The sequence below is a fragment of the Pseudopodoces humilis genome, chromosome 10 (assembly GCF_049639895.1).
Source record: "Pseudopodoces humilis isolate 2021_Gansu_Grassland_sample_001 chromosome 10, ASM4963989v1, whole genome shotgun sequence".
NCBI lineage: Eukaryota > Metazoa > Chordata > Aves > Passeriformes > Paridae > Pseudopodoces > Pseudopodoces humilis.
In genome coordinates this window covers 15307834-15413547 of record NC_142209.1, presented here as the reverse complement: position 1 = coordinate 15413547, position 105714 = coordinate 15307834, and the positions used below count along the sequence as shown (strand labels likewise).

The 105714-nt window shown below is 36.5% G+C and overlaps 4 protein-coding genes across 16 annotated transcripts; 3 read left to right on the top strand and 1 right to left on the bottom strand.

Annotated features, from left to right (window-relative positions):
* The first annotated feature begins 385 nt into the window (after positions 1 to 385).
* On the top strand, positions 386 to 41878 carry BTBD8 (BTB domain containing 8). 2 transcript variants are annotated; one of them, XM_014250584.2, is made up of 18 exons: positions 386 to 495; positions 573 to 743; positions 9112 to 9356; positions 10201 to 10318; positions 13324 to 13413; positions 15512 to 15592; positions 16630 to 16726; positions 17348 to 17436; positions 17639 to 17741; positions 21635 to 21817; positions 22626 to 22763; positions 23785 to 23914; positions 26462 to 26523; positions 27576 to 28209; positions 28513 to 28603; positions 29184 to 29323; positions 30379 to 32715; positions 34052 to 41878. In XM_014250584.2, exons 1-18 carry the CDS (start codon positions 386 to 388, stop codon positions 34519 to 34521), a joined length of 5289 nt encoding a protein of 1762 aa, XP_014106059.2. In that variant the 3' UTR covers positions 34522 to 41878. The 2 variants fall into 2 exon arrangements, with proteins under 2 accessions (XP_014106059.2, XP_087916367.1); XM_088060241.1 differs by lacking the exons at positions 386 to 495; positions 9112 to 9356; positions 10201 to 10318 and having other exon boundaries at positions 584 to 743.
* Positions 41879 to 45674: 3796 nt separating this feature from the next.
* Positions 45675 to 52564, top strand: C10H1orf146 (chromosome 10 C1orf146 homolog). Of its 2 annotated transcripts, none has more exons than XM_088060233.1 (5): positions 45675 to 45894; positions 46863 to 46956; positions 48044 to 48212; positions 51276 to 51354; positions 51818 to 52564. In XM_088060233.1, exons 1-5 carry the CDS (start codon positions 45889 to 45891, stop codon positions 51935 to 51937), a joined length of 468 nt encoding a protein of 155 aa, XP_087916359.1. In that variant the 5' UTR covers positions 45675 to 45888; the 3' UTR covers positions 51938 to 52564. The 2 variants fall into 2 exon arrangements, with proteins under 2 accessions (XP_087916359.1, XP_087916358.1); XM_088060232.1 differs by having other exon boundaries at positions 48029 to 48212.
* GLMN (glomulin, FKBP associated protein) lies at positions 51970 to 69680 on the bottom strand. Of its 7 annotated transcripts, none has more exons than XM_088060226.1 (20): positions 69613 to 69680; positions 69307 to 69446; positions 67968 to 68086; positions 67370 to 67444; positions 65895 to 66014; positions 65094 to 65202; positions 63619 to 63865; positions 63058 to 63157; positions 61890 to 62077; positions 61373 to 61426; positions 60537 to 60567; positions 60075 to 60164; positions 59500 to 59541; positions 59339 to 59412; positions 58943 to 59027; positions 58030 to 58136; positions 56827 to 56890; positions 54686 to 54809; positions 53214 to 53296; positions 51970 to 53076 (listed from the first exon to the last, which is right to left on the bottom strand). In XM_088060226.1, the coding sequence occupies exons 3-20, from the start codon at positions 68031 to 68033 to the stop codon at positions 52969 to 52971; spliced, it is 1767 nt and encodes a 588-aa protein (XP_087916352.1). In that variant the 5' UTR covers positions 68034 to 68086; positions 69307 to 69446; positions 69613 to 69680; the 3' UTR covers positions 51970 to 52968. The 7 variants fall into 7 exon arrangements, with proteins under 7 accessions (XP_087916352.1, XP_014106412.1, XP_005521037.1 ...); XM_014250937.2 differs by having other exon boundaries at positions 51971 to 53076; positions 67370 to 67495; XM_005520980.3 differs by having other exon boundaries at positions 51971 to 53076; positions 67370 to 67495; positions 69335 to 69446.
* Positions 69627 to 105216, top strand: RPAP2 (RNA polymerase II associated protein 2). 5 transcript variants are annotated; one of them, XM_005520979.3, is made up of 12 exons: positions 69627 to 69770; positions 70653 to 70698; positions 71496 to 71610; positions 72309 to 72407; positions 73452 to 73517; positions 74762 to 74850; positions 77040 to 77075; positions 77945 to 78875; positions 79202 to 79296; positions 81038 to 81118; positions 87231 to 87299; positions 104440 to 105216. In XM_005520979.3, exons 1-12 carry the CDS (start codon positions 69722 to 69724, stop codon positions 104576 to 104578), a joined length of 1815 nt encoding a protein of 604 aa, XP_005521036.3. In that variant the 5' UTR covers positions 69627 to 69721; the 3' UTR covers positions 104579 to 105216. The 5 variants fall into 5 exon arrangements, with proteins under 5 accessions (XP_005521036.3, XP_087916356.1, XP_087916354.1 ...); XM_088060230.1 differs by lacking the exon at positions 72309 to 72407; XM_088060228.1 differs by lacking the exon at positions 77040 to 77075.
* Positions 105217 to 105714: the final 498 nt, after the last annotated feature.

Sequence of the window (105714 nt, the reverse complement as noted above, 5' to 3'; positions counted from 1 at the left end):
GCCGGGCACGGCCGCGGCGGGACGGCAGGGGGCGCCCTCCCGGCTGCACCGGCGCTCTGCCGGTCGAGGCCCCGCCCCGTCATGGAGGCCCCGCCCATCCTATGCCCCACCCCCGGCAGGGAACCCGGGGTGGGCGTGGCGAGGCCAGCGCCGAGGGCTCTCATTGGCGGAGGGCTCTGCTGGCCCCGCCCCGCAAGCGGCGCGGGGAAGCCGCCGCGTCCCGGCGGGCGCGGGTTCCGCGTCGCTCCGCTCCGGGGCCGGTAACTGCCCGCGTCCTGAGCGCCGTCCCCGTGCTCTCCGTGAGGGCGGGGGCCCCCCCCCAAGGGCCCGGCTGCCAGTCCCGTCTGCCGCCGTGCCGGGCGCGGGGCGGGGTGGCGGCCGGCACATGGCGCGCTGCGGCGGCGGCGCGGTGCCGAGGGGCCCCGGCGCGGCGGCGGCGGAGCGGCAGCGGCTGAAGGAGGCGCTGGCCGAGCAGCTCCGGCAGGACCTCGACAGGTGGGCGCGGGGCGGCGGCCGAGCCGGGGGCGGCCCCGGGCGGGGCGGGGACTCCCGGTAACGGTGCCGTCCCGCAGGCTGCTGGCGGAGGGGACCCACTCGGACGTGACCTTCCAAGTAGGCGACGAGGAGGTGCGGCTGCACCGGGCGGTGCTGCTGGCGCGGGCGCCGCTGGTGTGCGAAGGTCTGGCGTGGGGGCAGCTGCAGCTGGACAGCATGGAACCCGCCGAGGTCCGGGAATTCCTGCGGTGAGTGCGCGGCCACGGCACCCCCTTTGTGTCTTGCCTCTTCTTTTTCCCAGTGCCAGCAGCTGTTTTAAAGCTTTTCCCATGCAGAACCCTCACAGCCTTCCTGCTGAGTTTGCAGAAGACTTTCGTGTAACTTCTTTCTTTTCCTCTGCCTTTGTCCTTCTACTGATAGCACATGGCTGTACTCTCCACCTTAGTGTCCTTTTTTGTGGTATGTAAAGAACTTATAATAGAAAAAGAGAAAAAAACAGCAAAAATCCTTTGAGATCATCCATGCCTACTAAAACCCTTTTTAACAAGATTCCCAGATGAAAACAGCAAACAAAACCCACTCTTGGCTCATATTTTAAAAAGTTATGGATATAGGAGTCTAGGAGAACTTCAGCAAGTTGGATGAAAATTCATTAAGTTCAAAACTCATCTCTCAAGTCCTCGTGACCCATGGGCTAAGCCAAACACGGCATAGCTTTGATGCAAACGGAGATCCCAGAGGGAGCTGTGTGGGCTGGCTACTCCCCAGGGACTGGTGCAAGGGCCAGCATGTTTTTGCATTGCCAGCTGTTTTCCCATTGCCACATATGCAACATCTCTCATGTCTTCCTCTAAACCTTAGGTGAGTTACATGAAGGGTGTTGGCTGGTGCTGCCACCAGACCTTGCAATCCTCCTTCTTGTAAGTTCCTCTAATCCTTTTTTCAAAGAACTGCTTTTCTCTAACAAAGCTGTGGTGGTGCCACCTACTTTCCCTAAAAAAGAGTTGGTGTTAGAGCTGATCAGCACTTACAGGAATGCACCAGGAACAAAGTGGTAGAAAGAAATCACTCTGGGATTTCACATGAATTCAGGATGTGCCTAGAAAATGTAGGTACTTGCAGGTTTTTGTGATTGTTGCCAACAGTAATGGGATAGTGTTGGAGTTATCAAGTTTAGTGCTTGAAACACACCCTAATTATGAAAGGAAACTTTCTGAACCCAGAGTCATATCTGAAACATAGAGTCCTTGTAGTGAAGCAGGTTGATTACCAGGCCGCAGCCTGGTAGGAGCATTAGCAAAACAAGTGGTAGAAACAAAACAAAGTGGGTTTTGTCATATTTGTTGTCTGATTCCATTGTTATTGTGATACTAATTTCTTTCAAATTCATGTAAGTGGTGTTATTGAAAAATTTCATGAAGCATGATAATGCAATTTTTTAAAAAATCAAATCAATTTTGAAATAATTATTCTGAATAATTATTTATATACTGTTATATCAGGGGTTTGTATTCTTAATAGTAAGCCCTTAATATGTCACTGATACTTGCTTTCAATTTTGTCTGGGTTTGCTATAAGGCAAGGAATGATATCTGGAGTCCTGCATATTCTCCAAAAAGCATGGTACAGAAAACACCTTTAAACTCAGGTCAACTAATTGTAAACCCTGTGTCTTTTCACAGTGAGTTAAGAATCTTCAGATTAACTTCCTCATATGTTCTAAGCTGTATAGGAAGTGTGCTTTGCAAAATAATTGCTGTTCTTAACTTAGTCTTTGGTGCTTTTTGATACTTAACCTTTGGAATCCTCTAACCTAGCACATTCTGTAGAGATCAGTGCTTACAGAGTGCACTGAAGTTTGACAACAGTGAACTCATTTGCACCAAAGAAAGGATTGTTTGAAAAGAGCCTAATCCATTGTTCAGATGATCGAGTAGTATCAGTGGCTTTTTAATCTCTATGGTTTCTTATTGTTAAGATGCAAATTGATTCGATCTTTTTAAGTGCAGAACAGTGCCTTAAATTAGAGCTTTAGTTTTACCAGAAGCCAGCCTAGTTCTTGGAGCATGTCAACTGCCATGATGAGTTGTTACAGAGGTCTGTAGCTGCAGCTGAGCTCCTGAGAGAAAGTTAATGTCTTCGACAAAAGTTCTGGTTTTTTGTATATATGGACAAGTGGAATACTAATAATAGTATTGCAGAGTTCATCAAAGCTATAACAAAATCACATTCCTTTTCCTGTTTGTATTCAGCTTTGCTTTTATTTTCCTGAGTAAAAATTATCTTTCCAGTTGGGATTTGGGGACTTCATTTTCTCACAAGCTATATCTGGCCTGCATCTCAGTGAGGCACACTTCCTTTGGGCCTCTGTCTCCCTTCATCAGGGGACATGAAGTGGGCTACATGTCACTTGTGTGCTGAAGACTGTGCAGCTGCTCTTGCCTCCTCTTTTGAGCAGGAGATAGGACACAGTAAACATCATGCTGATCTTTCTGCATAGCACCAGCATGAAGTAGATGAGCAACTGAGCAGTGCTTTGTTTCCCTCTGTTGCACTATGTGAGGACATCAAGAAGAAATTTCTGGTCACCAGCCGTGCAGCATACCGTAGACACTACGCACCTGCATTTTTGCCTGGTTAATGTAATTTTGACTCTGCCCTCCAATAGCCTTCTGTCATTCTTTGGGACAAAACTAGAAAAATGTCAACAGTTGCCAGTACATTGATGGCTGGAGATGACTGCCCAGGCAGGGTTCTGCACTGTGCCTCAAGAAGAGAAACTTGGCATCCCTGAAGGATGGCTGTCTGTCACAGATCATTAGATCATTGCTGTCTTGCCTGCTGAGAGGCAAACTGCTTTTTATTTTCTCACAAAATAGCATTGCTTTAGCAATAAAAATCTAAATATTGTCTCAATATTTCTATTAGAGGGGTCTGACACAGGGAAGGACAGAGAAGGACCTAGTATCAGTGAGATCCAGTTAAAAAGCAATAAATAGAATCAGATACAAAGGAATACGATTGTCATTGTGACATTCACTGCCACAGGGGTTAGTTTGCACTACCAGCTGTTGATTCAAAGTAGACCAACCAAGCCTTCAACCGTGTTAGGCCTGTAGAATTCTGTATCAGGCGGGACAAGGATGCTACGTCTCGCTTAAGTGCAGGCAGGAATCTTTCAGAAGGTAAACTCTAGACAGCACGATGGCAATAACTTCCTTCTGTAGAGTCTGTGTATGCACACCTTTCCTTTGTACAAAAAAAGTCTTCAGCTATAGTAACTGCTATGAATACAACAGATACTCTATAGCACTGTACCCATTTCATCTGCCACTTATCCACACCTCTTCCAAACTCAGTGTTGCTTGTGTCTATCAGATACTTTTCTGTGTGCAGGGGAAAAAAACCCAAGTCACAAGGTGGGGTACCTGTTAAAATTACACAGCATCATACTGACACTACAGAAGGTGATGGTTTAGCACTATTTCCAGTGTGATATTCTCCTGCATATGAGGTTTTCATAGATGAGTTACACCAAATGGAATGCTTGTGTATATTCTTTAAATACAATTCCCAGTTGGAGTTCCACTGGATAACACTGGATTACAAAGTAGTCAAAAAATACTTCTTTAAATAAATTGAGTTTTTTTCTTCCTGACTGCTAGATTGTCATAGTTCCCATTGGATAATGGCTGTTTTGGAGGAAACAAACTTGAGTTATGCTCAGGTTTACTGAATATGTTTATTGAATTCCTTTATGTTTATGCCTCAGCAATCCTATAGTTAATATCTATGCTTGTGTATTCCCCCTAGTGGGTTATGGTTGAAGAACACTTTTTTTCAGAAGAATAGCCTGCCTCACATGTTCTTGGAATTTTGTGCTTTATACAGACTATTCTGATATGATCCTTCCCTTTTATCACTCGTGCCTGTTGATGTGGTGCAGCCTACTATACGAGGAGTATCTTCTCTAAATGACTGATTCACGGACCTTGAAAACAAATCCGCTGCAGAAAGGGCTTTTTGTGGCACTTGCAGGTGGATCTTTTGGCACAACTATTCTTTTCCCTGCATTAAGACTTAAGGGAATCAGCAGTACATCTGAAAAACATCATCCCTTCCAAAATAACTAAAACTAACTAAAAACAACTAAAACCTTGCCCTACAACTGTGGCAATATGAGAGATGTGATGCAACTGTCCTAAACTTTGTGAAACAATAAATCCTGAATTGTGGAAATTAAAATGCTCTGTTAAAAGTTGTTTCTAGTGTAACAGTGAGAAAGCTGGAAACAAACTATTGTGAACCAGGTTAATAGATTAAGGAATCTGCTCATCTTGAATACTTTAAGGTGTTCTAACTTTTTCCTACATTTGTTCTTACAACCATATTCTCTCGTCTCAGGTTGTCATTATGGCAGCAAGTTAGTTTTTTGTGGTTATAAATATGAGCTAGGTAAGCCATTGAGAAGAATTAGACTTTGCTGAGGAGGGAAATAAGTGAGGTACAGAAGCTTGTATCTTACATTTTATGCTGCATCCTGTTGGGGAAAGAGATTTCACCACGATGACTTGTTTATTTTGATGAAAATGGGCTTTAAACACATGCCAAACAATGGCAATCTTATCTCCTTTCCACATACAGAGAAACAATGTTTGTCTTTTTTCTTACTGTATTTTTTTTTGATCCATGGTTATATCTAATCTCAGTTTCTCAGAGGCAGTTGAGAAGCTGAACTGTCACAATATATTCAGTAGGAGTGTAATGCTTTGGAAACATAATATCTTAATGCCTGAATTTATGCCTGAAGGAAGAAAAAAAAAATTTGTTTGTGAGAAACAGAAACCTTTCACTGGACCCATGACCACTTATTGTTTTGAAATGCATACTGTTCAGAAGAAATTAGAAACTTTATTCAGCACCTGTGTGAGGCAGTAAAGGAGGTGATGTTGCATCTCCTGAGAAGAAATTCACTGAAACACTTACCTCAAGAAATCCATTAAGTTAAAACAGCCATCTTGATTGCAAAAATCAAGCAGACAGTCCTTTAGCAAATCTAAAGGGAAATGGAAGAATCTTAAGAGCTTAGGGTAGGCTGAAGTTGTGTGTATGAAATGCCTTAGACAGTGAGGATGTGCTGCTTTAGGTGTATTGCTGAAATATTTTTGCAAGTCTAACAAGATTAAATGCAGTACATGAGAGTTTTTGCTGCAGTTGGGTTTGCTAGATGTATGTACATTAAAATTGTGGGCATGCACTGGTTCAGAGGCTTCCTATATTGGTTTTATTTTTATGAATAGAAGTAAATAGATTTGGATTTCATTTTGGGGTTTAATTGTGGTAACTGTTTAAGTAAAATTGTATAATACGGTATTTCACACATGTGCAGAAGATACTTTGGTTTTAATCTGGTTATTATGACATTCTTGTCTCTCAGCTTGAGAGGCTTGAATTTGACAGAGGGACCATTCAGTGGGTAAGGAATTGGCTGGATGGTCACACCCAAAGAGTTGTGCTTGGTTGACAAGGTGCTCAGCATGAGGCAGCAATGTGCACGCACAGCCCAGAAAGCCAGCCCCATCCTGGGCTGCAGCTGAAGCAGCGTGGCCAGCAGGTGGATGCAGGTGACTCTGTCCCTCTGGTCTGCTCTCCTGAGACTCCACCTGGAGGGCTCATCCAGCTCTGGGGCCCCCAGCATAAGAAACACCTGTTGGAATGAGTCAAGAGAGAGGGGGCAACAAAGCTGGTCAGAGGGCTGGAATACCTCTCCCATGAAGACAGGTTGAGAGAATTGGAGTTGTTCAGTCTGGAAAAGAGAAGGCTCTGGGGATCACCTTGTGATGATACACCTCAATCTGACTTAAAGAAGAGATTTTTAACTCTATGGAATTGTTGTCTGCTCTTTAGATAACGAAACTAGGTTGGGGCACACTGACTGATGCCTGCTCAAGAGGTTTGGAATGTATTCCTAATACAGTTCTGCAGTCCCGGGGTCCTGGATTCTTAAAGCAGCTGCTTTGAAGAGATGGTTTTACATTATCACTAAACCGTCTGAGCTCCAAGGTCCAAGGATGCAAGATTGCCCCAGCTTTTATTTATGCAGAAAGGCACCATTTAATATTCTGGAGGAGAGAGTCTAGAAAATGTCATTCTGCTTTAGAAATGAGCCTATAAAATACAGAATGCTGTCAAGCAAAGTTTTTTATGGCAGGTTATAGAAAACTGCAGAATTTTTGAGTTTTCTGGATTCTGGAGTTTTCTTGCATTCTGGATCCAATGTGATTTACTGAGATAAAAGGAAATTTCTAAAAGATGTGCCAAAATAATTTTGCTGTCTATGAAGTAAAATGATAGATGCATCCATGAGATACATCTTTCAAAGTAGTAAATTTACATACTGTATTAAACAGAACTCTAATATTAAGATAACCTGCTGAAATATTGGAAGTAATAAATCCAGGAATGTGACTAGATTTTAGATATTAACTGAAAGAGTCAAAGATTCTTGACTTCTTACAGGAAAAAAAACTTATTTAAAATAGAATTAACTTCTTCAGATCCAGAAACCAGTTACTTAGTTCTGGTTTAAAATGCTGCTTTATTTCTTTTATTTACTGAGTTCCTAGTTGTGGTAAGGTTGCCATTTTTATTGACTGAAGCCTTGTGATAACAAAAATTAATTGCATTCCTGAGGTTTCTTATGTAGATTCTCTGAAAATCCCCTGAGTGTTCCCAAGAGATTGTCTCATTGCCTAGCTTATGAGAGTCCCTATGGATGTTTTTCAGTTACTGGAGAAAGTAAGAACATTAAAATAATTAATTTGTGCCAAAACACTCTATCTGTTGCTGCTAATTTTCTTTCTCCCTCAAAGTCAATTTGTACTGTCTACATGTTAAATATGCAAAACCTCTGTAGCAAGAGAAAGGTGAATAAGAAAAATTCCAGTGCAAATTTAGCCTAACATGTTCAATGGCAATTTTATTTTTTTTTTCTACAAACCCTTCCTAGGGAACTTCCTGCAATTTTTTACATTCAGTATGTGACCAGTGTACTTCTGCAATTGTGGTATTAGCTTACATCTGGTGAAGATATAGGGATAAAGTGCAAATTATTTGAGAAATATAAAGCTAGATATATAGAGAGAGATGTAAGTATAGCTATATATAACTAGACATAGATACATATAAATACAAAAATTTATTTTTATATACAGTTGGGGTATTTTTTCCTAGTACTGGCATTGTCTATGTGACTTTAAGTGGCGCCTCTTGGAAGGTCTAAAGTGGACAAAAACTTGAAGACAATTTCAGGATACTTCTGTGAAATTTTAAAATCTCTAGCTCAACTGGGTTTCTACTCTGAATTTCTATTCTTGATTCCTACTGCCTTAGAGCTGTAAAACACAGATGTTGCCTAATGTGAAGCACAGTGAATGGGGAAAAATGTGTGGAAGTTGTGGTCTTGAATTTGCTAAAGAACTGCAAAGTCTCCCTGTTCCATCTAGCAACTTTTGCTCCTATTCTTGAAAATATGGCATTTTATTAGTTGTCTTTCCCTCGTGCTATTATTATGGTAGAATGGAAAGCACTTTAAATATGAAAAGCAATAGATGGTCAGTTCACAGGTTAGGAGTTCTGGGAGCACATACTTACACAACAATCTTAAAATCACATGTGAAAAGGGTTCACTGATCTTACTCTTTCCATGTGAAATCTTGTTCCTGTTACATCCTTTCCTGCCACTTGCTTTCAAAATCTAATAAAATATTAACATTCTTATTGTCTACATTCTTATTTCTTCTTATTCTAACTCCTGGTGAGGACCTATATCACATAGACCAAAAAAGATTCTACTATCTCAATCCTTTAAATACAGGACTTAAGAAGGAAGAGGATTTCTTTTTTCTGCCCTGTCAGAGTACAGGGTTCAAAAATAACACACTCAAATTACTGTTCTGAGTATTAACAAAAAAAGCCTGTTTTCCATGGAATGAGTGACTAAAGCAGATCTGAGTATTTCTGCTACATCCAAAGGAACTGTAGGTCTTCTGTTAAACTTCGTGAACTTCATCTAGATGGTATGAAACCAAGGATAAAACGTGTTGTCTGTGCTGGAGTGCAGTATATTTTCTAGAAATGTGAGATCTTCGCAGTCACAGACAGCAGGCTTTGTTAGCCTTTCCAGATCCTGAGCCAAAAATAAGCTGGTGAAACAGATGGGAAAGTGGGAAGCTGGAATTACTAGATGGGCAAAGTGAAAGTTCTTGGGTAATCTTAACTGCAAATTTTTGTGCTTTAAGTGATTCCTTTGAAATTAAAATTTATTTCTGTAATTCATTTATATCTCTATACAATTTTTATGGGCCTTTTTTTTTTACTGTGACCTTGATGTTAGAAGATTTTGATATTTTGTGGTGCTTGTGTATGCTTTTCAAGCATTTGCAGAAATAAGTTTTCCAGAGATACATTTTTTAAAAAGTTGGGTTTTTTAAGCACTGGAGAGTCCAACTCTTTGTTTTCTGGTTAAGAGCTTTGTCAGATGAAAAAAAATGTAATTTTTTACTTGTTTTCTTCAATTAAAAAGTTATGTGAGTAAAAACTAGTGTCATCTTCTAGGATTCTATATTCATCTGGTATAAATCTTAAAGAAACTGAGGAGCTGTTTATGAGGAAAATACAAGAAAGCAACACTACTGCTCTTCAGAATGCTCAAAACAATGTTAATTGTCAAAGCAAAAGAGCACCAGTTGATCAGAATAGTCCAAGTGGAGCTGTGCAGAAAGAACTTGTTTGTCTGTCTGGTATTGAGGAAGAAATTCCAGAAGCAGTCATTGATGCAGAAAGCGACAAAGCAACTGCAGGTAGGTTTGAAATTACACTTTTTTTCTCTTTTTGTCTAGTAAATGATTGTTCAAATACTTCTGCAGTTTCAAATACTTTCTGCAGTAAAAATGCAGGCAAAATTAAAACTATTGTTACAGCACAGCTGTCATGGATATTCTTTTGTATTGCCCACCTCATTGTCTCAGGCTTTGAAGAAATGAATTGCTGCAGAAGTTAGGCAGGCACAATTCCCCGCCAGTGTGTGGTGTAATAAATCTGTAATTGCCAGGCATCCAGCATGGGCATCACCACATCCTGTCTTTTCCCTGGAATACAGCAAGCTCCACTCTTCACCATGTGGGACTTTCACACAGCAGAGTATCTCCCTTGTTTTCCTTTCCTAGCAAATTGCACTGGCTCCACTGTTGTTTTATGAGGGTTCTGGAGCCTTTCAAAATCTTCCATGCTACCGTTCTGAATGAAATAATACAAGGAAATGTTCAGCTGCATCTCCCCCAGAGGTGCTGGCTGCTGCAGCTGTGTCAGTGACAGCAGATCTGTTCTGGTGGGAACCTGTAGCACTGGATGACCCCAAACTTCCTCAGGGACTACTCTTCTTCAGTGAAAAAAATTAACTGGATGCTTAATCTTATGAAAGAGTAACTGTAGTACTTCTGTAGATACCAAATAGGAAGCATTGGTCAAGTTTCTGATAAGTCAAAATAAGAAGTAAAAAGCAATGTTTAGAAAACTTTTCAAGGAAAATCCTACCTTGAATATGCAATAATAAAAAATTTAATTTTCAAATATTTTGTCTGTGCACTGTCAATAGTCTCTTGTAGAGCTGATGAAGTGAAAACAGCTTTTTCTCCCTATATGCAGGTAATTCTGAAGTAGAAACTGCATCTGTGTTAGGAGAAGACTTATTGATGCTCTACAAGAAGTGCTGTTGTCCAGATATTAATATTTGCGTAGAAGGCAAAGATTTTCAAGCTCACAGGTACATAAGTATTTACAGTACAAAGTTTTTCCATCAATAACCATCTGGTATAAGATGCTGCTGTTGCTGTGCATCCATAGAAGTTACAGCTAGGGAATAGCACCAGCAATGAACCCTTACAGCTTTTAGTTATTATGTGCAGAGTGGCTGTACTTTGATAATAATGAATACAATTTATCATCAACAGCAACTACTTTGAAAAACAACTGCACTTTTAGCACTTCTAAGATTGCCACTCAGATTGTAAACTCGTATATTGAGTATATACTCGTGGAAATACTTGTAGATTTTTTTTTCCTAATTTTATATATATATATATGAAATAGAAAATAAAAAATAATCTGTGCTCTGTAAAGAAAACAAAAGATATAATAATAAACTATTCACTTATTAATGCTGAATAAAATTTCCATATAGGCAGAAAAATTCAGGAGTAATAATTTTTATTTCTCCAGAATCTGTACATACAAAATCTGGTTTTATTTTCATTACTTCAGTTATGCAGATGTAAAGATTGCCAGGAGCCTTTCCTAGATCAAAAGTCCAAGACCGTTTAAGAACTTTGGCTTATTGTACTCCTGTGGCTTGGGAAAGCAAATTAAAGTGTCAGTACCATTCCTTGTACCTTTGATATAAGTCTGTTTGCATTTGAGATATCAAACCAGGCAGCCTGTATTTTGTTTCCTTTGAGTGCATTAAGTAACAGAGGGACTATAAAAACCCTCCATTACTTTTAGTACTTTCTCAACACAAAACTGGGAGTGTGGGGGGCAGTTTATCACAGATATTACAATATCCTTATAGAAGGTATGTCATAATTGTGTGGGTATTTGGATATATGCTCATTTTCAGAATAAAGTTCGGTAAAGAATGTTTCTTCTGGTCTACATTATATGTTCTCAGATACATAAGTTTCAGAAACAAATGCTTTAATACAGAAAAAATAGTGCAACAAAGAGCTTCTATCAGCAGAGCTTCTTTAATTTAGGCCACTTACTGCCTGGAGCTATGTATCTAGTTTAACTAGCATCAAAAAATACGGCAGTAAATCATAGAGAAAACAAGGATGTTTTGAAACAGGACTTGAGCTCGTTTTAGCACTGTGTCATGTGAACAGTAGGAGCTAATTAGGGCAGTGGAACTTTCAATATAATTGTGGTGAAAGCACCAGAATGATTTACTCACTGAAAGGGTTTTATTTTTTTCAGTTCTCAAACAGCAGACAGGTTAGGCCTGCAAAGTCTCCCACCACTTGTGTCAGTATTCATTACTTTCTCATGAAGTCCTGTGAACTTCCAATAGACTTTAGTGCTGCTGCTTTATGTCTTCCTAGTGTTGCATTCTTTACAGAGCTCTGCATGAAGCAAGTGAGATTTCTTTGGTAATAAAACTGGCACTAGCCATCACTGTAGGAAAGCACAGATAAAGTTATTTCAAAATAGTTTTGTATCTCCATATATTTTATAAATATATGCTGATAAAATATAAATTTAGGTACTGCATACTTGTCCATATTCTGCTGAGTACCTATCTTATTTAAAATGAGTCTTTGAAATATCCATCTAACTATGCCCTTGAAGTTGATTGATCACTGTGCACTACCAAAATGTATTTGGAACAGATTAAAAAGTGCAGATAAGTGTGTTCCATACCTCTGTGATATTTTGTTAATGTATCTTATTTTAAAAAAAGGGTTGTGTGTGTACCCAGAATTTCATACACTTCAAGTTAGGATGTAATACCCATTTACATGTGGATGTATTTCACTGAGATAGGAAACATTCAGTAAAAGCTTTGTTATTATTTTTGCTGGATGACTCATAGGAGGAATGTGCTAGAAGTTTCTAATTTAAAATGTTGAGACTTCTGAAGCAGGAGGAGGGAAGAGAGATGAAAGAATACAGAATATAGAATGACTAGAAAAGAGACCATAAATAGTATTCTACATGCTTCTTCCTACGCAAAATGAGAGTGCTCGGAAACACTTTAAGGGACAAAAAATACATGTAACAGGATTCTCATGCCTCGTATAACATTTTGCTCTTTCTGCCACAGGAAATACATGACATAAGCTAATTTTATAAATAATAGGAAGCTTAGCAAGTGTAATGAAAAAATTCTGTGTATTAGAATATTATCTGTGGCTGCAGTAAGCCAGATAAGATACATAAAGGCTAACACTATAACTGGCATGGATCCAGAAAACTGAAATCACAAAGCAGTTTTCATCCACTATCTTGCCTTCCTCTCTGCCACTGCACTTCCACCTTAAGAGTCCTGTTGCCAAGGTCTTCTTACCTGATATTTCAAAGACTAATACTGGTAGAGAAACTGAGCTACAGAATGCAGCTCTGGAGTTTATTTATTGTCTTTTATGGAAGTAGTAGTAAATTGAATTAGCCCCGTTATGGCCAGTTATGCCTTTTAAATATAAAAGGGCAGTAAGTGTAAACAGAACTAACTGATAGCTCTTGTTGTGAAAACGCATCATATTGTCCTGGCATATGTTAATATCAACTCTTGTTTGACTTTTGGTGGTTGGCAAATTCTGAATACAAGCCATTACATACTTATCATTTTGATAAATACACATTTTGTAATATAAGAAGAATTCAAGATGTTCAGGATATAATTATTTATAATGGAGGCTGTATAAACTATTTTCTTACTTTATTAAATAACTTTTATTTACTCTTACTTGGTAAATAAAACAGGAGAAATAAATGTGAAATTTTATATAAAAGGAAGATGCTTGTGGAAATAGATTTCCTCTGTGTGAATCTCCAAGTCATACTAAAATCAAGCTTTAACTGAAAAATTTATAGAGCAGTGTTTGTTTTTTTCTGTAGCATATTTTGAAATTCCAAGCATACTGGGAGAAAAGGCATGCAGTACACAGCTGACACCTTAATGCATAAAGGGCAAAGATTTAAGTCAATGCTATCAAAGAGTCTCATCATGAATATTTGTATGTAATGGAATAATGTTTACTTTTACTCTCTCAGGGCCATTTTATGTGCCAGATCTAGTTACTTTGCTGCTATGCTGAGTGGAAGTTGGGCTGAGAGCTCTCAAGAGCACATCACTCTTCAAGGGTAAGTGTTGTCTCTGCAAGTCGTGTGGGAGCAAAGGTAGGCAATTTACAGTCGCTGCAAATATGTAACAACTGTGCTGTGTACAGAGCATTGAAGATTAATATGCCTTGACACTTTTCTCCAGCCTGATACATTTCCTGAGTAGTGTTTTGACTTCAGGATGAAACTGTGTGTAGTGTATTTGTTAATATTGTCAGATGATTCAGAAAAGTCTTTTTAATCAGGACAAGAGCACTAATCTTTTTGTGTAGAGTATGTTTTAGTATTCACAATCTACTTGAGAATTCTTTTCTTTCACTTCTTGTACATGTCATGAAAAGTACTGTGAGCATCTTAACAATCCAATTTTCATATTATTTGTACAATATGAATATGTATATTTACAATGTAAAGATAAAATTTCCTAAATAGTGTTTAATTATGATATTCCAGCAGCATATACTAAAGCAATTTTATCTGGTGGGCTTGTTCACCATGGCTTTCTGTGTGAGAATAATGGAGCTGTCACTGTAGGATGAATACTTAAGGCTTCATAGATAAGCTGGGGACTGCCAGGTTAGTTCTTTCCAGTGTCAGAAAACTCCATTGAAATACATTCCATTTCCTTTAAAAGCAAAGGAGTATTGATCCATGTACATGTTAGCTTTTTTTTCAGCCATGATGTTGGCTGACTCAGTTTTCTTCAGAATGAACTGTACCTTACAGTGCTGCTAAATATAACTGCTTTGTGTGAATATAAAATCTCTTGGCCAAGTGATACTTTCTTAAATGCTCATTTTAGTTTCCTGTCAGTGTAATAATGCTGCTGCAAACTCAGAAAGGTTGTCTGTTGATTTAGTTATAACTTCCAAATCCTTATAAAGCAATATACTTGCGATTTAATTTATTCCTTAGTCTTTATGATGTTTTAGAGGCTGTCACCAATTACTCAGGTGTTTACACTTCTCTCACTGTAATTGATTTCTCTGTGGTTAAGAAATTTTCATCCTTATTTTTCAGTAGGTGCATTCTCCTGAGAAATACTGAATCCTTATATGAGACTATTCTCATGCCAGTGTCTCATAATTTCTGTTATTATGAGTCGTATGCATAATTTTACCTTTTCCAGTTCACTTTTCTGGTTAGTGCTGGTTTCTGTGCTGTCTTCTACAACACTTATAAATGAAGTACATATGGCTTACTCTGAAATAATGAAAATTCTGCTTAAGGCAACAGCTGTCAAGACTGTGGGGAAACTCCTTCTTGCTGACTTTATGGCTGTTGTGTGTACTGCTATATAGAGAGACAGCTGTGCTGATTTTGCTTCTTTGCATGCTGCAATGCTGGGTTTTTTTCCTTTTGCTTTTAGTCATCAATATCAATTGCTTAAACATGTCTAATGTTTTAAAGGGTCTTAGCTCTGCATGAATATTCCATTTACACTAATGCACAGAGCACCTGTGGGTCTGGAAGACTGCACACAAAAATGTATGTGCACAAGTACAATAAAGTGATGTTCAGATCATGTCCATCCTTGGGGCGTTCTGTGCCTTTCTGCATTAAGATGCTGGGACTGTGAAAGGATGCAAACACTGCTGTTAGGACCAGCTTTCTTAATCTGGATAAAGACTTTCTAAATATTCTGAGTAGCATTTCTACTTTGCACTGTAATAAAACTACTAAATGTATTTTTAGTGTTGCAAAAACATAAATATATCATAGAGTAATTATAATAAAATGTTTTTAAAATATATAGTTATTTAATAGTTGACTTATTGCTAGTAAAGAGCTTGGCAATGATGAAATCCTTCTTCCAATATTATCAGTGTAAATGGTAGTTATTAGTATTAGTCTGCTTATTATTTATTTTTAAGTTTCTAAAGTGTTAGAAAGTTTCAGCAAGTCCATTGAGTAGCTAAATTCACCCCAAATGTAGTCCATTTAGATACTTGCATTACAAAATCTTATTGCTTTAATTATATCAGATCATTTGCTTTCCATTCACAGAGCAGCTGGATGATGTATCAGCTTTTTGACCAACTTCCTTTGGCTAAGAAATGTGATGCATTTTATTATGGGTGTGCCTTTATTTGTGTTTTTTCATTCTTCTTTTTTGCAGCATAAGCCATGCAGAAATGAATGTCATCTTGCATTTTATATATGGAGCTATTTTGGACTTCCCAGAAGAAGTTGATGTTGGGTATATGTCAAAATTTATTATTTTTTAATTTTAGCTTGTGCTTGTTTGCTTGTTCTATATTTCCTCAGTTAAAAGTCAAAAGAAAAGCTCCAAGAATAAAGCTGTTGAAGAAATCTTATTTATTTGACAGCTACTGGAAAAGGTGTGCCAGCTGGTTTTGGAATACTCTTATGAGGAGAGTGAAAAACACGATGATGTTTTATACCAAAACAATTTCCAATTTGCCTGTACATTCCTTTTAGTTTTCAGAATAATACGTACAATGTGTGATAGTATATAAAAGTTAATATTTTTTATTTATTTTTGAATAATCACTCATGATGAGAAGGCTAAGTAGTTAGTCTTAGATCCATGAAAGATGATATATAGAAACCAATGTAAATGTTGGCATTTTCTTCTGGGACAGTTTTTCATCACAGTTTTATACATAATCCTGTATTAGTGAAATAAATTCTGAAATTTGTGACTTATTCTCTGAAACCATTTATATATTAGGTGATGAACTCTGCCACTAAACATTAAAATGCTGCAGTTTCCTCAAAAATATGGAATTATTCATAATCTGTCTCAATATCAATGTTAAGCTAATGAATTGATACAGAAAATAAAATTATAGTATTGATTATTATATAAAATAATTAATAGTTTGCTCACTCTGCTTTTTAAGAATGTCATCTACAACATTTTATGTAATCTTTTGGGAAAAAAACTACAAAATTCGAGAACTCCACTGGCACAAATATTTTTTTCATTTGCTATCCTTAAAATAAACTGAGAGTCTTCTGAACAGTTTCTCAGCTAGTGACTGAGGCTTGTTTTTATACAGGCTGAACTCAGTGGCTGGGAGATTATTATTAAGTCAATATATATTTCTGTATTGAAGATTATTCCTTGGCAAGTGTCACACTTGGTTACGTGTCTTTATGCAGTAAGTTCTGACTGAACCAAGAGGTGAAGTTAGCATGTAAATTGTCCTGTAAGGAAAATGCATATATCACAAGGATTTTTTGATTCTGTTGCTACTGCCTTCTCTTTAGTCGCATGTTGGGCATTGCAGACATGTATGGGCTGGATGGACTAAAAGAAGTGGCTATCTACATTTTGAAAAGAGATTACTGCAATTTTTTCCAAAAGGTACGTCACTTCTCATGCTGCTTTGTGAGCTATAGAGCCTGAGAATTTCAAATCTACTACTTAGCACTAAATCAGAGTGACAGTGTCAGTGTATGTAAGAACTAGTGATCAAGGTGTTGGCTGCAGTCAACAGTCCCTGTTCTCAGGTGTGAATCTGGTATAGATGGTGGGAGTAAGGCCTGTGATACCATCCACCTATTTATAGACACTGGAAACCCCAGCTGATGAAAAGCAGTTCCACATGATTAATGTATTAAATGATACTGAGTATAGTTTAATATGTGTTATTGTAAATGTAACTGTTCCTGGTGGACATGTGGAAATGCTATGTATTTGTGTATCTTGTTTCATGGGCATATGTTTAGGGAAAAGTCTGTTCAATTAAAATTGGTTTAAAAACAAATATCTGCTTAGAGTTCAGCATTTTCATGCATTAAGCTCATGAGGCTGAATCCTGTGTTACTGACCTATGGAAATAGATGACTGCATAAAGACAAACAAACTTAAATACCATGGCAGCTGACATTACTTCTGAATCTTTGAACTGAAGATTTTGTACTTCTGTATGGTTTCTGTAAATCAAAATGTACAATAATTGTGATAATTTTCTAACAACTCTAGCCTGTTCCCGGCAAACAGCAACCTGTGCTAGAATGCCTGGCTATTGCTCATTCATTGGGAGTGGAAAACCTATATGCTGCTTGCATGAAGTAAGTAAAATAAAATATAATTGTTTTAAATTTATCTGCTTTCTGTTGAAATTATTTCATTTTGCAAGGTAGGGTTTATTTTGGCATAAGAAATGTTTACATTTTAAGCATTTTTTCAATACTTTAGAGGTATCACATGCTAACAAGTGAAGGTAGAACATTTTTTATCTTCGTTACTTAAGAATGGCTCTCTTTTCTACAGATGGGTAGGAAAACATTTTGCAAGATGCTTTTCAGAGAAAAGCTTTGCCAATTTACCTACTGAACTTCAGAACAATTGTCTTGTTATGTTGATTAACTCTTTGGTAAGTAGTGTGCTTTGTATAAAAATAGAGCAATATGATTTTTTTCCTTATTTAGCTGTACAATGTAATTTAAGAGATAATAAATACAGATTAAAATACTCAAATCTGTAGTACATTTATACTATGCAAAAGTTACAATTAAAATAATTTTTAAAACTATTTTGATGTGAAATGTCATTGTTATGCTTCATGACACACAGTCTAGTAATCATCACATCCAAGTCCACCATTAATTATAGAAAATACATTTATGAAACACAACAACAGTGACATCATAATGCAACATTAGGGAAGTGTTCAAGGCCAGATTGGATGGGGCTCTGAGAAACCTGGTCTATTGGAAAGTGTCCTTGCCTACAGCAGGGAGGCTGGGATTAGAGGACTTGTAAGGTCCCTTTCAACCCAGGCCATCCTATGATTCTCTGATAATGTATTTGGATAGTGAGGAACAGGAAATCACTGTATCAATTTCTGTGTTACGTAATGGCACACATCATTTGTGATTGCATTTTCATCTTTACCTGTATTCTAATTTGGGAAAAATTACTTCTTTTTTTCAGATCTCAGGTGGTCACTGGCTATCAGGGATCACAAGCTATTTGTTTACAGGCAGGCTGACTTTACAGAAATAAAGTAGCAGTATAGTATTCATTCCTTTTACTTCTCAGATAACAGTACTACATTGGTCCCCCCCAAAGCTCAGCTTTCATCTTTTATGGTACTTACTTTCATTGTTCCAATTTAGACCTGCATAAATTTAAGTATTTTCTAATTGTATTTCTGTATAAAACTATGCTTAGAGCTGATTTAAGGCAACTGATTTGAACTAGACCTGTTAACAGAAATTTGGTCAAGTACTCAGCCTGTAAATAAACTGAATTGTAACAGATACATGAAAAGTATGTAGAAATAAAAATAAATCTGTAGAGCTGCTGCCAAACATGGCTATGTATGTAGCTGTAAAGTGGGTTGTCACAGACAAAATGTAATCTAACTAGCTCAGGTAACATTCACAGCATGATTTTGGTTTTAGACAACTCAATATGTGACATCTCATATATCTCATTCTGAAGTCCTTGTCCCCGTGTCTTGTGTTACTGTGTTACCCAAACTAAACAGCTCCAGTGTGGCCATGCACACTGTCAAACATAGGCCTGGTTCAAGAGTTGCACTCTTGAATGGTTCTGGCCAAGAACTACCCCATGCTGAAAGGACTGTGAAGCCTTCTTGGGGCTGCTGCAACTGCGTATTAAGGTGAAAGCCTGAAAAATGTCAGATTTCAGACCTATGTGCCTTTAGGTTGGATATTAGGTAAAAGTTCTTCCCCCAGAGGCTGGTTGGGCACTCAACAGGCTCCCCAGGGCAATGGTCACAGCACCAGCCTAACAGAGGTCAAGAAGTTTTGACAATGCTTTCAAGCACATGGGGTAACTCCTGGGGTGTCCTGTGCAGGGCCAGGAGTTGGACTCAGTGATCTGTGAGGGTACCTTCCAGCTCAGCTGTGATTCTGTGATCAAGAGAAGCTTGAGAATATTCACAGTTATAAAACCTGAACAGTTCCACCACAATGCATGTGTTCTTAGAATATACACTTAGCAGTGTGTATCATACATTGGATAAAATTTGAGAAGTTTTAAGTGACATTTCCAGGTATAGATCAGTTCATTCTGAGCTACAGCTGTTCACAGTTAACACACCACCCACCTCCAACTCCAGACTACCCTCAGGTGTGTGTACTGTAGCCATGAGCACATGTAGACACATATTCTAGGTTCTTCTTTAGGCCCTTGTGCAACATTATTGGGAAGTTGAAAGGTAAAAGTTAAGGCCTTCCTTCCCCTCTGCTTATTCTAGTGTATAAAGATGCTGTGGTTAGTTTGTGTTGAAATACATGTGCTATTTTGCCAGCATTTGCAGAACAGTCGTGGCACTGTGGTACTTGGTACTGCCCCAGGTGTGTACCTAGCTTCTCTGGAAGGTTTTTGCAATTCGGACTAAAGTGGGTTTTAGTTCCCAATTTAATTTTTAAAATTAATGTTGGTGTGTCGATGCAAGATTCACTGGTATTTTATGGACTGAAGTCTTGAAAGCGTCTAGAGTTACAAAATTAAACAATAAAGTATTAGCCTCTTGTGCCCAGAGAATGGTTCTGGTGAGCATTCATTTCAGCATTTAAGATATCCACTCTAAAAACCTGTGGAATTCTCAGGGGAGTTTTTCACACTGCAGAAATGCTTTAAGCCTGCTTGAGGGATGGAGAAAAGGTCTGACATTGATTTTGCAGGGGCTCCTGTATGATTTACAGTTCTTTTACTCTGCTGCTAGAGTTTTCTGCTGTAAAACTTTTAACAGTTTACACCCAGTTAAACAGTATAACTCTGCTGATCCTTTCATTACTGATGCTGGAATTGTGAAACCTAGTTAATGTGACAGCCCTTTAGAGAAAAAAAAAAGATGCAAAGAAAAGGAGATTGTTGATGGGAAAATCCCTGGGAAACCACAGTGATGAACACAGAAACATTAAAATGGAAGTGCCATTTAAAGCACTGTCCAGGTGCTTTATGTGTGCCTATCCCTTATGTCTCCACTTCATGCAAGAAAATTACTGCGTTTTTAGATAAGTAAAATGGACTCCATTTTAAAGTGGTCAGGGAAAAAGTACAGTAAGAGAGGTAAAATTCAGTTAGAACCTCTTTTACAAAGTGCTGATTTAATTAGAAGTCAATGAAGGCATTTTATATTTCACTGAAAGTGTCTAATGGGAGTGAATGCTTATTGCCTTGTGAGCAGGGGTTGAATTCAAGACAATTCAAAAAGCTTGTAATTGAGTCTAGCGGGAGCAAAATCAAACCCTAAGCATATATGTAATTTTTAATTTACATTACCTGCAGAGAAGCAAACTGAGTTTTCCCAGAGATGAGTAAAATAACTTAAAATATATTTTAACAATGGCTGGTCAGATTTTATATTTTAACTATAATATGCACAAAGGAGGTACTCACTGCTTTCTGACTCACATAAGACAAACATGATTGTGATCTGAATTTGCAGTAGGGGTTTTTGTGTCAAATATTTATCTGAATTGTTGCTTTTTCAAGTGTTACTGCATAATTTATCAGTGTCCTGCTAGGTCACATTGAATAGAGCTTTCAGGCTATTCTAATGTGGATAACCATAAATTCCAAGTTCTTTTCAAGTGATGTGTTAGCCAGTAGAAGTTGCCCTCAGGTACAGTGCTGATGCAATGCATGAAAGAACCAAAGACACAGCCCAGGATAATAAATATTAGTAAATCTGTTTGCATGTTTGAAATGTAACTAGAAACATAACAGTTACTTTTCTTTGAGAAACTTTAGACAACAAAGAGGGCAAGTTCAGTTAAAACTCCATCTGGGAAGACAAATATTTGATGTCTGACTCCTTTACATAAAGCAAAAGGATTCATAATTACAGAGAAGTTTTCTCTGTATCCTGAATGCTAGGCCACCTACACTCACCTAAAACCTCAACTTAGCAGTTTTATTTAAGAGTTTATTACATCTTTCAATGACCTATGATCTTTTTCTCTATTCAGCTTCTCCAGCTAACATTTGCCTTATTTTCTTCAGGACTGCAGTATGTAGTGACGCAGTCAAAAAAACTTAATAAAAGCTATTAAAAACTTCCCTAACTTCAGGCAAAACTGAACTAATAGAGATTTCTTTTTCTGCTTTAGTTTCAAAGGCATGTATAATATTAAGAATTATAAACCCCAAAATTTATTTAAATAAGGGAAATAATGACGTGATTGGATCCCTGTGTAAAAGCTCAGTAATGGAACAGATGCTATTTTACAATCAGCAATTCTTTAGGTAATTGCCTGGCAACAGGCTAATTTCTGTTTCTGTTTCAAGAACCACAAGAATGCTGCTTTCCGTTTGATGGAGAGTGACCGGCTGATCAATAGCCTTCCCCGAGTGAAATGGACAGAGGCAGCTGTGGCCTTGGCATCACGGCTACATGAGGAATGTGTAACCTTTATTGTTGCAAACTTCCTACACCTAGTACAAAGTGAAGGCTTCTCTGTTTTGTTGCAGGTAAAAGTTGCCCTCAAGTTCTTAAATGCTTCCAAATAAATTGAATTGTATCACATTTTGTAAAGTTCAGGTTGCTGAATTACCAAAATAGTCACAACTTTTGCTTTGAAGTCACTTCTATGGAAAATTAAAATGGAAACTCAGGCAGCACTAAGTATTTTGGGGGGTGGGTTTTTCCAGGTTAGTTTTAAAGCATGTAACTGCTTTGATACACAGGGCAAATACTGCATTCGGGTTATGCGCTTCAGTTAAGCAAAAGTTCCAATTGATTTAGTGGGGTGGTTTCTGTGTTGCAAAAAGCATAGATACAAGCTTTGAAAAAGCTTTCAGGCCCCTGGAATAACAGCACAGATTTACAAATTCATGGGTATGAGCAGTGTACTCAAACCTCTGCTGATCTACGTTGTGAGTTGCGATTGTGGCAATGCTGCAGGTTCTGGTGAGAACTTACCAAGTCATCAAGCCAGTTCATTTCCCCCTTGAAAGACGTTCTTTAATATGTACAGAGAAGTGAAAAAAATTAAGAGGGAAATTTTAAAACAATTTGCCTTTGGATCCCGGGTTGCATGGGGCTGTAAATTCATCACGGTGTCCTTGTCCCTAAAATTTCTGTTAATGAGTGAGGCCTCAGGCTAATTTGCTAGAGGCCTGGAGAGGGGTGGGGTTATGGAATGGATACAAAAGAAGATGCTCAGCTTTGGAATACCCCCTGCACAGCTTGATAGGAGATCCTCTCTGCTCAGTAATGCTTTTGCATACAAAGTACATGCCTTTTGTTTTAAACGACTGCCTTTTGTTGTTTCTTCAGGCACAGGCAATGAGCAGCAAACCTGACCTTCTAGAACTAATTTTCAATGCAATTGAAAAAAGCATTAATAATGAAAATAGCTGCTTTCTTCTTGTAGCAGTGGATATGTTGTTGGAGTCTGCAAATGTGAAGGAGATGGTAGGTTCTTCATTATGCAGTGTTTGTAGAAAAACTGTTCTGGTACAGTTCCGTGTCATGGTTCAAATCAGATGATATGGTGTGCGCTCAGATGGCTCGGTCATGCAACTTGGGTCATACAGGAAAGCATCTGCATAAATCCAAGGTCTTTTTGGAAGTACAGAAAACATAGGCATTTGTTTACTTTAAAGAGAAACCCCATCCTGGCAACCAAAAAAGTCCTGTGTATTACTGAAAATGTAAGTCCTATGGGCAACCCTGCCCTACTGATCTTTACTATTACTTTAAATTTGTGATAAGAGAAAAACTTAGCAAAATGTTGCATTACCTAAAACTTACAGGGGAAGAGAGCTTGTTCTCTTCCTCCCTAAATATTTCCTCCACATTTTGTGAAGGTCATAGGTACATTTGCTTTTGTTTAAAACTGTCCTCTAAAGGACTGACACTTAATCCAGTGTGTGCTTTTTGGATTGGGTGGAGGCATCAGGCTCCATGTGTGTAACATACCATGTATATTCACACAATCTAAATAATAACATTTAAGCTGTGGTTTACTAATTTTGGGAACAATTCATAAACAGTATGACAAAGAATTAAAAGAAAATGAAACATTAATTACTGCAATCTGGTGCTGCTATGAATTTACTTGGTCAAAGCAATGAAAATTTAATCAAATACATTATTTTTCCCTGGAGTATTTGACCTTGTTGTGACACAGCTGACAGTGAAGAGCTATTATGGGGTTCATTTTAAAAAAAAATAAATAAAAGGAAAATAAGAGCAACAAGAGCAATGTAGTGTTTACTAGTGCTGTAATTTGTAGGTTTTAAACTATAGAAAAAATCACTTTGGTGGGCAATAATCCTTCAAAAACAGCATCTCCATTTACCAGACCGTTATAAAATATAAGTGATGACATCATTGATCTAGCTTAGAGAGTAAGTAGATTCTGAAAGGAATAATGACTGGTTGCTATGACAATATGCCCCTCGCCAGCTGCTGATTTGTTACTTGAACACAGGGTTTTACGTGCAAGATCCAGGCGCTGCGTGATAAGCTCTGGGTCTTCCTGGTTCAGTCTTTTTATGCTGTTCGTCACACAGAAGGCTGGAAGCTGATGAGGCCAGACCATCAACAGAAAATACAAGCAGGTATGTCTGGCATCAAATGGCATTAGACTTATTAAGCAATCTGTTAAGTGTATACAATGTAGATGGAATTGTGGAGCCTGATACAAATTAAAGCAAAATATGTGCTGCTTTGTGTTTTGAAGTGGTGTTTTAGCATAGAAACATGATGGCATGCTTAGCTAGTTTCAAACATAGGAATCAGTAAGTCATTTTCTGTGAAGAGTCCTCCTTGCTTTTCTTTTTAGGAGTATATATGATAGAAACCCCCACTACCACCATCATGTAGATGGATTCTGTTCTTATTTACAGCTACTCTAAATTACTGAAAAACTGCAGTAGGATTAAAAACCTGATCTGTCTCATTTTTAAGGAGATAAGAGCTGTGGATGAATTAAATTTGCACAAAGCAGATTATCCGTTGCATGAATTCCATTTCTGTCCTTTATCGTTTTCTCCATGATGTATAAATATCGCTCGTCTCTTGCATAATGCTCATCCTGTGCACCGTGAGCAAATGCAGATAGCCAGGCTCCCCGGCTGCTTGGCATTGTGATCTTGTGTGTGCTGCTGCAGAGAGCCCCTAAGGAGCTGCATGGTGTGCTCTCAACATTTTAACAGACAGCACTTCCAACAAAAAGGAGTTTTTGTTCTGAATGCTGCTTTGTTTTGAAGTACACGAGTATTCTGAGGATGTGGAACTGATGATGGAGTTCAGGTTATGGTGTAATATTAGCTTTGACAGTACAGCATTGTAAAAGAAAAGAATGTTAAATACTTCTCTGAATTCAAATCACTTTTGAGTCAAAGGAGATGTGAACATTTTTATATCCTTTTCGTTAAAGACATTAGTAGCAAGGATATAATAGTTATAAAAATATTTATGCCTAGAGGTGGATGAAAATTTTATTTTACAATTACATGCTGAAAGATGCAGTGACAGTCTTTCTAAGCATGATTTAGGGATGTAGTCAAATAATATCTCATACTACTCTGTAAAACAGCGATAGGATTTCTTCTTGGTTATAAAATCCTTCAGAAGCGGAGGAGTTGGCTTTAGAAAAAAGGGTGGGTTGTTCTGATTTGGGGTGGTTTACTTCTAAGATGATCGTGTCTATTGTGAATGATGTTTTGGCTACTTTACACTAGTGCTTTCAATAGAAAAAAATATTTAAAAATCAAGGTGTGTCTTAATTTTCCAAACACCATCTTGCCAAAAATTGCTTTCCTTTTAGGTTAAATTCTGACTGAAGTTGCATACATTTTATATATGAAAAGACTGAAATGTTTGCATGAATTATCTGGTTTTAATTACAGGCAAAGCGATTGTGTACAATATTGGTAGACAAATTTTAATCGTCAGGTGAAATATGTCTAGAATAACTTAGATCAACTTTCATCTTAAAGATTTCTGGTGGAGGCTTTCCTCCTAGAAATTTAGCCTATATAGATTTAGAAGACTATAATAGATGAGAAAAAATGCCAAAATAAGAGGGACGATATTGTGTTTTTTTCATTTACAACCTGTCTTGTGTTTTCTTAGGCACAAGTTTATAAGGATTTTGTCTTAATATATTGGTATGTATTAATATGCAGAGTCACTGCTAGAAAAAGGATTAGATCCCTGGGGTGCCATTTTCAGCCTACCTTTTGTGTGATTTTTAGAAACCTGTATGAAAATTATTTTTATCTTTAGTATCTTTAGTAAGAATTCAGCAGAATTTTTGTATTATACATACAAAAAATGTTTCCATGTATAGTACCTTAGAACATGAGGCACTGAATGCCTAAATTTTTTATATATTTTTTGCAAAACCTTTTTTTCCAGATGAAGTATGAATGCTGGCATAAATGAAACCAATTGATTCTGAGTCTGTACAGTGTCTATAAATATCCCTTTTGTATTCTACAAGCGAAATTGATTTAAAAGCTTTGTTGAAAACTGCTTTCCTCCCAGAGCACATCAGATAAAAAAAAAGGCATTCACTGCCTGAAAACTCCACATGACAATCACAGGGATAATTCTCATGACATTATGCTGCATGCTATCTAAAGAGGCACTATGACCTTAGTGTGTACATTTAGGTATTTCGGCTTTGCCAATTTTGAAAACTAATATCATTTATTTTAATGTAATTAACCTTTGCTTTATATAGTATAAATAAATACCTTATAATTAACAATACATTTAAAAGCCATTAGTACTCTAAATTTGAAGGCATCTTTTGGAAATTTTGTACACTTTCAAAGGTCTCAGTGCACTCCTAGCATTAAATGAATTGAGGTTTGATAAACAAAAGTCTTACTATGGACATGGGGAAACAGAAGAGTTAAGTAACTTGCTTATGGCCATGTGATGTCATTACAGATCCCACAATTTTTGTTCCAAACATAAAACCATGTATTTCCACTTAGCATTTGCCATGTCACCAAAATTAGCCTTTCTAGAGTAAATTGGGACCCAAAGAAGTGCTTTCTGATTTCACATGATGTTAACTGAGTAGGCTGGCTTGATTTCTGTCCCCCTTCTTTCCTGCCAAACAGTGAAGAAACTGCTTGTTCCTTTTACAGCTGCATTTGACAAGGGTGATGACCGAAGACTTGGCAAAAAACCTGTGTTCACCAGTTCTCAGGTAAACATTTATATCCAAACATTTAAAACATTCATATAATTGCAAACAAAACTATTTTCATGATTTGTTTTCAATAATACTTATTTTCCCTATTGCTTAATGGAACTTGGTTTTGAAAAATCTGTATTTTCTTGTAAACTGTTTCTGCAGAATCAGTAATGTTGACTACTGGAATCATCTTAGGACTCAGACTGTGTTCTGCGACATTTTCAAACAGATAAGCTTAAATAAAAGGCAGGAATTTGTGTTCTGAACCTCACATTCCTCTCTTGCTACATAATGAAACTCATCTGTTTCCCAGAGCAAATGGTTTGCTACTGAGCTAATGAATCTCTGCTGTTATTACAAGCCACCACAACACTGAGTCTGTTACACACCCTGCTCTGAAAGATATTTATTTGTGCCCTCAACAACTCTTCTATTGAAAATCACACTCAAAAGTATGTTATTAATTGGTAAAAAACCAGCATGGGTTTCACATGATTTGAGTCTTGCATACATTGCAATGACACTGGTATCAGAAAGATTCCCTTTTATGCACTTAATTCTCCATGTCTGAGTTCTTCTTCACCTGAGAGAATCAATATTGGTATTTCTGTGTGGATATGGTTAAAAACATGATGTGTTGTAAAATAATTTTTGGCTTTATGTTTGTAATAAAGCATAGTCTTTACTCCTTTTTGGAAAATATGCACATATAACTCAAAAAAAATTTCTTACTTAAGCAGACACTAATAATATAAATACATAAATATTACAGAGTAATTTGTCCAAAGTAAAAGTGAAACTCAGATATTTCTGTCTCCTCTACATAGAGCAATACTTTAATATTCTCGAAAGCCAGCAAACTGAGCTAACATATGTGTGTGTGTGTGTGTATGAATATACATATATATATATATATAAAAATTTATTTCAATGTTGAATACTGTTGGTTTAAATTCATGTACTACTTTAACAGTAGATGTGTTTCTGAAATTACATATTATGGATAGTTTAGTGTTACAAATGTTTTGTTTGGGGTTTTTTCTGATGCCATTTTTTTTTCCTAGCTAAATAAAATTACTACTGCATCTGTTGGTATAAGGAATACTTCCTGGGCAGAACACAGCAAGAAAGATTGCTGGGGAGATTCTTCCACTAATCAGGATAAAATGAAATCTGATGGATTAGGAGCATCTGGACACGCATCCACCAATAGAAACACTGTTAATAAGACTTCAAAGCATGAGGATGTAAAGGGGAAAGATGGCAAAAAATTAGTTTCCAAGATTACGAAGGATTCCAAACCTGGGGAAAAAGCTGCTTTGCCAAAGGCTAGAGCTGTTATAAAGACAAAAATAGAAAATAATGGAAATGTGAAGGCTGAAAGCATGCTTACCAAGCAAGATATAGAAAAGACATCATCTGGAAGTGGGCAAAAAAATTCAGGAAGCAGCAAAGGACTAAAGAATCATGAAGGAAAAATTGCAGGTGCCAGACCTAAAGTACTGACAGTAACGTCAAGCATGCAGAACAAAACAAAGCCACTGAAAAAAACCACAGGGAAGGAATCTCCCTCCTTGGTAACTGTGGCAGCAACTTCGAGCAAGTCAGCAAATTCAATCCTGGATATCCAGACTGCAGGTGAACAGACAGAGGAACCTAAAGAGGATAAATCAGTAGAGGAAGGGAAAAAACAGACTGGTAATTTTTTTATAATTCTTTCTTTAAAGTCCTCTTCTGATTGGTCTCAGGCTGGTCATATACTGAAAACCAGCCATGGAAGCTTTAAGACAATCTGCTATGAATTGATAAGAGTTACATTCTTCCCCTTTAAATGAATGTAAATTGACTTTATGGTCAATTAATAGCCATCTAAAACAGTAAAAATTTTACAACTTTAGCATGTATGGTCTTCTCAATAACTGATCTTCATATATGAGATTTTTTTCAGTACTTACATTCAATGCATTTCCCCCTGTAATTAACTTTGAATATACTTTACAGTAGTAAAAACAAAGGCATCTGTGAAGGTATCCAATGGAGTCATCACCAAAAAAAAAAAGACTGAGCTTGAAGCTAATGTCCCAACAAGCAGGTATGTTACAAAGCAATATGCTGCTTTATACATGTGTGCATGAGTGTATGAGTTTGGGAAGAAAGGTTTCAGGTGAACTATTAAACTTACCATTAGATGTTCTTTTTACTCTGAGAATGGTTTTCTGTAGGATGTTATTTGCAAAACAATTTGAGTTAGCTACTGCCAACATTGCTGTAAAGATAAAATTGGTTTGGCTTTTGTGTTGGACTGTTGCATGCTAATAATTTTTAAATTGTCATAGGTCATTCAGAACTCTGCATACTGGAACAGTTATTGACTACACAAGGTGTTGTAAACTTACCATTTCTGGAATAGTTTAGATTAAACTGGACAGGAGACAGCTGAAGTGAAATTGTGAAATGGGTCATTATATATATATATATCTTTGTATATAAATTTAAAATATAGATATATTTTTAATTTTTATTTTAAAAAAGTTTACTTTTTAGGTTGCATTTTCAATGTTTATATATATATATATGTGCATACATCAAAATACTTGCATTTCTTGTTTAAATATAATTAAACATTGCTAGATCTAGGCCTGGAAGTAATGGATGTAATGATTTTGTTGCAGTCCGACAAAAAAAACAACAGGAAAAGGGTGTAATGAGCAAAATGGACAAGCTGTTCTAAAGAAAAAAGGGAACGTGAGTACAAATTCTGCAGCACAGCAAAAGACTCAAAACACACCTACCAATTCTCCCAAGAACCAAGGTAAAGTTTCATACAGCAGTTAAATGATCTGCCACTATTATTCAAAGCTTTGTGGTTTGTTTGGTTTTTTAGCGCAACTATTTGGAAAAATCTTCTGGAGAATTCCGGTTTTTTTCCATATTTCACTTTTGGTGACAATCCTAAACTGTAATATGCAAATTAATGTGTCAGCTTCAAAATACTTAAAGACTGTCTTCACTGCCAGTCGGTGTTTTCTTCTGCTTGTTTAATCTGCATTGCAGAGTCTTCCATTTGCCGATCCCCTGCACTTCTGCATTCCATGACTGAGCTCAACAGAAATTCTGTAGGTTGAGCATTTGTAATAAGCCTCAAAGATCTGGACTGCAGAGTGCTTTATGCCTCCCTATTTTGGTGTTTTCCTACTTCCCCCTTGCAGTAGCGCTACTGATACTGGCCCCCCAAACAAATACTCGATTTCAGCAGCTACTGATAGCAGGGGTAGGAAATTACACTGTAGAACACAGAGAGGAGACACTGCTTTGGAAGGATACAAAGTGTTACGGACAGAGCTCCAATATTCAAGTTATATTATCTTAAATGCACTGTGATATAGAAGACACAGGTTCTGTCAATTTGTAGTCATGAAAGATCTTGCAGTATTTTCTGATTGAGCAGGGACATTAACTCTGGTATTCTAATCACATTATGACTAATGTAATTATTTTCTGCCTCTGTTCATTTCCTCTACAATATAAATTGAGTACAGTACTCATCACTTCCTGTGCTAAGCTGCTGTGCAGTGTTTGTATGCATTATTAGAGAGCTGCTGCTTTCTACTCCAGGGATGACTACTTCAGTTACAGGCTGAAGTGATTCCTGTATGTATTTTCTATGAACTGCTTTAAAGGTGCCAAGATGGTATTTTTTTCTATTATTTGTTATTTGAAATCTTAATTCTTTAAGAGCCTTAAATCCCTTTGTTACATTAAAAGTTGAGTAACTTGTTTCTGAACATAAAAAGCATTAACATAAAATTGGTGAATATACTGTGACTGGCATATACAACCTTTATAGTCTTTTTTACCCTTTGTTAGGACCTCAGGGGGAATCACCAAATTCACTGAAATCAGGAACATCTCCAAAACATAATGAAGAAAAAAATGTGTTACAGCACCTGGTTCAGACAACTCTCCCAGACAAACATCCTTCAGCTAAGAAGAAGAGTATTAAACAATCACAAACACCTGTAACAAAAGCCACTTCAAAAATAACATCCAAGACTCTGGCTCCATCAAAAAATGCTGAGATTACAAATAGTAAAGACCCAAAACAGAAAACAGCTGCTTTAAAATCTCAATCCTCCACCCAAAAGCATTCAAGGAGTGATTCTCCTGTTGTCCAGAAGAATGTGCACACCTCTGAGCACAGAGGTTCAGGACAGAAACTTGAGAAAAACACGGCTGATGCTGTGGCAGGTCAGCTTCATGACAATAATGAATGCTATTCTGCAAATAAATCTTTAAAACCTGCCACAGAAAGTGGCAGTGACAATAAATTGCTGGAGTCTTGTCAATCCAATAAACAAAAATTACCAGATTCTTCTGAAACTGTGCAATACGAAATACAATCCAAATCTTCTCCTCAAATTGCAGAAGAAACTATTTATAAACTGAATGTTTCGCTACAAAATGACATGGAAACAAGACAAATCTGTGGAGATCAGACTGGAATTAGAAAGACTGAAGATCCAGGGAAGAATGATAATACAGCTGAATTTCACTGTCATGCACAGTCTTCCAATGATGGATATTCAGACTTTTCCAAGGAAACTAATCAAAAGGCTATTGTTTTAGGAGAACTGGTGAAAAATTCAAAAGCAACAAATGTCTGTAATGAACAGAGTGATAAAATAAACTCTGAAACAGGTCTTAACTATGGTGAAAACACTTTGTCAAGCTTTTCCCAACTAACCAATAAAGAGGATGAGACATCATCTCCTCAGATCCACGTGGAAGGATTTCTTACAGTTGATGAACTGTATGATACATCAGCCTTGACTGAATATAAATCAGTTGCAACAGATTTAGACGATGCTTCAGAATGTTCCACAGAACAAATAACAGAAAAATATTCACCTAATTACACAGAGCTCATAGAACCTATGGAAATGCCAGAAAACCATGAAAATGCAGAGATTCCCTTTGTGGACCACTGGACTACTAGTGCTGTAGATCCAAAAGAGAGCCCTGAATCAGATACTGGCAGTGCAACCACATCCTCTGATGATATAAAACCAAGATCAGAAGATTATGATGCTGGAGGCTCGCAGGATGATGAGGGATCCAATGAAAGAGGCATTTCTAAATGCAGTACTATGTTATGTCATGATTTTCTTGGAAGAAGCAGCAGTGACACAAGTACACCTGAGGAATTAAAAATTTATGACAGCAGCCTAAGAATAGAGGTGAAAATGAAAAAAGAGGGTTCTGATCTCTTCCGTGTTAATTCAACAAGTGACGATGAAATACCAAGAAAAAGACCTGAAATTTGGTCCCATCAAGAGAGTTCACGGGCCACTACTAGAGAATGCAAAAGTTCTACTTTTGGTAATGCACAGTTTACTCAGGAAGCAGACCAAGTTTCTTCTTCTGCTGATGAAACAGAAGATGACAGATCTGAAGCAGAGAATGTTGCAGTAAAATTTCCCCCATCAAATGTTCCTACTCAACAGTTCCAAGGAATTGATAATTTAGCTTTTGAGGATGCAACAGAAAATGATACTGCAAGTCAGGAGTTTTCTAAAACTAAAAATTTTAAACGATCTGTTTTACTTTCAGTAGATGAATGTGAAGAATTGGGAGCTGATGATAAAGTAGAAACTCACACTTCACGTCAGCACTCAATAGATTCTCTTACTCCTTCAGAAGTATTTGACAGTGTTTCTCAAGAGCACCATGGAAAGACATTTTATTCAAAATACTCATTGGAAACTGAAGATGGATTCCTGGATGGCAAACAGCGCAAGGATAGAGACAATAGGTTGGATAAAACTGGAAGTTCTCTCCTGCATCTTCACGGTACTGAAATCCCAGGAAAAGAGAATCAAGGTGCTTCAATGACTGAACAAAGTTGCCCAGAGAAAGTATATTCAGCAGGTAGTCCACATCCAGGAGAAAACCAGCAAGTAAATATGAAAAATGAGGTGGCTAGTGAATTTCACCAGTGCAATAAGTACATAGACAATGATGCAAAATCTCAAGAAAGACCATGTCATCTGGATCTTCAGCAGAGAGAAACTAATTCTGATGTGCAAAAGAGCAGCTCTGCAAAACCTGTAGAAGCCAGTAAGAATCAGATGCTGACTCAGGAAAGTCAAGTGAGAGACAGTCAACCAGCAACTACTGAATGCGCTAATACTGATTTACTTCCAGGTAATGTACAGAAATAGAAACATTCAGTCATTCAAAACCAAATTAATAGGGAAAGCTTTGCAATTTGTCTGGGATTGAATCCTGAACTGAAGTAATTTTGGCTGAAACTATATTTAAATATTTTTAAGTATTTCACTTGGGTAGAGAATGCTTGTCTGTTTGAAATATCTGTCGATACCCTGCTGTTCAATGAGAAATTGACTGCAAGAGATTTATGTAATGCTAAAAGACAGATTGGATGCAGTTGTCTGTATTTCAGTTATTTTTGATCCAATCTAACATTGACAGCATCAGCTTTTGATGGAATCTTAGTATTTGTTTTGTCTGCTTGACAACATACAGTATGTCTAAATGGGATGTGCAATAACTAAAGTAATAACCTTAACTAAAGCGCACTGAACTGTTTACCTGAACAGGTATATGCATTATTGTTGTAATTTATTTATTTATATATTATATACAAATTTGGATCATTCTCCCACTGAATATAACTGAATATTTGCCATATACAACAGTGGGAGTAGGTTTGAACTCTGCTTTAGAGCTAATGAGATGTCTAAAATTCTAAATTTTACCAGTAAAAGCTTATTTCCTAAAAGAGATATTATACTTAGAACTGATGCTTATATACAAAAAAGTTCTAACTTGTTTCATGTAGCTAGATGAATACTTGTCTAGTTTTGTGTTTTGTCTTCTTTATATCAATAATTCAGTCTGTTTATCCCATCAAAAATATACAATAGTGTTGATTACAACTATTGTGTATTCAAGAGTAATGAAACACTGATGATGATCTATGTTCAGCCAGACCACAGAACAAGAAGACATTAAAAGTTGTACTATTTTTTTTAAGTTTGCTTGCCCTTGCCTGCAGCTGCCCTTGCATGTGCAGTGTAGAAATAAGCCTGTGGATAAACAATTTTGGTTTTAATTCTCTTCTAAGCTGACATAGCTTAAGTCACCATTCAGTAATCATTCTCTATTAACTCCCTCTATGCACCTCCTGGTCTAAATTTAATTTATGTAGTAAATGAGAAATTTCATGTGCATTAAGTGTATATTTACATTGTCATTTTCTGTATCAGAAACTTAATTATGGAGGTTATTGTTAATTACCAGTGGTGATTGCTCTTTAACTTAATTTATAAATCATACTTTGTTTTTTATATAGGAAATAAATGCCTCAAATTTTGTCAATTTTGTATAACTCTCCATCCCCCCCTTTTTTAACCTGATTGGATTGTCCTTCCTGAATGAATTAAATTTTGCTCTACACAGCCCTGAGGGGAGGATCATCTACAATTTTTACATTGTACAGTATTGTGAATTATTTCAGGAGACATAGATGATTATGACACAATGGCACAAACCTGCATGTATGAACATCGGCCTTCAAAAACCCTTTCTCCAATATATGAGATGGATGTTGGAGAAGCAATTGAGCAGAGGATGGATTCAGAAACAGCAGTTCTAGAGATGGATTTTGAAGATCAACAGTTTGCAGAACAGGACTGGACTCTACTCAGGCAGTTGTTATCTGAGCAGGACTCAAATATAGATTTCAAAAACTCTGTTCCTGAAGACCTTAACTTAGCACAATGTCTTATCAATCAGACACTGTTTCTGGCACGAGATGGTTCGAATCCTCAGGGTACCTCACAAGTTGACACATTCAGTAGGTGGACTGAACTCATGTCTCCACTTGACGATTCCTCAGCAAGCATTACAGTGGCAAGCTTTTCCTCTGAAGACTGTTCGTCCCCTCAAGGGGAATGGACAATTCTTGAACTGGAAACCCATCATTAAAGTGTCAGCTGTTTGCAACTGAGCTCCAACCCATTCCCCAAATCTATTTTTGATGAGTTGTTTCCATACCATAATGAAATACTGCATCAGTCAAGAACAAGCAATTCTTGATACTGAGGCAATCTTTCTGATAAAATGAGGTAAATATGTTAACTTATCATCTAGATTTAATCACAAGTACAGTAATTTTTCAAGACTTAAATGGATGTCTTTTCTAAAAATGAACTTTGAGCATGTATTTTCTAGAATTGTTAGAAAAACTAGATGACATGAAAGAAAGGTCTGGGTTTCCACCCTCTCTTTTATCTTCTTTTTTGACATTTCATGTTCTCATTGATCAAAAATTTAAAGATGAATGCACTATTAGTAGAGCTATTCCTCTCCTTTCCCGCCCCCCTCCCCAATGTGGTGACTTCATTTTACAACAATAAAGATTCAGAATGGTTGTGTCAAAAGATGATGTGTGCCAACACTACTTTAAATGACAGAAAAACACACTTATATTCAAAGATGTTTCAATCTGAATCTGCCTTGGGCCCTATTAATATGAGCAGCTTGTTTCATCTGTTTTGTCCAGATTTGATTTTTGTATTTTGGTTTGTTTTGTTTTAGACGTTTCAAATAAATTTTTTTAATTACCTTTTCTTCAAATATAAGACTTCAGACAGTCTGTGCTGTATGAAGACCACTGTTTCTTTCATGAAGTATTTACTTCTTCAGGAAGTAAATACACACATTTAAATAAATATTTTAAATGGCATAGTGCATGAATTCAAAGTTAGTAGAATGTTGTTCCTGCTCTAAGAAACAGCAGGTCTGATGTCTCTAAAAGTACATCTAAATCTAAAGTTGTGGTCAGTGTTACATCTCAAGTCTGATGTTAACTAGAATTACCTTCAGGCATAATTAATTACACTTGCACGTTCTCATGCTGAGGTGTATAGCAAGATTCTCAGGAATTTGGTTTTGTGTGTTTTCACAGATGCCACATTTTTGGGAGTGGTAATAGGATTCTTGCATCTTCATTATTATCTCTAGTGCAGCTTTTATAAATTGAGACTAAATGTCACCATAACCTTTGACTCAGAGTGAAACAGGATATACAGATTATTTTTCTGCTCTTGTCTCTTTGGGTGTGGATAGGACTGATTATTGTCTTTTCTGACTGACAGGGGAGGAAGGAGTGAGAAACTTTTTGTAATTCTTACCAAGTCAGAACTCCTGAAACGTACAGGGTTTTTTTTCCCTGCACAGGTTGGACTCTCTTAAGATAACAGCAGAGGTTGTCCTTCACACATCTTAAAATCTAAAAAGGACGTATTCTACCTCCTCTTAGTCATTAACAGAAGTGCCTTCAGAAGTGGGTGCCATATAGGAGTAAAAGGCTACTAACATTCTATTTTGGTTGAAACTATCTATACAAGTACACAACTTAAGCTGACTGTAACCACTGATAACATGGTCGTTTTTGCAAGCTTTTGCACAATTCCAGCAGTGCATCTTAACTTTCTTGACAAACTTCATTTCTTTTTGTTCATAGTCAGAAACTCAGTTCTGTGGAAATACAAACTTGCCCTAGTGTATAATTAAAGAAGTTATGACTTCGGGTTTGACAGAATAAAGATCTTTGAGGCAAAATAATTTATCTAGTTGAATTTCTGTTACAAAAGTAATGTAAATAAAAAAATGAATGGAGGAAGAATTTTATTTTGTTTTTTGATATCAAGGTAAAGGGAAAAAAGGAAAAGCTTCCTTTCTCTTTATGTCAGTGGAGGACTCTAAATTCATGGAAGGAAGATTTTCAGTCTCATCATAAAAATCTTTAATCTGCTCTTTTAGCAGCAGCATAAATAATCTGAGATATTGTAATTCACAATATTATAAATGTAGTCCTTTGTATTTAACCCAGTCTTCATATTGAGGGAGTTAGAACCACCTTTAGAAGTGCAAAACATCAAGAAAACCTATTTTCACCTTCAGCATTTACAAGGTACATCAATAGGTGCTAATGTATTGGATAAAATAAAGAACTATAGTACTGGTCCTAGTAAAAGATGAAGCTCAAGAGAAGCTCTTATAGAAGGCTAAGGAATATTGTTTTTCAATGTCTGTGTAAAGCACTAAAGTAAAAGTTGCTTACCAAAAAGTTTAATCAACTTTAAAATCCTGATGATATTCTGATAGTGGGCATTCACATGTTAAACAAGATGAAGTGATGGAGAGGAGAAGTGACAGAAAGTGAAAGAAGGGATCCTTTTGTCCAATTTTCGCTTTGCCCGTATTTTTTACTTCTTACTGAACAGATAAAGTGACACTGAAAACTGACACAAAATTTCAGGTTTATTGTATGAAATGCAATCACATATAGGGTTTTATAATTGTGGTTTTTGTCTTTGCATTTACTTTTTCAGTTGTATGAAAATTAAATTAGCTTCTCTCTTCAAGTCCCCAATGATGTTGTTGCAATTCCTTTAACAGTTTTGTAGCAGACCGCTGATTAGGATATGGTATTGTTCAGTTGGTACATAGGCAGCCATAGAATTCAGCTTCCCACAGCCAAATAGTGTCTGTAGAAGTAGCGGGAATAGAAAGTGGTATTGTTTTTAATTCGCGTTACTAGAGCGCCTGTGAGGCTTAATCAGACCAGCATCCCACTGGCTAGACATTGTACAAACAAAGAGCAAAAACAAAGACTTCCCACAGAGTGGTTAGAATCCAAGATAAGACAAAAGACAAAAAAAAATGCACATGAATGGAAAAGTAAAATAAGAGTGTCAAAATTTGTCTAGCTGATTAGCAATGGTTTCAACACATGATCAGTTTAAATAGTCATTTTTTTTCTCCTGTATGCATGACGAGAAGGGGAAACTTTAGGGTGAGATCTGAAGGCTGGATAATGAGGGAGCTGGAAGAATGTATATTCCTGACCAGCCTTGTGTGCTGCCAAAACTGTTTGACCCTGACCTCATTCAGAAGAATGTTCAAGCTTTAAGCCAGGTGTAGGTAGCTATTTGTTTAATAGTATCAGTCACCTGAGTTCTTTGGAGTCCTTCTCATACCTCCTGGCAGTGATTTTTATCACTGTATTCACCCTTTCTCCAAAATATGATAGAATGCATAAAGGTTTGTTTGAAAACTTCATAGAGAAATAATCAAAGCCGCTGCCATGGACTCCAAGTGAATAGTGATTATGAGGTCCTGAAAGACCTCTAAAGCAAAGACAAGGTAGATACATCTGCTGAACAGTGAAAGGACATCAGTGAGGAAACTAGAAAGATAGCATAGTCAGAATGCTACCCTTGCAGTAGTATTTGGAATAAGAGCAGTGAAATTGCTTTGTCAAAGCCTGAGAACACCAGTTAACAGGTGAAAGTGACAGCTTACCTGAAGTTGTTCTTTGAATGGGCGAAGACATCTGTATCCTACAGAGAGTAAGACCACATTTAGTGGTGACTATCAGTGAAAATTTAAAGGAGAGGGCTTGGAAATCAGTCTCAGATAATGTCCCTGATTTGGCCTATCTCGAATGACATGTTATGAAAGTGAAAAATAGGAAAGATGTCCTACATGTATGAATGTATTAAGTTTTTAAAAAGACTAGACCTCCAAAAGTGATATCTGTAGGCATAATTACTTTTTTATTCTCTTGGAAAGCTAGAGTTTAGTCTGGACTGGAGAAGCAGCTTTGCAGGGTTTTACATACAGATAATAGCTAAAATTGTATTTGTGGAGTAAGTCAGCAACAGAAATAATTGCAGACAGAAAAGGGAAGGCCAGACACATGGAACCATGTAAGAAAGTGAGGAAGGGGGAAGTTCTTCCAAACAATCTATTAAAAAAAAAAATTAGAGAAGCAAAGGAAATAAAAAGATGGAAGCAGGAGTCAAATGAGGATGAGAGGATTTAAGGAAAACTGCACCAGTAGCTTCAGTGAACATAGCCTGCAGGGCAGATGAGTATATAGATGAGTATCTGTTTTGAGGTTGATAGGAAAGTGTTCCTAGGGCTATGTTCAAAATGAGAGATTGGACCACATAGTCAAAGGCAATAGCAAACAGTTTGGTAGAGCCTGACAGAACTGCAGGAAGGAAACCAAGCCTAGCCACTAAGAGAGAAATAACAGTTAGAAAAGCAGATCAGTTAATAATATATTTTGGTTTGCTTTTTCAATGCATGAGATTATACTATGTTTATATAGCAGCAAAAGAAATGCAGAGGCTGAGACATCCAGTGAAGATCAGAAGAGATAAGTAAGCATGAAATGAGATCAGCAGGCAGTCTGGACTGCTACAACTGATCAGATAAGTGCATAAAAAACCCAGACGTCTGCTTTTGTGGTATAGGGGTAATGGAAAGGACACTTCAGAAAATCATAAGTTTTTCCATTAGAAAAGCTGCTTCTAGAATCAAAGAACCAAATAAAAATTGCAGAAAATCAGCAATACAGGAAAATGCAGGCTTGAACTGACTTCTAAAGGCCTGTAGTCCAACCTCCTACTAAAAGCAGGGGTAACTTCAAAGTTAGATCAGGTTCTTAGGGCCTCTTCAACATCCACAGCATATAAAATGATAAAAAAGTCAGCAGTCAGAAACACAGTGCTCATGGGAAACAGATATTTGAGATTAAACTAATCTCGTTATAATAAAATTACTTTGGGTGTCATTGGAAAATACCAATAATTGAGTACAAGAAATATGGCTAGCTTGCAATGTTTTTAAATTCTGGATGATATGTGACTGAACTGTACATGTTTAATAATCTTATTCCATAATTATTTCAAAATTATACTCCATTTTTAAGATGGCAAATTCCATTATTTTGGAAGAACTAAGGCAAGAGAATTTCCCATGTTGCTCACAAAGACTGTCCCTGGGATGTGTTCCACTAACATTGTCTATCAGCTTGTTTCAGGGAATATGTTAAAAAAAAAATCACACACCTGTTCTACAGGTACATACTGTAGGGGACTATTTTATATATATTTCAATATTTCAATATATATTATTGCCATCTGGAAAATGATAAGTAGCATGTTCCTTCTACTTTGCTCCAGAAAACCTAAACCTTTGCATGAAGGAATTAAGAACTGCTCTTTTGTTGTCTGTTGCTCAGAACCAAGACATCTAGGATTTCATTATTTTGCTTTCACTAATGTCAAAAAAAAACTCTTGTTGACCTCAGCTGAATCAGGTTCAGGACTTATCTATATTAATGCATGTACTAGAAATGCTATTTTTCCAATATATCTATTTTGTAGTTTCCTAGTTTGACTCTACTAATAACATTGTACAATTGTAGGTATGACAAATTACAGCTAGAAAGACTTCAATTTAGGAGTCATAACTGTATGCATTCTGTTAATATTTCATGACTGGGGTGATTTAACATTTGTACATTGATGGATGATGTTCTTGCCAGGACTACACAGGAACTGAGGACAAAAGATAAAATGAGAAGTATTGCAGCTTTATTACAACTGATGATTCTCTGGAAATGGGCTTTCATATCTGAAATCAAATATAATTAGAAGCTTTCATCTCTTGCAGAAAATCCACACTGATTTTCATCTTTCTCTCTTGAACAAAAGCTATATGCAATTTTCTTCTAAAATAAGCTTTAATGTTCAACTTTGGAAAAATTACAGTTCAAATGTCTTTAGCTAATTTAAAACCTAGCTTCTTCCTATTGATAACTACTGTGTGTTTAAGGAAACTAAACCTGTAACAGAGAAAAGTGATTTATCTAAAAGCTGGATATCAACTGGGGAAAAACACTGAGTTTGGCAATTTCTTTGTTTTACATTTGGTAACTGAAAACAGAAGCTATACAGAGCAGGCGTGCACATACACCTGTTTATTTCTTGCATTTGACCTTCCTTTCATACTTCTCTTTGCAATCTTCACTGTACACTCTATTAAGCCACAGTTCTGCAAACACAGAAGTGAATCCACAGCCACATCTGCAGATTGGCTTTCAGCTTAACATTCTCTTTTCAGAGAGGGTAATGGAGCTGACACTGGGGGCAGGCACTGTGCATACTTGTGTTTTTATATGGTACTCAGCTTAATGAGGTTCTAATCCTGATGAACCATCTGGATGCAGTTAAAGTATGAAATAATTAATAATGGAATTCCATTAAACTGCTTCCCTGTTCTCCTTAAATGACTTCTGAGAAGACTGTCCAGTTAGAGAAATCAAAGTCCTAAGAATCTTTTTGCATTACATGCAACAAAAGTCCTTTCTCTATTGCACAGTAAAGTATGAATACATACTTTTCTGTGCAATACTTCATACGCATACTTCAATAACTCAAACTTCAATATCTGGAGAGGCTGACTGTAACTAAGTAACTAGATCCATTTAACAAGGACACTGATGCTCAAAATAGGGTTTGTATACTTAAAGATGATGACTGTTAACTGGACTAGAGTGTGTATTCTGGTGAACCTGAACAGAGGTCCACATGCACAAATTTGGGATTCAGCCCAATTAGCCAGGTAGTCCATCATACTTTGTATTTATGCACTCGAGTGACAGTGACTACTCTTTCTCAGCTCCTGCTGGACTTAGTGTGAGTGCTATCAGATGCACATTTATAAAGACCACTTTATTTAAGTGTCTGGACAGAAAGACTAGTTACTGGAGTAAAAATTTTGGCTCATGTACCTTAAATGTATAAAACGCTTTTGAGACTGATCTCGCCAACTTACTTTAATCTACAGTATCCTCACCTATGCAATCCTTATGTCAGAATTTTTTCAGTTTTCTTAGTTGTGCTTAATAATTTTCGTTCTTCACTTATTTTTTTAATAACTCTCTTTCAAGTGTGGCATGACATCCTGCCAGTAAAGTTGGATCAGTGTGCTTAAGATCAATAGATAGGACAACCCCTGTGTACATACCAGATCCAGTAAGAACTTTTTGTGACTTTCACACAATGAGGTAATATCCACAAATAAAAGACCCACTTCTAAGTCAAACTTCCTGCCTGTAACAAAATCTCCTCCTGTATCTGTAGAGGAAATAAAAACCTTCAATCTCTATTTTCTGGATTATGTTCTAGTAACCAAGATTAATCCAATATATGTATAATGGGATGCATATGAAGGAAAGTTTGAGTCACTAACTGTAGTCCATGGCTTTATGGTCCTAGAATATTTTGATCACTCAGTCCTCTGGAGAGGAGGGAAGGGTGTTAAGCTCTCCAACTGAATGCTTGCATGTTTCCCACCTGCTTGCTTTCCAGACTTAGATAACGAGCTGGGGCCTAAGTAATCCTACTTTGAAATGATTTCTTGTCAACATGGTGTTCTGTTTCCAGAATATCTGTATGGTTGCATAGTCCCACAACCTTTCTTCCCCATACTACATACTGAAGGTTCTTAGTTGATTTCTGTATGACAGAAAATAATAAATCCTATGTGTGAGTTAAATGCTGAGTCACTGTACTTCATTCAACTTGTGGGCTGTTGACATCAATTTTTATTTGTGCTCTTTAAATGGCAAAAGAAAAAAAAAGTTATTTTCCATCTGTTTAGTGAACTTTCAGTCCTTTTTCTCCTTTAAAGGAAAATACTGAATTTTTTTTTATTTTTTTTTAATTGTGTCATCAGAGAACAGGACAGGTGATATGTGTGTGAAGACTGACAATCAGTTTTCATATAAAAATACATAGAGGGGAAGATACCTATGTAACAGTCCCACAAAATCAAACAATGGTGCTGATGTAATTTGATGATAGATTTTTCCTTGTCATAAATTAGTTATTCATTCAAATGCTTATGCCATTATCTTCATCATAGGGGAGTTCTAGTCACAAAATCTTTCTGTTCTTGCCTAAGTGGGGTTCTGTACTCTGCTTCCAGGAAATATTTGATATGCTACCAGACTCAGCCCTGTTCTTTCTCTCTCCTGCATCTTCACCTGTATGTGAAATGCACCATGTATGTATGTGGGAGAGAAATGCTTCTGAGATTTAAAGCTAAGACTAGCCAAATGTCAGAAACTGTTACAGCAGAGATAACAGTAAGTAGGAAAATAACTTGAACTCATCAGATAGTACAGGATCCCTCAAAAGTCCCTTTTGGGAAAGGAAACTACTGTTTCCTACTGGAAACTACTGGAGAAGAATGCTCTGAATGCTCTTTCCATTCAGAAAAATGTATTTTCTTTGAGCCCAAGCTCTATTTAATTAGTGTTCTGACATCCAGGCTCAAAAAAAGAGAAAGTCAAGTCATGAAATACTCAAATGGTATTGCAGAACAAATTTCTACCAGAATTGTCACTTGGGCAGAGTCCCAGGGGCTCAGCATGTCCCATTGCATCAGACTTGTACCAGACAAGCATTAGGCCAGGGCAGCTCTCACACAAGAGACAGTGCAGAGTCCTGCACTCAGAACCTTCTGTCTCAGAAAAAGTCCTACTTTTATTTCAAATACCAGCTGTTGTCAAATGTAAGTGATAAGCAGAAATATATTAAGTTTCTGGTATAAGTATTTGAACTGTAATTAAGACACATAATTTACACAAGTAAATGTATAACAACAACAAAGAAGATATTATATTTATATCAAAATACCGAAAAGAAGCATTTTCTGTTAAGATTTGGGTTTTTCTCATTGTCCCACACTTATCCACCACTGTACTTTGATGCTTCTCAAGTGATATTCAGAGTTTGGGGGTGTCCAGATTCATGCACAGTGAGTGGCTATCAGGGAAAAAAGGTACCTGCTGGTATCCCAGGAGCCTAAATCCCATATTTATATTTCTTTGTAATTACAATTTTTTTAATGTAATAATTTACCCTTTCTTTTATGTACTGCCCATCTCTAACAGTATTACACCTAAAGAAACTGAACTCTAGTCACCTGTTAAATACATTTACTCTAGGAATTATTCTTTATTCCATTATATTCCCTACTATTATTTTTTCACTGAATAGCAGTAATTCAATTAATTCATGTACATATTAAACATAATCCAAGATATGAATTCAGATACACTGTAGTGTTATAGATCAAGTATAACCCTTAAAAACAAAGCAGCTCCTACTCTTTAACCCTTTCCAGTACTGAAACAAATTCATTCACAATGTGCATAAATTCAAAATTCATATTGACAAATGTCAGCAGGATCACCAATCCTCATCATAAAACTTCTCTATTATTTTATAATTGTACTTTAAAATGATTCCTGATGTTCTTAAGTCCCTGATTTTTGTATTCAGTCAGAGCATATGGTTCCAGTGTTTTACAGAACACGGTTTCAGTTTGTGGGTCCTGTCACTGCTCTCTGGAACACTGTAGATAGGATACCAAATACATCTGTTATTTTTCTTTAATTTGCTGACTTTCACATTTATGCTGCACAAATACTCAAAAGTACATTATTAGAAATATTTTATTTACTATGTAATGTGCCATGACATTTCCATACCCTTTGCAGAGCAGGGTTACTCTAATTTGGGTGTGTTAGACCAACAGGAGAGAGAAATCAGATGTGAATTCATGTCTTGTCTGGAAGAAAAAGGAGAAGAGTAATTTTTAAATTTTTAAAATGTCTAATTATTTCTATGCAAACCAAACAATATGCTATATAAATGTACAGATTTTTTAAAAAATATATAAATTTGGTTAGTTTTTTCTATTTTAAAAAGCCCTAAAAAGTGATTAAAAAACAAAAAGCTTTTACTAAAATATCTGATTTTTGGTAAAAATACCAGTTTCAGAAGATAGTATGAGAAGCTAAACTCTTGCCTGGGTAAAGAGCAGAGCTGGATACCAGTGCTTTTAATGGTTCAACATCCCAGCTCTTCTTCACGTGGAAGTATTATTTCCTCTTACTTGATTAAAAAAGAAGCTTCAGCACACTCAGCATTTCTTTTTCACTGAAAGCGGTGCTGTCTCTTGCTTTCACATTTTTGTCCTCTGAAACTCGTGTGTTTATGTAACTTCTACAGAAAATAACTCGGCCTGCTCGTGCCCAGGAGCAGCCGCAGGACTCGCCGTCCATTCCCTCGAGCCTCGGGCTCCTCCTGAGGGCTGAGGGTGAGCGCGGGCCCCGCTCCCTTCCCGCCGCCCGGCTCCCTCCTTCCCGGCCTCCCGGCGGCGCCGCGGCTTTCCAGCCTGCTCCAGGACAGGTTTCGGCTCGGGGAAGGGACCTGGTGAGGCTGGCACTGGGAACAGCTGCCACAAAGGCGAGCGGGAGCCTCCAGGCCCAGGCTGCGGGCTGCCTCTCGCTCCTGCCTTCGCTCCCGTGGTTTTTAACCAGTTCTTTAACGTTTCCGTGTGCTCCAAACGTCTCGCCTAGTTAACTGGCAGGAAATAGTTGTCGTCTCTCTTTTCCCAAACTTTTCAGAAGTGGCACCTCACTGCAGAGCTATTAAGCCGCTGGAAGAAATGTCAGAAAGGTGCGGGCAGGAGCCAACGAGGTGGATAACGACGGTCATTATGAGCACAGCTCTGCAGGTAGGACACCGCTTGTGAAGACCAGCATCTGACTCACTAGGGAAGGCTGAAAGAAGAAATTACTATATTCTGTATATGGAAATATTTTATCCAATGTCAGTGAATACAGTTTTTTTCAGGATAAAACGGATATTAGTCTGAAGCTCTTTCTATTAGAATACTGGTTCTTTTTTTTGTGCAACTGTATTTTCTCGTAGCTACTTCCATATCTAGTTAGTATTCTTGCCACCTGCTATTCTGAGTTACACTGCTTAAGGATATTCTCCTGACTCATCGTTTTTGCACTGCACTGATGCCTCTTTCGGTTTGCTCTATAAATAATTCCATCAGAAATCTTCCTGAATTTTCTGAATTTCTCCCTAAATACTTCATTTTTTCCTATACAGTATCAACATGGGGGTAGACTATTACTCTGTAAGTACATAATTCAGTTTAAAATACTGAGGCTTATAGATATTAATACATGTTTTTATCTGTTAACATCAGGAGCCTTGACTCCGTTCCCAAGTAAAGTGAAAGGGTATGTCAAGGAGCTGGTAATTAGCTTCTGCAGCTGAGGCCAATTTCATGCCAGCTGGCGAGAATGTAGAGCTTTGAGAGCTTTGATTCACAAGCAAGGATGTCTTATGCTAGATGGCTGACAAGGTTATCACCTCATCTCCACTGTGTAAATGGGTGAACCATGTTGAAGTAATTCCTAAATTGCTTCATTTTAAAGCCTGTACTTACTTGCCTGCTCATTTTGGAGTTTACAGCCTGTAAACTGTGCATCTTTGTGCCATAATATGGTGAGAGGTAATGGATGGCAGTGATTTCATCAGCTGTACCGGCATAACTCGCTCCTACCCCCAGCTCTACTCAAAACTACTCTCTTCATAAGGGCTCCCCATAAGCAAAGTGATGGAGGTAACTGAATACAAATCCAAGCTGGCTTTTCTGTATCAGTCTTGGTTATGAGCTGTCATTTTCATATAGCTGTTACTTCTATTTGTACATTAAATAATTCAGCAGTGGCTTTGAAGCTGAGATTTTTTCCAAAATGTAGCTAAACCTTAGAAGCAGTTGCCACTGAGTGTTCGGTTTCCAGACCACCAACTGAAAGCGTGACATTTCTGGCTAATGCCTCCTTCAAGGTTCACTTGCAATCCAGATTTTCTGTTGTACTCTTCCACTAAATCGTGGCACTTCCCTATATAAGCAGGCTGGCTGTGTTTTGAATGGGTAGGTTAAAGAACATATTATTAGCTAAAAAGGTTCAGTGATTTAACCTTTAACATATGCATGTGTGCAGCTTCTGTGGAACATACTGCAGAAATGCTTTTTGCAGGCTGAAAAATACATCCAAACGCAGTCTATTCTGTAGATGATTATACTGCATAGTGCAGCGTTCTAGTTTTCCTGTGGGGATTGCATTCTGTCAAAAAGCTTTAAAGAAAATCAAGTCCTATACAGAATATCTGAACAATTTTCCAGCTGAGATGCTGACATCTGTGAAAATAATGCAGCCTAATTAACTAGTCATAGAAACACACTACTGTATGATCCTCACTTCTGCAAATCCTCCTTTAGCATATCTTACCAAAACAGAGTTTTTAAAATGTTTGAGCTTTATGCATTATGCAAGAGTTTCCTGAGACAAACTGAACATACACATACAGAACTATTATTCAAGTGTTTGTAACTTCCAGTCAAATACTTCAAAATTTCCTTAATTGATCATGTTTAAAATTTCAGTACTTTTTAAATTTTAAGTGGAATAAAAAATACTTTTTGAACAACAGTGCCAAAGGTCTATCTATAGTGGTTCAGCTCATGCTTTAAGACTATTTCTAACTTGCTGGCTGAACTTTCAAAATAACCTTTTAAAATTTTAGGATCATGAAATTTCTACAGTTCTGCAGAGGCAACAACACCGAGTTCGATATTCAGAATCAGTGGAAACTGGATCTGTGATTTTTCCTCTTTCTGGTACAGTAGTTTAAAGTTTATACTTTTAAATCATAAAATCGAAAGAAGTACAAAGGCCAGTCAGCTTGGTTGTGGGCTACTCTAAAATGAATAAAACCTGCCTTGTTGTGCAGTAGTGGAAGGAGCTGTGCTATCGTTGTATGTAAATCAGAGGATGAAACAGGTAAGATAATGTTGGGGACACTTTCACTGTATTTTAGTTTTTTGGACACATTATAGAACAGCTACATGAGATTTGGTGATCATCAGCTCAACTGTTCAGTAAATTCATGTTATAACTGAGCAAACATGCTTAATGCCGCTAACATGTAAGTTGCCATCAAGATCTTTAGTATACATGGCTGTAAATGTAAGAGTGAACCAGCACCTTTGGCTTTCAACTTCCAAGTTGAATTTGCACAGCTGGTGGTAGCAGAGGAGGTGAGGAAAGGATTATTTGAGTGGATTTGATTAGGAAATCACTGAAACTGTAAACATGAAATAGCTGGTTTTCCTTTTTACAACAGAAGATGTTCTAGACACATAGATGAGATACTTCACTTTTCCTGAACTTTGACTAGCACATTTAGATATTTTTGTATGCTCAGTTGTTAACCCTCCTGAACTTCAGCTTTAACTTTCCCTTTCAGAACAACTTGACAGAGCTATAAGTTCATTTTTCATGGTAGACAGTTCAGCTAACTTATAAGATTTTACAACTGTTTGTTTCATTTAGAAACAGGACTCCCAGAGAGCTTTTCAGTCAGCCTTTGCATTTGCCCCAAATTCATTCCATTATAACAGTTGCTTGTTCCTGAAGCATGTGCTCTCAGAGGCATTCAGATCTATCTAATTTGAGTGGATTGAAGAGTTGATGGGTTTTTGATGTTATGGTAGAAAAATAACCTGAGATAGTTGTAGTTTTATCTTAAAACTGCTAGTCATCACTGGTCAAATCTTTCTATCAGTGATGTGGAAATTCATTCATGTTCTGTTCCATTGCATTTTAAACTAATGGTTGCTTTAAGAATTGTGCTTCCCAGTTTGTGGTGAGAACTTAATCCCATTACTGCCATGACCTGTACACTTACAGGAGTCTCCTCAATAGGCATTGCATTTATACTGTCAGACACTCAAGACTTGCTTAGGACAGGGGAAGAAGAGTTTTCCAAAAGAATTCAGAAGTTCATAAACATTCATCGGAACAGCTTTTTGGTTTTGTCAGCTGCTCTTCATGGACCAGAAGAATGGAGTGTCATGTTCAGGATTCAGAGAAGGTACGATTTCAACATCAAACTGAACTTTATATTGCTAAGAAATGAAATAGCAGTCTTGGATTTGGAAATACTATTTTAGGAATAAATAGGACAAGAGGCAATGGACAGAAACTGATGCACAGGAAATTTCACCTGAATATGAGGAAGAACTTCTTCACTATGTGGGTGACTGTGCACTGGAACAGATTGCCCAAAGGGTGTGGAGGCTCCCTCACTGGAGAAATTCCAGAACAATCTGGATGTAATCCTCTGCAGTGTACTCTAGGATGAACATGCTTGAGGAGGGAGGTTGAAGTTGACACACTGTGGGCAGTTCCAACCTTACCCTTTGTTAATTATTTCAGGAATACACGAATTTTATTTTACTTATGCACCATAAAAAATCATTTAAAGCATTTGTTTATTAAGAGCAAATAAAAAGAATACCAAGTGAACCAATCTGATGCATCACAGGTAACAAAAGAGGATGTTCCTCAAAACATAGCAAATAAGATTCCTTTCAATCATTTTAGGGCTATGTAATATAATTATTTTTAAATTTTTTCTTGCATTGGAAATTCAGAACATTTTCTTAGCTCTGTAGCCATATTTTCATGGTCATCTTCAAAACAGAACAGGCAAGTTTACATCATGAGACAAAGCTTTATTGTAAAGTGCAGATTTTTTACCTTTTAAAATGTTTACTTGGAACAGCATCTATTACACTGTGCTAGAACAATTAAATAATCAGTGTTATTTTACACCAAAAGTATAAAAGATACTAAAACTGGTTTGTTTAAAACTTTTATCTCTGATTTCTAATGAAGTCTGAAAACTTGCATATTTCAGTACATACCTGCTGACAACAGCAATTGGGTTATGCTCCATGCTTGTAGTCAGAACTGTTTTCTTGTAGGTACAGTAGCCCTAACTGCAGTTGATTGTCACTCTTGGCCTCAAAGAAGTGACTATTCTAATGAAGTCTTTGATCTTTACCTCCTTGAGGTAACTAGCACCAGTTTCATTAAATCCTGGGCATACTGCCAAATGCTGATGAATAAAGAATGTATGAGATAAAATGTAAGAAACCTATTACCCGTTTGTGAAAACATTGTAAATTTTCATGAGAGGTTTTAAAAATTCAGCCATTCACATTATCCAGGTGATGGCAATGCTAATTCTCAATCTACTTTGTGGTTATGTACAATGGGTCTTGTGCACATGCTGATCACTAAAATGCAATGTTTTGGAACTGCATTCATTTGGCAAGTCAGTAGTTTTATTATAATAAAAAATGTTTTTTCATTGCAAGCAATATCAAATTGATGTTGACAAGGGACAATTATATAAATAAATATATATATATTTAAATGCATGTGCTTTTTTAACTACCTGGCAGCTTGGAGTTCTGCTATTGTTTGTAAATCACTGACTGAGCTTCTCCTAGTGGGGTTGAAACTTGTGCCATGTTCTTTGAAATTAAAAGCCACCTGTTGGATTTGTTAAAAAAAACAAAGCCCCTTAGTATCATCAGGTTGTCTTTTATTACTATTTCTTTCTGCTTATCTATGGCTTTGCTGCAGTTGGGGAAGGATTATTTTTTGTTATTATTAACAAGAAAATTATACGATTCTTGTTAACAACACAAACTTTATGCAGAATTGTGTATAGCATGGTGGAAGTGGGAGAAAAGAAGTGTTTATCATAGCAGCTTAAATAAGCTCAGAAATAACCTCAGTACATCTGTATGGTACATTTTAAACACCTTGGAGGAAAGGCTAGCCATGTTCAAATTCCCAGTATTCTGTCCATCAGTCAAATTAATAACACTAAATTTAGACCTGCTATTACTGGAAGCAAAACTATTTATAGAAATAGATTTTCATGGATCTAGGTAAGTACGTGTAATTATTTATTTGTTGCACTTTGCTCATCCATGCTTTGTTTAGCCCATTCCAGTATCTGCAAAATTGCATCAATTTATTTCCCTAATCTCTAAATGTAAATCAAACCCTTGTTCCTACATCACATTTTAGCAAAATTCACCAGGGACCTGAGTGCCTATGCTTAGCGAAGGACAGTTCCTGTAACATTTATTTTTGCTAATTAGGAGCAAGGGCAGACAAGTTCAGATGAGATACCTTACCATCAGGAGGTCTTAATGTGAATGAGTCCAAGTCATCAGACAGATTGCAGGGAAGAACAGGTGGCAGGCACAAGGGGAGGTCACAGGGGACTATGCAACTGAGCAGCTGGGCACTTCATCTGCATTATTTAAATTCATTTTGGTTATTTAAAATTCCTCATTCTTTGTTGTGAAGTCCCTCTCCTGTTTTAGCTCTACAACGGAAAACAGCAAAGGTAACGTCATTGTTATAACACACTTAAGGTGTAATTCTGAGGGAGAGGCTCTGTGCTTGCCAAAGCTTTGATGTCTTTCTTCCATAACCATGAATGACAACTCATGTTACTATTTTAAGTCTTAAGATCCTCTTCTCAAGAATGAATGCATATGAATAACACTATTTATAGAAAGAATTCATTTTAGGTTAAAGTATTGAGTGAACAAGTCTTTACATGAAAGTAGTGGAATTATCCTATTATTTTAATTGTGTCTGGAATACAGGTTGTTTTATTTATAGTACACTACAAAGATTTAGTTCAGGTTCTGAAGTATTTTTAGCACAGTGTTGTTAGATACTTTGCTGTGTTCTTTCACAGCCATAAATACAACCCAAATATTTTTTACTGCCACTGAGAAGTCTTTAGCAATATCACAGAAGAGGGTTTAGCTCTCTCTGAATGTACACATGCTTAAGAAGTGCTGATTGGTGGTTGAAGAGACCTAGATAAAGAAATGAGCCCTTCCAAATCCCACCTAAATAAGTCATACAGAAATGGGACAGATGGCTTTACAAACAGCATGAATGCTGCACTTGGCTTTCAAGATAAAAGCACCCTTCTCTGTAAGTAAAACTGCACACTAAAAAGCTGTTTACATCATGTGGGAATGCTGTTTGAGTTTGGTGGCATAACAAATTAAATACATATTCTAAAAGTAACCTTATTTATTTTGATGTACAGATTCTTGGGCAGCAATTTACGTGTAATACCAGTTCATAATCCTGCTGAAACTGTTAAATTAATGCTAACTATGGCTAAGGTAAGTCCAGTTGCATACACTTAAAAATATTACTGTCTTACTCAGGAAAAGCCAAGAACTATAAAATATTTGGTTTTCCTTAATGGAACCTTTTAGGTTATTCTGACCACAATCCATTAATACACTAAGGTAGGACTGATACTCTGATGCATTAGCTGAGTCTTTACCATTAAAGGTAACTTAATAGCTCTTAGTAGCATCTAAGAAAATAAATTAGATAGTTAAGAGCTTTTTTTGCTCTTACTTACCATTGTTAAGTTAGGATATCATCATTTACTGTTAACTCCTGTTCAAATACTATCACCTCTGTGTACAGCATTCCCGAACACCTACTTAAGAACACATAATTCAAATTTCACTGCTGAATAATTTTGCATTTCTACTGTTGGAAAAATAAAATGTTGAATATTCTATTACCTAAAAGTCCCTGTGTTCTAATAATATTATTTTTCTTTTCTCCAAGGTTACTTCCAAACCAGGAGCAGATGATACTCGTTGCAAAATGGAAATGACAAAAGCCCAAATAATAGAAAAAAGTCCAGTTCGGAAGTTGGTTCAGGAGTACCAATTGCACTGTAATTAACTTAATAGTTGTTTTTTTATTCATAAATAGAGTTGCTACATTTTAAACAAAATATAGAATGTTCTTAAAAATATAGTTACATTTCAAAAAACTACATTCAACATATGCATTTGGAATGAAAATTCATATTAAATAGCAATACAGTGAAAAAATAGCATACTCGATACCAAATGTGCTTTCTATGGAGGGAAAAATACGTCGTTGAGCTGCACTATAGAAAAGTCATCCTTGCTTTTAACTTGGTTCTGACCTTAGAGGCTCATCTGTTTATTAATAATTCCCCTAAATATTTACTGTATCTTAAGGAAAGCTGTATTATTAAAGATAAGGATGATCAAAACAATTCCAAAATACAGGTATCCCTAAAAACAGCAGCTGTATGTATGCAATCTTACACTATTTTTTAAACACAAGTGTTATCAGTTATGTTACTAAGTTCTAACATTTTATTTGGCTCAAAGTTGATCTGTTTCTCTTTAAACCTGGTTTCCTTTGCCTTTCCTTTTGTTTTTACTATTTATAGATTGTATATTCTGTACTGTTATCTATCTATACTTTACAGTCCTGCAAATAGAGAAGCTTGTCTGTCAACATTAAAATGTGCTAATAAAAGTATCTTCTGCTTAATCAGGACTTTTTAACTATTGGTTCTTCTTGATAAAAATTTTTGTAATTCACAACACCAGACAGCAACTATTACCCAACAAATTCTGAAAATTAAAAAAAATAAATGCCTAACCATACCTCCTTGCCACAGAGAAGAGTACACCCCTGCTTTTAGTTTCCAAACATAAGAAAAAGCTCACAATTCTGAAGAGGAGTAAATAGACATTATCTGCAAATCACATGCAACAAGAGCAAAAGAAAATAAAAAAGAACAGTAACAAGACTTATGAGGAGCAGCATTTGCAGTTCTTCTGGAGGCCACTCTAAATTGCTCTTCTTTAAAGGGCCGTAGCATCCCTTGCAACTGAAGTCTCATAGTTCAGATGTTCTTTTCAGGAGTATGGTAATTCAAACACTTCACTCCCTTAACTATTTTCATCCATTACAGCTTTTGTTTTCACTTCAATGAGTTCTTCTACTCGAGCTAGAACACTTTCTATTAAATCAAATGTAAAGAGAGCTGAGTGTAAAACCTGAAATAACAAGAAAGATGAGTGTTATTTTTATTATTTTTTTTACCCATTTTACATTTACTTTTAGCTCCAGATTAAAAAAAAAATAATAAAAAATGTCACTACTTCTGAGTGACTGAAGGGAAGTGCAAACTCACTTGAAGCTGCATTCCAGTAGTCATGGCAGGCATCTTTTCCCCACTAACAGTTACAGAGCAAACTGTGTTAGAACTGTGTGCCTCTGTAGAAGAAAACATGAAGAAATTAATATGACTCTTAGAATTAAAAGAATATTTAAAATATCAGCATTTCATGACAGTAATAGTTAAGAACAGAAATCTAGGGATTGACAAAACATATGACAGAGAGTGCTTAACCTCAAGAGGAAGACAGTTGGAGTTGGATGATATATTTATAACTTTGTATAACACAGATGCCTATGTTACTAAACAGGCAAGATCTGCAACTGGAACCAATTTTATAGAGCTCACATGATCTTTGAAAGGAAAAATAAGATGTTATCTGTCCCAGTTTTGATACATTTTTAGTATTTCCACATTCAGGGAGATAGTAGGAGGTTCTTTAGCTTGACTTAATGAATCCAGACATTAAATACTTATTTTATTAAGAAAAGGCTGCAGGCTTCTCTGTTTCAGACAGATTACTTGCAGCAAGCTAAACTACGAGGACAAGTCTGAAAAATAAGGGGAAAACCTCTTACATGCAGACCACATATTTTAAATTCAATGTAATGCTTACAAAGATTAAACACTAGGGAAGAAAGCTGAACCATTTACTCTTAAAAGTTAGATGTTCTCTCCCAAGCTCAAATCTCTTTATACTTTGTCAAAGGCTAGAGAAGTGTAAGAGGGACTTAAGAAAAAGCTTCATGATTAATTTTGAAGGATTCCCTTTAGAAAGATATCCACAGGTTGTCTTAAGAAAAAAATCCTCTTCTTTGACTCATAAGTACATAGTTTGCAGCAGAAGAGGATAAGACCAGGGGCAAAAAGCTGTATTGACATTTCTAGTAGCAGACACAAATTCCTTGGGCTATCTTAATTATACAGGAGACCACAAGGAACAGAGGAGCTGACATACAGAGAGATTGCCTAAAGCAGCTACAGCTCTTGTGCCCCATGCAATGTGTCTGCTTAACCCAGAGCAGAATCTGATTCTGTGTGTCAGACTTAAAAAAATAACGTATTAAAAAAAAAAAGGAATGTAATGCTTCAGGCTTTAGAGAACACAACTTATTTTTTCTCTTGTTAACCCTCCCCCACCTGGTACAAAACCTAAGGGTTATGTGCTCAGAGAAACATGGATTCTCCTTTGTAACATTAAAATCAAAAGTAAAAATACATAACAAGCTCTGAAGGTCTTCATGTGACAGTTCTGTCAGGTTTCCGTAAGATCTACAAATGTGATGACAGATAAGTTCAGATTTTTCTGATCAATTATGAAAATTTTTAATTCAGCAAGTACTGAGTTATTATTTGAAGTCTGAAATAGTATCAACAGTTAAATAAATCCTGATCTATGCAGTATTCACCAGTTCCTCATTTCCAAAGGATTACCGAAGTTTCTAGATATGAACAAAGCTAAGAACAAAAAACCAACAAAAGCCAACCTTTTCTGTTCTCTTTCTTATTTTTTATTTCCGCTTCATAATGTGCTTTTGACATATTGAGTCCTACACGCAGTGGTTTTAAGAAATTCTGCTCTATCTTGCCAAGTGTGGTCCATACACCAGTCTAGTCAAACAGAAGAGAGAAGGTTACAAAACAATTTAATGAAGCATTGTAATACTAAGCTTTTGAGCACAAGTTTTTTGACTAGTCTTTATGACACACTTCTATGGTGGGAGGAAAAGAGAAAAAAAAAATCAGATTCATGCATTTAAGGATGAGCAGCATTGTGATGGATATTTAAGCTCCTCTTCCTCTCCCTCATATTATTTGTTGATTGGCTGATGAAGCAGTCAAAAAAAAAAAAAAAGGGTGCAGAGGGAGGGAGGACTTAGTGTGTAGACTGGTAACTACAGCAATGGAAATGCACATTTTCAGCTTGTTCTTGTAAGCAAAGCTGTAAGAGCCTTGATGTGTTGGAGGGGAGGTTCTAGGCCCTTTCTCAGGCTAGAATCTCTACAGCAAGTAAATGGCAGCTGTAGGCTCCTCACAGATAATTCAGCAGTAAAACATAGAGCAAATATTTAAATTAACATGGTATTGTGATGTCAAATTAAAGTTGTAATAAATATCATGCTTCCTGAATGTCTATATTGCATTTTAAAAGCACTCTAAGAATGTTACTGGATATGCTACACTCCCATCCTTCAGCATGATAGCCACAGTGGCAACGAAATTCTCCCCCAGTTTGACATGGGTAGAAAGGAGTTTACAATAATGGCACTCAGGAATCCGGAGGTGCAAGGAAAAGATGCTCAAAACCAAGGCTACTCAGGGTTACAGAGAGGAAAATAAGCTTGTGTTTGCTACAAACTGCTGTAGAAGGAAACAATACAAAGCAGCCTTTGTGTCCTTGGATATAGGAGCCATTTATACAACTCCTTTCTTAAGGCAATACCCTCAAAGGGCAGAATAAGGACAATAAAAACAAGAATTTTCAATATTAAATAGAGTGAGTCCACTAACAACAGTGGAAAATTCACCAAATCTTAATACTAAATGACACATTTAACAGTTCAAATAAGACCAGTAATTACTTCCACCAGAATGTGGCTAAAAAAAGAACTTTCTAGAAAAATACTTATTTTAAACTTGATTAATGAAAACAGCAATCAAAATATCTGAACTGACATGAAAGGAGGCATTTTCTTTCTGCCTCACTTGCACTGTATGAAGAGAGACAGGGAGAAAGTCAAGAAGAACTGACAGCGGCTAAATTTAAGGGAAAATCTTCAGAAGCTGTGATGCTATTTTTTCCTCAAACTGCATGGGCATTCTTTGTGCCAGGTACTAGACAGCACTATTAGAGAAGCTGAGTGCTACTACATGTAGTTTTTTATTAAGAATAAAAGAGGAATTCTTACTTTTCTTACAAAGCTATGTATTTACATGTAACTGAGTAGACCATTATGACTACTTAATAGTAATCACCCCTTAAATATGACAAACAGATACAGTCTACCAATATTAACTAATTACATTAATAGTAAATTAGAAATGCACCCACTGAAAGCTCTTTTTGCTTTTCATTTTCATTACTGTTTCGGCAATCAGTACAAGTTATTTCACTGTTATTCTACTTAGATTAGTAACATTATCAGGCTTTACAAAACATATTCCTAGATCTCAAATTAGTCTAAAAGTAGATCAAAATCTTCTTCTGTATTTTAGAAACCAAAAAAATTATATTATTGTATTATTATTACTATAAAGAAATCCAGTTGGAGGTTTGAGGAATACCAGCGAATAAATAAGCAAAAATAACAATTTTTTCATTTGGGAATACTTATTGGGGTATGTGATTTTGTGGTGACATATTCTAATGTTGTAGACATAGATCACAGTTCAACAGGCAGAGTAAAAGGATTAGTTTGTTTCTAGGAACACTATATATGCAAACAATTTCATCAAAACAAAGGAACATATCAGTTATTTCCTAGCATCTTAATAAAAGCATCGGTTCTGGGGAACTAACCATTGCAAAGCAAAACGCAAAACTCATGGTTTTTGAATCAAGGACAACAGTATTTATGTGAATCCACCTCTCAGCTAATCAATCATTTTAAGATCAAATAGTACGTACCTGATTGTCACTTTCACAATCCTTAATGATCAAGTATCTCAGCAGATTTAATGATGCCATAATCCTGTGTATTAAAAACATACAGATACCTATTACCAGGATAGTAATTTTTATTTTCCATTAGCCAGACATGCTAGGAGTATCCATTTGTACAAAAAGCAGCCACCCATCTGTTGAGCAATATAGCTCCATCTAGAGCACCAGTGTGTAGTGATGTCCATACAACAGTTCACACGTGGCAAGTAAAACTGAAACTGTCATCAGATTGGAGAAGGCTGGTGATTGTGAGGGAAAGATTCTCTCAAGAGACAGAACCTTATCACAGAATTTATAATATGTATCACTGGTGATCCAAAGTTAATTTAAAACTTGTGTGACAATTGTCTTTATTACTGAATTACTGAATTACTTTAGTACTGAATTTTTACTTGTGAGTGTGCTTTTTAATTTTTTTTTTTTGCTTTTGTTTTACCATACTTTTGAGCTGAAATTATTTATTGTTTTCTTCAGATAACAAGTACAGTTAAACATCATACTTCTGGGCTTTTGTATGCCCAGATATGTGTTCATCTGGACATTATCTCCCCACTGATTTACAAGCCCAAGCATCATCATCATATTACTTACCATATAGGAAGACTTACCCTATATACACAGGATTTTTCAGACACATTTCAGTTATATTTTTTTTTTTATGCAATTATTTACTGTTCAGGTGGATCTGTAATCCCACTCATGAGATAATGGATTCCCAATAGCAATCTGTAAAACTGCCTCAAAGATGCCTCGCACTATAGGTTGCATCAGATAGTTGATATTCCCCTCTATCATATTAGACACCACACCACATTATTTTTATTCCTCCAACTACTTCTGCAGAGATCTGACAAACTATAAATTCCTGAGGAAATAATGTTTTACCCATTAGTTATGTCATTTCACATCTGAAGTCTTATATCCTCAGGAAATGGAGAAGGACATTCTTTTTTATTGTTAAAAATTAACATAATGGTATTGTGACAATATCCTATGCAGACCTGGATAAAGTAAGTGACCATTTCTATTTCTATAAGGAAAAAACCTTAAAATACATTGATGATGTCATCTCATTAATTACATGACAGAATACATCATTGTAGTAAGGTATAGTCTTTTTTAACAATGAAGAAAGGAGAAAAGCTTTTAACTGTGATTACAACTCACCTGTCTGAATTTTGCAGAAGATCGGTCTCAGCACCTTCTGGAAGTGAAAGTACTAAATCTAGAAGGGAGATCAGGTGATGTCCCGTAAACCAAATGTTGTCATACTCCTTTTGAAAAAAAAATACAAAAAGTTCAGCTGAGTGCAAAATTTAGGTCTTAAATAATGTAACAATAACTTGCATAAAACAGAAAAGTTTAAAAAAAATAACCAGACACTGGAAGAAATGTTTTTTAATATTGACCTGTGAGTGAAGTACACAAACCAGCCTATTTAAAATTTTAATATTATTTGTCCTTTTGATAGCCAGGAAAGAAATGGAAAGAATGTAGTAAGAAAATTGTGAGGCTGCATAGTAGAAAATTAATTATTTAGTTTTAATTAATTTTCCCAACTTTTTGGTATAATTATTATAAAATATGAGGTTAAAATGGCTTTGATCTAGCCCAGCTCTTCCTGATGGATTTATCATTTGCCAAGCACTCATAATAAAATGCTGACTGTCATCATAAATGCAAAGAAAAAACTAATAATTCTATCTGGACTGTAATATTTGAATTGTATTTTTAAAATGAGGAACTGTGGGGATAAAACAATATACTGAGCAGTTCCACTTTCAGAAAGAAATCTATTTTCAAGCGCAGAAAAGGTTCTTCTTAGAAAAGCAAAATAACTTCTTAGAAAAATACAATATGATAGGGCAATTAAAAATACAACTGTAAAATTATAACCTAAATATACATAGACAGAAAAAGCCAGAGTAATGTTTTTAATAAAATTGTCTGATCTTTTCTGTCTTTTCAAAGTGGATTTTTTTTAATGCATCACTTGAAGTTTAAGTTGTAGATATTTTCTCAACATCATCCTCATAGAATTTTGAGAAGGCAACTTGGTTTTTACTGGTAACAGCCTCACCGTTAATGCCAAGTGAATCTGATCTTTTATATTTTTAATAATGTATCCTTCCACACCAGCATGGTTGCTTGTCTTCAGTAAACACCTTCAAACAAACAAAACAAAGATATTATCTCTTTAAAGCTGCCCATAGAGTTAGCTCAAAACTTAGATAACGTTCACTAATTGGGAGTTTTACGACAGAAGAACAGTATGACTATGTAACCTTTAAACACTGCCTTACATAAGACAGCTAATTTTATATGAGGCAATTGAAATTCATAATTTATCAAAAAATTAACATAGTAAAATTAACATGGCTTATCAGATGGAAATTCTGTCAGAAATCATTGTATTGATGCAATTAAGCTGCTCTAGGGCCGATATTACACAATCTACAGTAACTTGGATGCATACCTGAATAATGCATGTTTTCCCTCTGTATCAAACTTGTCTATGAACAACTGCAAAATACTTAAACTCTTCTTTCTCTAAAGAAAACAGAGATGTTTATCAGATGAATTCTAAAATAATTCATTCAGCATTCAGAATCCAACTGATTTTACCTCTTAACATACCATATGCTCCATGGGACAAAGGGTCATAATTTTCACCAAATCCTGCAGTCAGAAAAAGGAAATACTATTTATAGTTACATATAGATTAATACATTACATCACTAAATCATTACATGACTAAAATCTACTCAAGACTTTAAAAGAACCAAACAAAAAGCCCATGAGAATGCCCAGGTAATTATAGAAGATTCTCATCAGAGAAACTCATGCTAGCTTCAGTGGTCAAAATCCCAGGGCTGATCCATAGGAACACTGTTGTTGTACTCTTGGTTCCAGGAAAGAATGTAGCCAAGCAGCAGATTGGCAAGAGTCAAAATGAGCAAGCACCACCTCTGAACTAAGATCTGTGCCCAGCTGCTTCAGTGACCTGAACATACACGGGTGTATTTTGTCACTGAAACTTCATGCTGCAGCAGGTAGAAAAGACAATCAATTCTGTATAGCAAGACACTGAAGGTTTCAATTTAACAGCATAGGTATATAAAGGTCCAGTAAGATGCTCTCTCTCAAACGCCTAGAGGACAGCTAGGTATTATTTCAAACTTGGAAGACTCCTGTACACTGTTTCTTATTACCTGGGGTACATTAAAAAAGTCTCTGAATTCTAAATAGTGATGGTGAAGGCTGTTATCTTCCATTCTCAATAAACAGCTCTCAAACAGATCCTGCAGGTGAGGAAAAGAAAATAAATATGCCAACATTATGCACGTATACAGGACATTAATCTATCAGCCTAACATTTCATGGCTAAAACAGCCTTCAATCATAAATACTCATTCAGATGTTGCAGGTTCCAAGCAGCTGCAATTATAAGTGATAGCTGTAATTTAAACAATTATGCAGGACTGCAAAGTTCAATAAATGCAGGCATTTGTAAGACTGATGAATACTTAATTAAGCATCAAAATAATTCTGGAACTATTACCTGAACTATCAGCTATACCTGTCTTAGAAGGGGAAACAAAAGCTTTCCATTCCTTAAACTGAAAAAATGAAACAGTCTAACATTGAAAATTTAATTTAATAAAACCACTTACAAGTCCTTTAGATAATACAGATTCTTCTGTTCTAGAAAAAAAAAATCAAATTTGTTAATTAAAAAGACAGTTGATACTTCGGAAGAAACAGTAGAACAGAGGTCAACAAGAACTTCTCCCTCAACAATTTTCATTCTATTTTTTAAACACTGAATCTTTGTTACTCTTCCCAAAGATTTTTAGAATAAACTTGATGAGATATTGAACATTAGACCCATCTCTTCACAGTCAAAAATTACTTTTTTTCCCTCAGTATTTATACATGCTTAAAAGCAGTGTCATTTCCCACAGGTATTAAGACATTGATTACCAAAGACAAAGGAATAGTAAGCAGTCAGAATAGGAAACTTGCCTTCCTTAGCAGTGCTAGAAGGCATTTTCTAACACTGATTATGGAAGGAGAAATAATCACAATATATAGAAAAGTTTGGTCTCTTTTAGAAAGCCTGACCTTTAATCATTTTGCATATCATACCAGAATACATTCAAATAAATATTTTCACACAAGTTGCCTTTGGTAATAATTGTTATAGAAGGGCAAGTAAGTATACATCCTAATTATTCTGCATTCATTTAAGCTACTCATTTTACATTTGCAGCATAAAGTTTCTAAAAATGATACCACAATAGAAGATGTTGTACATACATAGATACATAAGTGTTTAGACAACTTCTGCTTCTTAGTAATAGAAGCCATCTTGTAGTGGAACTTGACATTTTAATGCTCAAGTTTATAAATCTCCTCTGAACTTATCTATATTTCAAATTTGTTTTTAATGAATTACTGTAAAAGATCACCCCAGCTATCTAGACCTGCAAATTCCACAAACCCCTACCTTTTCAGCAGCACTTCAATATGTGTCATATTGCACAGCAGAAGGTATGAAGGACTAGAAGAGAAGAATCAGGCAACATTAAACTGCATAAGCCATATACATTTGCACATAATTAATATATTTAAAAGGATTCTTTTAAAGTATTCTTCTAAAAAATTAAAATATCTTTCTAAAACTGTGTATTTTTAAATAGTCAAAAAATTTAAGTCAAATCACTGTTAAGAACTCTCATGGTGAAACTGTCTATAGATACGTAAATGAACAATTAATACACATTAATTTTCAGCACATGACTAATCATAATAGTTTCTTTTAAAGGACAGCTCATCTAAAATTAAACTACAATTGAATAATCTGCAGGAGTATGTTCTTTATATAACATAAGTTATGTTGACATAAAATTAATACTACTGAAATACAGTTTTCATTCATAACTCTTCACAAATAATGTTCTCTTCCACTCAGAAAGAATCTTCAAAGTACAGACTTAAAATAAGCAAGAAAGAACAGTTCTTACCTAAAAACCACTGGGAAGCATTCGACACCAAAATGCTGAACAAACATCAGATATGACAGACATGCCAAAGAATCGGCGGAATTCTTTCGCTCTATGTCTGCAAACTCCTGATTCTCCCAGTGTGGACTTTTGCCCTTGTGATGTACAAACACTAATGGTATCAATTCTCCAATGTTCCACAAAATGTCCTAAAAAATAAAAACTGATTTCCTATAGTTGCCTTTAAAATACCTGCATACCAATTAAGTTTTAAAGCTCTAACTACATTTACATACATTCTCTTGTACAGCATGCATAGAAATTAATATAAATTTTATGTTTGTAATATATAAGTTAATATAAATATGTGATATTTATGATATATGCACAAATACACACAAAAAAATCCTGAAGGAAAAATAACTAGTGTTAGAAAAATGTTACTAAGATAACAAAATCTAGCACACAAAAGTTAGCAAAGACAGAATGAAGACTATCTGCAAACTCCTAGTTCAGCTCATTTATCCCCAATGCTATGAGTAACAATAAATTCATGAAAACATTATGTCACAAAATCTGTTTTTCAGATCACAGAATACTCAGTATTTTGGGGTTTTTTAACTAATCAATACAGAGCACAACACTTAGCTGCTAAAGACAAGCCTTGATTTAAAGATAGATTTGCTTTGTATAGCCTTTCTTTCCCATGATACACATCACAAGGAACACCTGGCATTTGTACATCAGAAATACTACAGTGGTTACTCCCTCATGTCCTTCATGTGGCTGAGGATATAGTGTAACTCCTCTTGTACATATTATAGAGAAATGGGGAGATCAACATCAGCTCACTGTTCTGGAGTTGTCCAAACCCAGCATCCAGAATGGAACATTTTGGAAAATTAGGATTATGCAAGATGTCATACAGTCAAAGCAGGACTTACTGACCTTAGCTTCAGTTCTCACTACCTAATGCCTTAAACAGAAGTTTTAATTAATTCATAATTAGCATCAAAAACATGGTTTCAAACTGTGCCCAACAGGAAAGGCAAGACATATCTTACACAGCCCAGTAAGTCACCCCACTAACCAATACAGAAATCAAAATGAGCAGTAAAACAAATTACAGGCAGTTGTGAACTAGATCACTGGTTCTGCACACACTGTAATTAATTTTGACTGCACTCACTGTAATTTCAGCTGCAAAATGCCGAAAAGGATGTTCTTCAATGCCCTCAAGTTGTTCAAGCTGAGCTGTCAATAATGGGTATTGCAGGCTTTTCATACAGCTGAAAAAGAAAGGGGTGGAATAAATCACCAATATAGTCATAAATACAGACTATGATAGCATAATTGATGACCAAGAATAATGCCTATATTCATATCAGCTGCTGCTATTCAAGGCATTCCAAGGAGAATAAAAAACCAACATCTCCTGTAGAAGCACTTCTTTGACTTCACCTCCAGACTATGATTATTCTCACTGCTGTAAATTTGAGAACAGAGGAATATCAACACAGCTCCAAAATGCAGCAACTAATAGTTCTTTACTATTTCCCTTCACTAAACAGAAAACATAAATATATAAGGCCTATTTAGGGGTTCTTTGTCAAAATACCACATTAGTTAGACATATGTTAGCAGCATTATCAAACACTAAAAGATTATTTATTTGCTCCCCATATAATAAATGCCTACTATTAATTTTGTTAAGTTACAGGAAAATATAATACAGACATAAAATTCTCACAATTTTATTAATTCTTCTTTCAGCTCCATGTCATTGTATTCTGACGACTTTTCCATATTTTTAACAACTTCATTCACAAAAGGTTTAGCAAAGTCCACCACTGCATTACAACATTGACAGAGACCAAGTTTATCTTCTTGTATTTGTTGTTTTGTGTAGGGTACAGGTAATGGAGTGAGCTGATTCATAATCATGGCCAATGACAAACCCACTGAGTAGGCCTTCTTGTTCTGAAGTTTCAAAAGCACTGAGGGAAAGAAAATAAAGGGGGAAAGAACAGAAAACATTTTGAGACATTAAGTTATTACTTACTTAGTAGAGGAAAACATAAAGAAAAACAATGTGACTAGGTAAGAAAACATTTTGTTTTCAGGGAAGGAGAGGGACTGATACCTGAAATCACATGAGCAAATCCAGTAAGACTAAACACCATCACCTAGTTTAATATACTGTAGTCAACATGGCCATACATTTGCAAATAACTAATATTAAATCTGTCATGCATGTCAAAGCTCTTCCTTTCTCCACAGCACCAGGATGAGGACCAAAACAAAATCTGCTTTTCTAGAACTGGGCTAAGTGAAATGATACATATCTGACCAGAAAATGCATTTATTACTTGACTCCTTTTGTGCTTAGCAAAACGAGAGACAATAGCCCAGCTTTTCTGCTGAGAACTGACTCTGGTTTTTACTCCACGGCAAAAATAACAGACTTTCCCAGACTGAAGCAAGCAGCATCAGAGGCTCTCCACTTTAAGTGGACTCAATGCAGACTAATTGCAGATTGGCTATCCAAAAAACCACGTGTTTCTCTTGTTAAATTCTAACACAGTACAATAACATATCCTGGAGATTGCTACAATCAGACTTCAACTTGATATACAACACCTAATTTCATCTCACAAAACAAAACAGAAACTACTGCTTGTTACCTACTTAGAAAGAGGCCAAACCCAAACTTTTAAATATTCATATGTAAGCCAGAATAACACTGCCCCCTCACCAATAAAGTATTTCAACATGCTTCAATCAAAATGAAGTTTTATACTATAAAGAAATAGAATTACATGTTTTAAAAGTCAAATAATGAAGAATTTCACAAATCCATGTGATTCCCTATTTCTGCAACAACAGCAGGAGTGCTTCAGACCTCTAAACATAACTGTCATAGTACAGTTATATTCACATTCAATTATATTTACATTATATTTACAGTTTACATTCTTGTAAATTATGAAAAATAGCTGAATATTGCTTTTTCAACTGATGCTATTAGTCCCATCTAAAATCTTTTTCTAACAGACCAATATAAGCATTAAACTTATGCCTTGTGTTATTTTGCAGAATATAATAGACTGTAAAGCTTGTCAAGACAGATGTATTCTGAAACCATTCCAGCAAAGGCTAAACTAAATTGATACATAAATGAGAAAATAATTTAATTCAGAAATCACATGATAAACTGAATCCCACCTGTCTGCAAAGGCTGAAGCAATAACATGACAGTTTGACACACTTGCTCTCCAGAGGTCTGCTCAATCTGCTCAAGTAAGCCCAAAAAAAGTTCCTTTGGATTGCAGAGCTGCAAGAGAGGAATAATGCATATTATTAAATAACCATGGTCATAACCAAAAAAATTAATCACCTGCAAACTTCAATGCAGAAGTTCCTGAATGTCTAGAGAGATCTGAACATTCAAGGTAAGATCTAAGAAAACAAATATGAAACATTAAGTACATGCCTACAATTAACAAGTCCTGTAGAGCATACCTCTGTGTACATTTTCATATGAGCTGAAAACATAGAATAGTAAAAACTGACATTAAACCTGATTTTTATGGGCTGTAAAAAACTCACAGTACCTTTGCAAAGTAATCCTTAGGAGCAGAGAGAGAAGTAGAATTTGAGTGTGAATTTAACTCAAGCTATAACATTTGCAAGTTGTTTTTGGAGTGCATAAATGAAAGAGAATGAGATTTTTACAGGTTAAAACATTTTTTTTGCTCCTACTCCAACAGAATCATCAGGTAATGATTCTCATATTGAAGGAGGGTGAATGATTTAAGGAAAAGACTTTGCAGAAAAGAACAATAAATACTATTCAGACACAGGTAAGTGGCAAATGGCAAGGTCTTGCAGATTTTTGTCAGAATCAAATTGGATCAATTTGTGTGTAACTGGCCTTTAGTATACTAACTTCATGGATTAATGACCCTTTTTGTGCAAAATTTCCCTAATATTGTTGTATCATAATCACGTATTTCAAAACCATACCTGTGCCAACTGTTCTAGTATCCTCAGGCAGTGTTCTCGCTTATCATCTTCTTGTTTATACATGAAAATACATCTAACAAGAGGAGAAATGAGATTCCAACCCATATTCTTGATGATAACCTAAAAACCAGATTTTCAGAGAATAAACCAAAACTGGATGTCTTCTAAACCCAGAAAGATTGTACATATAAAGACTAAAAGCAACAAACACATTAGTATCCAGGTTGTAATCATTACTGTCACTGAATATTTAGCAACTGTTCCCATAATTTGACACACATTGTATTCTCTCCCCATACCTGTAAACACAACCACATATTTTGTATAATTTTCTTCTAATAATTAACATTGACATGTCAATATAATACTTTTAAATGTCTATGACAATACATTTAAAACAAGACTGAAGAGAGGAAGTGTACTGAAAGTACACTTGGACAAATTACTCATGTGGGCATTGAGATTTTCAGTTGTTACTCCAAACTCACAAAATTCAAAACCAGATGGTGAACCCCATGTAACATTGCTATAATATTCTACCCTTCACTTTCTTTCTGAACTTCCTGTTTATCTCTGTTCAATCCCAGCATCTCTAATGCCCACCAACATTAGCATTTCAAATTAGCATCAGCCTAGATGGCTCCTACAGTTGGCCAATATTATTATTATATCCATTTGTGGTAGGCTCACCCTCAACAGCAACTAAGCACCCCTCAGCTGCTTGCTTGCTCTTGTCCCTCAGTGGGATGGGGGCAAGAGTCAAAAGAGCAAAACAGAGTAGCTCCAGAGATAAGGACAATGTAATAAGTGAAAGACAAAAGACAGCAGGGCATGACAGGGCAATGATGCAGATCAACTCCCACAAGGAGACCAATGCCCAGCCAGCCTCCAAGCAACACCACTTTGGAATGGGTCCCCATCCGCTTGTCTTAACTGCTGGGCATGATGTTGTATGGTGTGGAATATCTCACTGCTTTGAGTCAGCTGTCCCAGCTGTGCCTCCTCCCAAATTCCCTGCTTACTGGGGGCAGAGTGAGAAATGAAGAAGGCCTTAATGCTGCACAAGCAGTAGTTGAAACACTGGTGTATTATCAGCGCCTTTCTGGTCACAAATCTGAAACACAGCACTGCAGGCTGCCATGACGAAAGCCAGCTCCATGCCAGCCAGACCCAGTACACCATCTGAAACCCCTCTCCTGCAGAAGTGGGACACTGTCGCTTTCTCCTAATTATGATTTTCTGCTTCCTTTTCTCTTTGCTTCACTCAAAGAAGCATTATTAATGGTTTTGTTGAGATTACCATGACTTGAGTTTCTGTGAGCTACCTGAACACAGAATAATGTGACTTAACACAGGGCAACTTATTAGCTATTCATATGTACAGCTCCAAGGGAAAATAGCTTTTCCTGTTCATAAGCAGTTTTCTATTTAATGATGTTAATAAACATTAATATGTAGTGCAAACTTAAACTCACCTTGTTTTTCTCATTTTGAATTACTTCTAATAACTGAGCTGCATATCCATCTTCCAAACATTTCTGACCTGCTACCTGAAACAGATTAAAATCTTCTCCTTTGAAATCAGCTTCTTCCAGAATTTGCTAGAAAGAAAATATGAATGTTTAACTCTGTATTTATTAAAGTATAATAAGAAATAGGAAAATCTATGCTTTCATTTCAAAATTAAATGTAGCATCATTGTAACTTTTATACATTTTTCACATATTAAAAAAGCTACCAAGTTACTATAGAAGACAAGACAGTATTTTAATACCACTAAGTTTAGACTACAGCATTCTGTTTGGAAGAAGTGTCTTCTACAACAACCAGCTTTTGTTACTAGCTACAAGAGCACTTCTTTCTCCAAGAAGCAGAAATAATCAAGCATCTTGGGATAAGCACCACAGAGAAGTCTGGAAGAAATGAAATATGGAGGATGAACTTAGCTATCCCATGAGGAGTTCTACTAACAGCTGACTTTTCTTCTGAGGTCATTTTGACTTTAATTATAATATATGAAGAGAAACTCACACTACTTACACTTATTACTTCTAAGGAAAGAAAACTACTTACACATCTTTGTATTATGGCTTGAAGTTCATCAACTGCCATTATAGTTTGACTGTGTTCTTCTGGCATGAAAATTTATTATGAAGAGGGCAGTATTATATCACATGAATTTAAAACAGAGGCTGAAAAATAATCACATTATCAAGAAAAAATTTTAATAGAGGAATAAGAACAATCTAGACAAATATTAAGACTACGTAATTAGAAAATAAGGGAAAATTAATTTTTAAGAACTGTATGCCATATTATTCTACTCCCCATATTAGCAGGAGACAGTATTACAGACAGGAAACAACCTGCATTCTAAGTACAGGGAAACAAGCTTTCAAGTACTATCTGGGTGATCTTAAGAAGTTTGAAGGTTTCAGTGACTACTGTGGGCACATACATGGAAAACTGCAGCTAAAACAGAGCAAGCCTGGACTCACTGTACACCAAGTGTGCACACCCATGACACACTACATTTCCTGTGACTATTCTGACCAGAGGAGCTTCTGCTCAGCCCTGATTGGAACACATTAACCCAGTGTCTGAGATGTGAAGGCACTGATCCAAACACCATGCCAACTGATATCAACAGTCCAGTCAAGATTACACATACAGTTTCATTTATTTCTTTCTAGTGTCTAGGTTGGACTAGCTCAGTGGCCTTTTACCTTTAGGCATTAAAATTTAAAATTTTCTTGCTATAAACAACAAAGTTATACATTTGAGTAATGTCAAGTATGTACCAAGTTTTATATAGCCAGGACCATAAATTACAAATACAATCATGCATGGTTATCCCATGTGATATATCATAGCAGAAGTCATAATCTTTATGGTTCCAAATAATGCCATGGGCCTAAACCTGGTTAAATGATCACTATAAGTGTCAAGTACCCCTACACCTGGTTAATTAGGTAATTATTCATCAAAACACAGACATCTCCATGCAATGTCCTCAGCCTCTCCTCTTACATTTGACCTAATCTGGCTGGGTTGATGCTGGCCAAACGCCAGCACACCTACATGAGATAACACAAGGAGAACAAACCTACGTGGATACTCACAAAAGGGGGGCAACTCACAAAAGCTTAAAAGGCATCTGTGTGTAACCTTCTTTATTCAAAGAATAACTCACTTTGTATTCCTCACGACCCATTTTGACATCTGTATGTCACTGAAACCTATCCTTTCTAGCCTGTCATTTTAACCAGGTACCACGTGTTTTACTACCCGTTGTACTATTTAAGCTCTCTGTTTTACAGACTGTTACTGATCCTGCCAAAACAATTTAACATACTTTCGAACGCCAGCACTGTTCCATTTTCAGCCCTCAATAACTTCACAATGTACTTACAGCCTTGAAATGCGCCTCAAGCACCCACCGTATTGCTCCAGGGATTTAATGGCTAAGCTCGCAGATGGTCTCCGGCCTTAATACTTAATCCGGTTTCCAACTGAATCTTTTAGGAGGTTTCAGCGGCAAGTAGACAAGATCTGAATCATGTGAAACGTTCTATTAATACTCACCAAACTCCCTCCTAATAAACAGACACCCCAGCCTCTTCCCTGGGCGGTACAATACCCAGGCTGGGACGAAGAGGCTGCCAGCCTCAGCCTGTAACACACAGATGAATTAAAAACCACAGGGGCACCACCTCACCTCACTCTCTGCCGGACGAAACCCCTGAGCTCCTCGCTGCCGCCTCTCCCGGCCCCGCCGCAGCCGCGGCCCCGCCCCGGGTGAGAGGTCGGCGGGCGGAGCGGCGGTGATGGCGATGATGGCGGCCGGGACGGGCAAGCCCCGCCGGCGGCGCGCAGGTGGGTGCCAGGATCCGCGCGCCCCCGCACCACCCCCCCCGCCGCTTTGGACTCTCCTTGTGCCCCCAGACCGGCACAACGAGGGACTCGCCCAACGCGCCATGCCGAGGGGAGCGGCGGCCCGGCTGTGGTCGGCTCCGTGGGTTTCTGCCGGGCCGGCTGAGCACGGGGCCCTGATGAGGGGTGGGCTGGGCTGGGCGAGGCGAGGCGAGGCGAGGCCGGCACCCGCCGTCCTTTCAGGCTGTGAGGGGCCAGCCCGTCCTGGCCCGCTATGAGCGTCGGGGCCGGGCTGTGATGGCGTCGTGCAGCTGGTCAGAGCGCTGTGCCCTTCCTAGAGCGCTGCGTCCTTCTTAGGGTAACAGCCCGGTATCTCCCTGCCTGTTGCCTTTGTCGTAGGGGAGCAGCTGCCCGGGGCACCCGAGTCGGGGGCTGGGTCAGGGCGCTGTCCTCGGCGGCAGCGAGGGCGGCAAGAGCGGCTCTGTGTGAGGGTACCGGCGTTGGACCTGGCCCGGAGCAAAACCCTGCGGTGGGGCGGCTGTGGGGACGGCAGTGGGTGCCGGGGTAAAGCTGGGCTGGAGAGACGGGGGTGTGACTGGCACAAAATCATTGTCAGAATGAGTTTTTCTCTTAGCTTTTTTGTGTGTACAGAACATGGTGAATGAGAGTATGAGAGAAGTTGGGCCTGTCTGTTTTCACACTTTAAAAAGCGTGTCTAACTGGTTGCTGAACACCAGCTTACTGAAATCACAGCCATCAAAAGCAAGTTACTAAGCAATTATCTTGACTCCTCACAGTGTAGAGGTTTTCCTATGTTTTGGGTTCCAACATTTTCCACTGTTAAGAAAGTACACTAATTTCTATATTTGTATGTTTGATTTCTAGGAAATAAGCATTCAGCTGCTCAGAAAAGTGAAGATGCTGCTCAAAGGTATAATTTCTGAGGAACAGGATGTGATATTTGTGTTGTTTTGCCTCACTTTGAAATTGTAGTCTCTGTGTTGCAGAGGCTTTGTTTTTTCAGAGTACCACAACTAACTACAGTAAATCACCAGCATCATCATGTAGACATGTTCGGAGTGATGCTGTGTAACTTCTAACAGCATGCACATCTGAGCATTGTGTAATGTACTAAAAGTTTGTAAACGTCCAAAATTGTATTTCCTTAGTCTGTAGTGCTTGCTTTTTGCTGTCTTAACTTCTTTACATACCATTTATAATTATTTACAATTATAATTTCTAATTGTAATTAATAATTGCCATTTATAATTATTGACATCAAAAAACACTCAGGAAGTGGCATTTGTTTGTTTTATTCCTTTCTTTACTTTGTAACCTCATACTTAGTCATGTCCTAGTTCTTTTTTCCTTCCCATTCTTCATGTCTTACACTGTTCCTCTTTTCCTCACAACACTCCATAAATTGTCCCAGGTTCTTTGTCCAGACAGTTCTGAATTTCCTTCTTGCAAGAAAATCTGAGGAGTGTATTGCAATACAGTTAGAGTCAGTACTTTTCTTGACCAGTTAAGTAAAGAAAACAAATATAAAATATATAACCCTTTGTAGTTATAACAGAGTTACTAGTCCAGTTACTTGTTGCTTTGTTTGGCCAACATGGTGTGATGCAGAAAAATGTAAGCTATATTTCAGAAAAAAAGATAAAAATACAGTTAGAAAATTGTTTATGGAAATTTGCCCTCTATCATTTGGTGTCTGTTCTGTTACAGGAAGAAAGCTCTGGAGGCTGCACTGAGAAAGAAGATTGAATGTGAGAAGAAAGCATTGTCTATTGTTGAACAGCTCCTGGAAGAGGACATTACTGAAGAGTTTCTTCTAAATTGTGTAGGTGGTGCAAGTTTTTATACTGTTTTGTATCTTAATGTGATACTTTTTAAAAAAGTTTTTGGAACAGTTTGATGCAGTTCAAAATAGCTAAACCATTGATTCCCTCTTGTACCAGCTCTTATGACAACTTCCTTGTTTTTAAGGGTTCTGCAGTGAAAACATGCCCTAGTTTTGCAGGACTGTGTACATTAATGAATCCTCACTCTCATCACAGCCTTGGTTTATACCTCTGTAGTTCTAGACTGACTGATGAACTGTAAAAATTTAGGTTAACACCATACCATCTATAAATTTAGACAAAGGCTCTATAATGCACCGCAGTTACCTGGCAACAGAGTTTTGCTGGAATGGTATGATGATCACTCTTGTTAAGATTGTAAATGTGCTGATTAATAGGTGTACAAAACATGTAAATGAAGGGAAATTACAGAAATAGGTGCCACCTATTGCCACTAGAGGCAAAATGATAAAGGTCTTGTATATGTAGAAAAGAAATGTCCACATCTGTTTTCCTTCTCTGTTTACCCTTTTACCCTTTCTACTGTGTAGGTTCTCAATATTGTTTATTAAAATAAATAGATAACTGTTACAAAATTTAAGATATTTATATATTTATATGCTTAAGAGATGTTTTGAGTACAGAAACTGACAAGTTTTCCAGTATCTGTTGTTGATCTATTTTCTCGTTATTTTAGGGAAAATGTATTACTCCATCTCACTATAAAGATGTTGTTGATGAACGGTCTATCATCAAACTGTGTGGTTATCCTCTATGTCAGAATAAACTGGAAAATGTAAGTTGCTTTCCTTTAATGCTGTTATCAAGGGATTCTTTTCACAATTTTTATTCTCTTGCATTTTATTTTAATTTTAAACTTAGAATATTAAGCACAGATTGCTGAAAAGTAATGAGCTAGGCATTATATAATTCCATTTCAGTATAGTTCTTCTGAAGTGAAAGGTGAAATTTGATCTGTAGTCAGCAGTTACTGTGTGACAGAATCAGTTACTGTATGGTCAGAATGACAGTCTGTGTATCTGTTTGACACTGATAAAGATGAATGAGTTGTGGCTTCATGGCCTTCCTTTGTGAATGAAAAACTTTGAAATCTTGTTCTTCTGTCATTGCAGCAGCAGATGTCTATGAGAAAGATTGAACTGAAAAAGCAATACAAAGCAGGGATATTATTATGTGAATGCATATATATCTGCTATGAAAATGTATGTCAGCTGTGTTAAGGTGAAAGTCACCCCTCTTTACGTGTGATGCATGAGAGCTTAAGCAGAACTCAGAGGTCAGTTAGATAGCCTGTGATGAATACCATGCTACACGTGAATATCTGAAAACAATCTACTCAAGTACAAAACAATTTTCTGTTCAGGACTTCATATATTTGCACAGATGTTCGTTTCTAAACTGTTACAGTTTACATAAGTTCCTCTGGGTTTGTCTGGGTAGTGGTAGGGGTATGACAGGACAGTCTCGCATATAAATAGATCTGGATTAAGGGAGGACCTGTCTGTAATTGCTCAGCACTTAGACATAAGGAAAGCTTCTGCCATGGGAGCTCCATTGTTTTATGTTCAGTACTGGTTTTCTTTTAGCTCTGAAGCTGCCTTTTACTGATTAATGATATGTATATGATTAGAGATGAATTGCTATTCTTACATCTGAGAAGGTGCAATGTCAGAAGAACTGAGAGAAAAGGTGGTTGTAGTACACGATTCAGTTAAATAGAATATATTGCACATACCCAAATATGTGAGTTAAGAATGAAGTTTTTCTCTGTAGTCATTATGGAGCTGACTGTCTTATTGATTAAAGTATATTGTTTTAGGTACCAAAGCAGAAGTACAAAATTTCAACAAAAACGAACAGAGTTTATGATATCACTGAAAGAAAGGTATGGTAACAAGTGTATTTCTAGAATGTGTTTAATGGTGGCAACATCAGAAATGCATTTGGTAACAGCACTCATATAGTGGTTTGACTCAGAGGCAAATATGTTTGGCTCCTATGAAAATAATTTCATCAAAGTGTTTGAACATGAAAATGAAATTTCTGTGCATTTCACTTTATAGATGATATCTTTGGTGAGACAAAATACATGTTTTCTAAGTTTAAACATAACATGTAAAGTTGTACTTGGATAGCTGTTAGAGTGTGGCACAGCTGATCTGTTAAAGGCATTTGTGAAGAGATGTTCTTTATTTTGCTCCAGCATAGTCAGTGAGCTTTAGTAGGATCAATGTGCACATCCTTTTCAATCACTAAAGTTTGTAGTAATGTAGTACAAGTTATATCTTATATATTACTTAGTGTTCTTTTTTGGGCAACAGTTAGGTTTCTTTTCTGAGAACTTTTCAACATAAAACCTAACTCTTCACGAAACTTTTCTTTCTGGAGGCATATTCACAGGTGGTTGCATAAAAGATATCTTTGCCTGTTCATAGGATACACAATCACCTGCAGACACTTAGACACTAAATTGTAAGATAAATGTTTCCAGTTACAGAGCAAATTTCTTCAGTGTCACTAGTATGCATTCCTTTCCTCTGGATAAAACTCTGGGATACAAAAAATTTTAGGAATTGCTTTCTTGAACAATCAGGCAAGATTCCAACAAGAAGTGGGATGCTTTGTCTTCTTCCCTTGCGATGCAAGTTTGCAAATCAATTTTTAAAGATGCTTCAGATTTTTACATGTTGTTCCAAGTATTGCAAAATACCAGGTTCTATTGCTAACCAAAATTATCATTATTAAACATCTGAATTTTATTGTAGGTCTTTCAGACTGTATGTACAGCATATCGGGTAATGGGTTGCTCTTTGAACAGTTTCGTTTGTTGGGGTTTTTTTAAATTATTGTTATATAGAAGCCAACATTGGTTTGCTTCTCAGTGTGTAATGAAAGTGCAGAAAGCAGAAAAATGGGGAAGAAAGAAGCAGCTAAATGTGGCTTGTGCAGAATGGGATAGACCTGTTTGATAGGTGTTGTTTCTCATGTGAACTAAAAACCTGGCCATAGGCTTGGAAAGAAACGTGTATTGGTACATAATTTTACAGGCATTAAAAGCAATTGCTTGTATACCTTTCTGTGTATTGAAATTTGCCTTAGTCATGTTTTCTTGCTTTCTCTCATTGCCAGTGCTTTTGCAGCAACTTTTGCTATAGAGCATCTAAATATTTTGAAGCTCAAATTTCCAAAAGTCCAGTGTGGATGAGAGAAGAGGAAAAGTAAGTATAATCTTATATATTCAGTGCACCTTTTGAGAATATTATTTCTCTGTGCATCTGCAGTGGTATTTAAGTAGCTGCAGCACATCAAAATGATTTGGCTGAAGCAGAGGTAGCTGATGTTAACATGTTAGCTTAGCATGGTGTTCGTTTTAAAAGTGTTGTAGCTGTATGGATTATAGTAATTGGCATGGTAAGTACTGTTCACATCTACTTAGCAGACATGACCATGTTAGTTTAGAGGGCAGACTAGTCAGAAATAATAGTTAACTTTATTAACTTATAAAAGTTAACTCCTATTAACTTTGAAGTGGACTGACTAGGATTGAATTCTTACAAACCATATCATGTACAAGATGAAATAATCTTACTCTGTTACAAAAGATTTTCTAATTTTAGCACAGCACTTGGTATTGATCTTAAGCTTAGATTGTGAATGCTTGTATCTGAAAGCAGTCATGAAGAGGTTGTTTATCCAGTCTAAGTTTCTGATTGCCCATGTTCTTTCTGCAATACACATTTTGGAACAGTGTCTGCAGTCCATGTTCCCAGCTAAGGAAACATGGGCTTGCAAATAGTCAATGGAGCCAATGGGTGTCACTGTTGAACAGTAAAGACTTTCATAGGCAATGTTCAGCAAATTTACTCAGCTTTCATTCTCCAATACACTACTTCTCATAGTCTCCTGGCTTTCAACAAAAGAAACTAGGTGGAGTTATATGTGTCATATGAAATATAGTATCAATGAAAAGAGAGCTTTAGAGCAGCCTCATCAGCTCTGAGGAATTCTAGTAGGTAAAACTAGACTCTTCATTAAAAGTTTACCAATGCTTTTGAGGTATTGTTTTGCTATCTTAAAGAAAAGTCTTTTTAAAATCTCCCCTTATTCTTCACATCAAAACTGTATAGTTCTGTTATGCCTGATATAGTTAATTATTCATTCTGGGTGGTGGTGGAGAGGCAATATTTTCAAAACACAAACAAACTCCCAGGTAGTTCTTGGCTAGCTGCACCTCTTTGCGCAGCCACATACATGTGCACACACCGATACACACTGACATAGTAGAATATCTGAAATTCCTGTGACTGAAGAGAGTACAACCTCCACTTAAAACTCCAAAGAAGAGTTATATGGAGATAATAATTTAAATCCATGTTAATCACCTTTAGTTTCCAATCTCAGTTTATTGACAGGAGTAGTGCAGCTTTCCTGTGGGGTCTTTTAAATATTGAAAGGTGTTCATGCACTGACTTGCATTTAGTGCCTGTTTAAAAGGTTTTCTTTCATTCATAGGATACATGAGATTTTTAACATTTGGTACTGGATAAGAGGAATAGGACTGTGATGCTGCCTCATAACTGAATTGAGGTAAATTAATTGCAAGTAGAGCTTTGGAAAGAAACTCATCAGAATTTTTTTCATAATATTTTTAGTTTCTGGAAACCTTTGAAAATAATTTTCTTAAAAAAATATAACTTGATAGCCTAATTTTTAAAATTTAAAATAAGTAAAAATATCCTGAATGTTCATATTTTTGCATTAATTGGAGCATTTTCCTGTAAATAGTCCAGGACTGTCTTTACTATAGGAACCTTATGATCTATGAGGATCTTGGCATGTTCACTTGTTTGAAGAAGAGACCAAAGGGTGATCTGAAGGCAGTGTACAACTAGCTGAAAAAAGTTAGAAAGATTACAGAGCCAAACTGTTCTTGGTTGATGGGCACAGATAAATCACGTGAATGGTTTAGGCTGGACATTTGGAAAAATATTTTACTGAGGTTATGGTGGAATGACACAGGATACTGAGCAATGTTTTGGAATCTCCATCTTTGGAGGTTTTCAAGATTTAAACTTCATGAATTTGTGGCTGACCTAACCTAGGGCTGGTGACAGTTGCATTTTAAGCAGGAGATCAGACTAGAGCCTTCCAGAGGTCCTTTCTGACAAACCTTTGTGGGACTTGGTGACTGGGTTAAGTTCCGTTCATTGTAACAGCATTGTGCTGCAGGCACACAAAGTCATGCTCCCTGAACACGTGCACAAACCTGCTCTTGCTAGCCGTGCTTTGAACAGAGGTTGTTGGACTAGAAGATCCTCAGGTGTCCCTCCCAAACTCAACTGTTTTTGTACTTATGTGTATTTCAAAAGAATAGCAGGAAAATGTTCATTCTGTCTTCTTTTTTCAGACCACCAGACATAGAGCTGCTGAAGGAGGGACAGAGGTACACTGAACAATATTTTTTGTTGTTGTTAGATGTACCTATAGCTAGAAATTTTAGCATCATAGCAGATGAAAAAGGGAATCTTTGATTTGCTCTGTTATAAAAAGACCTTACTAGAACCTATGCAAACATTTTTTTTCATTTGTGATTGTAACCCAGCATATTTGATCTGTATGATTTAGTGTACAGCTGCTCTTGAATTGTGTGCCTTAATTGAGCCTGTTGAAATCTGAAACAAATACACTGTTTGTACTTAGAATATTTTATGCTATCTATTCTTTTATAAAGAAAATTGTGCCAATTATATGTGATGAAAGCTTCTGTACTTCTTAATCTAAAAGGTCTATATCAGCCAAAATGAAATCACGTTACTCTGTCATCTCACTGTACATACGCGCTGTGTATTGTGCAACTTTGTTTGTTTTCTTTTGCAACGCATTGCCATTAGGTGGCAAACTTATATACGCTGAAACAGCTCAGCTGTTCCCCTGATTTAAGGGCACTATATTCCTATATATGTTAGCATGCCTGTCTTAATTTTAAAATTGCACTATTCATAATGCTAAGTCTGACATTGTTCTGCTGTCTTTAATAATATCTTGTTTATACTGTTCTTTTCTAACTACCAATAATCAGCTAAGAACTCACTTCTTTAAAGTCTCTGTACTTGTCATTTTGATTGTAGAATAGTACAATTCTTAGAGTTCAAGAAGACTTTTAGAAGAGCACTTATGATTCTTAAAGCAAAAAATTACACTTCTGCTACAAGGCGGAAAATGCTTTGTTTATCATTCTTACATGAGAATGAAAAGCTATTGCAGGTAAAAGCAATTTCTTATTTCACTGATGGCTTGGGTTTTCTATTGCAGTGGACAATCTGGAGAAGAGGTGAAACTACGTGATGAAGTAATTAAAGCATCTGACATTGAAAATCCTAGGACATCTTCAGATCCATGTGAATCTGGTTCTCATGACACAGCCAGTGACAGCAGTACTGATACTGAACAAGGGTTTATTTCTTCTGTCCTACCAGGAAGTCAGTCGAGTTCAGCCAATTTTGCACAGCAAGTGCACAGAAAAAGCATCCTCAAAAAGAAGCATGCTCAGAAAGTCCATGCCAGCCCTAAAACTGAAGATGCAGATGTGACAGAAGCCACTGAACAGCTCTCTCATTGTAAATTAGACACTTGGGAAGGAAGACATGCTTGTTCTGTTCATAATGACGTAACTGCACCACCTTCAAACAATACTGCTTCAGGGAAATCAGGTGCTTCAGAAATCTTTGAAAACACATGTGGATCACAGATAGTTTTTCTAGATGTGGGCAAAAGAGGAGCAGAATATCTGAAAAGAATACTAGCTAACTCAACAGAACATCATAACCCTGAACTGAGGCATCCAGTTAATTCCAAAGGCAGTTTACTAGAAGTGCTTAGGCAAACACTTATGGAATGGAGAACTGAGGAAACTTTAAAATTTCTCTATGGCCCAAACTATACTTCTTTGTGCTCATCAGAGTGCACAGCATCTGTCAGCCAGGAGACTGAAGAACTTGATGAGGATGACTTAGATACACCTGATGATCTCGACACTGTTGCTGTAGGGGAGACTGAAAACAGTTTGAACTACTCTTTACCTTTCACAGGCTCAGGTGGAATAGTTAAGCCTGTGCCTAATTATGAAAAATTAAAAGAAGAAACAGAGTTTCTAGAACTCCGAGTAAAAGAGTTCTATAAAGGAAGGTGCATCTTGGCTGAAGAGGCAGTGACACAAGCAGAGGAATATCCAAGCAAAGACGAAGTAAGTGTCTAGTAGAACAGTGTGGAGGTTGTATGAAGCCTGAATAGACCTTCAAAGAATTAGTACTTTGTTTCTGCTGTCATAAGTGGCTGCGTATCTCACATGGAGAAAGAGACGATTCCATTAGCTTCATTAGTAGTATACTCTGTTGCATCAGGTTATGCAAGTGTCTGCCCATTAAAAAGTAGTTTGGAGGGTTTTTTTTGTAATTCAGAGATAAGACTTATTTAATGTTTAAACATGTATTGATTATCTGTGACGTTTTTGATGTACTGGCTTTAATTAAACACCAGGTTATAGCTGTTAAAATTTCTTGTCTAATACAGGATGATCAGCAGGAAGAGCTCACCTTCCCACTTGTTGATTCAAATGCACAAATGCAGATTAGGAAGCGAATCGTCCTTGAAAAACTGAGAAAAGCGTAAGTACCCTTTACTTTGGTGAATGTCGGTCTGAAGTTGCTGCTCATTTGTCATTGTTTTAAGTGACAAATTCGCTGTCCAAGGATGGGTCTGGCTTTTTCTAGGTGGCCCTAGTCATAACTTCAGGCCATTACTGCCCTAAAGGACTTGCTTATTTCTGCAACAGTCAGCTGTAGTACACTTGCATTGTGCCAGTTTGCACAGTCTGTAGGTACCAACTGCTTAAGTTTAGACTGAAAAACTTGAAATCGATTGAGAGGAATGCAGATATTTGTCTTGTATGCTAAGCATACTGTTACTTGTAAACAAATCTTTGGAATTGTTTAAGCATGGGTCTTAAAAAGAGAGATTCTGTTTCTAATACATGTTTGGATGTCTGGTATCAGTATGTCCCTAGCTGCCACCACTAAAGGCCCTCAGAACTGGGTCGTAAAACATTCCAAACATCAGACCTTCTTTACATAAAAGGAATTTGGAGTCACACAAAAGAAATTAAGGCATTTCTGATGTAGCTGTTAGAATTATAAAATTTTCAAAGCTGGGAGGACCTTGAAAATATTCTCATTGTGAATGCAGTGCAGATAATGAGTGTTTGAAGGTCATGATTCTGTTGTTTTTGGGTAAGGGTATTTACTTTTCTGTCATTGTAGTTTGTGTTACCTAGGCAAACTAGGTTTTGCAGAAGCTTTTTTTTCAACTTAAAGACCTCAAAATCAATCCCACCATCCCCACCAAAATAAGAAGAAAATCCTTTCTGTTTTTCTCTACCTGCACCGTGTGTGGGTAGGCCACAAACATGGAATCAAACCATCCCCCAAGTGTCTTGTCTGTAAGTGTTGATTATTTTAAATTTCCTGAGCTGATGCAGTCATCCTGTCACAATCAAGAGATAATTTTCATTGTGATATATCAATCAATAAGCCCAGCATCATAAGAGTCCTGTGTTCTGTTTTTATAAAACATGCAGTTTTCCAGGATACCGATGACCTATGCGTTATGTGCATATAAATGTAAATCACTGGATATTCAAATGCAAGAGAATTTTAACTATTAAACAAGTAAATAGAGGCAAAAGTTTAATCCTAAATGTGAAAAACAAAGGATGTTATTTCCATCATTTGGGAATCCTGACAACTAATTAAAGAGTATGTGCCGTTTGTGTGGTCTGTCTGGTTTTATGCACAAATAAGTAAGGAGGAAACCTGTCTTTTTCTCTCTTGAAATTCTCTGATAACTATCATCTATTTGATTTCAACTATCAAGCTCACAGTGGACTGACATTTCTGTTGCATCTGTGTGAGTCTGAGGTTAGCAGGTGTATTATGTATGAATACCTCATTTGCACATGCATTTTCCTTTTGTTATTTTTGAGCCGAGTATATATAAACCTTCAAAAAATTTATAAGGCCTGTAGTTCTAATCCTCTTAATAATTTTAAGAATATTTTTTCAGAGCTGAAAGGTGAAATTAGTAAGTATATGTACGTAGAACTATATTTAAATCTTCACATTCACACTGAACTAGAGCTTCTTATTTTTAAAAACAAGTGATTGTGAAGTAAAGATGTTGGCCCAAACAGTGCACAGAGAGAGCTGAAATGAAAACTACAGGCTTCATCTGCTGCACAGAAGTCAATTTATTTTCCTTTTTACTAACTTTGATAAGCTTTGGTGGAAGTCCTACTTGAGAAGAAATGAGAAAGAGGAAAATGTATATTGACTGGTGTCTTTTGCCTTCTAGGTTATCTGCAGTTTTGGGCCCTCTTCAGATTGCCTCAGGTGATGTTTACACAGAGCTGAAAAATCTTGTCAAAACTTTCCGGTGAGTATTGGTCTTTACGTGGAGATTCTTATAAATTGATGAATTATACATGCTGTTGAATGATTTGTGATTTGGGCACAGAGAGAGCCCTATTGCAGATTTGCCCTTCTCTAGCTGTGTGTTCATGTAGGTAATGTCACATTCCCTGTGGACTAACAAGTCAGCCCTTTTCCTGCTCCTGACAGTGGCTAGGTCACCAGGAGTATTTGTAGATTTTTAAAAACTAGGCCAGTGGTCTCTGGAGGATGCTGGTGAGTCTTTTAAAGGTTCTGCTACCTCGTCACCTCCTATTAAGCATGAGTTTCTGAGATCTGTCCCTTTCTTTTGCTCTGGCTCCCTGCAGCTGGGCTAAATGGTTTTAATCTGGTTAGTAATTTTTACCACTAACTTCTAGAGTCAGTCAGTTGGATCTGTCTTGTTCCTGATTTCAAAGGGAAGTAGATCTAGTGGGCACTTTTATCACCACAGGTAAAGCTTCTGCTTCAGTCAGTAGTACTAAAGACAGTATTTGGAAACAGTGAGATAAAGGAGGGAAAACAGAATGGTAACATCCCTGAATATTTTTAGGTTTTCTTTGGGAGACAACTCTTATAACCTGGACCTAGATTGTGTCCTGCATCCTCAAGTACTGTCAGAAAATGAGCAACAGCAGCTGTTGACTGTGTGTACATTGCCACTCTTGAAATGTCCTTCCCACATCCTCAACCTGCATGAGATTTCCATGTAAATGTTCCAAAACTCGTTCATGTAGCATTTGCCACAAGGAATCTAGGCTTTGGTGAATAGAAACCCAGCTCTACCTGGTTCCTTATGATTTACCACATGTCTGGAAGGACACCACTAAAACACAGATGTCTGTGCAAGATTCCTTAGTGTGGAAAATTCTCCCTTTCTGGTAACTATGTGCATGATCTCTTTTAAATAAAAACATTGATACTATTTGAATTTGATTCTGTGATTGCAGTCTTTTAAGATCTGATTCACATTTTATTTTAACATGACTGAAAACAGTGAAAATGTTTTTGTGCATAGTGTATAGATACCTATTGTTTGAGTAAGATCTTTTTGTCTTAAAACAGTTTTGTTGCTCTGCAGTTTAAGTGCTTAATAGTCACTTTAGCTTATGGACTAATAAAACTGGAGAAATTACATTTGGTGTCTTTCAAACTACTTTTTTATGATTGATTATCTAAGAAGGCCTGGAGGTTCTCAAAAACAGAGCTTCTATTTTAAATAATTTTTGCTATTCAGAGACAATGGGGCATGAATATAAAGTTTTCAGTGGTTTATAGCAAATGAGACTTGAAACCAAAATAGACTTCTAAACATGTATATGTTTATATATACACACTTGTGAGCTTACAGAATAGAACCAAATCACATTTATTTGGGCTTTAACCCAATACCTGGTCCATGTAGCGGTAATTCATCATAATTTAATGGTCTCCCCTAATCTGATGTGATCTTTTAGATAACACTTTGTGAGTTTATTTTTGTGGGTTTTTTGTTAGGAAGTAAGTTGAAGGTAATGGTAGCAACTTCTTGGGGTTCTCTTACTCTGAGGATTCCAGATCAGTTGCTTAGAAATTCAGGATTCTGGATGGGGGATAGTTAAAGAGAGTTGTGGGCACTATACAAGAATTTTAAAAGCCTTAATATACATCTCAAAATAACTGGAGTTTTGTTGTCACTGATAGAAAAATAATACAAAAACACAGGAAATAGAGAAGCAATAAAAACCTTTGGGCCCTTTTTTTTTGTCTTGCGTAACTGATGTGGAAGGGTCTGTTGGTACACAAGAGTCAGCTCATGAGTATTAAGATGAAGGCATAAACTTGAATCTCCAGCTTGGTATGTAGGTTTAAGTTTATTTAAAATTAGTAGTCTCCTAAGTTTTGGATTGAATACTTTGACAGGGAGACTTGGTATAAATTTTAAACAGTATTTGCATTTACAGGGTATAGAAATTCAAATGTTACTTTCCTTGTTAATGTGGTTCAAATGCTTAATGATGATGGAGGAGCACTGATAAACGCTCATGCTCTTTCCTGCTTTTTGTACTGAATATATTTCAGGCTGAAGAGCTTGCCAAAGAGGGTAGTAGATAAAACACATGGCTGTAGTAAGAGCTTAGTTGAAGAAGGGTAAAAAGAGCATGTGGTGAACTAAGCAACAATTTTCAGCTCCATTGGTTTTTAAAGGAACACTTGCAGTTCAGCCTCCTTTGGGCAGCATTTTATTCAATCACCACTGCTAAGAAACACACTAGAGAGATCTCAAGAGACATTTTAGAATGGTTAGAGCTCTTCCCAAACAAAGTCCCTCAGTGCCTGTAAGCTTTTGTTACGAAAACTGAGATGTCAAATAATTCTCCAGAGTGTGTATGGGCACTTTGTTAAAAGATCAAGAGAAAATTAGCTTCTTTTATATAAATTGAGGATAAATGATTTTGAATGTGTGGTTGGATTTTTTCAAGGCATAATACTTAGTTTTGAAAATAGGATTCCCTCTGTATTTTATGGTTGCGAGTATTTTAATTCCCATTATGGAACTTATCATTGACATTGAACTCTACCAATGAATCTGTGAGATGTGTTCAAGACTTCTAGTTACAACTTGGTTTTATCATGTGTTTAAGACAGTCTTTTAGCTTTTAAGTATGTATCATGAATGTATGTTATTTGGTATATACATTTATTTTACCTATTTTACCTATTACCCTTGTTAAGTGGAATTTTAAATTTGGGGTTTCAAGTCAATCAATAGTACTTGGTCATAGACAAAGTTCTGTGTGGAAATAGGGGAGTATCAGGATGCTAATCACTTTTTCTCAAGTAATTAGGCTTCTCTCAAAGGAAGCCTAAAATTAAATAGTAACTTATTTTTGCTGGTTGTCATCAAACTAAATGATATTACAGTATGTAAATACTTTGCTGTTTTCCAGGAGGTAGAAAAGCTGTCTTTAATGGTTAAATTGGTCTAGTTGAAACTTAAAGAAAAACAATATATGCTTCAGTATTTGCCTGTGCTGCCCTGGGTTAGTTAAACTTCACTCATATTAGTGCATTTTGTACGCATATTAGTGTATTTTTTGGAAAAAAATACAGGTAGCTGAGGTCCCTTAAGGTCAAGACTTTGTATCATAATCCCACAAAGTCAGTTTCCTGATTTATAGAATGGGCAGATTCTTGAACTGCAGTTATATATGCCCATAACTGGGAATCTGGATGTAGGAAGGAGAGGCTGCTATGTTTGCAAAGATGCTGGGTTTACTGTTTTTATTTACTCAGGATTCCAATTTCCCTATTGGAGTTCCCTTGCTTTGCAGGCTGGGCACTAGTCAGTTATGAGGAGGTTGTTTGGGATGGAATGTTAATGCATTTTACTCTTCAGTCCTTTACCCTGGAAGCTTCTGCCACTTGGACCCATGTGCTCTGTCAGGCTCCCTCACAGAGTGTGAGTGAGTCCTGCTGGGTGGCTGCAGCATGTCTTGCTGGAGTGAACCACAAGACCCACAAACCAGCAACTAAGCAACCCACACAGCTATTTGGGATCATCCAGCTTTCCTAGCTTGTGTATCCTGCCCTACACAGGCCAACAAAGTGGCCACATTCCATTTTGGGAAGCTGCAAATTGTTTTCTTTCTCTAGGTAGGTGAGGGAGAATTTGGCCAAACTCTTTAACAGAAAAGATTTCATTGCAAAACTCAAATCACACACACAAAGTTTTGTACAGTTTTAGCATACAGAAATCTAGTGATGTCTTTCATGGATTGTTCAGAAGTAACAGCTTTGACTAGAGGCAAGACAAAGAGTTAATGAACCATTTTTACAGAGGCTTTGCAGTTCCCTGTTTTCTGAAAGCTTTGCTCTTCAGAAGCCTTGGTGTTGACACAGAGCTTGTTTGAAAGTAACTGCCCTTCCATTGCTCCTTATTATTTAAGGCTTCACACCTGTAGGTTGCTTGCTTTACTCTGATCTCTCTGAAATGTTTTGGTTTTTTTTCCCAGCTGCACAGGTGTTTTGGGACAGGTGTTGTACTGAGAGGTTACTCAATTGCAGAAGCCTGACTGTTCATCCAGTGCAGTGACTGTAGTACATCAGCAGATCCATACTGCTGTGTCCTGCTGGTTATCTGTGTCTTTTGACTGCCTCCTTCAGAAATAGCATATTGATGGCAATGACTAGTGTTCAGACCTTGCCAATCAATACTAACATTGAATAAGAGTTAATTGACACAAATAACTGCATCTCTCAGTTTGTGTACAAGAATGACACCTTCCTGTGCTGTAATCAATAATAACTCCTTGTAAAGCATTGAAATAAAGCTACTTTGTCTATTTGACAGAGTTTCCCCAGGTGGCTCGGAGCTGTCTCTTTCATTGTGTCTCATCATAACAGATTAACTGGAATGTTACATATGAATTGCCTGTCAAGATGATTCCATCAGGCATTTCTTGGTAGTGTTTATCACTGTCATCAGTGTTGAGTCAAGATGTTCAGCCTTTGTTTTGTCTCTTATTCTGTAGCCAGAAAAATGTAACAGTTTATCAGGTACAAGCTTTGTTGCCAGCTAAATTCATTAGCTATTTCAAATAATAATTGCTAAAATTAATTTTTTTATAACAAATATAAGTATTTGCCAGAACTGTTGGTTCTGTTTGATGTGACAATTCTTTGTTTGTAGTGCAAAACATTGTTTTTACTTCCATAATTGGACAAAACTCAGATTGTTGAGACACTACTTGAGTAATTATTGCTTCAATATCTTATTTTGGTTTGAAGACTTGGAGATTTGAGGACAAAAATGGGATAATATTGCTTTGATCATTACAAATTTATTTTATTAATTTTTAATATCTTTCTGAACTAGAGAAATGCAAACAAATACTATAAAATATCATACTGATAACTACATTTTTAATGACCATTTTGAATATAATTTTGAGGAATTTCTTATTATAATTTGAATTTTATCAATGACAAGTACAAATACTTCTGCATTCTGAAATTTTAGCCTTTTGTGGGGGTTTTGGGTAACTATATACTTGCTGAAATTATTTTATTTTTTTTTCATAAAGTAATCTTACTGAGGAAGAAAACCCTGAATTTGAATTCGTTACCAGATAGGAGCTTGCTGAAAATGAGCTATCTTCACCAGTGCCTATAGGAGAGGGTATGAGTGACAGGGTATCTTCATTCTGGATCTGAATTTGTACAAGGTCATGGAAGGGAAACTGAAAGCAAGAAGGAAGCAAACATAGGGGAGGCACTTGGCTTTCAGTTTATCTGTTGGATGGTGCCACCTTCCTGAATAAATTTAATTCTGCTGGCTCTTTTGGGTGCCCGTGTAGGCACAACTTCATTTTTGACTGTGACTTCTTCATGAAATTGCTTGTTTTGAACACCAAGGGTCATGCCTAAATTGAGACAGCAACTCACAGATGAATTGTTTTAACACAGATTAGTACTTGACTCAAAGCAGATCTGGTTTTTTAGGCAGTTCAGCTGAAGGGGTCAGCTGGTATTCAGTGCAGCAGCAGCATTTTAGTTGAACACCCATGTGGTTCTTTATTCACACCTCATTTATATTTGTATGGCTCTTATATTTGCTCTTGCTCCCATTGCATAAGTTAGAATTCTGGATTTCCATTTTAAAAACAAGAATCATCAGAGGATTGTCACTGCCACCATATAAAATTCAGTCTGTCCAAATCAGCTTTTACAGCAAATCTGGATCTGAAGCCAACGGGAGGGAAACTAAGTGTAAGAAGGTCCATCTTTTCAGAAACTTGTGTGTAGTTCTGGAGAATTTCCCAGTGTGTGTGACAGCTGGGCCCTCAGAACAGCCGGGACTATTTGTGAGCAAATTAAAAAAATAGCTTCTGTTCGGTCTTCCCCATCCCACTTCCATATAAAAAAAGGGGACATTGGAAATTCTGCAGTTCTTCCATTAGAGGATGATAGAAACTTGAGAGCTGGTGAATTGCTCAGTTACAGCTGTAATTGCTTCTTTGTAATTCAGTGTATTAATGGTAGACTTAAAATTCAGCTGTTAAAATCTGCTTACTTTTACTATAAAATATACTGATCTTTTAAAAATTATTTTTCAGGTTAACAAACAGAAATATTATTCACAAAATGCCTGAATGGACTCTCATTGCTATTGTTTTGCTGTCTGTGTAAGTACCCTTAAATGTCAAATATTCTTATGTGCAACTGTCTTATTAGCCTATTGGAACAAGATGTAATTTTCAGGTAAAAGAAAAGAAAGATTTCATGGAACTAACTGTGGAATTAACAAAAATAATATTTTTCATGCAAACGAACAAAATTTTCATGATGAAACAGAATTGTCCCCCTTGCATCAAATGTTATCAGTGGACAAACTTATGTTAAAAAAAATAAAAGCTAAGCTTTAAGGGATTTTAAAGAGGCCTTGCAGGATGAAGTAAGAGTATAATTCACCCTTTTCCATTTGCTGCTGACATACATTCTTCCCTCTCTGACATTAGGGCAAAATGACATGTATACTGTATTATTTGGATTTAGCATAACTGTTAGGCTTTTCATTTCTTATTTTGTTTCTAATTTCTTAAAATGTTTCACTTTTATGATTAAACTCAAATTACTTCTATAAAGATATGTATGCTTCTAAAATAGGTATAAGTATTCTAGCCAACTTCTTTCAGAGAGGAAATCTCTTTTAGCAGGAGAATTCCTTCCAAGGAATACTTGAAGCCAGTATTTTATTTTTATGAAGATTAGTTTTGTGGGTTAAGATTACAATACTACCTTACCTACAGTCCTTAGAAGTGTTTTACTTACTGTAGGATTAAATTCTTTACAATAATTTCCCTAATGGAAAACATGATTGTATTACAGTGTCTTTCAGTAAACTTCTTCACAGAAACATGATCTATAAAAGCTGTATTCATATTCATATCAAGTTCCTTAATTTGTATTTTGAAAATTCATGTACATTTCTGAAGTTAGAGACACAAACCTTATCTAATGTTAAATGTTTGTTTAGCATCAGGCTCTGCCTTCCATTAGGGTTAAACCATCAACCAATCTTTGTATGTCTTGAGCTTGAATTATGAGATTGAAAAAATCTTTATTCCAGAGTCTGTTCATTATTGCGCCGCTGCTGCTGCTTTTGGGCTTCCTGGGTCACTGGAGCCTGTAGGACAGAGAGGTACTTTCAGACATTCACAGGTCAGGAAGTATTGTGGGCCAGCCTCATGGCATGCCCAGCACTGCACTTACTTTCCTTGATATTACTTGAGTCTGACACATTGTTCTGGCTCTGCTGTCCCAAGGAAGACGGTACCAGCAGGCATTAGAGCAGGCTTCAGCAAGCCTTGCATCTGTGTCACCCAGCCAGATACCGCTCAAATGATTCATTAAATCAGAACACAGAAAGTAACTTTACTTGAATGCCTTGGCATAAATTTTTTATCAACTATAAGAACAAATCTTTTGTCATTTTTACTATATATTCTTCTGGTTGAATTGGTAATTTGTGAAACAGATCTTATTAATTTTTCAAGTAGTTTCTGTACAGTTAAGGCAATGGTGTCTCTTTTTGATCAGAAGTTAAAATATGTCTCTGCATATGATGAGCTGTAAATGTTTACATAAGTAATGATTGTTTTACAGCTGCTTTAAAATGTTATACAAGTAGTAGGTAGTCCTGGTAGCAGTCAGTGTAAGCACAGAACCAAGTCGCTTTTATCTTTACTTATTAAATGTCCATCCCTAAATAAATTAATTATATTTGATCATAAAAATGAGTAGATTTTATTTATAATATTAGTGAAATAATAAATAAAACCTCTGCTGCTTTCTGCTTATTGTAAGCTTCTTGCACGTTCATGATCTTGAGATTTTTAACAACTCTCAGCTGCCTCTTAGGAGAGAATGTGGAAGAATGTAGGTGGGATAGAATGAGTGTTCAGATTCCTCTAATAACGTGATGCATGTTGCATTATTTCCAGAAAGATTAAAGTAGAACATTTAATTATTTGGAAATTCTAATCAAGCTTGAGTATTTAGTGGAAGCCAGGACTGTGCAGGGAAAGGTTACTGAGGACCTGGACAACCCCTCACAAGTCCTCACTTAGGGCCTTTCTCACTTCCTGCAGACTCCCAAGGAGCCTGTCATATATTGCTAATAATGCTCATAAAAAGAATTACACCCTATTTAAGTGTTCTCCCTTAATGTACTGGGACGTTATGCACATTGTAGCACATCTAATGTTATTTAGATCATAGAGTTGTTTGGGGCCTGAGTCAGAGTGGGTCTTTAGTAGCTTCAGTTACACTTTCACATTTATTCACAGGTCTTGACCTGGTTTCAGACATAGGACGACCATTTTACTGCCAGCACTAACCAGTAAAGCTGCATAAGCAACACCCTGGTAGAGGATAATGCTTCCTCTTCCCATGTGGGTGTCAGACCACACTATAGGTATCCCAGGGTGCAGGGATTGCAGAAAGCAGAGTGAGCATGCCTCAAAAAAAAAATCTAAGGTACACCTCAAAAAAAAATCTAAGACCTGAAGTTTGTTTTTTTTTATTAAGGGGGGCAAGATTGTTTTGTTTCAAGTAGCAACTGTTGGACTTCGCTTGCACCCTATTTTGTGCATCAATGTTGTGGCTCACCACTTCCTCCTCAAACATACATGGCTAGCGTGTGCTGAGGACTTGGTGTACTTAACTTCACAGTGCACTTTCAGAGTGCCCCAGCACTTTTTGTGATAAGATACTGGACAGAATAACTGTTAGCATTACTGCTGTATTGAATTCTAGTGTATTATGGTATGATCATGCTCTCCTCTCTTCATTTGAGTGTGCGTATTAACTCTTAGTAGGATACACCATGATGGATATCATTAATATCTAATTTTGGTGCTTAAATTACACCCTAGGTGTACTTCATAGTCTGCAGGTCCTTGAAAAGATGCTAAAAGTGCTTATGTGCCCTTAAGTCTACTGACTACTAAAGAAACCTGGGTTTCTCATTCATTAAAATAAAGTGCCTGGAACTGGACAGTGTGGCATGTCTCAAAGTATAAAATGTTGGAGATTTCAACAGTGGAGTATTTAATGTTCCTAGTGAACAGTTGTATTTATTCAGTCAAATTATTGTATAGAATGTGAACAGCCAGTCTCTACCTTTATGGAAAATCTAGCCTGAGGCACTCCTATGAATATAGCACATTCAGCAATGCTGAATCGACCTTGTTAAAGTACACTTTGACAGCCAGAGATTTATGTTCAAACAGTGGTATTCTTGCCTGTTGTGGGGTGGGTGACTCTTAAAATTATCTGGACATCAAATATCTTACTTATTTGTAATTTGTAGTAATTTTGGCATTGGTAGATTTTGTTTTCTTCCTGTTACATTATTTAGTATGTTAAACAGATTTTTTTTGTTCTAGTAATAGCTGCTTTATAATGTGTTGTAAACTAGAATGCAGAAGTTGTGTCTTTTTCTGCCAAGGAACTTTGCAAGATACCAAATGAAGCAGATAAATAGATATAAATACAGTAGTTAAGAAAGAATGGAGAAAGCAGTGGGAAGATTGGTTGCTATACAAGCATGGGCACTTTCTGTTTTTAGTGTATACCCCTGGTACAGACTAATGGAAAGCTTTCAAGATATTTTCAGGAAATGTCTGCTTTCATCTTACTTATCTGAGCTGGCTGCTTCCAGTGAACTGTGGTCAGCTTCATCTGCCAAGCCTATGCAAGAGGTTCCCCTGCTAAAAGCTTTGAAGCATTTCAAAATGTTCTGGGATTAGTTTATAAGCATTTGGCTGCAGTATTTAAACAAACTCAAAATGACTATGATCACTGAACAAAAGCCGTCATTATATGTGTGCAGCCACTTTAGATAAATGTGTCATGTGGAGATGTACTCTAGAGGTTTACTCTCTTGGGGATAACAGTTCAGGAACTGGAGAATCTTGGGTTCAAGTATGTATTTTTACTCTGCACACGAGGGCACATCTATTGCTCAGCACTGACATTTCTAAATCATTTTAAGAGGAATTTAGATATTTCTGATATCACTACTGTGTTCTTATCTAGAAGCGTGTGAATGTTTGAAATATGTGAATCTAATGTACCAATACATATAGGATATGAATCAGACTTGCAGAGTGACTTTTTCCTGCAGAAACCATGTACAAGTCAGCTGGATGATATTTTATTTAGCATGTCTGATGATGGAAGTTTGGTTCCAGGTTTCAGCTGAGAAAAATCATTTATCATTAACCTAGAAATATAATTGTTTCCTGTTTTGAAACAGAGCTGAGCTTGCAGGACCAAGAATCCAAAGAGTATTTTTATAAAAGCATTTGAATGTGGTTATAGTGTTGTGTTTATCTGTAGAGTTCTACTGTTGTGTGAAATAGAGAAAAGGCAACTTTGTCTTAATGCATTAAAAATTTTCTTCCCTTTTTTCTTAATTTTAGGCTGTCATTTGGTAAGTGTGAATTCAAATAGATTTTCTGTTAAGCAGTTCTTAAGTATTTTAAGCAGTTTTTTCTATTGAGCTTGCTTACTTACTTATCAGCAGTTTCTAAGCAAACTTGAAGCTGCTTATTTGGCGTATCATGGACATGACCAATATTATCTTAGTTCTTTCTGGCATGCTCCAGTATTATTTAGGAAACATTACACAGAACAGTACCATGAGGGATTTCAGTGTTGTTAATTGGGATACTAGTAAGTGTTAACTTTAAAAATAATTCAATATCATCTTCTTTCATAAGGGAGAAATAGAAGAAACCCTAACAGTTTCCAAGGTGTTTCTCCTGGAACAAACCCTCCCCCCCCAGTATTGCTGCAGTGATGTTACACAGGAAGTGACACTGTGAATTTCATTGCAGCCCATACAGCTGCAGTCTTTTCCATGCTGGTATTCTCATGGGTAGCCTTCTAAATGGGACATTTGGATGTGCTGTGTAACTTTCACGTATGCCTGGCACAAACTCTCTGAGTCCGGGATAGTTAATTCAGCTTCACAGTGCTGGAGCTTGGCTTTGTCAGCAGGAGTGGAGCCTTAGCACACGCGGTGTCCTGGACTCCTGCTGCATGGAGTTAGGAGGCTTAGCTCAGAAAGCTGTCATCTCTGCACCTGCCAGCTCTGCTGCCCAGTGCAAGGGAAGAGCAGGGGCATGGCTGTCTGCTAGGTGTCTTGGAAATCCCTCCAAGAGATAGAAATCTGCATGTTCCCAGCAGCTGTATGTGTGGGCATTCAGACTGACATCATGCACAACCACCAGATCTGGTGTGCAAAGTGCATCACCAGCTATAAATTGTCCTTCGTGGTGGTGTTCTGACAAATCTTTTTGTTAGAATCTAGAAATACTTTTATGTGAAACATTATTTGGGGTGATCTGCTTCAGTCTGTTAGCAACTTTATATTCCAAATATACTTGTGATTTAAGAATATGGTAGTAGGGAAAGTACTTTTTTCTGACACCATTTTAGCCTTTTGTGTGAGTGAGTTGTTGCCACTTGTGTTTCAAGCTCTGACACAGCATGCTAGATTTCAGAAGGCTGCTTCAGCATGTTGACTCACTGGGGAGCTGACTTGGTCAGTGGAGTTTATGTCCCATTGAACTTTATGCCACAACTGTGATCAAGCAGATGGAAAAACTGCCCAGAGAGTTAACTGTTTTAAAGTGACATTTCGTTAGAAGGTATGCTTTTAGAAGATTTCTTCTGTTCATGTTTTTTCTCCTTCCATAATCAGTGCTTTGCTTATTGGAAGTTTTTTCATAAGTAGTACAGTGCCATGGAATAGTTGTACAGAAAAAGTACAGTAGTAGTAATACAGACAGCTCTGAACTAGTGCTGCAAGACATTAGTAATTCCCATTAACAGCTGCCCTAGAGTTAGATTTAAACTAAATGTATTTTAACTTCATCCACTGAGCAAACTGAAATGTTCATGTTTCAACTGAATCCTGCAACTATAGCCCTATGAAAATATACTTGTTTGCTCATTAATAATTAATCTTAATACATTCAATGCAAACTTTTTTTTATCATTAAACACTACCCATCTGTTAAAAGGAAAACATGACTGGCACACACTTGAATCTTTTATATTCAGAATTTTATTTTTATCTTTGTTAACTTTGTAAAGAACAGCCTACTTTAGTGAGGATATGTATATATAAGCAGTGTTTCTGACTAACAGGAAACTTCATTGTAAAACAGAAATCTGTGTTAATTTGGCTTGTTTCTGAAACAAAAGAAAATGTAGAGATGTACATCACTGGAAAGGCTAGTATAGCTTCCTATCATGTGATCCCCAGGTATTTTGTACCAGCAGAGTTTTTAGCATGGATTCTGGATTAATGTGTTTGGTTCCATGCAGGTAGTCATAATGGTACCTCTAGTAGGCTGAATGGTGTGTCCTGTTCTTCTTTAGCACTGAAATAAATTGTGTCCAAAGTAGAAGTACTGTATTCCTTAACTCTTCTGGAACCACTGTAACAGGGAAACTTAGTAAAAAATCCCCATAAAAGAGCAGTATTGTTTGAAGATCTAATCATTCCTCTCTTATAGTGCTTGATGTAGATTTTGGAATGTAAAATCTTACAACAGTAATCAGTAAGGGTATCTAGAAAGGCAATATTTCATTCCAGAGATTCTAATTTCCTTTGTCACATTGCTGTTGAAAATGTCGGTCTTGGCATGAGAGACAAATTTTTTTCTGTGAAGTGTATAATGAATAGGGAGGGAGGGAGGGAAGGGGAAGGAAATGTCTATCACCTGAAGGTGATGTATAAAGTGTTTCTCTAGACAGTGGGCTATGATAAAGCTCTCAAAATTTACAGACAATCCAAGCCAGTGGATTTAGCATCAGGGCAGGTGGCTCTTTTTACATGTGCATAATTAAAATAAATACTGGGGATAAGAAGACTACAACCAGTCGATTAACCAGAATGTTGCATAAGTAAACATAATCATATCTTCACAAAATTTTGCCTGGCACAATAAAAAGAATCTAGAACAATAATGTCTACAGCAGTATACATGTTCACTTCCCATTCCTCCCCACCTGGAAAAGTGTACTTTAATTGGCTGGTAGCAAACATAACCAATCAGCATGTAGAAGCTTATTGCAGAAACTGCAAAGTGTATATGTGTAATTGCATACTATAGGTGTAAATCCAGCATCAGTGCAAAAAGTGCAGATGCTTGGTTATTCAGAGGCTTGAGATGCCAACACTTATACCCTATGTTCCCCAGAAATGTACATTTCACTCTCTCTTTTACCTTCTGTCCGTCTGAATGTCTCAAGAAGACAGGGAATAGGTCTAATTAATTCATCATAAAACTCAGTATTTCTGAGATGAGGTACTAGGGTTTTTTCAAAAGTTAAAGAATAGTTGGGATTTGTCTGGCTCTTTATATTTGTTCCAAACCTCATCATGTATTCTGCAGGTTTTAGACATATGTTTAGTTCAGTTTATTTTCACAAATCAGTGAAATGGTGCTCATCTGCTGCAGAGCTGGTAAGATTGAGATTGAGGGTAGAAAAGTGATTTACTAGAGATCATCAAGCCAGTAGTAGATTAGGAAATAATCAGGAAAAGGGTTTGGGTTTTTATTGTCTTGGTTTGTCTACTGTGTGCTGTTATTTCTGGGAAAAGATGCTTAAGAATCCATAACTTTCAGGGATTTCTAAGAACCTAATTTTGAGAGGTCCAAAACCACACTGGCATTTCTTTTCAAAACTGAGAAAGGCAAGTAGAAAAGTGTTGAGGTTGTTACATTTAACTTCTGACTAAAAAAAATTTGTACACAGTGCAAGCAAGGCTATTCCTAGCATGTTTCTTTACTCAGCTGCATTATTCCAGATGCTTAATCTTTATACTGGACTGTAATCAAGCTATAATATTAAAAGGTTGTGAATATAAACTGTGATTAATTTTATGATCTTTGTTTCCCTAGTAACTGAGCACAGGTGAGTACATTTTATAAAGTCAAGTATTGACATTATTTACCTAAGCATATTGCATTGTAGCTGCTGTGACTTACTGTAAATCAGTATATTCTGTCTTCTTTGAATTCTTTTGTCTTCTTACATATCACTAAGGTAATGAGGTGATAGGAATATTCATATGTGGAAGAATGAAGTTCAGCACTTGCAAAAATGGAGATACATAAAACAATGTTTAATTCATAAAATGTATCAGGTTTGAATATAAATGCATATTTTAGATATTAAATTATTCCACTGAATGTGCACAATAATTCATACAAAGGTGTGTATTTTACAAAGGACTTAAGAGGTTCCGGTTCTCAAAAGCTTACATTTTAGCATTCTTTAATCCAGGATTTATACCTGTGCTTAATTTCATGTGGCTAGTTAATCCAGATACTTCAGTGGCATAGATTCCAGTATTTAAGAGGTGTCACAGGAGCACCTTGTAGAACGTAAAAAGGAAAAGAAGACTGAAAAGAATGAGAGGATCAATTTTAAAATTAATTTTAAATGTATTAGATTTAAAATTCTGACTAAATTAAGAGGGGAAAATGGGAATAAATAATCAAACTGAGAAGTACCTTTGATCTGTCAGCTGGTTAGCAGGAAACAGGCTTCAAATAAATGGAGCTTTTTAAACAAAGCGTGTCCTTGAAATGTGTACATAAGAAACTTAGATTTGTTAGGGAGAAACAGCTGATAGTGATTTCTTCTGGGTTCATATTGGGAACTTTTTTTTGCCTTGCCATTTTGCTGATAAGTAAGCTAAATTAAAAGTTTATGGAACAAATCCCTGTATGAATGCAATGGCTTAAAATGGCACACAGTATTATAGATATTCTAATGCTTTGTGTCTGTGAACTAGCATAGTCATCTTTTGGAATACGGTAATATAGACATGTGTGCCACGCTCCATTTGTTTTTTAGAAAACCATCCTGCAGCATTTGTTGTATAAAATAGTGAAACAAAGTCTGATTCACCAGACTTTGTAGAAGAGAACTCTGGATAAGAAACTGTAGATGTTATTGAGCTGGTGTTGGTGCTTCCTTAGTCTTCTTGCCTGGCTCAAGGTATTCCTAATCCACTGTCAAAGAAATCTGGAAGTTCTGTTTTGTATATAATTGCCTAAGTAATTGTTTTCTGCCAGATATATATTATATTTCTGTTGATGGCAGTCTTGGTAGTAATTTAAAAACTACTAAGTCTTTAAAAATAGAGTTCTGAAATATCACTATAAGAGGAGGCAATTAGAACCATTCCATATTATTATTGTGGCTTTAAGGGAGTCATGGGTCACTCCCATTGTTATTAGTAAAATTCTTCCAGAGTATTGGCTGTCTCAAAAACTGCAATCACAGAGTACCTAATAAAGCCAAGTGCTTTGTGTTACAAGATAAGCATAATGCTAGCACATTCTTGCAGGCAATGTGATGTCATTTCCCACCTGCTGAATGTTCTGAAATGTGTAATTCCTTTCCTTGACAACTGCTGAGGGAACTCTGTTCTGTGTGTGCATATATAAGGCAACACACTTGCTCAGAGGGAACATTGTGTGAGTGATGCTGTGTGAGAAAACACAGTGCTGAGCAATTGCAAAACTTAAAATAGTTGTACAAAGCAACTTTCTGAATTTTGTCTCAACTGAATAGATATTGTTGCTATTGTGTTTATGTGCTATTGGTCAGTCACAGGGAGCTGAAATATGGGAATAGTAAGAAATGGCATTTTGTAGTTACTTTCTGAGAAGAGTTGTATTATATAATTAATTATGTTGTGGCAAAATAGTATGAGTTATGTGAACTGAAAGTTTCAGATGCTTAGCTAATTTTTGAGGCATTTTAAATTTTTTTTCGGTTAATTGTCCATAGAATTTGCATTCTAAGGCATGTTGCCTGCAAGTACAGGATCTTTACAGATCTTATACAAATAGCACCAAACAGCTGCACTGAATTATACCATCATTTGATGAAATGTCACCATGAGTTCTTTGAACACATTCTTTTGGCTGTTCCTTTGCATTACACCTTTACTTTGCTTGTAAAATAAATTACTGACCTAATGATAGAAATTTTTTTATATATATGAAAAAGTTTTTACTTGTCCTTCATTAAAAGTCAGTGGGCATCTATCTTACAGAAGTTAAAATATTTTGAGGACAGTCTGAATTTACTTGAGTATTTTCCTTTTCTGTGCCTTTCTGTATCAGTGCAGCGTTACTGTAAATTTTTTTCATTGCAGGATGTTTGTAGATATACAGGTGTTTGTTATAAATAACAGTTAGCAGCTAATGGAGTGATCCTTCATTTTCAAGGGAGAGGAAGAAAGTGGGCATCCTGATATTCATGCAAATTGTTTGTTTGTTAGGTTAAAAAAAACCCCAAAGATCCAGAACATTTGCATTTTCTTAAATCCATATTAAATTAACAGTTTCTGTAGCTGATAAGGTAGCTCTGTCTATGGCCTCAACTCTTACGTCCTGCGTAGTTTGGTTGAAACATTTAAATGTCTTCAAAAAATTTCCTTATGCAGCTTAATGGAAAAGCAAAAGTTCAACTCTCATACAAAGGGAAAGACAAGGAATGGCTGCTCATATGGTATGTTAGAACAGAACCTGCAAAATATTCTGCAAATGTCCACTGGGCTTCCAAAGCCCTTGTGAGGAGAGCATGGTGTGACATGAGGGAGCTGTGCCACACAGCCTGCGCCCCAGGGCCTGCCCGAGTCCCTGCCCACTGTCCTGGGAGTGCTGGGCTTTGGGCTGCTGCAGCTTTAGCTGTGCCCCAGCCTGTTCTCTCAAGTGCCAGTTGCCTGTTTGGATACAAATAACTCATTGGGAGGAGAGGGTGGGGTAAGAAGGAAGAAAGAAAAGTGGATCCATTGTCTTTTTTTCTTCAGTTGATAGCAAGCATTTCCATCAAATGCTTAGATAACCCCTGCTACTGTAGAAAGACTTTCCTTTTACTGTTGGTGTTATCCATCTGGCTACACCACAAGTGAAATGTTGGCCCCATTAAAAGGGAATGGAAGTTGACTTGTGTCTGGACAACATCTATGTGAAAAAAAAAACTTTACATGAAGTAAAAATATATTTTGTTTAACTATATTCATAAATATGTATCAAAGAACATTTATTGAAGGGACTTGTAGAAGCTGCATAGGAAGAAGTGAAGGTAGTGGAAATAATTAACAAAGTTAGGTTTTGAATGAACCTTAATTTTTGCTGTATACTTGGATTATATAGAAATTACATCCATTGGTTTTGAATCACTGTTGGTAGCATTGATTTAAATGTAGTGGACAAAAATTTTAAAGCATGAATAATTTAGTTTCTGTTGCCATCAGAGGATTAAAGTGCCTGTGCTGGATTCTGTGGACAAGTCAGTACACAATAATGAAAGGAAGTTAAATAATAAATAAAACATAAGTTGCACTTCAGTTACAAAATTCTTGTCTTTATGATGAGAATAGGATCTTCAGGCTATATTTAAAACTAGACCAGAAGTGGCTTTTTCATCTCAGTTAGAAAATTCCCTGTTTACTTCTGTCAGTTACTGCTGTTCAATACTGTGGGCTTTAGTAGAGTGTTTTATCTTTCATTGAGAAAGTATAATACAGAAATATATTGGAGGAGATTAGAGAAAACTGCCCCTGAACGCCAGTTTCCTCTTTGACTGGATATGGTAACAAAAGGCCCCGAACTAGAGACTACTTTAATTGCACAGTTGCAAATGACTCTGATCATAATTACTTCTTTCACAGTACTAGTAGAGTTTAATTTAAAAGACTCAATTCCAAAGATGTATTTAAATACTTTTGCATCTTGTTTGTAAGTTAGATGTTTCCAGTTCAAGATTGTCTGTCAAATATTAATGCGTTCTAATGGAAATTGTTCACTCTGGAGACAGCCTTTTGCTTTTAAGGCTTTGGGGTTTTCAATGTTGAGTTTTTCAAATCATGCTCAAACTAAGGTTACAAGAAACAAGTAGGATTTGGGGTTTTTTTCACTGCAACTGTGAACATAACAGCTAAATTACATAAGCTGAGGCTGTTATATTTTCTAATTTCTGAGCATATGTTTAAACATAGTAATTTAAATGACCACTTAATTACACCAAAGTTAATAACTTTTTTAAGCTCCCTGGTTTTGCATATTTATCTTACAGCTAGAGTCATGTTGTGCTTCAGATCAGCTTTCTGTCCAGTACTAACTTTGGCCTGATGGATGCTTTGGGATTTAAGATAATTTACTAACAAAATTGCAGTCCCTAGACAAGTGTACTGTATCTAGTGAGATACTGGAAGTGGGAGCTTCTACCTCAAATCAAGCAAGCAGCCAGTGTATTGTGAAGAACATGCAGAATTACAGTGATGGTTTCAGTTTTCACTGTCCAAATGTCTGAGTGCCTTTGGGTAGGGATTCATGAAATGGATAAAGGCAGCAAGTGTTGGGAGTTCACCTCATCAGCTGAAGCACTATTATAAGTGATTGGTACACGGCAGCACTACAGTTGTATGTACAGGCAGATGGTCTGTGGGCTGCAATGCACATCCAATTCACTGAGTTTTATTGCAGATGTGTAACACTTGCTGGATTGACTCAGTCTAGCTAGTTGTCTTAAGCAAAACATTTGCTTTTGTTTAATCAATTGTGTTGAAGACTTCGTTAAAATGAACATGACTAAAATGGAATCTAGAAGTGTATTCTATAAAACTGCTTATATTAAAAGAAAGGCATTTCTGATTAGTACCATTTTTATTGCATTGCTAAGCCCATCAAATCTGTAACATAAGAGTAGTGTGAATATATTTGGAATGTTAAAAAAAACTCCACAAAACCAAACACCCCAGCCCTTCAGAATGGCATGGTTATCTGCATGGTTATAGCTGGAGCAAGTCTGTTGATCAGAGCTTTGCTGGCACCCTTGTAGCACATATACAGTAGTCTGTGTCTGTGGTTTTGCTGGGGAAGTGGGAAAAATGCTGCCTGTAGGGCTGCCACCTCTTGCTTCATTTCTGTGTTCTGAAACAAGTGTTAAGGAAACTTTGTGATTATTCATTAGTTCAACTCCATCATTCTGATAAAAAAATAGTTATAAACCATCCTGGTTATGATGATATTAAAAAATTAAGTCTTAAGTGACTAAAACAAAAGGTAGAAAGAAACAGAGAATAAAAAAATCCAACCCCCTATGTTGTGGTGGTTATGTTAAGAGTCTTGTTCATAGTGCTTAAATTACTGTAACTGGCAGAAAGATAACTTATTTTCCAAAGCTTACTCGGGAAAAAGAGTTAGTGTTTGCCTGTTCCATCATTTTCTCTTATACTTTTGTTCCCGCTCAAGTTCCAATCATGTCAAACAAGGTAAGGGACTTAAAAACTTGTGTTTGGACCCATGGCTTCTGCCACAACCAGCGGCTTTTACTTTTTCAAGCTTCTAACACTAGGAAAAAAATTAGGAAGACTGGCAATGCTTATGTTTTTCTAGGAGAAGCTTATTATTAGTCTTTTGAGAATTAGCATATGGCTTTTCTTCATGAGTGTAAAAGTGCTTTCCATGATATTGGGGCAGTTTATGTGCACTTAAATTCTCAGCAATTTATGTATAATTTTAAGTGACCAATTTTGAGGAGTGGAAAAGGAACCCAACTCTTATGTGGGTTGTATTTTTACCCTGTTCTCAGGGGTTGGTTTCAGAGAGCTGTAATTGACTGGTAACACAATGGTGGCTTTGGAAATTTTTAACTTTTTCAAAGGGATTCACAGAATTTATCTAAACAGAAAGTCCAGAAAGCTTTCTCTGAGATCCAGTGGCTGAGAGAAGGGTGGTACTGGATAACTGGCGTGGGTTTTTAGAAGAAATATTCTTACCCCTGGATAGCAAATGCCAGTTAATGCTTTTAACTACATAAAAGTTTTATCTTTTCTGAATGTATTCAGCTGTCTTTGTTAAAGCATGCATAAATATAAGAACAAGTTTTACACCCTACCAATGAAACCTATTTCTAAAAATAATTGATATAATAACTGATTGAAATAACTCCTAAATATACTTGCCAAATGTTTTTGTAAGGCAACTGATCCGTAGAAAGTTTGGGTCTTGAGCTGAAGCACTGAAACTATGTAAACATTTTGTGGTAGCCAGATGTCCTTTAGTAGCTTGATAATAATTGATTATTCTTCACATGAATTTCACTTTAGTGTTTTGTTTTGTGTTTTTTCTTGAATATACAACATATGTGGAATAGCCAGCAAATACAAATTTTATCAATCAGATACTGTTTGACATTTTCAACACTTTTTAAACGTTACGAATGCCTGTTTACCATATGGTGTAAGTGGGTGTGCAGGAAACGACACTCTCATCAAGTCTGATATACTACTTTTCCATGATCTGAGCATGAACATTTCCTTTTACAACATTTTTGCTGAAGGCAAGCCTTTGAAGAATTGGTGTTTAATTTTGGACTGTAACATTTACATTTGTGTACTTCAGTAGATAGTTATTTTAAAAACAATTAACCCTTCATCTTTTCTTATTTTTGATTTATTCATTAAAGAAAAGTATTCATAATAGTTCCAGATTAATGCTGCAACATGTGAAAGAGGTACTAGAAAAGCAAAATTTATATTTCTTTCCACTGGTGCACTAGCTCATTGTTATTATTGTGGTCCCAAGTATCCTATTTCCTGTTTATATTCTACATCTGTAGAAGGTGCTGCAGAGTTTCAAGGAAATTCTACAATCCTTGAACTGAAATCCTGTGTGTCATTAAATTGAATTAGTCATCATAGTTTCTTGAGAGATAAGATCATTTTAATTTTCTGTGACTTGAAGATACTGATCCCAAATGCTGTTCTGGCTTGTTTGCATACAATTAAGGTTTAATTTAGTTAAGCAGTCCCTCAATACTGTCTTGTGCAGTACCTCAAATATACATTGGGCCAGTGTCACTTCAAGCATGTAACTTACCACTCCTGCAAACCAGCAACTTGTGCTTGCTCCTTTCCCAGACAAAAGCTTCTGCTTCTGCTGCAACAACCACCTGAAACTAGGAAAGTATTCAATGATAACTGGTTTTCAAATGACAAGTTAAAGCATCATTTAAAGGTCAAATGGACACAGTCTTCCAAGAGAAAAGTGTTTCTGCATGTATTCGGAAATGTTTAACATGTTGCCCCATCAAGATGCAACTTTTAACTGATTGCTGTTAACTTGCCTCTCTGAAATTACTTGTTGATTTAGTATCTTGCTTATCAGAGACAATCTGTAGCTTAATTAGTTTTAAAACAAAGTTCAGGAAAGAAAAAAAAAATTGATCCATGTCTAAAACTTGTTTTTAACTTCCATTTCTCAATATTTAATGCCTGGCAACTTCTCTGAAAATAGCAATACCTTTTTCTTTCTTTTTTGGTGTAAGCTGTAACAGCTACTCTTTAAATATTGTGTCTTAAACAACATCGGACATTTAGGACATGCCTGTAATTCATGAAATTATGTAAATATATCACCAACTGCAGTTCCAAAAAAAAAAAAAAGTGAGCTTCATGGTAATAAATATTTTGGTTTTAGAGTATTCCTTGAAACTGCACAAGCCTTCTGCTCTTTTTGAAAAACAGTGTTCTTGTTAATATCCTCTTAAGCCCATGGCAGGACTAAGAAAATTCAGATAAAAATGCACGTAAATCTGCATCATGGCCAGGAGAATGGTTTACAGTGCTACAGCTACCTCACACCAGCACTCAGGAAGTCATGACTGTTTCTGCCACCAGTTTTTTTTCATATACAACCTGCATAATTCTGAGAAGGGTGAACTGAAGACAAGTAGAAATGCATTTCTTAGGCTTCCTCCCGCTATCCCCATCTCCAGACAAGCTGTGGTGGTTGCTCTGATCCCCTATGAGCCCTTGCCGTGCTCCCTACGGATAAAGCAGCCCCTGGCAGAGCCTCCCTCCCTCCCTCCCGCCTGCCCTGCCTGGGGAGGAATCCCAGAGCCTCCTGCCGGGAAAGAATCAACTCTATTCCCTTCTCCGCCAAGGGCTCTACAGAACCCAGCGGCCGCAGGCCAAAAATCACGAGCTCAACTAATTCGTTAGTTAGGTAGAACTAGTTAGTTAGTTAGTAGTTAGAACTAATATTAGCTAAATATACATACTGAAATGGAACCCAGAAAGAAATGGGAAGTAATTTTAACTCATTAAAAGTTAAAATAATTTTTTTCATTAATTTTTTTGGGTAAATTTATTTCTTTTATTAAGGGATTCTTATTTACTATGTCTTGTAAGGTCCTTTGTGTTTTATCACTCTTTTTGCTTAATTTAAAAGAATCATCTCTTCGTATGCAGCTTTTTTCAACTGGAGATGGTCTTAATACTAGTGACTGCAGGGAGATTGATCTCAGTTGTTACTCACTTCAACACTTCCTGAGCTGGGAAGTTTTAGGAAGCTGTAGACTATCTTGAATTTCTTACTAAAAGTACGTCATTGCACAGTTGTATTCTAAAATAACTCTCTTGTGTATGGTGTCAGTGGTGCTGTTTATCTACAGTATTTGAGACAAAGTAACACTTGCTGGGATAGGAGTTCTTGTTAAGTGATCTTGTCAGTAATCTTAAGAAGTTTCTTAACATTCAGTATAAGCTTTAATACTTGATTTTGTTAATTAAAGATTTATTTTTAATATTTGGGTTTAGGAAGTAGATTCAGCTGTTACTACCTTTGCAATATTTTGCAATAGAATTAGGAGAAAAAGGAAGGACTTCAGGATAAAAATAATTAAAGGGCAAATGAAAACAACTCACTATTTCACCTCATATGCATATAGATATTTTGTATGTAGATAATCTGCATAGTGGTAGCTCCTTCCAAACTGAGGAATTTTATATCTTATATTTTAGTCATATGAAGAACTTTATAACTTTTACTGTGTGACTGTTCAGGAGTTTTTGGTAAAGAAAGAAATAATGACCTTCCTTCTATATGTGTAATTGTCTGTTCTGCACTTTGTTCATTCTGACATGTGTCTACATTATATAACATTTATGTACAAATTATTAGAGGCGTACAAACTACTCTCATTTTTTCTAATTAGTTTTTTATTATTTACCACATACTAATAAAAAATCATATTTTGGTACAGCTCATATTGTATATCATATTTACAGTCTATTATATACTTTAATTAATTAAATGTGACATTATAAACTGCTTTTCTTCAATACAGTTGTTTGAACTCACAAGCTTTGCTTTTTAATATCTGCTACTTAAATTTGCTTTACTGTATGAAATATGTTTGGGTTTTTTCCAGATTGTCACAAACAACTCCGCTTTTCAAGAATACTCAGACAAGCCCAATGTACACACAGTTCCTGACCACATTACTGGAAGAACTGCATTTCAAAAATGAAGATCTGGAAAGTTTAACAAGAATATTTAGAATGGACTGACAACTTGAATGGTCAGTCAACTTTAAGCTACATTGTGTGTCTTAAAACCAAACTGGTTAACCACAGGTTTAATTTTCAGCATTTTGTAAGTACGTACAGTAACTACAGATTGTATCAGCTGGAGCAGAAAATGTGTGAAGCACATTTTAAAGTAAAGAAATATGTATGGTATGGAAATGAGTGTCATCATTTTGTTACTTACAGTAAATGCCAGCTGCTTACTTATCACATTAATCTTTTGATAATGTATGGTTGGTTTACTGCAATTTTGAGAGGAATTTTTGCTACCATAATTTATTTTAAAAAAAATAAAAATCCATGTGGCAAAGACTCAGACTTTTAATTATTACAATAAAATTGTTATGTTCAGTTTTTGCATAATGTTGAGATTACATTTTTTTATTCCAGGTAGGCCAAAAAATTTAAGAGCAAATACCTTACATATGTTGATCATACTCAACTGATTCAATGAATGTAGCATTATAGTATCATTACTAATCTCACTCCTTTGTTCCCCAAAGAATAACATGATCATCTTAGTATTTCCTACTAACTGAAATAGTTGCACAGAGAACAAGAAAACACCTTCAGTTGTTTGAGCTTCTTCAAATGAAAAATAAAATTTAGTATGAATTGTAGTGCTTGCATTTCTGCTTTTTCATTTCCTTCCTATGGATAAAAATTTTGAAGTCTCATGAAGAAGCTGACTAACTGCAGTTGTTCAAGGTATGAGGACAAGTTAAAACATGGATCATCTGAAAAGTGTTTAAAAGCAGTAGAAAGGAATTTGGATTGGTTTGTTTTTTCTTGGTTTGGAAACTTCCAGTCAAGGTTTGTCTACAGGGATCAGGGAAAGAGGGGGGAAAAAAGCGTGTGAGCCTCCGATGGTAAGAGCAGTGCTGCTGACATTTTTTCCAGTTGCCCTCATATGTGGAGCAGGAACCTTTAAGAATGATGACAACAGTACACAAATATGTCTGATTCATAGCCTGTTTGTCTTGCTGCTTCTAAGAAAAGGGGTGGTCTTTGAACTTGTGTAAAAGCTATTTTTAAACAGACTCTAGTTGTTACTAATTTGGACTTTCAAAATATATATTAACTAAAAATTTTTTGCTTTCAATTGTCATTTCAAAGAA

What these genes read in the sequence shown, in the direction of transcription:
- BTBD8 (XM_014250584.2), top strand. Translation starts at nt 386, where the DNA reads ATGGCGCGCTGCGGCGGCGGCGCGGTGCCGAGGGGCCCCGGCGCGGCG. An exon ending in ACTGCAATTTTTTCCAAAAG is followed by an intron (nt 16,727 to 17,347) that starts GTACGTCACTTC and finishes TAACAACTCTAG; the next exon opens with CCTGTTCCCGGCAAACAGCA. An exon ending in TTATGTTGATTAACTCTTTG is followed by an intron (nt 17,742 to 21,634) that starts GTAAGTAGTGTG and finishes TTCTGTTTCAAG; the next exon opens with AACCACAAGAATGCTGCTTT.
- C10H1orf146 (XM_088060232.1), top strand. An exon ending in TGTGATTTTTCCTCTTTCTG is followed by an intron (nt 46,957 to 48,028) that starts GTACAGTAGTTT and finishes GTACACTTACAG; the next exon opens with GAGTCTCCTCAATAGGCATT. An exon ending in TAATGCTAACTATGGCTAAG is followed by an intron (nt 51,355 to 51,817) that starts GTAAGTCCAGTT and finishes CTTTTCTCCAAG; the next exon opens with GTTACTTCCAAACCAGGAGC.
- GLMN (XM_014250937.2), bottom strand. Translation starts at nt 68,033, where the DNA reads ATGCCAGAAGAACACAGTCAAACTATAATGGCAGTTGATGAACTTCAA. An exon ending in GGAAAACATGCATTATTCAG is followed by an intron (nt 59,028 to 59,338) that starts GTATGCATCCAA and finishes GTTTGTTTGAAG; the next exon opens with GTGTTTACTGAAGACAAGCA. An exon ending in CTTCTGCAAAATTCAGACAG is followed by an intron (nt 56,891 to 58,029) that starts GTGAGTTGTAAT and finishes TTTAATACACAG; the next exon opens with GATTATGGCATCATTAAATC.
- RPAP2 (XM_005520979.3), top strand. Translation starts at nt 69,722, where the DNA reads ATGGCGATGATGGCGGCCGGGACGGGCAAGCCCCGCCGGCGGCGCGCA. An exon ending in AAGAGTTTCTTCTAAATTGT is followed by an intron (nt 71,611 to 72,308) that starts GTAGGTGGTGCA and finishes TCGTTATTTTAG; the next exon opens with GGAAAATGTATTACTCCATC. An exon ending in GTCAGAATAAACTGGAAAAT is followed by an intron (nt 72,408 to 73,451) that starts GTAAGTTGCTTT and finishes ATATTGTTTTAG; the next exon opens with GTACCAAAGCAGAAGTACAA.